Source organism: Melospiza georgiana, chromosome 5 (genome assembly GCF_028018845.1).
Source record: "Melospiza georgiana isolate bMelGeo1 chromosome 5, bMelGeo1.pri, whole genome shotgun sequence".
Lineage (NCBI taxonomy): Eukaryota > Metazoa > Chordata > Aves > Passeriformes > Passerellidae > Melospiza > Melospiza georgiana.
Window position 1 is genome coordinate 53,794,806 of NC_080434.1, and position 111,803 is coordinate 53,906,608.

At 40.8% G+C, this 111,803-nt stretch overlaps 3 protein-coding genes across 13 annotated transcripts in view; 1 reads left to right on the forward strand and 2 right to left on the reverse strand.

The window, feature by feature from the left end:
• The first annotated feature begins 4,199 nt into the window (after positions 1-4,199).
• Positions 4,200-25,868, forward strand: MFSD10 (major facilitator superfamily domain containing 10). Of its 2 annotated transcripts, none has more exons than XM_058024599.1 (13): positions 4,200-4,264; positions 6,670-6,861; positions 8,023-8,119; positions 11,446-11,549; positions 12,323-12,481; positions 13,619-13,807; positions 18,208-18,316; positions 18,895-19,006; positions 20,211-20,319; positions 22,230-22,320; positions 24,196-24,243; positions 25,116-25,205; positions 25,558-25,868. In XM_058024599.1, exons 2-13 carry the CDS (start codon positions 6,688-6,690, stop codon positions 25,662-25,664), a joined length of 1,389 nt encoding a protein of 462 aa, XP_057880582.1. In that variant the 5' UTR covers positions 4,200-4,264; positions 6,670-6,687; the 3' UTR covers positions 25,665-25,868. The 2 variants fall into 2 exon arrangements, with proteins under 2 accessions (XP_057880582.1, XP_057880581.1); XM_058024598.1 differs by lacking the exon at positions 4,200-4,264 and adding an exon at positions 4,439-4,544.
• A 713-nt stretch (positions 25,869-26,581) lies between these two features.
• On the reverse strand, positions 26,582-92,055 carry ADD1 (adducin 1). Of its 10 annotated transcripts, XM_058023805.1 has the most exons (17): positions 91,963-92,055; positions 57,808-58,020; positions 56,413-56,575; positions 55,139-55,290; positions 51,860-51,940; positions 51,279-51,428; positions 50,185-50,328; positions 49,935-50,033; positions 49,412-49,588; positions 47,146-47,490; positions 43,983-44,084; positions 42,109-42,198; positions 41,187-41,279; positions 35,368-35,524; positions 33,281-33,376; positions 32,511-32,544; positions 28,760-29,060 (listed from the first exon to the last, which is right to left on the reverse strand). In XM_058023805.1, coding segments are annotated over exons 2-17 (2,079 nt in total). In that variant the 5' UTR covers positions 58,003-58,020; positions 91,963-92,055; the 3' UTR covers positions 28,760-29,059. The 10 variants fall into 10 exon arrangements, with proteins under 10 accessions (XP_057879786.1, XP_057879783.1, XP_057879784.1 ...); XM_058023803.1 differs by lacking the exon at positions 32,511-32,544 and having other exon boundaries at positions 26,582-29,060; positions 47,239-47,490; XM_058023800.1 differs by lacking the exon at positions 32,511-32,544 and having other exon boundaries at positions 26,582-29,060.
• A 6,605-nt stretch (positions 92,056-98,660) lies between these two features.
• Positions 98,661-111,803, reverse strand: part of SH3BP2 (SH3 domain binding protein 2) — a 17,193-nt gene continuing 4,050 nt past the window's right edge. The window contains exons 2-13 of the mRNA XM_058024478.1: positions 110,011-110,150; positions 108,876-108,978; positions 107,118-107,235; positions 106,460-106,530; positions 106,008-106,096; positions 104,604-104,669; positions 103,562-104,060; positions 102,571-102,679; positions 102,189-102,244; positions 101,671-101,752; positions 101,355-101,414; positions 98,661-100,938 (exon numbers count right to left, since the gene is read on the reverse strand). Of these exons, the coding sequence (XP_057880461.1) occupies positions 100,801-100,938; positions 101,355-101,414; positions 101,671-101,752; positions 102,189-102,244; positions 102,571-102,679; positions 103,562-104,060; positions 104,604-104,669; positions 106,008-106,096; positions 106,460-106,530; positions 107,118-107,235; positions 108,876-108,978; positions 110,011-110,150 (1,531 nt within the window). The 3' untranslated portion in view covers positions 98,661-100,800. The remainder of the gene's footprint in view (positions 100,939-101,354; positions 101,415-101,670; positions 101,753-102,188; positions 102,245-102,570; positions 102,680-103,561; positions 104,061-104,603; positions 104,670-106,007; positions 106,097-106,459; positions 106,531-107,117; positions 107,236-108,875; positions 108,979-110,010; positions 110,151-111,803) is intronic.

Genomic DNA, 111,803 nt, shown 5'->3' on the forward strand with positions numbered 1-111,803 from the left:
TGATATCCTTAACTTTTCTTCCACCTCATTTATCATGTATGTTTAATCACTGATAGCTGCCCAGCATGACTTTGAAAAGCATCTGCTCTTCAAAGAGAGCCAGTGAATACTTCTAACACTTTCTTTTTATACTGTATTTGCAAAGCAACATTGCAATGGGACAAAAAGCATCATAGTTACTGATGGGTGCTAATCTGAACTAGGTTCACTGGTCAGGAATTCACTTAATATTTGGTAAATTCAGTAATAGTTGTTATGTATTGAACAAATTTGTAATGTTTCCATGGGAAACTGTTAGAAAAATGAAATTCCCTTTTACATTAACATTTCAATTTCAATCTGAAAGACAAGCTATAAAATAAGACCTGTATTAAGAATGAGCTAAGGGCCGTGGTTCTTTACAAAAACAAACCTCCCAAGTTCCCTCCATTTTCAAATGCTGTTCCTAGATCTGATCTGTGTTTTGGCCAATGGGTACCTGAGACACTGTAATGCTCTACCTACTATTCATGAAGAAAAACTTACATGCTGTCAGTTAATTTGATTTAATAGTTAGGCTTGCTTGTTTTGGACTGGCTTTGAATGTTTCTTTGTTCTGTTCTCTGGAGCTTTTGGTTTGATGTTTTTGGGGCTATTTTTTGGGGATGTGGGTTTTTTGGCTGGGGTTTTTTTGGCTGGGGTTTTTTTGCTGTGGTTGGTCAGTTGGTTTGAGGGTTTTTTTCAAATTAAACTTGTAATGGAAGCAGGACTAAAACTAGGAAGGGCTGAGTTGAAACACAGCCTTTACATTTAGTGTCTAATGACAAAACTGTCTTTGTTAGGCAAGTCTTGTTCCTTAAAAAAGAAAAGCACTTCATTGAAGGAGAAGGCTTTTTTAAACTGTCAGTGTAACTAGTAATGCAAGTAATATGTGATTATAATCAGCTTTTTTTGGTTTGCAAAAGCACTTCTATTAAGTGTTAAAATAGGCAAGATGCTAAGTACTTGTGGGGAAGATACTCATCTCTTGCAAAAAATTGGTAAGATTCCTATGCTTGAAATCCACTCACACTTAAAAAATTCATTTTCAGTTAGCTTTGCTGATTTTGGAAAAGTTATCTTCTGAAACCTCAAAGGAATCTCAGAAGATTAGTATACCTTCTGTTTTATTTCCATTTGGCAGAGTAGGAATTTATTTTTTTTTTTTAATATTTTTATGTCAAGGACTTGAGAGTGAAGTACTGAAGGAGCTGATTTCCTGTTTTATGCTATTAATTGGTTCCTTCAGCTTGGAGTTTTAGTCACAGTCTATACAGCACAAATAAACTGTTAAAAAGTACTACTATTTATTTATCTGACTTTAGCAGTAGCTTCAGAGGACTTGTCCAGCAGGGTATTAGAATCACAGAGGAGCTGACAGAGGCACTGTGATCCTGATTTTTGATACCACTTGCAGCTGCTTTTTATTCCTCAGTAAGGGAAGAAAGAGGGTAGAGACACAACAATAATGTTTCTGGGACAGGACATGTTCTGGGACAAGAGGATGATCAGGATTGTCCTGTGATGCTAATAAACAAAAACGAAGGATGAGGAAACCTCAGCTGATAGAATTCCTCAACTGTTTTTGAATGCCAGACTGAAAGTAATTCTGTTTGAAATCTTGTTGAATGAGAATCACTGTATGCACTTTTACAAATTATACTGTCAATTTTTAAAGTCAGATTTAATATTGCAAACCTGGGACTAACTGTGATGCTTAACACACAGTATTTTCCATCAGTGGGAAAGCAAGGCTACGTAATCCTGCCTCAGCTTAACAGTCAGTCTGGTCTGACAGTTTTGCCATTGCTCAGTACCACAGCAGTGTTGCTGCTCTGATGTGATAGAAGGTTCTGGTCATTTGGACTGCCAAGGGCTTGAACATGTTTGAGTGCTGGCAGATCCTTTCTCATAGAGCTTCTTGAACACCATCACACTTAGCAAGCACTGTCTTGTCTCTCTGTTTCTTTTAACCCAGGATTGTCATAACAGGCCTTTTGACACATCGATTATCAATTGTAAATCTGTATTTAATTAGCCAAAAAAAGAAACTGTTCTGTAAGTAGAATCAAGTCATCACACGTAAAAAAGGAAAATTACCATTTTGCCTTTAGTTTTAGGTAGCTTATCTATCAACATCAGCTGTCCCAGACAATAGCTACCTTGAATATGAAAGTTGCAAAGAATAGAGTGAGAACAAAACCATTCAGCCAGAAACTGCATAAATTACCTTTTTTATGACAGCATGAAAAGCTTCCTCAGGAGTTTGGTCTTTTGGTTGTCAGCTGGAAGCTGGTAAGCAGTTTGATATTCTCAGTTGTGCCTTGCAGAAGTCACAATAATCTACCATGGTGTGTCCCTGCTCTGTGTAAGGCTTCCCCTCTGACCACCAGATTTCTGCTGAGCGGGGCACTGAGGCTGCTCCTCAGCTTGACAGGGGCACTTCGGCTGCTGGGCTGAGGTCGGTGTCAGCTACAGGAATTGTGGGACTTCTTTCCTCTTCATGGGCCTTCGGGGCATTTGCAATAGTCAAACAGAAGCTCTGACAAAACATTTGGCAGCTTTGTCATCACTCTGAGACTGTGAAGTGTTACATATTCAGGGGGTGAAAAGCATTCTGTGAATGTGCTCCTTGTGGTCTTCCAGGTGTGTCTCCTAAGCTAAACAGGTATATATTTCAGTCCTAAATGTATAGGCTGTGCAGTCTTAGTTAAAAGACTGGGTTTTGTAAGGGTTTGGTTTGGGGGAAGGTTGGGGTTGGGTTTTTTCTTCTTCAGTAAATTAGGTCTGGAGTAGAAAACTAAAATCTTTCATGCAGTCTGAACACTGAGTCTAAAAAATGATGAAGATGCTGTATGGCATTGAATACTTCAAAATATTGACATTAGGGCTAACACTGCTTTTTGGCAATAGAGCAGGGAAGTAAAAGAGTAAATGAGGCGTTATTTCAATAAAAAAACAAGACTGATATAAGAAAAAGGCCAATGTTAATAAATGTATTCTAGGAACCAAATTTAAGTTATCTGTCAGATGTGCAAGACTTTAGACTGGAAAGGAGTGAGTAATGACCTATCTAGTAATAGAAACAGTGTGATGTATTTACATGCAGGATTGTATGACATGGTTGACTGCAGTAACACAGCTGGGCTCAGTGATCTGCAAAAGCTTTAGGCCGGTAGATTTAATAGCAGGAAGAGCTGTTTTATTTGGTGTCTCAATAGGGTTTTTTAAATATATCTCAATTCAGATGGTACCCCATCAGTTATATACAATGATAAGCAACATGAAGAATACATATTTATTTATTTATTTATTTATTTCAGATGTTAAAGGATTATTCATACTTAGTCCAGAGCACCTCAAAAAAGAATTTTGCCTTGGAATGGACCAAGTACATAAAATTCTCAGGTATACATGAGATTAGCAGTTCACTATTTGAGTTAGCCAGTTAGATAACTATTTGATTTAACTGGCATGTTAATCCTGATGTTATGCTTACATAAGCTCCTCCAGGTCTAATCAGCTGGCAATCCATGAGAGAGATGTCACTGAGCAGAAGGTCTGTGTCCCGGTGCTGATAACTACATTGCCTTCGAGGGAATCAGAAGTCTTTTTAATACCTGTATTAAATTTGCTTTCTACATTTTGCTGGCAGATTCTTACCTGTTTAAGACTGTGGTGATGGATCTGCGTAAGTCCACTTGTAACCACATCCTCCCATTTTAATTAGCAAGTTGGACACCAGACACGCCTGGATAAGGGAAGAGTGCTTACAATACCACAGCTATTCATGTTCTCCGGGCTAAAAAACTTAGTGTTGAGGGAGAAGTTTGGTTTGGGAGCAGAGAGTTACATCTTTTGCAACTACCTTCTTCTCTTTGTCAGATAGCCCTTATCAACGCCGCAGCTAACTGTATTTATTGCTGCTGTAGCAATAAACGGAACGCCGCTCCCCTTGGAACGAGTGTTTCAGGACCTGTGTTTAAGGGCGAAGGCAGGGCTGCGCTGCGAGGTTGGCCGTTCATTTCGTACCGCGGCGCTGCGCTGGCTGCTCAAGCCCCGCCGCGCTCCGCGGAGCCGCTCGGGCGGGCCGGGTCCGTCCTCGGCGGCGCCGGGAGCGGCTCCATCCCCGCCGGAACAGGAAGGCGGCCGGGGCGCCGCGGAGGGCCGGGGAGGAGCCGCCGCCCGCAGCATCCCCGAGGAGGGTTTTGGCGGGCGGGGGCCGTCCGCACAGCCCGGAGCAGCGGTAGGTGCCCGGGGCGGACGGGCGGCGGGAGCGGCGGGGCAGGGCCGGCCCGGGCGCGGCTCCCCGGCGGGAGGGACCCCGCGTCCTCCGCCTCATCTCTGCCGGGCCGCCCCTTCCCTGCCCTGCCCTGCCCTGCCCTGGGGAACTGCGGCTTGTCTCCGTGCCCGGCCGAGCGCCTGCCCTGACCTGAGCCGGGGCTGCGTGAGGGAGGCTGAGGAGCCCTCCCGGGGCTCAGCAGGTAAAGCCGGGCCCCGGAAATTTCACAAGGCGATAAGGTGAGGTAAGAAAACCCCCAAAGGATGAAATTCTGCCTGCTGGCAGATAACAAATCTCAGTTCGGACAGGGCCGGCTTTGGTGCTGAGCCCTTCCTGGGAGCCATGGCACCAAGCCCCGGCCCTGCGGACGGAGGACGGGACAGAAGCGATGGGACACGGGGAATGCCGAGGGAAGGAAGGGCTGGGGAGAGCCGGGCAGAGCCAGCGGCTGTGAAGGGTTCGCGTGTGCTCAGGAACAACCTCCCCAAAGGCAGAGCCCTCCCTCTCCCAGCGCGCCTCACACAAGGCAGATGTCGCCGTGGCGGTGAAGTGCTCTGTTTTTGCTGTCAGGATGCCAAGGGCCTGTAAAATGTTGTGTGGTTTCCTGCCTAGTAAAAAATTATGGAGAGGTTTGAACAACCAAACCAGCGGAGCACAAAGGCAAAAATGTGCAGTACCTTGGGATATTGCGTAAGGGAAATTGCAACCACGCAGCCAAAACTGGAGCAGAGTGAAAGGTCAGCGCAAGCATCGATGGGCTGGAGCTGCACGCTGGCAGAAATGTTCCTGAGGGAAAGGTGTGAGGGATGTTACCTTTGTAAATAACCCTGGAATAAAGTTTAGCTTGGTCATACAATTCAGTGGATGACTGAACAAATTGTAAGGAAAAACAAGATACGGTCTGCCTCAGTGACCCCATCCCTCAGCTGTTGGCTGGATGGACCTAGGCCCAGAGAGTATTTCTTAAAGGAATGGTTATTTTGGCTCCACGTGCTCTTTTATCATTTGGGTAAGCAAATAATGCTGAGTATTTGTAGTGGTGGTGATTTGCCATTTTAATAAAAGGATCTTGAACATAAATCTGCTAAATCAGATCAGTTTGGTTAAGAGCACTATGCCAAGAGTTTAGTAAATGGATTGCAGGTGGCCCCCATTCCATGTTTATTTACCTCCTGGCAATTGAGCTTTAATAATGCTTCAGTGCCACTAAACTGACTTCATAGGTCAAGAAATGTCACAATAATATTTATTGCTGAGCATGACAAAGTTTTATAGCCTTCAATTAGTGTAGTATCGTTTTCTATGTGCAAGTGCCTTGTGTATGTAATATGGTATATTTGGTCTGGAATATATATTAAGAATTGCTCACTGTTTTCAGTGGTGACTCATCAAAGTCAGTGAATGTTTTTGTATCAATTTGCTTTGGATGAAATTCTGTCTCCTTTTTTATTCTTAGTCCAACAAACTTTCAGGGACTTTTGCAGAGGAGGGGACTGTAAATTTGATTCTTTTATGACTGAGATATCATGTATGTTTTATAATTCTGAAGTTTGCAGTTCCATGGTTTATATATTACTTCTTGATTTTGATTTATGTTGCAAATAAGTTAATTTTTGGGATTGAGACCAACTTCTTTATTTGTTAAAGACTGAACTATATATGATCTGCATCCTTGTTTAGGGCTTTAAGATAGTTTTGTAGTATTATCAAAGGGAGTTGATAGTTCTGGTATTTCTGACAAAATAAAGCTGTTGCCTTAATCATTTGATGCCCCAGGTCAGTAGCTATCATCTGGAGAAAGAAATAAAAGATGAAGTTTAAAAATTTTCTTCTGTTGTTTCTTGTGGGGTTTATCTGTAGCTCTGTGGGGTTTATCTTGAAGACTGCATTCCTGCAATACTTAGGAAGTCTGCCTTTTTTTTTTTTTAATTGTTGTTTTGGTCATTTCTAATATACACTGAAGGCATAAATAAACTCTTACTTGGATGTAAATATTTGGAATAGAGTGCCCTTTCATGCCTATTTTACTGTAATGCTGAGTTGAAAACATGTAGGGAAGTCAGGTTAGTGTTGCTCACATGTTGACAAACTTCAAATGCTCCTTAGTTCTGTTCTATTTGAGGTGCTCCTATAATAGAGTTTGTTGTTTTATTGTCTTTGTAGCCTGTTCTTGATGGGAGAAAACTTGGTGCTGAGCTAAGAGCCAAGACTGGAAGGTTGTGGCTCTTGTTCCCTTGTTCCCAGGTAGCTTAATATAGCCAGAACTTATTTTTGTGAAGTCTGTAAAAGTAGGAATGATTCAGCAAGATACTCTTATGAAAGACCTGCAAAAAGCTTCCTGTTGACTGGATATAATGCAATTTTTTTAGGAGCAGAGCACTGGGAACATGGCCCTGGGAGAGAGAGGAAGCAGCAGCAGCAGCTCCAGCAATGCCAGGCAGGAACAGAACCATAATCGTGTTATTACAATTGTCTTCCTGGCCCTCTTCATCGACCTGTTGGGATTTGCCCTCATCTTGCCACTCTTTCCTTCCATCCTTGATTATTACAGCCAGACTGAGGTAAGTAAAGAAAGTCAGCCCACAAAAAGTGTTAGGCTCTTGAGGGAGGAGTGGAAGAAAAATCACCTGCCTTGGGGCAAACCAAGCAGCTGTAGGAAGATTAATAATTACCTGGCACATATAAATGGTTCATTAACTGAATTTATTAGTCAACCTGCATAAGACTCTTCACCCTTATTTTTTCATTAAATTGGGAGATTTGTTTTGATAAAAATTCAGGTATTTCTTAGGGACTTGTGGTTACCAATGCATTTGTGTCTTACAGTGATGTCACTGGTGAGGCAGCTCATAATGGATCTGCAGGCTGGGGTTTATTGTAGAACCAAAGAGATGAGAGCTTTTACCCCACCTGAGTATTTCACAAGGTCACTTGGCCTCCCCCAGTGTGGAGTTCCATCTCAGCTTCCATTCCTAGCAGGGAGCTGGCTGCTGCTCCAGGAACAGAGCAGAAGCTCCTGTTGGATCCTGGCTGTGCAGGTGCTCATTGTTACCCTGCTCAGGTGTTAATGGCATTACTGGTCAAGATGAACATGTTGTTGTGGGAGAATTGTTTTTGCAGCCCACGCCTCTGTCTCTCAGCCCCTTTCTAACCCCACTCCAGCTGCAGCTGTAGCCTTTGTCCTTACAACCACATCTCTAACCCAAACCATGGGCTCTGGTCTCCAGGGTCTTCCCCAGGGTCTTCCAGTGTATTTCCAACAGCCAAGGTCTCCACCTTCTTTTTCAGACCCTCTTCTTTTCAAGTCCTCCTCCTCTTTTTGGGAATCATTCCTTTTTTGCATCACCTTTTCCTTCTGCATCTGCAAGCTTCTGGTTCTCCCAGGCTAAACATGTGCAGCAGGACAGAATGTGTCTCATGTTGCCATTTTAAATGAAAGTTTCAGGGCATGCCTGTTTAATTCAGGATTTAGCAGGTAATGGGCCTGAAGGCTTGAGAAAGTTCAAATTCAGACATTCCCCCACCCAAACATATCCTATCTGCTGTCTGTTGACATTCACCATTTAAGCTATTTTTGATCAGTGAGCAAATTTTCCCTCGTGAGGAGGAGGAGGGAAGGAATCATCTAACATTGTCTCTAGTCCACATTGTGTCTACTTTTTGATGCAGTCTTTGAAAATAAACTTCTTCCTGCTTCTGTTTCCCTGTTCTCTGTTTTTCAGGATGGATTCTATTTGTCATTGCAACGTGGGGTAGACTGGTTTGCAGTGATGGCTGGGATACCTCCAGAGAGGAAATACAACAGTGTCTTGTTTGGAGGTAGGGAAACTGAACAGACAAGCTGACAGCCAAAAAACACTGTTCTTTCCAAGTTATTTGCAATGTTGATGTGAGGGATGACAAGAAATACAACAAACATGCTTGCCTGTTATTAGTTCTAGGTTTAAGTAACTCAGAAAGTGTCTCTTAGACTATAAATGATTTTGTTTACAACACACTGATAGCAATGAAGAGTTGGACAGCCCCATCTCTGTTGTTTGGAGACACCTAGACAGGCAGGAGGAATGGGATAACAGGAACCTTGTGAAATTCAGTGGGGACAGGTTTTAGGTCCTGCCTGTGGGAAAGAGTAGTCCAGCAGACTGGACACTCACTGGTGGCCCTGGGGGTCCTGGTGAGCAGCAAGCTGAGCATGAGCTAGCCCTGGCAGCAAAGGTGCCCAGAGCTGCTGGGATGTGTGAACAGAATCAGTGGGTTAAGGGAAGTGATCATCTTGCTCTAGTCAGCACTGGATAGACCATATCTGAATTGCTGCATTCAGTTTTGGTCCCCAGTACAGGGAGGAGTGTCCATACACTGTGGTGAGTCCAGTGGAGAGTCTGGGGCCCTTGGCTGGTCTGCAGTGAATGGCAGCTTTGCAGCACCTGTGGGGAGTTATGGAGAGCTAGGATCTTCACTGAGGTGTGTGGGAGAAGGAGAGGCTACAGGTGTAAGTAGAAGCAGGGGAGGTTCAGATGGGAAATGTGGGGGAACATTTTTCCAGTGAGGATGGTCAGTAGAGCAGATTGCCCAGAGCAGTGTCCATCCTCAGAGATTGTCAAATCCTGGTTGGGTAAGGCCCTGAACAATCTGCTCTGACCTCACAGCTCACCCTATGTGTAGGTGACCTCCAGAGCTCCTTTTTAACCTGAATTATGCTATGATCTTACTCAATTGGTTCTACAGATTGTTACAGAAATACAGGCCTGCTGTTCCTTGTTGTCACACTGCCAGCTGAGGGTCAGGAGCTGCTGTGCTGGGCCCTGGCAGTCCCAGAAATGCCTCTCCCTTTGCAGTTGATGTGCACGTGATCAGAGATCCATCAGTAGGAAGCAAACACAAACTGGTGTGTTCCAGCCTCGCCTGCCCCTTGGGCAGGTGTAGTGCAGCACTGCTGCTAAATCCCATTAGTCTTATTAAAAGCAGCAGGGCCTTTGGATTGCAGGACCCAGAAGCATTTTCTCTCTCTAGGACACTGCTGTGGATGAGCTCCAGCAGGAACAGAGAGGGAAATATGTCATGGTATACATCAGAGACTCTTCTGGCTTCCTGCCATCTAGACAGTTGTGAGAAATCTGTGATTTCAGAGTATGAAGATATGAAGGTGTCTGGGTTCATTTTAGTTAGAACCTGTCTACTCTCTCTTTTTGGCGGGCTGAGGCCTCCCCCAGGATAAGCAAAAGGCTTTTAAAATAAACTAAATTCAACACAAAACTTAATTAGAATATGTGTGAATGTATTGTTACTATTTAAAGTAGTTTAATTTGGTATAACAGGCATTAGGGAGTTTATGAGCCATTTTCCTCTTTCCTACCATATCCTTGCAGGCATGTTTTTCTTTCTCTGCTCATTTTTTAGTCTAATTACTGGCTTTGAATGCTGGGAAACAGCTTCTTTAATCCCTCAGAAGCTGCCTTCTGTTTCCTCTAAGGCTTGACCAGAAGCTTCCTACTCTCAACTTCTCACCATGTCAGGTTGTTTAGACAAGGGGTGGGAACTCCCAGTCAAGTCCAACTTGTTGCTTTTCCTTTTACCTGCCGTGTCCTGCACTCCTGGGAGTGCTGTGTGGAAAGTTTCATTACAGTTGTGATGTTAAGCAGAGGCTGCTGGAGCCTTCCTGCAGCCCGTGTTCCTTCACTGCCCTCGTCTGCCCCAAGGAGCATAGGATTGGGAAGGTGCTTGCCTGATCTCCCAGTGCCAGCCATATTTTTCATTTTTCATTACACTGCAGGCTCTTCAAGGCAGAAACTTCTCTGCCCATGTCAGGGCCCTGAGGGCACCAATATTTAGTTGCTGTGCCCAGTCATCACCCACACACTTTCTGCCCAGTAATTCAGGAGCTGTATTTCAGACTTTGTCTCCAGGGCTGTCTCTGTCCTTATCTCTTGGATGGACCTCAGACTTAACACTGGAGGTATCTGGTCTCCTAACCAACATCATAGTGTTGTTTCCACTCCTTTCTCTGTCCCTGAGTCCTGCTGGTCCATCCCTGGAAGGATGTGTGGAACCCTTGCCTTGTGTGGGACTGTCAGTGGGTGCTGGTGGCAGCACCTGCTCTGCCCAGCCCATCAGACTGTGGGGCACCAGGCTGGTGAGGGCACTGCCAGTGCTGTGGTCACCCTCAGCTCCTTCCCCCCTGTGGAACAGCCCTGGTTTTGCTGCATGCTGGCTTGGAAATATTTGGCATGGAAGGGTGTTTTTACAATGCTAGAAACACAATGAAGGGAACTGTGTGTCATAAACTGGCCATGTAAAATTCTGTAAGATTTTTTACCCTTTTTTTTTTTTGAGCTGTGAATTATCACAAGCAGCTCTTCCCAACAAGGTGTTCAGTATCAATATTCTGCCTCCCTCAAAGCTGATGGGAGCAGAACTTCTGGTCTGTCTCTCCCCTGCCTTTTAAAGCTTTGATAGCTGAATGATCTGAAACATATAACCCAGTTTTTCCTTTAGAGAAAAGCTGTGACAGCAAAGCTACTTTTGCCTGCATGTTGAGAGTGTAGTGCAAATTAATAAGTCTATGAAGCTAGAAATGGCAAGAGAAAAGAGGAATTAAAGATCACAGAAGCTGGAGGCAGATTTCAAAGGACTCTTGGAGTCTGTTGGAATCACTCCTACCTCTTAGGGTGCCTCACTAACAGCAGTGCTTAAGTCCTTCTTTCCATGATAAAAAGGAAAGAAAAACTAATTAAGTGTGACAGAATCAGGTTCAAACAATCAAAAAGTCTTAAAAGAACTGTGACTGTTAAAGACTGTGTTATCTCTGCTTTAAGAACAAAAAATGTATGTAGTCAGCAGGGAAACATTGGAGAATCATCATTCCATAATAACCAATGAGTTTCAAACCCTTTCTCACCAGTGAAGTAACCAGGAATTAATCCAGTTTATGCCTGTTACATCTGGTCTGTCTGTATTTGCTGTCTCAGTTAAGTAAATGCAGTGTTGGTGTTCTGAGAAACAAAGCTATTCTTCATAGCTGCTGTTTAACATTTAATTTCAATTTTTTATCACACATAGTGTGCTAGATCCCAAACAGCTTGGCTGTCTTTGTATTTAAGATAAAGGCAGCAGACCTAATGATTCATATCTTTTTATCTTTTTTTTAGGTCTGATTGGCTCAATCTTTTCCCTCCTGCAGTTTTTCTCCTCTCCCCTCACCGGTGCAGTGTCAGACCACTGGGGCAGAAGGCCTGTCATCCTGGTGACAGTGGTGAGTGTCACATGCTGAAGGCACCATGATCTTGTGCTTAGCACAGGAACTGAATTGTGACAGTCTCAGTTCAGCTCTAGAACTGAATTTTCAAGATCTGCTGGTTGCTGACTCTTTCTTCCCAAGTCACTTGGCCACACTTCCAAGTGTGAGTGCTTAAACTGAGCTTCCCAGACCCAGAACTGTTCAAAGAACACACCAAAATATTTATCTGTTTCTGTCAGATTCCTAAACCCCTATTTCCTGTGTATGGGAGGATGACTTCAGATGCTCTGTTGACAAATGTTAGGCTTAATTCCTATGTATTTTACTTCATCAAGTGATTAATGAGGGCTGATCACTTCATGACCTGTTCCACAGAGCCTGGGAATTGTTGGTTAGGAAGTTCTGTATGGCACTGCAAGATGCATTTCTTATGAATGTGGACATTCTTCTTCTTTTGAAGTCAGATTTCTCTTGAATTTGGAAACAAATGGAGTGGGATGTACAAAAATGTTTTGTACCCACGACTGGTTTAACTTCCACAGAACTTTGCTCTTCTAATTTTGTTAGAAATATCCCAATTATATGTAGTTTGTATGGACTTGTTTCCACTTCTTTTATATTGCTGTTCAAGACATGGTGCAGTGTCAGTTTATTCAGCCAGTTCTGTTACATGGGGTTTGGAGCAGCCATTGAAAACAAACAAACAATGCAAATGTTTGGCTGGGAAGTGGGCAGAAATGACATCAACTTTGCATTGCTTTATAAAGACCCCTTTCTTGCTTCTGCAGATGGGTTTGATAGCCTCATACTCACTCTGGGCTGCCTCTCGGACTTTTGGCGTTTTTCTTCTCTCCAGGATCATCGGGGGGATCAGCAAAGGGAATGTCAGCCTCTGCACAGCCATCATTGCTGACCTGCACTCTCCAAAAGCACGGAGCAAGGGCATGGTGAGTTACACTTGTGGGCCACATGTTTAGTGTTAATAGGCAGCTTTTAATTGATTTTGGGTGCTCAGTATGTGTTCATCAGGTGTGTATTCACTGATCAAGTGCAAACATGACTTTACATTCCACCTCACTTCTGGAAAGGTGCCAGATCATATTCCTGGGACCTCTTGGACTTTTGCCTATGACAAGTGAAACACAGATGCTCTAGAGATGGGAAAATTATCTTGTTTCATTGTTAGAACTCTTTCTCCTGCTGGTAACGTTAATTCTGATTATAATAGCTTAGAAATCAAAAGGTCTTATGGCCCATTTTTGGCAGCTGGAAGCCAATTGCAGGGCAGCCCCTTTTCCTCACCTGCCCAAGCTGTGGAAGCACAGCAGCACAGCACAGAGTGCTCCTGACTTCTTGCACACTGCACTGGCTTCAGGATCTGAGCTCACTGGGTGGAGGATGTGACATTTGGCTGACTGAGAAGGATGAGCAGCTGCCCTATCCACTTCCAGAAGGCAGTGTCCCAGATGGAAACATCCTGCAGGCTGAACTTGGCCTGTGAATTACCAGTTATATCTTTTATCCTATAAAAACCTTACAGGCCCAGACTTATCTTAACAGATTGTTGTAAGCCACCACAGAGGACAGCTGCTTCTTGGGAGGGGAAGGCTTTAGATTTCACAGTGATAGCTAATGAATCTTCCAAGCAAATTATCATAATCCTGGGGAGCCAAAATGCATTTTTATTTGTGGAGGGAGGTAGCCTTACAGCACTAGTAAATAAAATGGGTCAGGGCCTATTTTTAGGGCATGAGAGTAAGTCAGTGCAGCATGGCTCACATCCACATGGCTTGTATTGTTTTCTATTCCAAAGCAAAGTAGGCATGTTCATTCTGCTTTCTGGGAGACAAACAGCATCTGACTGGAGCTATTCCCAAGCAGTGATGGGCCACTGCCTGTTCCTGCCACTTCCCTGACTGGACAGAAAACAAAATTGGTTATTTGGAAACAGCAGGCTTTTAAAGCTTCATGCTCCCTGCATCCTCAGGATGACTGAGTTCTGTGCCTGGTTAATCCAAATAGTTTCACAACCTGAAAAAACTGGTGTCTAAAATTCTCTGTGTGTGTTGACTTTATCCCTGCAGGCCATGATTGGTGTTGCTTTCTCCCTGGGCTTCACCCTGGGCCCCATGATGGGTGCTTACCTTGCCATGCAGGCAGAGAAAGGAGAAGTTTTCTACCTTCGCTCAGCGCTGTCAGCGCTCGCGTTTGCCGTGGCTGATTTCATTTTCATCTTTCTCCTTCTTCCAGAGACTCTTCCCAAGGAAAAACGGGTAAGTGGACCATCGCTCTCAAGATCTGGTTGTTCTGTAAAAATAGGATTTGAAAATGGTTGAAATATTGGAAACAGCAAAGAACAGGCTTAGCCAGTGTCTCAGAAATTTAGCTCATTCCTGGGATTTGGATTATTATTAATGTTGGTGTCAAAGCAGATCATAGAATCATGGAATATTTTGGGTTGGAAGGTGGTTAAAGATCATCTATTTCCGACCCCCCTGCTACTGGCAGGGACACCTTCCATTAGACCAGATTGATCAAAACCTCATCCAGCTTGACCTTGAACACTTCCAGGGATGGTCCCATCTCCTAGCCCAGTTTAATACAAGATCTTTATAATTAACATGACTGCTTCATTGCTGGTTTTGGTGTGTAATGTTTAAATTTCTCAAAACCTAATGTGAACATAGGAGGAGACTGTGAAATTTAAACTATGACCACAAGGATTCCTTGGGGAAGAATTTCAGCAAATCATAAAAATAAATGCATCAGAGACTGTATTTTCTTTCATTCATCCAGTATATTTTAGAAGTTTTCTTACCTATTATATTGTATTTGCTTGAATATTTTGAACAGTTAAATAGCAAATGACTTTATTCCTGAGCTTTTCTGTTTCTACAGATAGAAAATACCTACATGTCCTAAAATTCAGTGACTGATTGGATTTGTGGGGCCAAACATCTATTAATATTAGAATTTAATATTGTGTGGTTGGACACTATGTGATTAGTTTCTTAGAGCAGTCTCCTTTGCAGAGTGAGGGAGGTGGAATTCAGCCCCGGGTATCTGCACTTGATTTGAGGCTTTTACTGATTGGGTCTTTGCTGTGATCCCTGGTTTCTAGGCAGCACTCAGTTTTTGGAGGGTGCTTGGTCTCTGGATAGCCAAACCCATTTGACACAGAGAATTGTTCAGGAAACTTTTATCTGCAATGATCCTACCAGGGCAAAACTTTGCACCTTCCCTGAGTGTTTCCCAGCAGGTTGTGTCCCATGGGAACTCTGCTGCTCACACTGTGTTCCCAAGCACTACAGTTATGTTATTTTCTTTTAACAACTCTTCCATGTGTCATCTGTTCCTCTTTCCTATTTGGCTGTTCCTAAACCTTCCAGATAAAATCCTGCTCTTAGAGCTGCACACTCCAGGAAGGTGGCAATGTGGTGATGTAGGGGAGTGCTGCAGAGCAAATCTGTATTCTATAAACAATTTCTCCTTTGCTGTAGAGTGATTAAATGGCTGCAGTGCCTTTGGGATCATGTGATGACTGAATAGATCCCTCCTCCTTTTGTTATCCTCTTGAAAGTTCTGACCAGCTGCTCTGCATTAGCCAGCAGCACTGAACTTAGGAAGGGAAAGGAGCTTTCTGTCACTGCTGTTGGGGGCTCTGGCCCTGTGCAGCAGTGGGTGCTGCAATGGAAGCTGCTCAGGGCCAGGTCCCAGTCACACAAAGTGCACAGAGAGTTTGGCTGCCCATGACAGGATGGGGGGACAGGTTTGGGGCTTCTTGTGCTCGTGTGCTGTCAGCCTCCATCTGGCCATGGGATCCATGGGTTCCAGCATATTTGTAATTTCAGTTATTAGGCTGCTCTGCTCTCTTCTTTGGTAACTCCTCCCACTTTCTGAGTAGTTTTCTTGCCTTGTGGATGGCAGAGGAAAGGCAGGTGTGTTGGCTGGGCTGAGCTGCAGCAGGTGCTCTCACAGGTATAGGAGTGGAATGTGTTGGAAGGACAAAGCTGTAAAAAGAGGGGAAATCATCATGAGAAATGGTAGGAGGATGTGCCACTGGGATCAGACATCTGTTTCCTTGAAGTTTGCTGTGTTCTCATTATACCCTTGTTTCTCTATCAGTCTGCTTTTCACAGGACAGTGTGTTTCATATTGATTCATGTCGAAATTAACTTGGAGGAAGGGAAAATGGAGGGGGATGGGAAACAAGGATATGTTTTCATACAAAGAGAACAGCATTTTTACTCTCTTCCTTCCTCTTTCTGTCAGCTGTTCCATGAGCTGATCAGGTCAAGAGAGTCATACTGGCCTTATGGTAGCCAAAACAGCTCCTGCTGTGACCTGACTGGGAGAAGGGAAGAATAGGAAGGTCTCTAGTGGAATCTGTCCCCTTTAAGAGTTAGTTTTTAGCTAAGCTAGTCATGAGCAGGGAGGTAGAGGGAGAATCTTACAACTCTTTTTTGCTGGACTGTGTGTGGGGCTGTGCAGTATCAGTAGCAGACTTGTGGAAAGACAAAGCTGTGCTCTGTGCACACTGAACACATCTGCTGTGGGAGGTGAGGCTGCAGCTTGGCAGGCCCAGGCTGCAATCCTGATGTGGACTGACTCTGCCTTGCACACCTGTTACTGCACTAGAGGAAAACAGAATGAGCAGAGACACTCTGAAAAATGCCTGCCATTCATGGTGCCTTTGGGGATGATCATGAAGTAGAGTTGAGCAATTATGGGATAATGAATCATAAGCACAGAAATGAAATACAAGTTAGATGTTGCAGAGTTTGAACCTGTGATGAAACTCAACTTCATGCAGCTGCTGACACTGACTGAAATTGGCAGTGTGTACTTTTTGGGGGATGGTGAAACTCTTTAGCCAGTTTTAGGACAATGCTTTCATTATGGATCAGTAGATTAAATAATTTCTAGACTGCTGTTTCTATGGCAAAGATAGGAGAAATTGAAAAAAAAATTATGTGTGCACACACAAACACACCTACATTAAAAAATCAAATAGGTGTATATATTTCATAAAACATTTAAGGTTTTAAATGTGCAATTACAATGTATTGTAATTAGACAAAACTAAAATCAGCCTTGTGCAAGGCTGCTTGGCATCCTGTCTGTCATGGATAATAATTCAGAACTGGTACAAGCTACAGGGTATTTTGGTTATTGGCAAAGATGCTTGCAGGGAGTTGCTTGTGCCCAGATTCTCTGTGCTGGAGTGCAAACCCCATCCTACCAACACATGCAGGAACTGGGGATTGCCACAGGCCAGCTTCAGGAAATCCTCTCAGACTCCTCAACAGGGTGAGCAAACTTCTTGGGTGTGTCTGTACGGTGTGCAATACATGCAGTGGGAGGGAGAATAAATATCCCAATATTTTCTGTGTGAATCAGCAGCCTCATGGCCCCAGGCCAGCCAAGCCTATTGGACTGGTTGCTGTTTGAGACTCATGGGCTCCAGACTCTGTGTTGGGTACTCAGAAGCTCTGACTATCAAAACAAGAGAGGTCCTTAATACCATATTGAAGGTTGATTTGTTTACAGCTTCATTAAATCCAGCCCATAATGAGTCCTCAGGTCATGCACTGAGATTAAATTCCTCTGATAATCTGACCTTTAATCTCTGCCCTCAGAGAGAGAGTAGCTCCCTCCCTCCCTATCTGGGAAGAGAAGAAAACTCATCAAATAGAGCCTGTGCAGGGCTTTGAAGGCATGAAATACTCCATGTGATTATTCAGGATTCTTGAGTGTCTGTTTGAGTAGAACAGGCTAAGTTCTACTCAAAAAAATTGTTTTCCTACTAATGTAGGATTTCTAATCATTGATCATTCTAATCTGATTTCTAATCATTCAGACATTATTTCCTTTCGTGTTTTCTTTAATTTTCTGTATTTTAGAATTAAAAAAAAAGAATAAAAATGTAAATTATCTATAGATGAAAGAATAAGCATTAGATGGAGGAATAAGTGCCTGTGGGTAAGGAGCAGGGAGAGTGCCACTAGGTACATAATTAGGTTGAGATGTACACAGTACAAGGCCCAGAAGTGTTACAAAATAAATCTTCCTCTTTAAAAAGCCACCCATTGTGGCTGGGCAGAATCTCCTTGGAAATTCCTCTAAAATATTTTCAAAGAATCTCTGTAAAAATTATATTTTCTTTCTCTTCCCCAGGAGGTGTCACTGGCTGGCTAAAGTAGCAGCCAGTACCAAAACAGACCAGTGTTTGATGTGCTGCACACACTGGTCTCAGATTTGTAGCACAAGAGCAAATCCTCAGCTGCCTGAGAGCTTGCAGGCAGATGTGCCATTATTTTCCTAGTAAATGTTCTTTGGACATGAGTGATGATGCAAAAGGTGAACCAAATGAAGCCACCTTCGAGGCTGTGGAGAACGAGCCACTTGTGCTTTGTAAGAACCCAAAGAAGGATTTGTGTCTCCAGTTTTCGGTGCTGTCAGTGCTGCACCTTTCAGTTCAGTCACTGGCGCCAGTGGCGAGTTCAGAATGTCTGGGTTGTTACTGGGGCCCACTCAAATCCCAGTGCCAGGTGCTTTGTTTCATCTCAGATGATTTGTGTAGGTGTAGAGGCACATTTGGTGGTTCCTGTCAGCTCCTAGCCGTGGTTATTGCATTAGGGTTTTAAATAAACCTCTTTGTGTCTTTGATCAGGTCCCTTCTGTGACATCTGGATTTCAGGCAGCAGTTGACTTGCTCAGTCCTTTGGCTCTGTTTCAGTTTTCTGCAGTCACCCGAGGCAAGGATTCCCCCTCAGAGCAGAGTAAGTGTCAGGTGGCTTTTTACAGTGACACTGTCCTTTGTGTGTGGCACTGGCCTCTAAGTGAAAACTGTACTCAGACCATTCCAGAAGCAGGACTCTGTTTACTCATTTAAAACCCACCTCAATAACTTATGAACAGGCAATCAGAAGTTCCACTGGACCTTGGTCCTTTTGTTCCCAAAAGAAGGTTTTGAAGATTTCTGACTTGATATTTATGTTTTCCTCAGCCACTGGCTGCAGTAAGTGAAGTGATTTAAAGATAGATCAAGGCATGAGCAAGGGAGATGTGAGTTTGCTTATTCAGGCTGCAAACCAGGAACTTCAGACTAGAATTTTGTTTCTCAATTCACAACTTGGAGATGTAGGTTTCTCTACATCTCTGTAGGACTGCTTTTGTGGCATGTCTTGTATGGATATTTAAAATTAACATCTGAGGTGAGAACATTTCCCTGTACAGTTCATAAATGCTACTTTTCTATTGTGGTTTTATTGTCAAGCTTTGCTTGGAAGACACCACCACATTTTTCTCTCCACCTCCCACCCCCTTGGTGTTTGTTTGGGTTTTTTTGTTTTTTCAGATCTTCAGAATCTCAAAATTTTGGGCCTGGCCTACTTCCTGTACCTCTTTCTGTTTTCTGGCTTGGAGTACACACTGAGTTTTCTCACTCACCAGAGATTCCACTTCAGCAGGTATTGCAATAAATGGTGTATATTTGACTAGGATATTTTCCAAAATCATTTAATTTAAGATCTCTTCATGTATTTTCAAGAGAGGCTTTCTGACATTAGTAAAGCCACCTCTGTGTTTGGTGGTATTTGGGCTTTGTAAAAAGAATTGATGAAATATGGGCACAATTTTTATCATGAATGAGGTACTCCATCTACAGCTTCTAAAAATTAGGGAATATAAATACCCAAGATTAAATTTAAGCTCTTGAAATAGGTATAGCTGTGCTAGTTGTATTGACTATAGTAAAACCTTTTCTTGCTCAAAGAGTTTTTGGGTATCAGGACAAAACCTGAAGCTCAAAGAGGCAAAGAATGGGGAGATATCTGTGTGCTGATATTTGCTCATCAGCAAATTCTGCATGGCATGTGGCATGCAGTCATGTCACAGAGCCTGATCTCCTGTAGTCAACCTCCAGAGAAGAAAGAACAGAATCCTCCAACAGCTCAGCTTGAAATACTTTTTCTGCCAGCTCATAGGAAAAATTCCAGCCAGGAATGTGAACTTGCAATTTGATTCCTGTGCGTGTCCTTCCCTTTGAGTAATTCTCAGAGGGTTGTCTCATCTTTCCCTGTCTGTCTTTCATTACAGTTTGTGGTTTAACTAATCCATGTGTGTCAAGGAGAGGTTTTTGTAGTGCTCTGAGCTCTGCTGTGTGCTGTGCATTCAGGGCAGCCCTCAGTGAGCAGCAGAATTCCACATAATTCAGTCAATGAGGGAGGACAAAGGGAAAGTTGAAGAAAATTAAAAGAGGGAGTGATGTCTCAGACTTCCCAGTGTGATAGCAGATCACCACACTGGCCTCCATCAAACCCTCCATGAGCTGCACCTTGGAAACCAACATCTCCATGCACATGGCACAGCTGTTCACAGCATAATTCACACCCACTGGTGTGCTGAGTCTTTGTGGGCAGCCCAGAAACCCTGAGCTACCCCGCGGCAGCCCAGAGGTGGCTGCAGCTCCTGCCAGCATTGTCCCACCTTACAGACAAAGCTCGGAGCTCCCCCTCGCTGCTCTCTGCGTGCCGAGGCAGCTGCTGGCAGCGCTGTGAGAGCCCCGAGGGCCTTTTGTGGTTTCTGTGTCCCTTGCTCAGGGGCTTTCCCGGGACTGGTGAATCCAGGGTGGAATGCTCCGTGCCTGACTCTGTGCTTTTGCCTCCCTTCCAGCATGCAGCAGGGCAAGATGTTTTTCTTTATTGGAATAACAATGGCTGTGATCCAGGGAGGCTATGCTCGCCGAATCAAGCCAGGAAATGAAATCAGAGCTGTAAAAAGGGTAAAAAAAAAAATCAATATTTCTTTTTCTTTCCTCCCCACAAATCTGATATGTTAATTTTCAGTCTGAAGTGCAGTGAAGGGTAGTTGGAGGTTATAACTGTATTTGTCCAATCAAAAGAAATTTCTGTCTCATCTGTCCAGCTAAATGACTTCTCAGAGCTGGTTGTTGGGCACTTATCTGTCTAAATAAACTTTGTAACATTAGAGCTCTTTCTTATGATATGAGCAACAGTACTATTGAAACTTTGCATTCTTCATATTTAATTGCAGTAAGGAATGAGAACAGATTGTCCATCTGTGCAGGTTAGGTAGAATACTGTGAAGAGTATGCTCTATTTTAGTGATTTCTCTTGCAGTGCAGAAACTACTAAAGCTGCTTCAGGGCTGATCTCAGATTTCTTTCCAGGAAATTATTTTCAATCTGGCTATCTTTGTGCTTGACAGGCTTTCCCTAGAGTATATTTCACTACTGGGCAGGAGAAATAGATTCTTTTTCCAATCTTTGGTTTGTGTTCATCAGTATTACACGTAACAAAAGCATGTATCAGTGTTCAGGCTGAGGTTTCACTGACAGAAGTGTACATTCCTTTGTTTTGCTTGGCTCTTTCCTCACAGAGCCACTGCAGCTGCCGTGCTGGGATGGCAGGGAGCAGCTCCCTGCAGTTCAGACAGCTCTGGGACAGCAGATGTGTCCTTTACATTTGTGTGTGGAACCAAACAAAGCACTGCCTTGGCTCCTTGGCAATAGGTTTGCTTGGACTGCTAGAGCTTTGATTAATGTATTTTACATTATTTTGAGGCCTGTGTGATATCAGTGGTGGCAGGGTAGATTTCCAAACCACTGCATTCCTGAATTGACTCAGCTTTTCTTAAAGTGATTTCTGCTGGTGGAACAATCTCCACCCTGGTCCCTGGCAGGCAAACATTGATGTCAGGCTGCTGGTGTCACGTTTCCCTGTGGATGAACATCAGCTGTGCTGCTTCATCCTCCACATCAGCCTCTCCCCCTGTCAGCCTGCTGGGTTTGCTGGCACTGCACTGCCCTTTGCACCTCTCATTTTTACACTCCTTCCTCAGGCCTGCCCCAGGACTGCAGTCACCTCAGACACTCATTTGCTGGGCTGGTGGCTTCTCAGGAACACCCCCAGCCCTGGGGCACTCTTCTCCAGGGATGCCCGCGGCTTTTGTGGGAATTCCCCCTTTTGCTGAAGCCATTCTGGCACTTAGTGAATCTGCACCATATGGCAAAAGTGGCCTGTCTTAGCACAGTGCTTACAGCAGCTCATTTATCACTGAATCTTCAAAATGAGGCCCTCAGTGGCAGTGAATACCCTCCTTTATCACACACAAAGCACATCTGATCTGTCTTTTCTGCAGGAGCTCTGTAGGCAAGGGAGACATCACAGGGAAATGGAAGTCCAGCTCTTGGAGGAGATGAAGAATGCTTTTTATTTTAGGGGTTTGAATTTTAGATGCACCCTCTTCCCCCTTTTTTCCTCTTGGCTACAGAAACCTGAAAGCTAAAGGTAAAATCAGCCAATAACGCTGTGAAAAAGCAGAGGAGCTGTAGTCCTGCTGCACACAAGCTTTTTCTTCTCTTATGCCAGCTCAGGAGAGGCAGAGTTAAAGCCAGGTTAACACAGAACAAGAGGAAGAATCCCCCAAAAGGGCAGATGTGTACAGAGAGAACTTGCATGTGGTGTGCAATCATGTGACAGTGAGAGGGAGCAGAAAAGTTCGTTGTGCTGGTGTGTGGCCATCCAGGTGCCTTTGAAGTGTCTGCTTGGGAAGAAAGAGCCTTCTGAGACTCGTGTGCTGTCCCATCCCCGGAGGGGAACTGGCGGGACACCTCGGGCTGGGCTCTCACCAGCGGGCTCAGTGTAACCGTGTGACTCATTCCTCTTGCAGGCGATTGTGCTGCTGATTCCCGCGTTCTTGTTAATTGGATGGGCTGCAAATGTGACCGTGCTGAGCGCTGGACTGCTGCTGTACTCCTTCGGTGAGCTGTTCAAACGGCACTGCAAGCTAAGCACAAAGGATTCTCCTTCATGTATTTATTCACACTGTTAAAGATGCACTTCTAATTTCAAACTACAAAAGAAGGTTGACTCTTGGGTTTGTGAAGTATGGACAAAATGGTGTCTGGGGTATTTTCTGATGCTGTTTGTATCACAGGAAGTTGGCATGGTGGGATTTGGAAGCATCCCCAGTGCTCCCGTTGCCCTGTCCCACTGTGGAGCTGTTTTTACCCCCTCTTAGCAGACCTAGAAGCAAAGTTGCACTAAATAGCTCAGCTCAGGAAAAAAAGCAAGGCAGGGAACCTTTGTACCCGAGCGGTGCTGCATTATTGCTGAGGCTGGAGACCTGCACACTCTGAGGGTGTTCAGAGAGATGTTTTTAGTGTTTGTATTCATTCTGCTCTGCCAAAGCTGTTGTTCAGGGAAACAGTCATGAATGAAGTTAGATCCATCTACGGGATGCCTAAAAAGAGATTTCAGGTATTACCAATGCTGCTAACTATTAAGCACTACTACCAAAGTGGACTTCTCTTTTGCATGGTGCAGCTTGATTTAGGAGTAAACTCTAAACCACAAAATGTGCCTGTTGAGCCTATTATTTGTCTGGGGCCAGCTGTGTGTCTGATAGGTGAGGAGTGAGAGTTCATTATATTTAACCATATTTGAGTCTTCCCTGTGCAGACTCCATCTCTTCCCAGTTAAGCCAGCTAGAAATGCCCCTTGGAGGGGGGGCGGTTCTCTTCCTCTTCCTCTTCCTCTTCCTCTTCCTCTTCCTCTTCCTCTTCTCTTCTCTTCTCTTCTCTTCTCTTCTCTTCTCTTCTCTTCTCTTCTCTTCTCTTCTCTTCTCTTCTCTTCTCTTCTCTTCTCTTCTCTTCTCTTCTCTTCTCTTCTCTTCTCTTCTCTTCTCTTCTCTTCTCTTCTCTTCTCTTCTCTTCTCTTCTCTTCTCTTCTCTTCTCTTCTCTTCTCTCTCTCCTCTCCTCTCCTCTCCTCTCCCTCTCCCTCTCCCTCTCCCTCTCCCTCTCCCTCTCCCTCTCCCTCTCCTCTCCCTCTCCCTCTCCCTCTCCCTCTCCCTCTCCCTCTCCCTCTCCCTCTCCCTCTCCCTCTCCCTCTCCCTCTCCCTCTCCCTCTCCCTCTCCCTCTTCCTCTCCTCTTCCTCCTCTCCTCTCTTCCGCCAGGAGAGGCAGGAAGAGGAGAAGAGAAACCCCCCCAGGGGTATTTACACTGAGGCACCTGCAGTGAAATCAGCCTTGGCCATTCCTGCTCTTCCCCTTCCCTTCCCCTGCTTTATATGTTTGAGGCACTTCTTTCTTGGCAGAAAAGGCCCCTGTTTCAGTAAGAGGGCAGTGATTGCTGAACAACTCTTGGCTTTTGTGTCCAAAAAATTTTGTAATCTTTTCCTCTTGGATGTGACTTTCCCAAGAGAAGCTGTAGCTGCCTCTCCTCCCTGAGTCCAATGCCCTACCTGCACAGGGACAGTGTCACTCGGTACAGCCACCTCATTGTTTGGAACAGAGCAGTTCCCTGCTCCACCTGATAAGAGCACAGTGATTTGGGAAGCTGCCAGCTGGCTGACCTGCCCTGTCCATCCCTGCCCCAGGGCTCACAGAATGAGGGATGCTAATGTGAAACATCTGCTTGGAGCACTCCCAGCTCTGGGCTCTTCCTGCAGGTTGCCTCGGAGGGGGTGTTCCCATCTCTGACCTGGATTAAACCTGGTGACTCAGTGGGGGTAGAGTGCCCAGAGCTCAGCATATTTCCCTGCAGCAGTAACGAGTTTGGGCCACATGTTTGTCACTGTTCTTGTCTGTTCTGAGCTCTGCTGTTCGCTGACAGTCTCTCCTGTGGATTTTTCCAGCTGCAGCCATTGTTATCCCGTGTTTGTCAGCAGTGGTGTCAGGCTATGGTGAGTGTCTTTCCTGCTGACCTTTGTATTGACTTGGCTCAAATTGCACAGAACTGACCTTGAGTTAAGCATCAACAGGAACAGTTGTGGATTCCTCTGCAGAGGAGCATAGGGAACCAGCCCATGGCTCATAACTGATAATTCCAGCACTAACAGCACTGATCTGCTCGGTGACCATCAATATCACACTGCAATTTTGTGCTGTGTAACACAGCTCAGTCCAGTGTGATGGGGAAACTGCAGCAACCTCATTGCTGGTGGTGATGAAGAAGTGGGCAGAGGACACAAACAGCACTGAGGAGGGAACAGTCTGGGCTCTCTGAAAAGGACACCAGCCATCCCTGCCAGCAGTGAAATAATTTCTTGCTGATTCCTTAGAAAAGACCTTCTGAGGAACCTTCTGAAGCCTTCTGGCAGGGCTGCTCTGTTACCTTGTAAAGCAGATGTAGCTGTGGTGCCATCTGTGGATAACACGGCTTTGGGTCAGCTGTGTGCCAGGACTGCAGGGCTTGCTGAGGTGGAAAAGAAGGGTTTGCTCATTAAGGTCATGTTTATGTTGCTCTTATTTAACTTGCAGCCACAGTTCTGTGTTTATTGTACACCTGGGCCTTCTCAGAATATCTCGTGTACAATGTGAAGCTTTTGTTTTGGATAGGCTGGGGGGTTTTGGGAACGTGCACTGCAAATTGTCCCAGTCAAGCCAGGCCCTGGTGTTTCTGCAGTTGTGAGGCCTTGGTGGAGGGCAAGGGCAGGCTGGGGACTGGGTGAGAAATGATGGGAGGGGAAGATGCAGATGGGAAATGCCTCAAAAGCCAAAGCTCCCAGAGCTGCAGCTGTGCCCAGACCCACAGTGTCGCTCTCTGCTTGCACAGGCAGTGCCGGCCAGAAGGGACGAGTCATGGGCATCCTGAGGAGCCTGGGCGCCCTGGCCAGAGCCCTGGGACCCATCCTGGCAGCTGCAGGTGAGCGTGGCCTCGGGCTCCTTCCTCTTCTTGGCACCTGCCAGCCCAGCTGGGGCAGAAGGGGCACAAGAACCCCCTGCATGGGGTCAGAGCCCCTGGGCATTTCAGGGTAAGGGGACGGAGGAAGGGAAGCAGCCTCAGAGCTTGAACTTGGGCTGATGTTAACAGCAAGCAAGCCAGAACCTGTTTGCTGAGTGCAGCCTTGTGCTGAGCTCCTGGCACCCTCTGGCTCACCCAGGGGTCAGTAGTTCTGTTCAGCTGGGCAGGTGCTGTGTGAGCACAAAGCTTTGAGGGCATTCACACATCTGCAAGGACAAGCACACTAACAAGATGAATTCCCTTTTTTTTGCAGTTTACTGGCTGGCTGGGGCAGAGATTTGCTTCACTGTCTGTGGTGCTTTTTTCCTTGTCCCCTTGGCTCTGCTCAGGTCTATAAAACAGCAGACAAAGGAGGAGTAGGAGGGAACCACAAAACCATCACCAGCTTCCAAGGACCTCTGCAAGGCCTGACTTTTGGCACCTGGCTCTGCTGAGCAAACAGGAAGATTTTGATCTTCTGGAAGGAGATACACGATGACCATTTGCAGCAACAACACACAGCAGTTATGTTTAAGGTGGCCTCCCAGCCAGCTGGGTTAGCTTTGCAAACAACAAAACCAGACACACACACCCTGACCAAGAGCTGAGAAAGGCATTAAGAGCAGCAGAGCCAGCACAGCAGCAGGCCTGGAGCCCTCCCCACTCCCCAGGTGCTGTTGCAAGGGCTGGGCTGGCACAGAACAACCCCTCAGGACCATTCTGCTGGGGTTTTGTACAAGTGGTACCAGAGCTCTGCAAATGCTGCATCCACACCTGCAAACGTGATGGTCAAACAAAAGCAGAAGCACACTACAGGCTGCCTGGTACCCCACTGGGACTTTGGTACATGGACTGTTTTTAATATACAATTGAATTTGGAGACATGTTTTATATTTCTAATACTGTGGGATGTTTTTGATGATCAAGCCCTGTTCTTTTTGCATTACAATAAAGTGTTGCATTGAACACTCCTGTGGTCAGTTCATTACAGTTGTTACCCCCTCTGAACTGAACATCCCTGTCTGGCTGAGGCACAAAGGGGCCAGGATTTTACCCAAGGTGCCAAAGGCCTCCTTGAGGGAGCCAGCCATGGATGGCAGTGCTGTGCTGACCCAGCTCATGGGTGGGGGAAGGAGCCAGCACCAGGCTCTGCCCACTGCTGAGCTGGGAATCTCTGGGAAGGGAGCCCTGCCACAGCCAATTGGAGTATTTTCTGGGAAGGAATGCCATCACTAATCAACACCTTAATCATTAAAAGAAATCTAAGCAAATGAGGCTACAGAATAAAAGTGTACAAGTTTTGAAAGCAGAGCATGATTTTTTTTTTCAAGAGTTTTATTTGTGAGTAGAACTTAATGATACAAGAAAGAAAGAAAAATACAGGACTTTATTCTGCCCCAAAGTGTGTAACCATACCATACATGACTACATTTCATATTGTAATACAAAGAACTAAAAGAACAGACTACAAAATTAGAAATTAAGAGTCATTGCATATGTGGTCAAGATAAATGGAGGGACTTCAGTAAAGAACTGAAACATACAGCAATTAGTCATTTAGTTACGACCCTGCAATAAAACACAATTTAGCAAAATAAGTGTTGTTTGCTTCCTAGTGTACAAGGACATACAATGTTAGAGCAGAAGCTGAAAGCCATTCGTGCCATGCAGTCCTGCCTGTGTGCTGCTGTCCAGGGGCTCCTGCCCAGCGCCCGCCTGCTCTGGCCCACACCGGCCCTGTCACCTTTCCCACGGCCCCAGCGGCCACCTCGACCCCTCAGTTCTCACCTGAACACTGACAGCTCAATTCCACTTCCAGCTGTTCCCCTTGACCGCTCAAAACCAGCCCGAGGATCGGCACCTCCCCGCCGGCACGGGCCCTGCTCTGCCCGCCCAGAGCCGCTCCACGCAGCCGGCCCTCCGCGCTTTCTGCTGCATCAATGTAAGGCATTAGTTCTCTGCTAGGTTACCAATTGCAACATTTAATATTGTCCTAAAAGGTTACATCCATGTTCTGTTGTGTTACAGACACTTACTGTGAGTTAGTGTGTTGCCCTCACCCCCGCGGGGTGTTGGGGTTTGCTGCTGTTGAACCCAAAATGCAAATTCTAGAAACCAGAATGGTCACTGCCCCGCCGGCCCTGGGCCGGGGAACGGCGCCCGCTTTCCAGAGAATTCCACAAGCTTGACCTGCCTGATCTTAAACTACTTTTGTAATTAGTGAGAGACACAAGCATGGCAATAAGTGGGAAATAGTGAACTCAGTGGCGAGAGTGATTTGCCATGCTGCACATTAAACAAACATTTATAGCAAACGGTGAAAATACACCTTAAGGTTACACAGGATTTCTGCACTTGACTGCTGGCAACAACAACAAAAAGATTTAAAGAAATGCCAGCTTTTGTAAGTGAAAATATAATTACTATAAAACAAGGTGAAATACTCAGTGTAATGCATTTACATTTTTGTCAGTGGGAAGGAACAAACACAAAAGGCTGCACATGGGGTTCATGCACAGCAAGACTGCATGTGCAACAAAGGGATTTTTAAAAGAATGAAAAAACTGTGCTAAGGCCCAAAACACACCTGCCCATGCTCCACACCACCAGCTTTCACTTCAGTCACTTTTTAACCTTTTCTAACAGCCAAATCACCACATGACTCACTGAGGAAAGAGCAAAGACAGATTTCCCTTAAACTGTAATTCACTAGAAAGAAAAAAAACCAGGCCAAGATCGGGCTCTTTGAACACACGACATGAGCGGAACACACCACGGACATTTCAGTCCTAGACAAAGACTGATTTCACCAGCCAGTTATAAAATAAAACAGAGTGAAAAACACCTTCACTTTGTAACAACAGTGAGAAGGGAGAAAGAGAGGAAGCAATGGAGAGCCTCAAAGCTTGGCCAAACCACAACCTGTATTCACAAGCTTGCAGAAGTTTACATGTCAGTTCAAGAATTCACCCCCCTTGAGAACACCACTGCAAAAGCATCCTCTCTAAAAATCAAAATTTTAAGAAATTTACCTGTGACTTGGAACAGAATATTGGAAAGAACACTTCTTGTGGTAAGCAATGGGTGTTTTATTTTTAATTGTGAGTTTTTTATATTCTTTTGCAAAGCAGTGCAGGCTTTAAATTAAAAATAGCGAATCAATGCCTTCCACATGGAAGTCATTTACATTTGATTACAAACTAGGGCTCAGATCTGTGGCAGCTGCTGAACACACAGGATTAGCACCTTTTTGGACATGAGTTTCTGGTTATAACCCTAAACAATCAAGCCATAACTTGAGGGGCTGGTTGGATTAATTGTGGCATTCATTTACATAGTAAGACAAAACACTCAGTACGATCTGGTACATTCTAGTGGTTAATGGATTTTAAAATATGACAGTGTTTCTGCAGTGGGTTGGCCTTTAGGAGTCACTCTTCTTTTTGCTCTTCTTCAGGAAGGAAGGAGTGCGGAACTTCTTTTTCTTTTTCGATGGGGACTTCCCTGGAGATTCATCACTACCTGCATCAGCTGCTGTCCCCTCCTCAGCCGTTGGTGTTGCTGGCTCTTCAGTGGGTTGGGACTGGGGTTCTTTATTTTCCACTGCAGGTGGTTCCGTCTGGCTTTTGGGCACGTCATGATCACATCTCCCTTCCTCCTTCCCTAAGGGAGGGAAGCCGAGTGCTTCCGAAGGCTCATCGGGGGTGAGATCTGGGAGGGTTTGCTTGAAGGTTGCAGCATCACTGTCATCTCTGTAGGTCTGGTCCTGCCGTGTCTCTGGTGGACGGACAGACAGCAACAGTCAGTTTACAAAAGTGTCCCTGGAGCAGGGCAGGCGAGGCAAGTGGATGGTGAGCGCGCTCTACAAGAAACTAATATATTTACTTTGCATGAGAGCCTTTGTAATAGGGCTGTTCTCCAGCTTTGGGCACAGAAGAAATAAGATATTCCAAAGGTCTGTTTGTTTTTAAGCTTCTTCACACAGAACAGATAAAGCTGAATTGCATCAGCAAGAAAGTAACTGTTCAGACCTCTCCCCTGTTTTACTCGTGATATTTGCAGGCAACACAATGCTTTTGTACAATAAAACAGGAATTAAACCTACAGTTTTCACTGGCATTCAGTAGAGTGTTTTGCAATTCAATACTTTAATTCTTATTTCTTTTGGAGAGATAAAACTAATTGCTGATTTGCAGTGATCCTATATATGCAAATCCATTAATTTCTAAATTGTTGGTTTGCCAATTTACAATCCCAATGAAGAGATTTTCATAACATTCTTCCATGAGATCTAACAGATATTGCTTCAAAATGTAACTTCCTATCACAAAGGCTTCACTTTTTTTTTGCAAGATATGAGTACATATTATGGATTCCTATAAGTAAAATCCATGTAGTTTATCAAAGTAAATGAGCTCAGCAGGTTATGCAATACAGCTTGTTTTGTTTATTGTATGTGATGTCAAGAGCCAAACTCACCCTGTAAAAGGCAACATCAAGAGTCCAGTGGTGGCTGTGTGTCCAAAGGGGAACTGAACCACTCCTCCCTCAACTGGAACAGTCCCCACTCCTGGCTGTGCCGCTTTAGGATGCTCAGTTTAGGGCTGCTCTCAGGGCATGGGCTGAACAAGGAGCACTCTGTGGGGCTCCCTGCACTGCTGTCCGTGCCTGCAGCCAGCAGGGTCCTGGGAGCTGGGCCACATCCATCCCCACTGAGGTTACATAAGGAGGAATTTAGAGCAAAATCCAGGCCGTGCTCATTGTGAGGCACAAATGAAAGGCAACTATTTTTTCCTCCTTTCGAGGTCTTGTTTGTTTTAATTTGAAAAGACTGAAGGCTTTCACAAGAAATTACAGAAAATACTTGATACTTTCACATTTTTCCTATAAAAATGACAGTGCTCTTTTTACTTCTGCCAGATGGGATTAATAATTCTCTGATATATTTTAGAGGGCTCTGTTCTGTGAATACCTGCTAGGAAATAAACATGTTTTGCCTAGAGCACCATGAACTTCTAATAGGTTAAATAAGCACCACACACTAGTATCCACTCAGAATGCACAAGTTAGCATTTAAAAGTTATAATGCAGGCAGGATTTAAATCAGAGCAAAAAGAGAAAGTAGTTATGTACAGTACAAGTTGCCTCCTGAAGCTGTAGTTTGGCCTGTCTGTGTATGGCAGACACACATTAATAAGAAACACCAGTCACAGTTCTTCACTACCACTACCCTGCTTTTGGATTTAACTTTTCAGGAATTAACTGAGCACATTGCTGAGTTCTCCTCCCTGGGATCCAGTGGCAGGATGTGTGGGAATGGCTCAAAGCTGCACCAGAGGAGTTCAGACTGGATTTTGGGAAGCATTTCTTCACCGAGAGGGTGGTCAGACATTGAAATAGGCTTCCTTCTTACTGAGAGCTGCCCAAGGCCCCAGGCCTGTCAGTGTTCAAGAGGCATTGGGACAATTAGCTTTAACTTTTGGTCATGAATTGGGTCAGGCAATTGGACTAGATGGTCACTGTAAGTCCCTTCCAAGTAAAAATATTATATTCTATTCATTAGTTGGCCCAATTTTTAGAACGGACACCATATTGGACTGTCAGGTTTATTCTATATTTTAAAATTAAGTTTAAAAGGTACTTGTGAAATCTTATAAAAGGGTTTAGAGATTCTTCAAATTAAAGAATAGGAAGCTACAGGCATTCAAACAGCATTTGCCAGCTGGCCTGAGCATTGAATAAATATAAATGGGTTTGTAACTCATTAAGTCAGGACTGCCATCCTTCCCAGTTAGTCAAGATCCCATCATCCTTAATAAACAGATTAATGTGATGCTGGAATCAAGCAAACATCTGTTTATCTAGTTTGCCAAGGGCAATATTTTACTAGAATTCAGAAGATTTACCAATTCCACATTCAATTAATCCAGCACACAACATGTAAAAGCCCTGCTACTCTACTGGATGGATTTCAGTAACATAACTAGAAATGTTTAAAAATATATTTCTTGCTGGAAAACCTATTTACAGTTTAAGAACTCGGCAGCACCTCAACATTTTAAACTTTTTTTTAAGATAATCACATTTACATGTATGCTCTCATTTTATTTTTTATATATATATATATACATACTGTGGCTTAAGAGTTTAAAGCATAACATCAATACTGGTGTGTGTTTACAATTCAGATTATTTATGAAAATAAATGTTTATGGGGTTTGGCTTTTTTTTTTTTTTTTTCAACACAACAATGTGGACAAACATACAAACTAGGCTATCACTGAGTTAAAAAACACTTAACTGATTTCAGCTATACTTAAATAGAAAGAATATGATGAATGAAAGTTGAGAAGAGGTTGTATACTGACAACATAGCCATTCAATAGAACCTCTCCCAACCAAAGTCACCATGATACAAACTTCCAGTTATTCTCTAAAATAAGCTTTGTATGTTTGTCCTGGAAAACTTTTACAACTAGAAGAGTTTGTCAAACACAATTCCCTGTTTAAAAGAACTTCCAGGTTTTAGAACTTGATCAGTAACATCACAGGTGTCTACAATATAGTTTGACTTTCACACCTATGACAAACACACTGACTTTTGGATATAACAGGACATACAAACATCCTTATTCCTTTAAAGTATAATCCGAAGGAGCCCTGCAGAGCTAGCCAAAACAGCTGTAGAAGTTGCTGCCACCAAATACTTGCTGTTATTCCTTGGCTGGAATTTGAATTCCCTACAGTTGACATAAAACATAGGAGTAGTCCCATATCCATTTCCATGCAGAAGTCTGCTGGGTAAATTTAAATGCATATCAGTGGATTTTGCTCTGGAATAGATTAGGAACTCTTCCATTTTGTTACCTGGCCCAAGCTGTGTGGGCAGCAGCAAACTATTGGGGCAGAAACTCCCAGGGCTGTTTCAGCTATATCTGCCAGGCAGCTTCAGACTATTCCTTTTTAAACTGAGGAATCGGACACACAGATATGGAAACACAGAAGGTGACTTTCACAGTCTGTCTCAAAGGGGGAGTGTGCTTTAACATGAGAACTGCAACTGCCTGGAATTACATGGAATTGAGAACTAAAGAACTCAACATCTCAACTGAAAAAGCCTGCTTTTTAAAAAAAAGCAAAACCAAAAAAAAAAAAAAATCTTAGTAAACAAAGATGCAAGAGTGAAGCAAAGCACAAAAGCAGGTCAGAGTATGGAATGATACTTACTATGGTAACAGGTATTCTTTAGCATATCCATCTCCTGTTTGTAACGCAGCCACAAGAAGAAAAAAGCACAAGTAGAGAATCTATGCATTCATCACAGCCATTGTGTTACGTTAGAAGAATGGTTGCAACCATTCTTGTAGAAAACAGAATGAGATGAAGTAGTGAATGGCAGACTAACAGACACGTGATATATCCAATGTACAAGGTAAGGGAAACAAGACAATAATTGGATTACACCCGATCAAGATTATAATTTTATCCCTTTTTTAGGGAATTAGCAACTTCAGCAGCCCTGCTCTCACTTTAGTTAAAACTATGACATAAGGTGAGCAAATAAGCAAATATACATTAAAATTGAGTAGGAAAAATATTTACTGAGGTGTAATCCAAGTACAATAATGTTTAAGAAATGTGCAATCAGTGAAGAAGATTTACCAAAGTATCTAGATATGTGTCTGGTTCACCATCAGACACTATTTCATTTAATAAGAGCAATTACCTCGCAGAAAATGTACAAAAAGGTAAATCAGTTGAGAAACACCAAGAGATGACAATTCTGAAGAGATGGAAATTTGTCTTTATATTAATGCACACTTCTTTATTATTGTAAACAAACCTGTTAGACTCACAGTTCAGTGGAGTACCTTGCAGGTAGTACAACAATGAAATACAAGAAGTCACTGACTGGTATTAGCTCTAGTTCATGTACTCCATGCATCAGTCATGGATGCAGTTCCTGGCTCCCCCAGCCCCCAGGGAGCAGAACGTACCTTCCTCTATTTTAATTGGCGTGCTGGGAGGAGTGCGAGCTGAACTGGGGTCAGGGGGGCTCTTCTCTTTCTGTGGCCTGCCATCTTCTGAAGGCTCTGCAGGGGTAGGCAAAGGGAAATTAAAAAGGCAAAGAAAACCTCTCTGCATGTAAGAAAACAAGTGTCCTTTTGCTCCATGCACAAAAGATATCAATACATTTTTCTGAATCAAAATTCTGCCAGGATATTAAATAATACCAAAACAAGCAAAAGAAAATTAAGCGACAGTTTGATATTAACAAAACTGTTTAAGTTGCTGTTGTGCTCTGTAGCTCTTTTGGGAGGGTTTTTGTTTTTCTTTAAGCAGTCATGATTAATGAAATCATTTAGGAATTGGTTTATGCTGCTGTTATAAAGAAAACTTGTGAAGAAAAACCACAAGGAATATATAAAAATATATGGAGGAGGGGATATGCTACCAGGCCTACACAAGATAACTCTCTTTTGCTTGCTTTGTATTGCTGAAATTTGGAGTAAACAAAATTGCATCCCGAAAGAAAAGAAGACTGCACAGTAATTAGAAAAACATGCAGTAATTATATGATTCCAAACAGATTTCACAGTGGTTTGAGTTATTTGTTATTAGTAAGGAGGGTTCCCCTTGCTTCCAGCTTTAAATAGCCCTAGATCCAAAGGAAAACATTAATAGAGTACACTATATTAGGAACAACACTAAAGCGTTGTTCCATCCAGTTCACCTACACAATTGAAGTGCAATCAGTCCCACAGATGAGAGTCAACTGACAGAATCTCCACATGTTGTAGATAAAGAGGTGGTTCCTTGGATTGCAAGCACAGCTGTACCATGTTAGTAATACCTGAGGCCTCAGCCAAAAGGTCAGGATCGGACCTTAATGCTTTGATCACTGCAGTATGAAATTCCTTATGGGAGGACTTCTGCCCATCTGGCTCTTCTCCATTTAGATGTGGGATGCTTTGCTGCATGGTCTGACAAGAAACCCATGCAGCAGCAAACTGAACATTATCTAAAGACTTAGACAGTGATGATACGTCACGATCCTGCAAAGTCTTCGTATCTGCTCCTTGAAAGGTGTTTGATCTGCCTTTCAAATCCAGAGACTTTTTATCTGACGTGTTTGGCTCACTGATGGTCTGATTTCTAAGCACTGCACTCTGTTCCCCAGCTGGTGTCTGTCTCAGTAACACAGTGTCTCCATATTTTGATACCTTATCTAAGAAGGATGTGGCATTGTTACTGAGAGAACAAAGGTATGCAGTTAAACAGGCATGACAGCACAGCATCCCCCCCACCCCATCCCACTCAGTACTTCATAAACCAAACACAAGGGTTCCTACATTGTGGTCCCAAAAAGCAACTGCAGGGAACACACACTGCGAAAGAAACAGCACTTTGGACTCTTGCATCACTCAGATTCAAAACCTCAAAACAGGTAAGTATTCTAAGTATCACCCCTTAAAATTATTCAAAAGTAAAGCAGGAGAACCACTTCAGATGCAGCAACGGCCTCTTTTTATAGCACAAATCTGTCATAATTCTAGAATAATTGAAAAAGTCCATTTTGGTAGAAGTCCCCACAAGATGTCACATTTCCAAGCAACAATCAATGTTATTCTGTATCTTCTCCATTCAATGTATTTCTCAAATCCATAGATTCCAAGGACTTAAAAACTTGCAGTGTTGCTGCTACAACGTACCATCATTCCCCGACCTTAGCCTAGGCTCTAGGGCAAGGGAAACAAAGCAGAACAAAACCAGTACCAAAACACCTTTTTGATGGAAGCTTTCAACTTCCTACCAGCAGGAGTAACTGGCCCTACTGCCCAGTTTGTCAACAAGGACAATTTTTGAGTGAGATCTATGCATTTTACAGAACACATTAAAACACTTAGATCACACATTTTATCTCTAAAATACTTTTCAAATTTCTAACTCACACTGGAAAAACTGAAACATGCAAAAGCTGGGTAATTTATCCATGGCCTTTGCAGGTAACCCACCTTCCAATTACTAAGAAACTTGCTGGTATTACAGTCTATTGCAGAAAAAACACACACAGAGAACCAACCTTCTGGTCCCTTCTGCTTTCTTTCTACTTCTTTGCGATATTCTTCCAGTTCTCGATCAGTGAGTTTATTGAAGGGATTTGGTCCTGTTGTGCTCACTATGACTTTGGGTTGATATTCTTTCTCAATTATTGCCTTTGATGCAGTCACCAGTTCTCCCTGGTAAAAGAAAATTAAGATACATCTGCAATCAAGCAGTAACTTGCAGAACCTTTAGAGGTATAGAGGCTACAAAGCAACAAAAAACAAAACAAAAACATAACCTGGAAATTGTTACTTTTTCCTCTTTTAGATTAAAAAAAAAATCTATTGCAGATTTTTTTTAATGTGATTCACAGGAGGTTAATATAAAGGAGAAAACAGGTCTCCACCAGGGAATATCCACCATTAAGCAGTAAATCAAATAGCAGCCAAACAGTCTAGCTGAATTATATCTGAAGTCACAAAAGTTGATCAAGTTTCTTTTTCTCACCACAAAAGAAACATGATACCAGTCCCACCTGCATGGCAGTCTGGGCACAGAATACTTGTAAAGGGTCAAGAACTCAGCTCATGGGTATTTTTGTTTCTGTTTTGTTTTGGTTTTTAATTATTTTGCTTTGGGTTTTTGTTTTGCTTTGTATTTTTTTAACAGAAAAGCTATTTCTTGCAGCTACTACGTTACACCTAACAGATGTTATAGTAAAAAGCCATCTTGTATATGTTCTGTATACACCAGATTAACAGCTTATTATGAGCCATTTTAAAGTAATTAAGGTTAACTGTAATCAGATACAAGTTAGCATATTTACATCTATAACATTTGTCATATAAGCCAGACAAAAAGTTATACAAATAAAAATATAACAAGCAAGTCTAAGTACAGTAAGTTCTGGTGGACAAAAGCAGCTGCATCAGAGATTCTCTAATGTTAAAGTTTTTCATTTTTCTTCTCTAATCCTTTGGTAAAGGCTACAGCCACTGGATTTTCATTTTCTCAGGTACAGAAAATGCTTGCCTGGAGATAGCTGCTCTATCTCTCAAACAACTTGTCTAAGCATTTGGTTTTTTCCACTGGACATACAGAACTCTGACGCTAATTTGTTAACAACTGATGTGTGACCTGTGCCCCATGTCATGGTGACACCCAAACTGTCTTCTTTATGAAAAAAAAGAGAAATTTGAACTCCATTACCCAAGAGGTATGGGCCACTGATTGACCCAAGTCATCTCCATATTCAGTGTTGCCTGTACCAATATTTAGAAGAAAGCATTAGAAAGCACAGTTCAAAAATATGCAGTGCCTAAAGAGAGACAAACATTCCACCCCATGTCCACACTTCATGGACAAGCACAGCATGGCCACTGTAAAACTGAGGATGCAAACAGACAGAATGTGTTCTGGATGGCAAGAGCTGCTTTGGACAAGCTGTCAGCACCAAAGAGGAGACAGACAAGGATATCTGGATGGAAGGAGGACAAGAGAGCAGTTCTGAAAGCCTGATGAGAGATCTCCAGAAATCTGGTCTAGAGCAACCCAGGGAAGTAAGATGGTTGTTAGAATCTGTGCTGCTCTTCAGGAAGCAAACACCAGAGAACAAACAGCCTAACAATAAATTTCCACTGCAAGAAAGGAAAGTTCCTGAAAGGAACTGCAGGAGAGAAACATCTCTAAAACATTACAGATCACTTCCATTTCTTCATAAAATAAGAGGAAAATTCATTCTATATGCAGAATGCCAGTATAGTTTTCTCAACTATATCCATGAAGCATTGATTTGACAGCAACAGCTTGTCTCAGAAGATAATGCATAAAAGGGTCAGGGAAACATCAGCCTTTGTACAAATCCTAATTGTTTTATAGGAAATTCAAAACTAAAACTACAGGTCTCAGTTTTTAATGATGGCAGAAAACTGATGCTCATGGAAATTTTATATTTCCCTTTCTGTCTTTGCCCACATTTCAAACTAAGTCCACAGTTTTTACTGAAACTCAGCATAAGGAGCAGGGCCTTGTAAAGCCATGATCTCAGGCAGAGCTTCTAGAAATTTCTGGGAACAAGAGAGAAACAAGATACACAGTACCCATTAGTATCCCTGGAATTTCTAAGAATCTCTTTGAAAGTTGCAAATTAAATCCAGAATCACTGGGTAGAACAATTTCTAATGAAACAGAACGTTACTGAATTCCTGTTGATTTAATGGTGACAAACAGCAAGATAGGCAGTTTGCAGATGCCTGGTGCACTGGCATGACATGTTCTCCTACTTAGTGTCTCCTACACTTTATCTTTGTTAAATACCGGGAATGAAAGCAGCAAATCAGGCTTATCACATTTATTAGCCAAAAAAAAAAAAAAAAAAGAAACCAATATTAAACCCTCACAAAAAACACCCACAATCAATGCAAACAGTATTTGCACTTGCTGAGTAGCTTTGACCCAAGAGAAGCAGCACTGAAAAGATCAGAGGCAACAACGCTGGATCATAAAAGCAGAAAAATTATACAAGAGATCAGAAAGGAAGATGTTTATTTTAACTTTTATTTTAAAAAACTTTTTTTATCCAGTTTTATTCAGTATCAATAATATGGAAGCTGTTCAAAGGCCACCAATGAAAATGATACTGGTAGAGGTATTGAGTTTATGTGGGAAATAAATTACGGTAGCATGTTAATAAGTTCTACAATATGGTTACTCTATACCAATATGATTACTCTAAACCATCATTACTTCCAAACCAAAAAGCAGATATGTTTTATTTCACAGAATAGGCCACAGAACAGCCTTCTAAGAATTGAAATAAAAATATACAACACAAAATGAAAAGTGGGACAGAAAGAAAACAAGTATAAAGGACTAAAAAGACAGTACAGAACATATTTCCAATTTTTAAATGTGACACTAAAATAGACAAGACTTTGCAGAGCTATCAACCTGACCATGCCATTCAGAGAATCCTAAGAATGTTCAGAAAAAGTGAGCAAGAAAATTGGTGAGGAATTGCTTCCAGTATTAAAGAGCCTGTAGAGAGGGAATAAATTCCCATAAACTAGGTTGATCCTAGTATTACTTTGATGATGATTCCAGAAGTATTTAGATGACTATTTGAAACTTGATCACATGTGTATGCACTCAAATATCAGCAGCATTTTCTCCAGTGTCAGAAACACAGGATGGATTCTATTAATGAAGAGAATGCATTTCCCTCTGTAAGGGCATACACTCCCACAGACACAAAGGGAGAGCCATTTATAGCTAATGATAGGCAATATGCCTTCATATTAAACATGGATCTCATACTTCCTACATGAAAATTTAGATAATCAAGTAATTTTGCAACTTCTAGACCAAACCTGGCTTTTAGAAAAAAATTCAAAACTGACCATTATTTAACAGGCAAGCACTTCACCTTGTTCTCAGGGATAAATATGACCAAAACTGGCACTTTATATATGCCAGTTCTTCTTTCAATCAGACAGGAAGTTCACCATAATGGTCTAAGTTAACAATTGCTCCTAACACAATCAGACATTAATGCAGTGCCCTTATCCAAAACACCAAGATTCCTGAGGTACAGTTCATGTAGAGGTCACCACTGAAACCCAGTGCCACCTCTGGGACAGCACTGACAGGGTCTGCATTAAGAGCAAAGCCACAGAATTTCCATTCTAAAGGAAGAGACCCAAAATGGGTGACTCCCCAGTTACTGAAAATTCATGTGAATTTATTTTCTTATGAGATTGCAGAATGGTTGGTGGTAAGAATAACCAACATTCCCTGTCAATCAGCAAAGACTGCAGCAGAAGCTTGGTTAACCAAGTCTGACCAGGAATAAAATTACAGGATGCACAAAGAGGTTGTGTTGCAACACGGCCAGAACTTCTCAGAACATGGATAAAGCAAGCAACAAGGCAAGATGGAGTATTCACTGCTGCAGCCATAGGCACAGGAGCTCATAGCACTACATGCATACTGTACAAAAGGAGGCCTTTCTGCATCCAAAATAGTGTGCATTGGTATTTGGTATAAATCTCAATGTTAACTGAAAATATAATACATTGTGTCACTGCAATTACATGAACTGTCATTGAGTGTCAAAGAATTTGTCAACTGACAACTTCTAATTGTTTGGTACCTAAAAGTCCCTAACTCCTTGATGTACAGGATTCTTCAGTTTCATTGAAATTTTCAGGTGAGGTTTGCATGGGCATCATAAGATTGCTTACACTTCCTCTGTTCCACAAAACACAACTGTTTTAGGGAAGAATCTTTCAAGGAAATTTCTCTGGTGGTTGTCTTTTTTTGCTGTTATTTTTGGGTTCATTGGATTTTCTGGTTTGGGTGACATTTTTTAGAAGAAGGTTGTTTAGTTTGGGGTTTTTTTGCTTGTTTGTTTTGGTTCTGTTTCTTGGGTTGTTCTTTTTTTTCCCCCCAAACAGGAAATTATTAAGCATTCAGATCACAATCCACCATGTTAAAATAAAGATTATGAAATAGGCCACTTTTATTTCATAATTACCCCTATAATTTACATTGTGATCTAATTTTACACACTATTTCAGGCAGAAAGCACTTTCATGACACCACAAAAAAATGAAACAATTTGGACATCTAAATCCTAACAGGATACTACTAGACAAAATCACATAACTAATAGACTATTTGCTGGTTCCCTGCCATCTGTGAAAATGCATGTAAACTATCTGACTACTTTTATAGAAAAGTTGTGTCATTGTTTGACTACAATACTTGAAATATATCAGCATTAAAAAAAGACCTCTGTTGTGACAACTATCATAAAAGTAATTTTTCACTTTGAAGGTATGGTTAAGTAGAAAATAAAAGCCATGCACTGCCTGAAAGAATTTGGCTTTATTTTACTTTTTGTCTTAAACCCAGAAAAGGTGTTTTATTATTTTTTCTTTCAGAATATGGACAAAAACTGCAATGTGAAAAACATGACCATCATATTCTCAGTAAGATCCAAATATCTATAACACAAACTGGCTCATTACACTTTAGAAAGAGTTATAAAACCACAAGTTTCCAACAATGATGTAATTCGAAGTATTCTATATTTTTTTTCATGCAGAAGCTATTCTGAAATTAGGTGTTTAGGCACAACCTAAACCCAAGATTTAAGAATCTTTTAGGTGAAACACTGGAGCAGAGGAGGCACTGATGCTTATTTACACACTGTGCTTCTACACTAGATGTGCTGTAAGAAACATTATTTGCACTGTGCAGCCACTCCATTCAGTCAGCCAAGGACTGCCCACCCCAACGTGGCCACACCTCTTGAATTTATTCTGTATTTAATGGATATTATGCAAACACAAACATGACAACAAGTGTGAAAGCCAATTGATTTTGCACATGTGGGGCATTACTTAGCAACTCTTGTAGCTAACTGCAGGAAGTATGGAGGAAGCCAGGCATCCAGCGCTCTGGGATCAAGAGTTGACAGTGTTTGTCACATAACACAGAGTCTCCTCAGAATTACACTGATGTAATCAGCTAACTCTAAATTGATCTCAAATTAGAATAATTCAACACTAACAGCATGCATAAAGAAATCCTCTATATGCAGGACCTGATCAGCACCTTAACATCAAAGGTGTTTTCTCAGCAGCTATAGACAAAATCAAGACCCTTAAGACAGCTTTAACAGAGTAAAGTAACTGTTTGCATCATCGCATATACATAATTTGAAGATCCATCTATTTTCATTTTTTAAAGTTTTCTAGCCAAATAATTTCTTACAGAGGAAAAAGGTCAGGGTAAGGAGAGGTTAAATGAAGGGTGAACAACAGGATTTAGAGCAGTAGGACAGGGCAGTACCTTTCTAACAGACAGAGATTTAGCGGGACTAAAGGCCTGCTCTGTGAGATCGAGCCCTTCAATAGATTCCGTACAGTCTGAGAGGGGAGCATCCTGCAACAGTAAATTCAGTAAACAGAGCAAACCGAGCCCAGGCTGTACAACATCAACCAAAGCATTGTGGTGCTTGCTAAAAACATGCAGAGAAACAGTAACTGTAGATGAAATTGCATATGACAATGAATTGACATGCACACAGTATGACACCCAACAAGAATAATGCTGTGGTCATGATAAGACTTGCCAATCTTTAAAAAGTATTATCAGAAAATACTTATCTGGGGCAGTTGAAAGCACTTGGATATAAAAAGCTTTATTCAGCTATACAGTATAACTGTACAGCTCTCATTCTTACTTTACTTGGAGCTATGATTTATAGTTTTTTATATATCCAGATATACTGCTTTTAAGTGTCATTGATGTAATAGCTTTTTTCCCAAACTGCTCTTCAAATAAAATATTATGAAGCATGAAATCCCTTATTTAACACAAAGCACTACTGCCCCACAGTGAGCCTGGTGTGCCCAGTATTAATCCTTCAAGATACATCAACTCAGAAATCAAACAAACAAAAAGCTGTCACAAAGCCCAACTAGTTTTGAACAAGAATGTAACCCATATAAATAAGGCTTCTGAATTTCATGCATTACATTCAGCAAAAAAACCAAGAAGCATCCTCCACAGACATGCTTGGGCTACATGGCTGAAGCCTCTAGATTTCTGACCCTGAGCACTCTTGCAAAGACAATGGTGTTACCTCTAAGACTTACCTTATAAACAGTTACTTTCTGCCAATTAAAGAACAATTTCATAGTGATATATTAGGTGAAAGCAGGGGATATTACAGATTAAGTTAATAGTTTTAGGAATTGAACACTCTCACCTGTACAAGGCTTCTGTCCACAACTACCCCAGAAAGAACCTGTGACTGAGGGCCTGCTGTTTTAATATCCTGCAAATTTTGCTCTCGGATCTGTAAAGGAAAACAGCAGAATGAACAACAATCACATCAATAGAGAAAAGTTGATCACATTTTTGTGTTTGAAAAAAGGGTGAGTGAACCTGCCAATAGGCAACCACCAGTGCTAACTGCTGTGGCCACAGGGCTGTCAAATGAAGCTGAGCTTATAAACACCACTTGAACATAAATGTTCAGGTTCCTGCCTGTTTCCTCACATTTCTCAGAATTTAGTCTTTAAGTACCACAGAAGGTGTTGTCCTTTGCTTTTTAGTACTAGATGATAGCAAAACAGGTTAACAGACAACTCCAGTTTGGAAAAGTGAGGAGAAATAGAAATATTACCTCTGTACTTGTCTGTCTATTCTACCTGACAAGTCAGTTGCCATTAGTTACTGATATGGCACCACAATATCATCTTATGGAACTTACTGTAAAACACTGCACAACTTTCCATTTTTGCATCTAGTCAGGATAATATCCTCAAAAGGACATATAAATAATTTCTCTGTGGATAAACTGACACTCTGGAGTTCTCAAGAACACCCCTTTGCTGCATCCTAAATACCTCCCAGTTATTTCAATACAGAAGAGAGGGACAGAAATCAGATCTCTAAACCTAGGTAGTATCTGTTTAAATCAGATATCCTTCAGTGGTAAAGAATTCATAACAACTGACTCAAAACTTATTTCTGAAATATTCTGGTTCTTGTTCCAAGATAAATTAAGAAAAGCATGCATCTTAAAAGACCTCTACTTTATAACTAAGAATGACATTGACTTTATAAAAAATATATGCATTCAAATACACAAACAAGAAGCATTATTAATACTTGGTATCTCAGAAAGCACAAGGCTCCCCCATCTTTTTCACTTGTTTCTAGTTTACTAACCTTCTCATCATTGAGAAAGTAGAAAATTTGAAGACTTAGTCACTTCATTCAAGTTTTTAATAAAGCAATATTTGTGTTTGAAACACAAAGAAACTGCTTGGAAATTTCACTGTAATTCTCATTTCAGGTGGTTATTATTTTACAGTGCCAAGCATAAGTTCTGTCAGCCATATACAAATTATTTTAGATTCTGCTAGCATCCCTGCACACAGCCCTTCTTTGAAGAATACTAACTCTCATGTACCATGTGGCCATCAGTTAGAGGTATCAAAACAATCCAGAACAAGTTAAATATTAACAAGATACCAAGGCATATTTTATACTGTAAAAGAAAAAAAGTGAAAAAACCCCAATCAATTCAGTGCTTTCCTACAAGAAGATCTGAAATTCAAAACCAGGAAAATTAACTACAAGCTAATTTCAAAAATATTAACTTGCAGTTCCAAGGCAAAATAATAAAGTCTGTAACAATCACAGTGTATTATAATACAGTACATTGAAATATGGAAAGAGCTCTATAGACTACTTTGTCTAGGCCACAAAAGTTCAACTGGTATTTCCAAAACAGGAAAACAGGTCACTAATGTAAAACTATGATCTCAGGGTACAGAATTACTACTATCAACTCAGGACTGGTTGTTTCAGAAGTACCCAGCAACTAGTCTAAGAAAAATTAATCACAGAAAAAAGTCTTCATATGGTGAACAGAAATACCAACTTTTTCCAAGAGGAGTTCAGGACACTTAGGAATTGTTTCATTATTTAGTTATAAAGAAAAAGGTCAACACCAGAGCTGTGTTACTGAGCCCACAAAATGCCATTATAGCAAAGTAAGTTAGTTCATTACAAGTACACAACTTAATTGTAGTAATGACCAAAAAAAGTTCTTTTACTGCTATTACAAACCTTGTTCCTCATTTCTTGGACCTCCTTTGGATTGGTGTTCAATGGAACAAACAGATTAGGGACAGCAGAGGTGGCAGTTCTATGTCCATCCTCTTTAGTCCACTGTAACATCAAGAACAGTTGCAGAGTCAGAACTGTTGTAATGGCTACAGACACTCAGAGCAGCAAAGTCACATCACAGTTGATCATGCATCATACAGAGCAGAGAACTGAACCAATGATTGCATTCTTCTATTCATTCCTAGGACTAAGTTGCTTTCTTCTTCAGTAATATAAACTGTACCTTCAGATACATTTCCAGAGATCAGAACCATTCTATCAAGTCAGGTTAGTAACAACAACAACTAGAGAACCAGTTAACTTGCAAATAACTTCCACCAAAACAATGCCATTCCTATGTGCAGTTCAGGGATTATGAAGACTGAGGGGTTTTTAAGCTGGTTTTCTGTGCACTTGGCCACACTGACAGCTGCAGTGTTCTGTGTTTCTAAAAACCACCTACTTCTCAATTTATGAATAGATATATTAAGACAGGAGTAGGAAAATGCCAATATAGTTACTTATTTTTAAGGCCATTTTTAATAAGCAGTTTCTCAATGAGTTGATACTTGTTTAAAAAGGACACTATTCCTTACCCAAACAGAAGTACAGCAAGATCTAAGGCATGAGCTTTAAGACCCTGTTACTGCCATTTTCACTTTCTGCACTTGTTGTTTTTACAAAATAACACAAGAGAGACAGTGAGATCATTGATTCAATCCTCTGGTACCCAACAAACATCAAAGCAAACTTAAAGCATAAGATGACAGAAGTATGAAAAGCAATGTGATGTCACTATCCAGGTTTAGTGAATGATTCTGTACTGTGAAGCAGGAGTGGGCATCACCAAAGTTTTGCATTAAAATAAGCTACTTCAGCAAAATGATGTTACCAGAATTAGTTTCTGCACAAACAAAGAGCTGTACCAGCACAGCAACCTAAAGGAACAGTTTGGTGATGTCAAATATTTTATAACTCATAGCTCAGAAGGTTACAAAAATATCCCAAACACAAGCTTTAAGCGCTTCATGGGTTCTTCATAGATGGTTGCTTTATTTGATCTGTGCATTTAGTACGGAGTCCTGTTTAATTTGATGCACAACTAACTGCTTATCTTGATATATTTACTTTGTACAATGTCCTAAATTCCAATCATTATTGCATAGAAAATGCACCGAACAGTAAAGCAAACCTGTTTATTGAGCAAATGCTATGCATTTTTTCCTGAGTAACTTCAAGAAACAATAATATAGCCAGAAACTGTCAGACTTCAGAAAGCAACAGAATTTTAAAATGCTTTGCAACTGTAAAGTAAAAAATGGAATGAACATGGAGCTGTGAAATACTCACTGATGATTATCTTCTCAGATAAAAACTACTCCAGCTTTTTATTAAAGATAGTTTTTAGTCAAAACATATATATATATATATAAACAACCTCAATATAACAAACCACTTTTTCTTTAGGTTAATAGCAAGCATTAAAAAATTTAAATACACGAACCTTTTATACTGTATGAAATTATCTATTGCTTCAGTATATAATTAAACCAGTCTACTTTGTGATGAAGAATTTTGCTTCAGTCTTTCATTGATAATTTCAAATATGAAATACTATCTACTTTGTGAGCTGAGGGTGAAAAGCACAAACTGGTCCAAACATATACATAGCTTTAAGCTATGGTAAAACTATTTGATCAAGGTAAATCTGCATCACTACAGATCAATATAACAAAACTGTATCTCATCAAGGTAAATCTATAATCAGGGTTAAATGATAATTTAGCTTAGTTGATAGTACAAACAACAAATGTATTTATTAATTTCTTAAACCAAAAAGAACACCACAAAAATACCACAGAGAGAGCTCCTCTGTTTTTTCAGGACTTTCTACATGTTAACAATATGTATTTCAGCATACATACTGCCTGAGGAATCATTTTATAAAAGTATCGAAAATATAGAGAACCCTGAGTGTAGCAGACTTTTGTAGGGATAAATAAAAATTAAGGTGTTCTGGAAAAAATAATGTGGTGGGTTTTTCAAGACTACTAGTTTTATATTTTTAAGACTCACCTGTAACCATACTACTACTATACACAGTACCACTACCAAAGTACTACTGAGCTCCTGTGGCTGAGCTTGAGGTCAACCATTACAAAAGGCTGTATTCGTGCAAATCCCTGCCCTCAGATCAGTCACTCTGTATATGCCCAAGAAAATATCAAACCCACAGTTATACACCAACAGCTAACGATGTCCCTCTGAAAGCAGTTGATACTTCTGCTTTTCAATTAACATATCTTTCAGTGCAAAATTTAACTGTAAGCAGCATTGATAAACAAAAGAAAAGCACCGGTTGCAGAATCTATCGATTAGTGCCTGCTGATGGCCTGAGCTGCACTTTAGTCATGCCGCACCCAGCTGATACTTTAGGAAAGACTTTCCATTTATGGCCATCTACTTACATGCAACACTACATGCAGAAGGCAGCTGGTTGGGAACACACTCAGAGGCTTTGGGGTAGACAAAAATGTAGTAAACAGGACAGGAAAAGGAGCTGAGAAACTAGACAAGAAAAACTGCTTAAGTGGGGAAAAAGATTGAAATAGTTTGAAATCAATTCTACCCTCTCATAGAGAAGATTGCAAATACCTTGCAGATTAAGTTGGTATATGGTACAGAAGGTAGAAACTTGATTTTTTTCTTATATGTTTGTACAAAAGATTGAATTGTTAGTTTGATTTTGAACTGAAAAGCTTTCATGCAGAGAGAATTAGTAGCTCCCTAACATAGCTGTCCTTAATTAAACCATTGAAATGCAGAACCCATTTAATCAAAGCTATAATTCAATCTGTTTGGTCAATAGCTTGAAAAGACAGAAAAAAATTAAAAGCTCCAAAGTCTTAAGCAGTTTTAAGTATTAATAAGCAAGATCATTTTTACAGGTCACACCTAATCAAATACAAATGAGAGTGGTTAGTAAAACACATTTAATGTTTTTTAATATAAGAAAGAAGAAAATAATTAGGAAAGTTATCTTTTTCTTCCCAAAGCCTCTAAGTGCCAGCCACCCCAAGTTGCTCTACATCATCTAACTATGAACAGTAAGGTAGGCACAGACCAAGCAGTTGGTAATACAGCTTGGCACGCAGACACCGGACGAGAGAGACTGCAGCAAGGGTTTCACGTGATCGTGTGTAATGTTCGTCCACACCTTAGTCTTCGACTTGGGACTGCTGCCATTCTGCCCTTCTTCAGAAGCATCATCCCCTCGGCCAGAGTTCAGCCACCTTGTCTTCTCTCGCTGCTGTTTCTGAAAACTGTGTCTGAGGGGGGAGGAAATGCCTGATTCGCCATCACTAGTAAAGGAGTACCCTGTGACACTAGCTGGAATCTCAACATCGCTGTACTTTTTAGATTTCTCTCTCAGAGCAGGGCATCGATACGGGTAGCCGGTTCTGTAACCCTGGAGAAGGAGAGCAGCAGAATTAGTCTTCTATATCTCCAAGTTTTTCAATAGACAACTGAAATTTCACTGATACCCTTAACTGTGAAAACCAATCCGGAACACCACCTCTTCTTCACATGGCTGCTCACCTGTTATGGTGGGCACAGCCATGTCAAAGGGGATAATGCACGGAAATGAGGCTACATTAGCATCCTTTCCAATCTAAGTAACTTCTGAACCACTAATTTAAGACAGCCACCATTTCTGGTAGATCAAACATCAAAAATATTGTATTAAGCGTTTATGAAGAATTTCCAGTAGTCCTGCAAAAAGTCATTGAGGTGACTGAGAAGGTCATCAAGAGCAGTGCTATGCGTCAGCCTCTTCTCATAGTGGAGCAAAAAATTTACCACCTGTATTTTAATATGATAACACATTTTAAAAAATCCTTTTTATACCTTTTCTTAGGAAGGGAAAAAAAAAGTATATTAGTGCTTCCTGCTGTTTTGCATAGAATTTTCAAGTAATTGTTCAAGTCTCTGGAGTTGGATTTAAGTCCAAATGCAGAACCATGACTTTGCTTTGTACTACATTCCAGCTACTCATTTACACTTTTCTAAAAACTGTAATCAATGGTATCGACTGGTTCTCACAATTCTAAATAAAGGACATAAACATGATCTTTTTATCATACCCTATGATAGGGTAGATAAAAAGATCTCCACTGTGTTTTTACATCTAGAAATCAACATACAGTATACAAGCGAACACTTCAAGAATGCTACTTTAATGCCATTATTCATTCCTCTCCCTAACCTTATGTTGTTTCACTCTCCCACTTTCTCTGAACTGTATTTTGTTCCACCTTTAACCTCCCCTATTCACACTAGTCATGTCTGCCCATGCTTTCTTTCATGTTATGCTCAGCATTTAACATATGAGAAGGACATTTAACAGTTTCTTTAAGAAGTTTCCACTAGCAAAATATTTTCAAAATGGCTCAAAGGAAAACTGTGAATAGCTTAGTTCCCAAATCAAGCCAGCTGTAAAGAAACATCAGCCCCAACTATGCAGACTTAGCTTTCTATAGTTTTCATGCATTAAGCACTCCTTAGGTCTTACTTGGGTTCTGCTCCAACTTTTAATGATCAAAACAAATCTTGAGTAATTATATGTCACCTAATACCATTAACTACCCAATACAATATGTGGCTAATCATAATACTAAGGGTCTGTATTGTATGACTGAAAGCTCCTTTCTATTCCTACATTGCTACTGAGTACAATGCCATTTCTTTTACGATGCTGCTTTCTATGTGCAGTAAGAAACATAAAACTGGTATTTCCTAGAGAAACTGAAATCCAACTGGATCTACCAAAGGTACCAGTCAGATACAAGAAGTCTGCTGTGCCCAGCCACATCTTTCCTATTGAAGCTGGATAGTAAATGCTGGTGTCTGGTCATTCATTACAGATGGATTCCTACTGAAACTATTTTATCTGAAGGCTTTTACTTATTTAAAGCCTGTCTTTTAAACTCTTCTAAGTACTTTTAAACTCTTCTACTTCTAGTAGAATATTAGTCAAATTATGCTGGACCTCACACCTAATAATACATTAAAAGTTTTACACATTTTGGGAGAGGATGGAAAGAGGGGAAAATACAGATTGAGTGCAAGCACCACAGTACTCTGATTTGGAAGTGTCAAATCCCACAAGATCACCTCTGATCTCACCAATAACAAACAGATTATGAATAAGAGGTAAATCTGCTATCTGTACAATCTGTACAAAGAACACTTGATGATTTTCATGTTGTCCCCAAGTCCTTGGGAAAGAACAGGCTGCAGGCTGTATGAACTCTCCCAACTACATGCAGCTTTAAAAAATGCCTTTTACACATGATCATACAAAAATGAGACCAAAAGGCCTGCCTTACCAGATTATCCAGCATTCGCATTAGAGCTTCGAACTCCTGCTCACCAATCTGCCATTTGGGGTGGGACACAGTACCCTCACCTGCTGGAGACTCAGGGGAGCGAGACTTGGCTTTGTACTTGCCAGGATCAAGAAGCACTAAGTTGTCAGGGCCGCCTGCACTGGCCAGGGTACGGACCTGAAATACAATACAGTCATCTTCAAGTTTCTTGTGGGGAATGGGGTGAAAACGACCAAAAAACCCTCTAAAAACTTGGCATAAACCCAGAAGAAATCTGCTTCATTTTGCAACTAAATAAATGAATATGCTTGTATAAAAGTTGTCTTAAGTCTTTGAAAGTATCTGTTTTAATGGGCAGCAAATTGATGGCTTCAATAGAGTACTGGAATATTGTCAGTGAAACCAAAGTTTTGGGTGTCCCCCCACAATATAGTGACATCACACATTGTTGTGTTAGTTTAGATCCATGAGCTGAGGTCAATACAGCAAGCTGTATTACTGCATAACATATCAAAGTTCTTACTTGTATCTCACAGGCAAGCACTAGGTTATGGATATAGTAGAAAGCCTCCTCAACAGTCTCTCCAACTGATACTAAGCCATGGTTTCTGAGAATAAGGACCTAGAGAAACATTGAAAAAAAGTTAACAGCAGTATGGCAAGTATTTTCTTGCTCTTGATTAAAGAATATTTGCTATTGATTAAAGAACATACCTGTCACACAAATATACTGCCCCCCCTTTTTTTCTTTAATTCTAAATGTAAATACTGACCTTGCTTTTAGGCCCCAAATTTTTCTGAATAACCACCTTTTCTTCATCATCCACTAAAATACCATGGTAGTCATGATAAGCTACTTCCCCTAGAGAAAGTGCTTCAGGTGAAATTGGCAAGAGACCACATTTCATTGCAGAAACCTGAGAAATATTAAAACAACTGATTTAATTTCTAGCAACAGAAAATGTGAAAAAAATATAGTGATGAGAATTAAAATAAGAATATATTTTTATGTATTAATTGCATTTATCTCTACAGGTAGATACAGTGGTCTTATACTCCATCCTTAAAGCCTCTATTTTTGATAACTTTTGGACTAGATACAAAAGTCACATTGATCTTGGGTTTGTCTCAATGTGGCTGTTTTTATACAATAGCAACACCAATATAAAAAGACTCAGGAAAAAACCCTAAGAAACCATCAAACCCCAAAATGAACTGCATCCTTCATTCCTTCCACTCCACTCAGTTATTTCCCCCTCCTGCCTGCATGCCAAAAGGACAACTTTGGTGATACAGATAATTCTGCAGCACTGCAGATAAACTTTAAAAATATTTTTTAGAAGGTTACTCTGTAATTCACAATATTAGGAATTTGATCGTTTATTCTTAAAATGTTTGTATTAATCTGGTTAATCAATAATTTAAAAAATCATCAGAACATGAACACTGAAAGTCACTCTCTCAAAACATTCCAAAGAGGCAGAACTGACTTGTAATCACTTGCTCCAAACAGAAATACTGGGAAAGTTTCAAATATTTCAGAAAACCTTGACAAACTGTGCTTTACAAAACCAACAAAATATACTAAAGATTTTATGACTCCCTGTCAAAAGATCTGGTCTTTTGTGGGAAAGGACACACATATGTGACATACATATTTTCAGTGACATAAGTCAATTTACTGTCTGACCATTCAGGTAACAACCCAGTAAGGATGGGCACTGATTAAAGAGAACCATACTTGAAGACAGACTAAAAGGCTCTCTGCCCTCCAAACAGGAAGCAGATCTATGACTGAGGGAGCCATGTATTTTCCCTTTGAAGGGGTGGGGGAACAGGACAAGGACAAAGCTGGAAGCGAGCTTACCGCGGCTCCTGCGGGTGTGTGGATGTGGACAATGCATTTCACATCAGGCCGAGCTGCATAAATTGCTGAGTGCAACGTAAAGCCAGCTTGGTTTACTCCCAGGTTAGTGCTTCCACGATCAACCACATCTCCCTGAATATTGATTTTAACCTGGGAATGAAAAGAATTACTTTCATAATCAAGACTCAACAAAACCTGATTTAATTCAGCATCTACCACTGAGACTCCAAAACCAGTTATCATTTCTATCTGAAATGCCTAAAGTTTCTCTCAACAAACTGGACTCAACAGCCAGCAGCTTTAAAGGGCATGAGGTGATTCACTCTTTACAGGTAGATCAACTGGAGGACACCTGGTGGTGAACATGGGCAAACAAATCTCAGATAGCTCAGCAGTACCAAAACCAGCCATGTTCAATAACACTGTTCTACATATATTACACAAGAGTAAAATATTCTCTAGGACAGAATTTGAAGTGACATATATATTCATATATATATATATATATATTCACACACACACACACACACACATATATATATATATATATTTTACATCTATGAAAATTAACAATTGCTTACCAGACTAGATGCAGTGACTTCACTATAGAGGAGTCCAAAAGGTACAATAAGGAAATGCTCTTGCTCAGAGTTTACTCTGGCCTAAGGATAAAACAAGAGTAAGAGTTACTAAGATTTTATTAAGGCATACAAGAAGACCCCAAACCATTAAAGGTACTTTTACATCCTGATTATGGAATGGGCAAGAATGCCTGTAACAGACATTATGACTTTCATGTATGCTACAACAGATAATCACTACTAATTAACTAATGTTGAACAAAACCAGCTGGCAGTAATATGCCAGCATCTTTCAGATTGGTGGAATTTAGTAAACCCTTACATTCTGTTATAATGACAGCTTGCCCACTATGGATAAAATGAACAATACTGAGAGAAATGGCAAAAAAAGTTCATTTTTTCAGTTGAATGAGTTTACACTCCAACTATTTCTACCCCAGGACATAAGGTATAAAGTAAAAGGCTGTGAGAAAACACAAGAAGTGGCCCACTAACACATCTAAAGATCTAAAAGGTCTTGATGCTGAGAAGGGTTTTGTCACTGATGCTGGTTCCTGTGAGACATCTGTGAGCAGTACAGCTGCTTGCTTGCACACTTGCAAGTTTTCTACCAAGTATCCTTCACTTATGTTTTTTCTCTCTCATCTCATTCACACAATCAGGGGTTTATAATACAAAAATAATTTTAGCTTCAAAGCATTCACATCTTGGGATGTATCTCTTTAAAGTCTGTGCAATGAAAAGTACAGGACATCTAGGTAATTAAAGTGTCTTTTGATGGTGAACTAATAGGCTTCTTAAGTTTTACTGGACACATGAGACAACTCCCTACTTTGCTATGAGTCAACCCAGCATTTGGGTAGTTTGTGTTTTGGGGTTGGATTTTTTGTTTGGTTGTTGTTTGGGTTTTTTTAATTCAAAGATATTTATAAGTTTGGAATTTCCTGAGATGTAGCTACTTTAGGCTGTTTCTGCCTCATGGCTTCTACTACTTGCAACATTAAATACACATATACTTTGCTGTTCTACTGCAGGGAAAAAATTCTAATAAGTAGTTGTGCAGTCATGCAAAAACTTCTTGCACAGATCTGGTTTCCTTTACAACCAGCTGGGAACTTGCTACAGCATAAGAATCTTAAACTGAAGCAGTCAGTTGAAGTTAATCTGTACTTTTATGAATCACCAAAGTAGTCCTCCACTACAGAAGTGCAAATGATCAAGAAAAATCTCTTACTCATTTATGCAAGACAAAGAACAAGTATTATTCAAAATATCCCAAAAGCTAATAAGAAAGCTCATATTAAAGACAAACAAGCAGCAAGACTCACAAACTACTTTGCTTTGGGATTAGATCCAATTAACAGCTCATGCCCCCAAAGCAAACCAATACCTGGTGAATGATGTCTACCTTCTGTAAACCTGTAATCTCAAATTCTGCCTGACCCTGGAGACAGCCAAGTTTACTCTACATTATTGCACATGACATGAAAACCCTGGAGGTATCCAAGCATACTCAACATTATTATACTTGGCATGAAAGCTCTTGATGCTCTGTAATTCTGCTTCTGCATCAGGACTGCACCAGTCTGAGCAATTCCACATACAGTAGCTGTCAGTGATTGATAAGGATCCAAAAAAAGCAACGATAACTCCACCCAACTCCCTGATATGGCCAGATGGAAATTGTGAGGGTATGAGAGGATATCCCATTCTCCCCTAACAAACAGGCTTATGACCCCCACAGAAGGCTGTGTACCTTTTCTCTTACTTCACAAGTGCAGTGGCACAAGCTTTTAACTTGAATGCAATCACCCAGTAATTACAGCACCCACTGACAAAAAAGTGAAAACCTGGAGTCAAACACCAGCACTGCAGGAAGTGGTAGCATTCATCACATTCCAAAGGGGTGTCTTAGTACTACTTAATAAACATAACAACCTTGTTCTGCATCAGCTTCTGAAGATAATTTATGTCTTTCAGTCATTCTTCAGAATGCTGTTCTCACTGGAGGAGCTTGTAAAAGACAACTATGACTTGGGACTGCTGCTGACAAGCCAAGAGCTTTCCAGTACCTCTCATTCAGAAGTGACTAAAACACTTTCAGAATCTCATTTTCCAAGTGTTTTGATTGTCTTCCACCTCAACTGGTACCTCCTCTACTGATATCTTCCTTGTATTCCTCCCCAAAGAAAGCAAACTTGAGGCATTCCACCCCAATTACCTACCCTTGCCTCAACCCCTTCCCTCGACACGCTGCTTGCTCTTCAATACATTTATCTTTTATCTAAATGTACAAACACTCCCAGGGCTGAACTTTACACTAGAAAGCCATCTCCAAACCTGTTTGCTTTTCAGTGCATTAATGTTCCTTTTACAAAACCACTTCTCCTGTCACATATGAAAAATCTGGGGGTGGCACAGAGCTGTTTACAAGAACCATTATGTTGGATATGTTCCCTTACAACAGGAACTGAACGATCTAACCAATACTGGCTTGATACTATGCCTACACATATCATTTATCATCTTCATCTGTTCACAAATAATATGCCTTGAATTCTCAAAAAGCAGTAAAAATAATATTACCATATTTCATTCCAACTGCAGCTAGAAGAACTGAAAATACATAAAGGACAACCTCTACTATGTAGAATAAAAAACAATCCAGCTCTGTTAGGACAACAATTGACGGGGCTGCACACACAGCTGTGACTTTACTCATGAGACTCATGCTGACCATTCTTCTGGCATATAAAACCTCCTTGATTTGACCTCCTTGTCATTATTTTTATGGATGCCAATGATTACTCAGTCACAAGGAAAATTGTTGGCACACTGCATTAAGCAGAGAAGCTCACTCATGTTCAGAAATACTATGGCTTCTTTTTCAGAAAGACTGGTACCTGAATTATAAAATTCATCTGAATTACTAAGAAGATATTTTAGTACTTAACAAAAAAAAAGCAAGAAAACCAAGAACTGACCTTGTAGAATAATAAATACAATTAGTCAAAGCATTTGAAATACTAAAAGACTGAGTCTTTCAGCAATCTTTATTTCATCTTAAGAATTCTCATGCACACTCTCTCAAGACTCTATTCAGACTGTGGTAGCTGACATCCAAGCTGAAATGCAATGACAAATCTCTTCACTATTATACTGCTTTCAATACCACTTTGCTCTTCTCACACACAAAGAGAAAATGACAGATAGGGGAGGGAAGCAATTCTCTTGTATGTTAAAACAATTGGTTCAGTTATCTGTTGATTCAATACTCACTGTTATATGATTGTAAATAAGCTGAGACCAGCCAAAGAGATCTGCTAATCTGTAGAAAGCTGCCAATTTGCATCGTAACAACTTCTCCCCTTTTTCATAAGCAATGGAATCAGACCCTCTCAGATCATTTACTGGTGTTACCATGCCAAGACCTGAGGAGAAGGGGTACAAAAAGCACAAGGCAAGTTGAGTTCAGTATCAGTTCAAACCTAGCAACAAGCACCACTATTTTATCAGTTGTTCTTACTGTTTTATATGAGCATGTTAACCTAATAAAGGGACAGCAAATTTTCATTCCTATAATGCAATTATTTATGTTACACAAATTTTCAGCTTTGGTAGACAAAATATTACAAAAATATTCAGCTTTGGTAGACTCAGCATTTATTTCCTTCCCTACAATAAATTAGTGGTACCGTGACAGTGCATTTCTTAGCAAAAAAATTTTTTTCTCTCTCAAACTAATGATTGTTTGTAAAATACATCTTAATTGTTAAAAGAAAAATGCAATCCCAAATATTCCACTTTTTGTGATACATGTATTCCCAAAAAGAAGAATTACATACCTAAAAAGATGCACACAGGTTCATTTATTAAGAAAAATTAAGTACAAGCTAGAGAGGAAGGTTATAGTAAAAAAATACAAATACTGTAATTCTAGTTACAGTGCAATTAGAAATGTGGTTAAAAGTAACTGTGAAAAAGCAAAACCAGGCCATGCTACAGTCAGAACTAAAGATTTCTTTTGGAGCACAGGCAAGGATTTATTTTATCTTAACACAAAACCTGTGTCTACCTGCATTCACACATTCTGGTTTTTTTTCTTGCTTTGTTTTGCTTGTTGATGTTTCTTGTCTAAAGCTTCACTTCACAGGAGAAAGCTGCAAACACTATTTCAATGGCAAAAATAATTCGTTTCTAAAGCCCTTTACTGTTACCAGACTATTAATAAGTGTTTGATTTTCCAGAAGACAAACTATGTAGTAATTGGCACTATTTAAATATTTAAATTTTTAATAGCACTGACTTATCAGGCTTATTTTTCAATTTAGATACCATCCTTAAAATAACTTTTGATATAAACTATATACATAATCACATTGCATACCACTGTGGCATTTAGAAACTAATCAATTCAATTCAAGTGTTTGTGTGAGCAGAACAGGATAGCATTTAAACTTCACAGTATTCTATTATGTTCACATTGTCTTCATGTGAAGCCTTTCAAGAAAAGAGAAAAGGAATTCAGCTCTGATCACTGAAGGTGCACTCACTCATGTTTAATGCAGCCATTCCACCTTGAGGTGCTGCAGGGTAGACATTTGGAACGTGCGTTGTCATGAAATCTGCAATCTGCTGCAGAGCCAATAAACCTGTGGGGTTCTTCCCCTTCTTGAACTGTTCCTGGATCATGGATTCCAATTCCTCACAGAAGGCCTGGTAGGAAGACACTGCATGTTGTAATGCATGTTTAAATGAACTTCAACCTTTCATACATAGCTTCTGTTTAGCACTTGGATGGAACCATCCTACTCCTCTTCTGACAAACACCTCAAGGCAGAACTACTGGGGGCATACTGCAACTCCAAAACATTCTCTATGGAGCTCCAGTGATCTGAGTCACCTGGGGGTTTTTTATGGAAATTCCAGCATTCTCTTTTCTAAGTCTTTGAGCCTTCTAGTATGAATTTCTGGAAGGAGGAGAATGTACAATTGACTTTAACACAAAAATGAGAAATGAAAAGGAGCAGAACCAGAAAAGAGAATTTGTCACTGTGGCTCACAGGGAACCGAGAGCCAAGAAGGCATCCAGGAACAAAGAAAACAATGAACATTACATTTTTAAAACCTGTTTAGATGAGGGGTTGTTTACATTTTCCTGGGATTTTTTGTTTGCTTTTTAAAATATATTTTAACTGGGAAGGAAGAAAACCAGAGTTTTTATTATTGCTGATAGCTCCTGCTTTTGACAAGAATGCTGGAATTTGCACTGAAAGAGAAGTACTGCAGTCACTAGGTCATTACTTTTTTATTAAGTGATTTATTAATATTTTCATAAATCAAATGGGTTGGCTTAATAGGAAAATTGTGAATGTACCACCACATCCCTATTCCAAGTGAAGTTATGTCATGTAATGTTTTGTATCTAAAGTCACTCACTAGTTATTACAAAAGGAACAAATGTCATGAGGGAAAGTTTGTTGGTGTACTATCTGCCCAAGGGAACATCTTCAATATTAAATGTCACTCATTCATACTTCACTACTGTGCAACTTTTCAGAAAGAGATTATAAAAATATTTCATATGTCCAAATTCCAAAGGAAAACTGAGTACAGGACAGACCTGCCTTGTATAAGCTACTCTTAAGAGAGTTACATTGAAACAAATAAATGAAACCAGTGAAAAATGTTTTACAAGGATTGAATGGAAAATATGAAAAAATGATGATTATACAGAGGATTCTAAAAGCCAGAATGAAGAGATGCTTTGTGAATAGAGCATAAAAATTCAAACAGATAGATAGAATGAGGAAAAAAATCAGGAAAGGCCAATAGGAAAAGACAACAAATGGATCTAAGATAACACACAATTCTCCAATCCCATACTAATAGTGAACAAAAGAGATATTAAACTTGTCACTTCAAAGATGAACCATTTCTTTTCTTACTGGGCTCTGAAGAATCATGGATACTCTCTTCTTCTGTTCCATCATGTTAAAATCCTGGCGAAGGTCAGGTGCCATATTTCTCTCTCTCAAATATTCTGGATTATTTTCATCAACTCGATCAAAATACCTCTCTTTATGAGGGGCTGTTGTTGGAGGTGGTGAAGTCACCACCCCCACACCAGAATCACCATTCATAGCACAGTTTTAAGGAACCTATGAAGAAGGACAGAGAAGAGGAATAAATAAATCAAGCAAGGAAATAATTACCAAATTTGTATGTGTTTCTACCTTCAAAGTAATGGTTCAAATCCATCTAAAATTAGCATGTTTTCTCAAATGAGAAATCATGTTTGTGCAACTGGACGCTAATGTTCTAGAGTAGAAAAGTGATTGAAGGATTTTAATACACAAGATCAGAAAAGTAGGCTAACATATATGAAAGTCCAATATGCTTATAAATTAATTCAGCTCAAAATTAATGAGAGCTCCCATTTAAAGTGGGGAAAAGATTTCTTTAGCTGTTTGGCCAGATTGTTTTTTAGAAGCATGGAAATCCTTCAAACCTTCTCAGAGACAAGGACAGAAGTTCTAGACACGAGGTCTAAACTCATTAATTTGGGGCTTTTGCCTTTTATTTTTTTCTTTAAAAGTTAAAGCAGATATAAGAAAACGAATATTGCATAAATCAGAAATTTAATATAGGAACTGCAGTGATGATTTAACATGTCCATTAATAAGAAGAATCAGCTCCACCAAAACATGCTTGGACCGCCAACACATTTCTGGATACAAACTCAGAAATCTTGACTTTGCAACCCAAAGTATTCTTTTCACATTTATTTTAGGTCCATCCAATAACATGCACATCACTACATTAGCATGTGGTTTTGGAGTCTGGAAAGCACAGAACACAGAGCCTCCACCCCTGGCCAGGGTCCCTTTCAGTTGTACATGTCCTGTTCAGCAATGCCTGCATTCGGCAGAAAGGCTGAAAGCTCAGCCGGCATTGCTCACACACAGCTCCCTCTTCCACTCACAGCAATTCCTGGGTGTAACATCATCCCACTTTTCTGGGCACAGCATCACAATCCTCATTCCAAAACACTTCTCAGAAGAATTCTGAAGCCTTCCACTGACAAAAAGACAGTTCAATAAAGCCACCCTCACAACACTTTGAGATTGAAGCCTCCAATTCCTGGTCATCTGATACATCAAATTACAACTAAATAGAAAAGACTGTGTATATCTTCATGTAAGGAATTATTCATCATCTACAACTAAAATCAGTAGGGTTTTACATATGTCTATATTCTTTTGCCATTTTTAGATTTTTGTTAGAGACTTAACTTACACTGCTTCTAATTTGCTTAGTAATTTTTCTGCATGCTTATTAGCTAAAACCACTTCAGATGTGGATGCACACAGCAAAGACATGTTTACATAAATTTTGAAATGCAGATTATGGCAAACAAAATCATTGAGATGAAGAATATTATCTACTTCAAGACTCCAGAATTAGCAGATTTCATCCTCTTTAATTCTTACATTAGGAAAGAAGTTTCAAAATTCAACTTATTTCTTATATCAGAATGAAAAAAAAAAACAGTGAACTGAGAAAGCTGAACACAATGACCAAAATAAAGTATTTTTCTTGACTTTGCAGAACAGGATATTACTATGAAAATCTATGTTAGCACTTAAACACAGAATGATTTCCACCCACTGAGTTACTAAATGAACACACAAAGACACCTCTGCAATGCTTAAAATATTTCATTTTCACGTTTAGACTTCAAACATCATGGTTTATTGTTTTCTTCTCTAAAGCTCATAGGCACATCTTTATTATTTAAATTGCTCACTTTCCTTCACCCACAGAGAAATACAGGGTACAGCAAGGAGAAATAATGTTTTTATCCACAAGGGAAACCCTTTAAGGTATTAGACCTAGGAAATTTTAAGCAAGTGAAGTTACAGCAGACACCTCTCCTTTGGCAGGTTCAGATACCTAATACACTCCTTCTAAGTTCTCGTTCTCTTCACAACCTCCAGCCTGCACCATTGGCCTCTTCCTTCCTTGAAAATGCTTTTGAAGGCCTACTAAAACTTTTTCCAACCTCCTGAGCTCTATCAGCCATGCTACTGCCTCTACAGCCAGGGCTTTGTTGAAAAACAACAATTTGCAGACCCAAATTTCATTTGTTTCAGCAGTTAGTGCAAGAGCTGTTACTCTCGTGCAGTAACAGCTCACTTAGCCCAAGCAAAGTCTGAGCTTCACCAGACTCTGCTTATCAAAAAAATCAGGGAGTTTAGAAACAGCACAATGGCAAGTGAAGACAACCAGAACCACTCAATAGTTCACTTTGTACTGCACTCTGCTGAGCACAGCCACAAATGTGTCTTTACTGAAAAGCAAAGCACAGGAAAACAGGGGAGTTTGAGCTTACCACCAGCAGAGAACAGCTTGCTCCTGCTGGCTGAGGCATTTGATGCTCAGGCTAGGTTTAAGTGTCATGTTGTTTGTGCATGCACAATCTCATTTAAATTAAACTGTACACACATCTGCTAATGTAATTGTGCATTTAATTATTTAGACTAATTCCATCTTACTTTCAGAGTACCAAAACCTATTTCTGAATGAATGACACACACAATTACTTCAGTTTCCTACTCACTTTGGCGAGAGGCTGGTCCCTAACAGCCTACAAGAGCAACATGAAATTGGGATCACAGTGTCTTGCCAAAGTTGCATTACTCCTCCATCCAAGTACACAATGGCACTCAAGAAGGCCTTGGGAAGCTATTACTTCATCACTATGTAGTGGCAATCATTTCACATGAAAATCAATGATTAGCATTCAATGATGATTTAATATCTAAGGTTAAATATGTTTCACAGCTCAGTTCTGCAGACACCCAATATTAATGTAATCCTCCCTGCAAGGTCTAATTATTAATTGTTTTAACATAACTGCAATGGTAATTGTTTTAATAGCTGTCAGCTACTGATGTTAAAGGGATCAACTTTCAAACTGAAAGCAGACATGCTTGACAACACTTTGCAAAGCCACTGAAATTTATTTATGAGTTTCCTTGAAAAACCCTTTGGGAGTAAGGCATGATGAACTCTCCAGTAAGAGTTTCAGTAATATGAATACCAATAAATAAATAAAAGGAATCTGAACACACCATGGGGAATGGCCAGTGATTCTATAAACTGGAAGGTCACACTGCAAACCACAAGTCTGCCCAGGCAGTAAAAACACATATTAGAAAGAAAATTCAGACTGTCTTCACAGCCACAACATTTCAGTACAGACAGTTTCTTTCTGATGTACTGCACTACAGCCCCCCACTAAGATAAGCTGTAATAATGCCAGAGGACTTTCTGCCATGATAAGTGTTTCTATGTGAGAGCCTGTTCTAACACAACTGTGTCAGAAAGAGCCACACCCTTAACTGAAAAAGCCACAGCGGGAAAATATAAGTGCACAGAAAACCTTGTGCCAGAAGCAGTTACTGTCAAACACAGACAGCACCTATTACTATGGGAGCAGAGGAAAAGTAACAGCTGTGATAACATCCAAACTGCACCTCAGAGTAACAAACAATCCCACCCATTGTTCAATACCTGTGTACACACATAGGTACATGGCCCAGCATGCCAAACTCACAGCACCACGTATTTACCATGGGGGGTGAGGATGTGTGAGCAGCTGCTACAAACGGGCTGCTGGTGATTCTCTTGGAGGAAACCAGGTTTATAAAATTCATGGCTCATCATGGCTGAGCACATACCTGTAAATTTCATTTCTAGGTACAGCACTCAGTACCTGTAAATGAGCTATAAATTTTATAAACCTGGTTTGCAGAATGTCTAAATTTCAGAATGTTTACCAGAATTTAGTTTAAACAGAAGAAGAAAGTTTTAGAATAGGAAGATGATAAGTTTTTTCACATTAGCATCCACAAAGAAAAAAAAATCATAATTTTTAAAGCAACTTGCATTCCTCAGTACTCAGCCAATGCAAATATAGTCAAAAAAATTTAAACAGGTAAGACTGAATAATATTCAATAAAAATTTACAACAAGTAAAGGGTTCATAAAAATCTCAAACTCAAATCTGAAAAATTACATACTTAAAACCCCTAAAATTGATTTGGATTGTGACCTGATTTCAGATAAAAAAACTTATTTAAAACTTTAATATTAAACTCATTTTGATACATGGATTTTGGGACAGATGTAAGTATTTACACATTTGACAGCTTATAGGCCCAGTGTCTCCAACCAAACCATCATGATATTGTGTGAACACTGGGAGGATTTGAAATGCCTCACAATTGTACTCTAGCAAGGACCAGCTAACTACACTTGGTGGAAAAAAAAGGTTTTGCAATCATTTAAAGGTTGGTGTTGTTTTGTAATAAGTTGGAATGGATTTTTTTTGCTGCTCCACACCCTGAGGAAATTGCTTTTGACTAGGGCTGCAGTCAATGGAATTTGAGCTAAGGGCTCCCTGCCACCAAAGGACAGAGCACAGCTCTCCACACCAACACAGCTTGAAGCCTGCTGAGACCAAATCAAAATAAAAATACACTCTTAGAAGCAGGAAGAAGGTTGTGACAAGGTGACATGGAAACATAAGACTTCTAAAAAATTCAAAATACACTGCCACTTCACAAGACAGCATGTGCAATGGGGTTTATGTTTAGAAGAGTTATCTGACCGAAACCTTACAAAAGCAAGTTATTTCAGAGAGAAAAAAATCCCCAAAACAAACAAAACCAAAATTCCCAACCCTGCTCTCTTCCTGGTAGCTTACAGTTTGTTTGTACAAAACAACACACAAACAGAACACCTGTATGGGACCTTGTGCCAAATCTGCAAACTAAATGAGCAGCAACTTCTCAACTGCTCATTCATTCCAGGTAGCAGCAACAAAAATCAGGGGCACTCGGTTCCAGAATATGTTGCTTTTGAGACCTATTCTCACAATGATATTGTAATTTGGTTTGTATACATTTTTTCCTAACAGTTCTTTCCAAAAATGATCTCCACTCACACCAGAGCTATGCCACTATGTCTAACAGAGGTAAAAACACAATAGACAAGAAGTTGCTGGGGAAGGGATAAAGGGGTAGCAAAACAACTCACATTTTCTTTCCTGTTGTGCAATCAGGAGTCTGCGGAGTAAAAGTTCCCTAAAAATCTCATGCAAGTGACATGTCAGGCAGTGTGCAGGTAGGGGGAGGGAAGCAAGCTCGGTTTTGCATGCAAACACAATAGGACAGGGAAAAAGAAGCATAAAAGTAATTTTATAGCCCAGGAAAGGGTTGGGGGAGTGCAGAAAGCTACAGAGCTGAAATTACTTAATGGGGAAGCCGTGAGGTGACAGAAGGGAGGAAGAGGAAGAGGAAGGGAATGGGTCAGGCGGCACTGGGGTGGGGCACAAGAAACCCTACAGATAAATGAGCCACTGCAAATAGAGTTACAGTGAAATTTAAGTGGGTGGGAATATGACCAAGGAAGCATGGAAGCAGAATATCTATCTACAGAAAAAACGGTTTCATTATTACTTGGTGAATGCAAAAAAAAGTATAAGTGCACTGCTAGCACTTTACTCAATATTCTGATTCATTTTGTATTTTTTTATTTCCTTTACTTTAGAATAATATTTGCCAAACTTTCTCCTTAAAAAATTAATATAATTTTATAATAGAGAAATTATTTATGATTTGCATTACAATTTCCATAACATTCAGTGACAGCATTTTGGCACCAATGACACTGGATTTGTTCTTGCCATTTCAAATGTTTCCAACTGAACTTTTTAAAGGAAAAGTTGGCATTACCTTAGGAAGTCAAAGAACAAAGAAAGTAAATAACAACTGTACTATTCACTAGACAACGTACTCGGTATCATGAACAATTATATTATTTTTTAGCAAATGTTCCCAATCTTATGCATCTTCAGAATTTCCTCTGTTCTTTGTTTTCAAACAGGAAGAGACTATTTCATGAATTAGAACAGTCATTTCTCTTATTCTGAATGCGGGCACCAACATTTTGCTTTTTAACAGAGATAATACAAGTTAAATATGGGACTCTAAAATTTAGAGAAATCCAGCAACAAGTTTATATAACCAAAAGTATTGCATTTTATAGTTGTAATATCACACTTCAGTAACTGCAACAATAGTTAAAAAAGCAAACTGTGTTAGAGAACAAGGAAACAAACCCAGACTGATTCTATTGAAATCCACAGACTGTAACCAATCCTATTTTCACCTTCTCTAAAACACTGAAATCAGAGGCAAGGCACAATGGGAAGTGAGTGATCTCAAGGTTACAAAAGAAGCCAGGCTAAGCTGCTGTGTTAAGAGAACATTTAAGGACCTCCATGATGACTGCACCAGGCTGGAAAACACAGTAATTGCTGCGTAGCTTTCCCAAAGCCAAACGAAGCAGGTGGCTGGGAAAAGCCAGAGCAGCTTCAGGACAGGCAAATCATGCCAGACCAACCCGATCACCTGCAACAAAATAACAGTTTCTGTCAAGCGCGGCAGAGCAGCAGATACTGTCTAACAAACTTCAGGGAGGCCTTCGCCGCTGGTTCCCACAGAGCTCTCGCAGACAAACCAGCACGACGGCGGCTGGCGGCCGGCGAAAACAGGCAGGAACCGGCCCACAGGGAGCTCTCACAAGGTGCCAGTCAATGGTTTAACCCAGGCTGGCAGCCAGCACAAGGGGGAATCCCCAGAAAATGATGCTGGGACCCACACTTCTCAACATCCCCACAAATACCCTGGATGACAAGAGTGTGAGCACTGTCCCCAGGTTTGCTGGTGACCCCACACTGGGCAGCGAGGTGCACATGCCAGCAGGGAAATGTCGGTTTTCTCCCGGCTGATTTATGACCGGAGATAGCTCAGGGACGCCACTTGTCGGTTTCTCGGCTGTTTAGGTGGCCTGGAAAGGCCCAGAGTGGCCTTGGACAGCCCAGCGCTTCAAAGGACAAGGAGAGACTCCTGATCTTTTCTCGGTCTCGGTGTTTATTAATTGTTTATCTAAAAGATTTTCTTTCAGCCCAACAGAGGTCTGCACAGCAAGTCAGCCATGAGCACACTGCGAGCCCCTGGGGCGGTCACTTATCTTTATACCCGAAGTTACGTGTACAATATTTATCATTTTTCCCCAATACTTTCTACCCTTATTAACCGGTGCACTTTTAGTAAAGACCAATCCCAAAGTGCCACCATCACCACAGAAGATGGAGGCCAAGAAGAAGAAGAAGAAGAACAGGACACGCCCCAATTCCTCCATCTTACTTCTTTAGACCCCCCTGTACAGAAATCCTAAACCCTGTGTTTTACACTCTAATTAACTTATCCCTTCACCATTCACCCAGTGAAATCCCCCCATCCTCATACAGGTGTCATCTCCTGTGTAGGATCAAAGTCCAGCCACCAGACACTTCTGGCAACATTCCAGGACTCCCGAGCCCCCCAAGGGTGGTCTCGGCCACTCTGCACCCCCATCCTGAGGTGCTGAGATCCCACAGGGAAAGCCATCTCACAGAGCAGGACAGGCTGGAACAGGGAGCTGCCAAGAGGAATGTGGAGTTAACAGGGACAAGTGCAAGGTCCTGCAGCAGTGATGACACCAAAGAGCCTGGCACAGGCTGGGATCCTTTGCTGAGGGGGTGCTGAACAGGGCCCAGCAGTGAAGCTCTGCAGCAGTGACAGCACATCAGATGCTGCCATGCACCCACAGGGACACCACCAGCAGAGATGAGAGATGTCACCATCCCAAACCACCAAGAGCTTGTCAGGCCCACCTGGAGCACTCCTGTGTGCAGCTGTGGTCACACAGCTCAAAAAAAGGAACAGATGGACTGGAGAGGGCCTAAATGAAAGCCACGAAGATGAGCAAAGACTGTAGATCCTACTCTATGAGGAAAGCCTAAATGAGGAGTTAGGTCCTCTCCCTTCTCCCTGAAGAAGAAAATGCTTGCATCATCACACTTTCCCAGAATTTTAAGGCTGGCTATAAAATGGATGGAGGCTCTCTCTTCACAAGGAGCCATATGGAGAGGACACAGGGTAACAGGTGTAGTTTGCACCAGAAAAGGTTTCACCTTGATATAGGAAAGACAATTTTTACACTGAGAACGGTCACTAGAATGTTCTCACCAGGAAAATGGTGGAATCTCCATCAACTGGAGATAGTCAAGACACAACAGGGCAGGGTGCTGGATAATCCCACTTAGGCTACCTTTCCCACAACAGGTTGGCTCAGATGACCCTTTTGAGATCCCTTTTAACCTGGGCTTATGTTTTATGTTCTATGATTCTTAGCAAAAGCCCACCTAAGATTAATGCCAGAATTTAGGTGGACAGATTCAGAGGGGATATTTGTTAAAGACAGCTGTCTAAATTCTGCAGAAGTTTCAGTATATATGGGTCAGAACTCATAATTCAGTCCTTGCAAACAAGAGAGAATAAAATCATTAAAATCAATTTAAAAGCTAAAACACAGAGAGGTTATTTCCTTGCTTTTAATAAAGGATTTAAAAGTCCAAAAGTATCAAACTTTTAGAAACAGTAATCATTGAACTCTCCTCCCTGACCTGGAAAAGCATTGTGTCCCTGAGAGTGGGCACTGCAGGGAGCTGAGAAGGACGCACAGGGAGGAGCAGGGCAGCACACTCTGCTGCTCTCCCCTCATGCAAGGTACAGCTGCAGCCTGTGCTCACCATTGATACAACTTTATTAATTTATGATGGAAAGATCAAATTTCCAAGAGCTCATTCCCAGTTAATTAAAATGGTAAGGAGTCCAAATCTAAAAATCAAAATTATTATTTAAAAAATAAAGATTAAAAAAATCCTCTTCAAACTGTTAACTTATATCTCCTGTTGACAAGGTACCTGGTTGCTTACCAGCCTTTTAACTTCCCCTTTTCCACTCTTTTCTTTCTCCAATTTTTCTGCTACGCAATTTATGAAAAAAACAACAGAACTGCCATTTCTAGCATCAAAAGATTTTGTGAAAAACTAACAGTTTCAAACCTACTTATTAACTCAACATCAAAATTACCTTTCTTTCACTTCCTTGACTCAGAGACTTATCTACTAGCTCCATACGTTTCTCATACAGCAGTTCTGGAAGTGTTCATTGCATAAATTCATGAAAGATTAGGGAAAGTGATAACAGAAAACAAAATGTCACACTGTTCATAAAACACAAAGCAACTCTCTAAATAAGTATCTTAAGCCACAGCCACCTAAGCTTTTCTGCTGAAACTCCAAGAGTTTCACAAACGTATCACAAAATTTGCACACATATGCCAAATCAGGAATTTCACCAGTGTCTTTTACATTTCTTCAGGCACAGAGAGCAAGTATGGATTCTGCAAGCTCATAACACATTTTTGTACTGTTTCTTGTCAGAGGAGCACCAATGGTGGTTATGGCAGTGGAGACACTTCTTCCCACTGCCTTGGTGTCTATTAGGCCCAGCAATAACTCCTTACAGTTCAGTGAAAAACATGGGCTTCAGTGTTATTGCTCAGAGCAGTCCCATGGCTTTCAGATAAATTTATTTCATTAAGTTACTGCAACACTGAGATTAAAACCTGCACTTAAAGAGCCCTCCCAAAATGAGTCCTTATAATTACACTGCCAAATACTACTGAAGCTGATTTGCCTGCAATTTTACTGCAGAAATCTGATTCCCAATTCAAGTAAGTTTCTTGATTCTGTGGTTTTTACTTAATGATAGTAATATCACAAACTCATTTTAACACAGCTAATGCAAAGGAGTACAAATGGAGACAAAAATAACACCAGAAATACTCAATGCTGAAAAGGCAAAATTTGAAGGGAATTCAGAATCTGTCACAGATCACTACACAGAAATTGCCAAGATTCTCCTGTGGCCAGGTGTTCCACTGTAATAGCAAAATCAATGAAAAACAGAAGTAGAAAAATTACCTTCCCTAACTGCAAAACCCCCCCCATTACTAAAATATTATTTCACCCATTTCAATAATAGACATGAAGTATCAGAGTTCACAGAAGGCTACAAAAACAATCTGGAGAGTAGAAGTGTAACTTGCAGGACTGGTAGCTTGGCATATTCAGTGAACCAGAAAAATGAACTGGTCACAGAGGTGACAGGGCCTTTCAGTCCTGCTAACAAAAGTATGGAGACATGTAACACTTGGGAGTGAATAACAGACACATTTGCCCTTGAACAGAGATGGAAATTTCCTAACCACATATATACAATACTACTGAAATAGTCTACTAACAAACTATTTCACATATATACAATACTGAAATTTCCAGAAATGGAAATTTCCTAACCACATATATACAATACAATACCATTTTTATACAATACTCAGTAGTGTATTTTATACAATACTCAGTATTGTATAAAAACTATTTTTTTAGCTTTAAAAACCTTTGTATAACCCATGTTTTCATGGATTTTAATACTTGTATAACCCATGTTTTAACACAACTTCCAGAACTCCTTCTACTACCTGTCTGCACTGAGATCGGAATCTGCTCTGAAATCTATGACCCTGCCCTTCCTTCTTCAGCTTTAGGAAAAATAAGTTCCACAGGCACAATATGTTCATGTTATTTGCAGCTTCCAATGCATTTCCAGTTTTCCAACACCTTTTTTTTTTTTTTATAGCACCTTCCTGTGCTGGTAGGCTGCTGACAGCTGGAGACTGAATGTCAGACTCAGAGACAGAACCAAAAATCCTCCTTAATCCTTCTCCTACGCTCAGGTCAAACTGATCAGACTTGCTATCAGGACAGGTCTTCTGTCAAAACAGGTAGAATAACTCTTCTTATTTTTTAAGTATCTTCAGTAGCACAAAATGCAAATTCCTGAATCATTCAGGAATACCTTACCCAAGAAATTTCAGCTACAAAAGCTACAAAAGTTTCAAAATACCCGAGCAGGTCTCTCTTGGCTTCTTTGATGCATTCAGCAGTTCACTCCATGGAAACTGACTTGTTCAGGTTAATGCTTTTTAAATGTTAAGTTTAACAGCCTGTACAATAAAAAGGGTTGCACTGGAAACACCATCACTCTATGCCTTATTTACAATTTTTTGAACAAAAAACATTGGTGCCAAGTATTTTTCCAGCCTGCTTTATTGGGACAATAAAATTCACCACTGATGCCACAGAGACTCAGCTACACACACTGAACAGAACTGCACGAGAGTGAGTCAAGTCACTAATTCACACTTTCATCCTCTGCTTGTGTAGAAAGCACCAAGACAACATAAAATTAAAATATTTTTCACATCATTAAAATTCATGGATGGTGGCAGCAGTACGAGAAACTAAATGGATATTTATTTTTGCTATCAAGGTCACTAGTCCATACAAATAAAGAGGTTTAACCCAAGTACTGCTTATTTTTAGGTTTCTGTGAACCCACATGCACTTCCCAAGCCTCACACCAAACACACCAATAAGCCACTGCCCTGAGATTTTTGAACCCAGGTCAAATCAGATCACCAGCTTTCCAAGGGCAGGGCCCCAGCTTTATCCAAGAAGCAAAGCTTGGTCAGCATGTCTGACCCAAAAATGAACACTGGCCTTAAACTGAAGTTATAAAAGCTGCTAGACTTCTAATTCCAAGACTGGATTTGTAAAAAGACACAAATGAACAAATAAGTTGCTTAAAGAAAGTCACCAATGCACTGAAGCAAAATTGGATGTTCAATTTGCCAATGTAATAATCAGATAAGAAAATGTCTATAATTTCCATGTACAATAATCTGAACTCAGATTTTCTTAGGAAACAACAGCCTTAAAGCCATGGAAGTCCCCAGGTTCCCTAAGAGTACTCCACATAGCCCCAAAGCCATGTGCACTTAGCAGAGGACAATCCAATGCTGCTTCAGAGGGATGGGCAGTGGCTGCACCTGTGGCTTTGGACAGCAGTGAGCACCAGGCAGGACCTGTGAGTGAGGACAAGGCTTTACCTTGTGCCCTGTAAACCTGGGGGTGCCTCTGACACAGCACAGTCTCTTCCCACAGCAATGGGGAGGCTGCAGCACTGCATGAGAACTGTGCAGGTCAGAAGCAGTTTCAGCAGAAGGCAGAAGACTCCAGAGCCCCTTTGAACACTGCACACAGTTTAGAGCTGGCTAAAACAAGCTGCTGTAGGTTCAGTAACAAAGTAGATAAGCAAAATGAATGAGCCCCTCCACTATGCAATGTGACCACAGTAGCACTGTTTCACTTTACCCATAAGGTTTTATAATTTTTCTCATAGTATTACCTATACAGCACTCCTTTTAAATAAAGGGGACAGGACATTCTAAAATAAGATGTGAAAATATAATTTTATTTACATGTTTGTTAGGTTTTTCAACAAGGTCATACTAGATCAGTCTCTAGGGAAAAAACAGATCTCAAAATTATACCCAGTGCTATCACAAATACAAAAAAAACTGGAAAACTTATGTTTAAAATGTAAAGTAACTATAATGCTCACCATTGTCAAAATTTCAAAAAGCACTGTGAATAACAAAAGTTCCTACAAATGACAGAAGAACTTAAAACTCATTTTCCAGCAGGAATAGATACTTCTCTGATACCTTAAAAATGTAAGAAAATTCAGTAACTTTAAGTATTCACACCTAAAATATCAGTATCACAATGCATAAAGGGTCAACTGAAAGCAGCAGTGCTCAGGCACAGCGGCCCCATTCTGGCCAGGATCCAGTTATTTTCATGGAGACTGAATAGCAAGAGATGAGATTTCTGAAGCCTGTTGGCAATGAACAGAGCAATGTCATTTAACCCTTTGAATTACTCTGCAACAGTAACTTCTCCCAGAACAGCTGGATGACATTTGGTGACTTTATTTATTTATTTATTGACAGGGAAGAGAAAAGTAGTTAGACTCTTTTTCCCTCAGTTACATACAAACAGTAAAAACATCACCTTCGACTTGGTAAAACTACAGTTTCACTTTGTGCAAGCATGAGAGCTATTTTATGGGTTTGGTTGGGTTTTTTAAATGTTCATTTAGGTTAAAAACTGAAAAAATTTCTGAATCTGGAATGAAGAATCTGTTGACTTAGTCATTTGGACACTACCCTCTGGAACACAAGATGTCCTGGGATAAACTCTTAAACTGATCAGATACAAAAACCTCAAACCAGATCATTTTAGATTTAAATACAATTGTAGTGACAATGTTAGAGCAAATTTAAAAGTTCTGTATTCCAAGGGTTCAAGTCAGCCATAGAATTTATCAGAGTGTTAAGGGGAATCCCACACTACAGTCTGAGGATACAAACCCCACAGACAGTAACAGTGAAGGGGGCTTGCCCCAAATCCCTCTGAACTGTCTATGGCTACACAGGAACACAGGCACCAAGACTCAGCTTGTTTATCTCACCTCTAATATGGAAAAGACCACACCTAAATGAAAAATTTTCCATTTATTATTACTGGTAAGAAGCTGAAGCTGGAATGTTTAAAAAAGGTGAGTATGAAAAGATTCTGTGTGGGGTTTGATCCACAAGACATCTGAGTCTAGACCTACTGGAGTTAATAAATAAAGACTGAAGTTTTGGGGTGTTTTTAATTAAGAAAGTCTATTAACAAACTGAAATGTTAAAATTCAAGCCCATGAATTGTCAGATTTTGCTTTTCAGTTTGCTCTGATTGTGGGTTTTATGAAAGAGTTTTGAAAAAAAAGATTGCAAAATTTAAATATTCTACTTCAATTTCTTCATTCACCAGAAATTATTAGACCTTAATAACAGCTCTTTCTTAAGCTCTTATACATCCTGATTTGGAGACAAGACATCCTATTCAAGCAAGGGCAAACAAAAAGTGCATAAGCAAATCAGTTTTGCTTTCCAGGCTGAAAAAGTATTAGTGTGTTCCTTACATATAGCAACAGTGTCACTGAAGTTAGGTTGTACAAAATGACAGCTAATTCTGTGATGGAAAGGCTTCACAATCATTAAACCTGCTTGGGTTTTTCTCTGCTCCTGCTCTGAGATACAGTTTTGGAACAAAATAAAAGTTACCTGCCTATCCATCAACAGTGATGATTAGTTTTCAGAGATTTTGACTTACACCCCCACCCTTTTGCCATTTTTACTTGAATCAGAGGTAGACTAAACCTGCCCTTTTTAAACAATATTCCATGTTGTTGATGGATTTGTGAGGTGAGGACATCACAAATCTTAAGTATACTCTAGCAGCACTTGTTGCTACTCAAAATATTATTATGTAATAACCCCTTAGCATCAAATTTAAGAATCATTTAATTACATTTAAAAATGTAATTTCTTTACATTTTTCAGGAAATGTTAATGTGGTTATAAAGACTCAGTGTGGCTGTTCCAAAAGGTTAGGAAAGCACACAGGGAAGGATGAAGAGGCTAAGTGACAGAATGTGCCACCACCTGGAAACTGCCAAAAGGAGAAATTCAAGTTTCTTGATGAATTCATGACTGATATGCCCACAACTTCAGAGATCCTACAGCACATGCCTCACAAGTAAAAACCCTGCATTATTATGAGACTGGTTAGTTGAGATTTTTGAGATGGAACTAACCTGAATATTCATTACTAGATGCATGAATTCTGCCATTTTTTTCTGGTAGAGCATCCAAGCAACTCAGAAATTGCTGCATGATTAGAGAGTGCAGGCATTATGCTGGAACCAGCAAGTTTCATATATAAGCAGCACAAATGTTGTGGATGGGTGTGTTACCAGATCAAGCAAGAAGACAGTGAATCCAAGCACATAAATAAAGTAGAAGCTTAATATTAGAAAACTAGAGATTTCAAGCAGGCTTGAATGCGGCAGATAAAGGCAGCAGAGATGTTGAATTTTTCATTACTTTCTCCTTCATGTTCAGCTTGGGTTTTTCTGAGTGACACTCCCCAGTTCTTTTATAGCACTTCCCAGTTTTGATGGGGGAGGGAGAGAAAGACAGAAAATTACACAAATTAGGACAAAATTTATTCTCTTAACACAGTAGAATTGGACAGTTTTAAAAAGCCTATACACAAGAGGCGACAGATATCTTTGAAGCATGCAAAGCTAAGTATTAATCTTGACATAAACCTTCCATGTGAGATTTTATACTGCACTTGCACATAAAGGCAATTTTGAAATGTGAACCTCACATATGCATTGTCGTTCTATTTCCAAACAGACAGCTAACAGTCAGGGCTGTTCAAACTCAAAAAAATTATTTTGCATAGTGCTTAATTGGATATTTGTAAATCCTTCAGGTAGCTGGAAAATTTTAGGAAAACAGTGGTTACACCATCTTTTATCCACCTTACAGCAAACATTTCTGGAGAGTATTTAAAATACATGCCCTATACAATGGATATTAGCACTATCTTCATAGAAGTCCCAGAAGTGACAGTAAGACAAAGTTCATGTCATTGCACAGCTCCCAAAGCCAAGAGCACTCTCTTTTCCATCTCAGAATGTTCCTGATGACTTTAACCTACAGATTAAAACATATCAACTATGAATTAAAGTGTTACTAGAAGCCATTTTCCTGCATTAGATTGTTCTTCTTTCCATCTTAGGAAATAGCATGTCAATAAACCCCTACGAACTCTATTTTAGGAGCAGCTTATCTGTGTTTTTCTTTTTCACAGGCAAGTGTGAATGTGCTCCCCACCCAAAAATTAAGCAGTTTCCTACTTCTGGGTAAACCTCAAGGGTCATGTACACCCACGTGGTAACAGATGAAACCCCATGAGAAAACCATCTTCCTGACTGTGCTCTCCCTCGTCAGGCAAGTATTACTCAACTGAACATGGCTGCATAAATTAACATCATGTAAACCCAGAATTTCTCTTCCAGCTCAGATTCTCATTGTTTGCACCTGGCAGTGGCAAAAAGATGTTATTTACTCTCCTCTGCAGGGTTGCAGAGTTATATCTGAAGAGAAAAGCAGCAGTCCAGTTTCTCCAGTCACTGCAAACCATGTAAACACGGTATTTATTGGCCATTTTAGTGAAGCCACTTTCAGAATCAGAACCAGCCCAGACCTGAACATTTCAGGAATCTCAGCCATTCTCACACTTTCTATTAGATCATCTTCTTTACTTTTGAACCAGGACCTTCCTGAAGTTTGAACAGAAGAAAGCAGCATGCACAAAACACAGAAGGACAGGCACCAAGCATGGCCCAGGGTTCTGTTTGCACTGCAGGAGGACAAGGAGCAGAACTGGCTGTCGAGCTCACACACCACAGCCCAGGCAAACTGACAACAACTCATCCTCTGCTGGTATAGAGGCTGCCTTCCCTGAAGAGGCCAGGCTGGAAGCATTTACATTTTGGGTGTTTTCAGCCATGACCCCAAAACCCCAGGAGAGGCACATCAGCTCTCCCTCCTCTCTTCCACACACACAGCTTTGAGAGCACCAGTCCCAAGCACACCAGGCCACTGTTAGGGTTTATCCCCAAACATTACCTAAAGACAGCATGCACACCATTTTGCACAGCTTTAATGTTCTATCTACAAAACTAATTTTAAATTGTTACTAAACCCAAAAGAACCAAACTGAAACTGTGCTTCTGGGCATCGTGCACTTACTGAACTCAAGTCCCAGTGTAAAACATGAAAGGCTCCTGTTTGAAACATCACCCTACTTCCAGATCATGGATGGATAATGTTCATTTTAAAGACTATCTCTAGGCAGGGATTATTTTAGTTGACAAATATTTGAAGATTAATAGGGGAAAAACCAGTGTTTTTACATATCAATCTTGTTACTGGTTGTTTAAAACAAACTCCACTGGCTATATCACCTTTCTTGTTCTTTATTCAGATCCCTATCCAAGCACCAGCAACTCCATCCACAGACAAGATGTACTCTCATCCTTCAATCTTACCACCACCAATACCTAGAAAACTTCTAAAAATACAGTACCAGTACTCACTCCTGTTTATGTTTGACTAGTAGTGACCAGAGACTTTTCCCCACCGTGTTCTAAAAACCACACCCTGCCAGCATAGGGCTTATAATTCCAGAAACAGAAATTTAAGTTAAAAATAATGAACATCAAGGATACAAAGATGTGTCAAATCAGTTGGGAGTCAGATCCTGAATAATTCACACAGCACTAAGTACTTTCATTCCCGACCCAAGCTGTAAAATGAACTCTTTCTAGAAACCCAACTGCTGCTGTTTTATTGCCAAAATACGTATGTGCAGTTCTTTCAAGTTCACTGAGAGGTTTCTGGCATCAAAAATTGCAAAGCACCATGACATGTATGCAGCATTCAAAGCCAGAACTCTAAACCCAGCTTTTAAAGCGATTTCCCAAACAGCGTGCAGCTGGATTCAGGCCAGCAACTTCTGCCCATGTGAAGCCCAAGTGATCTCAACAAAACCTTAGAAATTGGTAAGCAGCTCTCCAAGGAGAGGAGCCAAACAACTGTGTCAAATGGAAACAATAATCACTTGCATTAAAGCTGAACTGTGGTATTTGTTTTTACAACAGCTGTATTTTATATGTAGAAAAATCCACTCCAGAAGTCTTTCTTTCCATGTAGTCTAAGGGCACCATGCTCTCTCCAGAGCACAGTATTACTTTCACTCTTCCTTGTGGGAAGCCATCTCCACACTGAGCTGGCCACAAGGCTGAGTCTGCACATCTGTGTGTGTGGCCATGCTGGGAGCTGCCACACAGAGCAGGGGAGGGAACATGAAAACAAGCCCTGCCAATCCAAACCTGCAATCACATCTGCTCAACACAAGCTCTTGCCCTCAAGGGATTTCCATAGGATCTAACACGTCCACAAACTTAAGTGCATATTAGGCCCCAAGCAACTCCCACTTTGGCAGAGCTGTTCAGTAACAAAGCATCTAACAAAGCTTATGAAACACAACAGAAATATTTCCAAAATGCATTCTGTAGGGCCCCATGATTAATGGCATTTACTATCCCATTTTGAACAGTTACCTTTCTATGCATATCCAGAAACCAGCATACTCTATGAAGTCTGTCCCAGAAGTCCCCACACAGGATATATATAATGTACACTGGCCATTCAACTTCACCTTCTTTGAAGGTAGAAATTAGAAGATCCAGATCTTACAGCTTTTCTCTTTATTTTTTAACCAAAACAAGCCCAGCAATTCTATTGTTCAAATATAAAGCCTGATGTTTATTCAGTCAACTGCCCTGATTTCATTAGGAAGAGATTCTGTAGTGTTCTTTTCTGTATACAAGGACTTTCTGTAGCTGTCACAGTCAAAACCATTTGGGGTTTTATAAGCAAACATCAAAACTTTGTCTAAAGGGGCAAAAACTGTCAAACTCATACTAATGGTTTAACTCTCAAAATATCCTGATTAACTATGGCCTGCATGCAGTTTTAAGAACAGAGTAACACACACACACTTGCAGCAATGTAACAATTTATTCTTTGCACCATGAAAAGTTACATATGTTCTAACATTCCAAGCATAGCTGATATAAAATGTATAATGTTATTTTGCACTGTGCTAAGCTCTTGACTGTAACAATACTTCATAGCAGAAAGTCCCATGGGCTAAGATAGAATGTGACTTTTAAAAAGTGTGCAAACATAATACATGTAAAAAAATCCTACAGAAATCCCTAGTGTAAGGCAATCCAGATTTCTAAACCTGTTTCTGACCTCACTGGATCAACATATTTTTCTATTTACTTCAGTTTTTCTCATCTGTCTTCTCCAAACTAAACCAACCTTCATTTTCTCCCCTTCATCATATTTGCTCACTATTTTACTTCCTATTAGGACCAGACACTACAGAATTTCATAAATCTATCAGCTAACAACAGACAGATAATACTTCATCTTCCCCCTTTTAGTCTCCTGAACCTCTATCAACCTTGATAAAATTCAGATGGCTTTATGAAGATATGCAATGACACACAATAGCAATATATCTCACCAGCTTAAATTATTCTTACTTATAGGTCTCTGATCAACATTACCCCTGAACCTTCCTGATGTCATCCTTAAGTTCCCTGCTCTCCTCCAAGTCTCAAGCAAGCTATACAAGGCTTATCTCAAATTAACTTGTTTCCATTTTCTAAAATTTCATAACCAAAAGAGAAACTGATGGCAACAAAAGCCAAAGCACCCATTGTGCAGTAACTGCTCTGTGTCTCCCTGCTGCAAATTCCTCTGTGCAGGTGCTGCAGAGCCACCCTCCCCACAAGCACACCCCAGCTGCTCCCAGGGACTCTGATGGAAGCCAGCAAGCCCTGGCAAGGAGATACACACACTGTTCTTTGGGAGAAGAGAGGGAAATGAGATTTGTCTGATTCATCCTCCAAAGATCAAACTGCATAGCAACATGAACCTTCCCTTTATAAAACAGTCAGCTTTTATTTTTTTGTGAGGTACAGTGTCAACATGAAAAATTACCTCTAAGGACAGTCACTTTTTTAAAAAGTGACACCAGCTAACAAGACATAATATTAAAAAAAGTTGATATGACTCTCATGAAATAAGAGACCAAAATGCCAGATCTAAACACACTGCTGAAAACACAAATGAGACATTATTCCAACATTGACTGCATCCTTTCTAGAACTAGCTGTAGCATAGGCCACATCTGCAGGGATTGTTATTCTAGAGCACACAATAAATAAAAGATTACTTCAGTTTAAGACAATTGAGCAATACTCCACTTCAATTTTGACAGATAAAAGGACTAAAAAGAAAAAAAGTCTAGAAATTAATATACAGCCAGCTTTCTGCATATGAATTTTTAGATTTTTTTTCTTTTTAGTCCTTTTTCTTCTCTCTGATGTTTAATAGTATATTATTAGTTAACAAACATATTACCTGGTTCACTAGAAGCAGGAAACTGTTAAGTTTCCAATGTCATATGCCTTAAACAAATTAGAAGAAAAGAATTGTTTGACTTTTCAGTAATTATTTCTATTACTCCAAGGCAATAACACTGTTTATTTTAATCTGACACCTTTTCAGTTACCATGACAAATCCAATACAGTCTAATTTTAAAACATGCTTCAAGAATAAAAAGTCAAGATAATCACCTTGTAGAGTTTTCTTATAGTACACACATTAATACATTCTTTCAAAATTTATAGACAAATTCTCCTCCTTAGAAGAGCCTTGAGATGACACCTGCTAAGTCATCCATGCTCTGGAGACTACTGACTAACAGTTTCAGACTTTGGGACTTTTCTTTTAATACATGAGACTCTCTAGTCCACACCAGTTCCACAATAAATGACAAGACAGAATGTCTAAATAATAAAACAGGTTAAATGCAATTTACTCAATATTCACATAACAATGAACACTTACTCAAGCTTTAAAGTATTAACTATTCTTTAACTGTCAATCACTGTTCTCCCAAAATTGTATTTAGGGATGTAACTTAGCTAACACTAACACTTAAACACATGCAAAGTACCATTTATGTCACTGACATTATACCCATGTCATTATTTACCATTCACACTAATTACTGTGTGTAAATACGGCAGTTTAAAGGAATCTGGTTCTTAGTCTTCTACATTAGTTTTGAAAACATCAGAATACTGTTAAATTTATGAATCAAGAAAAATCATCTTAGCACACAGAGAGGGCTAGGCACTGCTTTGGCAATTATTTAGACCAAAAAATCAACAGGAAATTCAACCAACAGCTGAAGGGAAGTCAATAAAAACGTTAGGCACAGTCAGGAAGGAACCTTTCAAACATCATTAAATTTCTAACCTGTCCTATCCAAACTACTTTCCATGCTTGAACTTCCTTCCTAAAATGAAGCTTTCTAGATGAACATTTAGAACATATAAGTAACAGAGATGGAGTAGAGAAAAACACAAACCAGTTACTGTATTTCTGCACATACAAAAACCACATCCAGTAATACAAGTCACTGATATAGATAAAACAATTGCCCAAATGAGTGTTCACAAGTTCCCTCCTGGGTCTGAAATACCTCAGCAGGAATTAAATCATGATTGAACATGTCATAACAATTGAATAAATTAGAAAAATATTGCAACCTCAGGCAACATAAATTTCTCAATTTGCCAATTAGTGTTCTTCTGTCAGGGAGAAGACAGCAGAACCCTTTTCTTTGTCAAGTGTCCTTTACAACCATCATTTTCTAAAAGGCAGAGATATAGGACTGTCTCTCATTACTGCAACAGCACAATGCTTTCTCAAAAAATAATATTTCAAATTTATTAGATGGCCAGTCTTAGGACAATACACAGGAACAACAGGGCAACACACAGCAACAAGGTCTAGGGTGTTTTCACTACATCAACCCTTCAGCTTGCACCAATGGGAGTTATTTTTAAGCAGCTCAAAGGAGGATTTTCAGAGAAATATGAAGACAATGACATAGCTGGGCACATGCTGTGGGCAGCTCCCTTCAATCACACAGGACAGAAGCAGCAGAAAACAATACAGGATTCATTACAAAATCTATTGAACTATGCTGCATTGACTTGGGGTTTCTTAAGGCAAAACTCAATACATAGGCACTAGAAAAAACACAATGTAGCATATTCTATGAAACAATATTTGACACATCCTACTTGTCTAACATTTTTTATCCCCTGATATCAGCATTTCTATATGTCAGAGTGCAACTGGTGCACTTGTCCAGGAAAGAGACCTCCCATGTACCCACAGGTGTCAGGGCAGTATCTGGTCAAGTTCTTGTACCATCTTTAGTTAAAGACAGGAATTGTGGGAACAAATGGATATTCTGGGTCAAGCAGTTCAAATCCCAAGGTAGGGTGGAAAATGACATGACATCCCCTCCCCCCCTTACATAAGCTAAGCAGCTCCACCTTAAAGACAGCCTTGTTCCACTACTCCTAAGGGAAGGCTGTTGCAGACTCCTATGCCTCCGTTGCTTAGGAACCATCTTTTCTAATTTCCAGATTAGGTTTGTTCTTGGACAGTTTATACCCATTTGTTCTTACACCTCAAGCATAAAAAGCTCTTTTTATCCACCTGTGTTGTTTCACTTGTTTTTATGAAGAGCAACCTCTTCCATGATTTGTTTCCCCAGATCAAACACAACACTGTCTGAGTTCCAGGAATTAGTCCCTGGATCTCCTTTAGTCCTTTTTACTTGATGGTGGCTTATAGGAATTATGTGCAGCTTTTAAAGTAAGCTTTCACCAGTACCAGAAAAAGTTAATATCCTTTTACTTTAAAGAAAAATATTAGCAGGGCAACAACAGTGTACTTGTTATCCTAATACTGATCTCCATTGCTAACTCTGAGAGGTCTGTCATCCTGAAGTGTTACAATTCTTTTCATGCTCTTTGATACAACTCCTTTTCCTACTGGTCATATCTTAAGGTCTCACCTTTGTTTCTGTTCTGTGCAAAACCTTCTTCTCTATTGGTGATGATTGACAACTGATGAAGATCATGAGATTGGCACGAGAAGTAGGAATGGATAAATGATTTAAATGAAAATACTAAATCTCAAAACTGGTCCTGACAAATTCCACTGCTTACATAGTTCCAACACATCATCCACTGGTCATCAAGTTCTATCCATACCTGACACACCCTGTCACCAATCAACATCAACTGTCACAAAAACATCCCTCTGATTTTTACATGGAATCATTCTGCACATTATATGGCTTCAAAGCTACAAGGGGTGAGCTCTAGCCATGGATCCTCTCCAAGAAGTCAGGGATCTCACAAAAAGAGCTGTTGGATTCCTCTGACAAATCTTCCTCCGGTGGGAGCTGTATCACTTCATACCCTTTTGTCTTAGCTCCACACAGAACAGCTTTTCATTCTAAATTTAAACAAATCTCTGCATACTAAGGTCACACTAATGATGCAATTACTATCCCAAATCACCTTTTCCTCCTGATGTTGTGAGTACTTTCACTGGTCTCCAGCCATCCAATATCCTTCTGCCCTGCCATTTAACAACAATTCTTGCAACTGAGTCTCTAATTACACAAATCACCTACTTCAAAACTGCAGAGTAAATGTTACACAGTTCCACTAACCTGCACCCTGCAAGTTGGGCTCCATCTTCATGGAAATCATCCTTGTAACTTCACTTCAGCATGACTTATGTGCATGTGTTCAAAATGTCTTCACTGAAAATTAAGGCAAACTTTCCATGTAGTCTTTCTCAAGTATCTAGATTATTTTTAGCCTTATTTCATTACCCCCATGCTTCCTGAAAGGACACACGAAGACTCTTATTCAGGTTTTCTGCTTACTCCTGATCATCCTTTTCAATTTGCTATCAACCCTGCTAGGTCTTGTATCTCTACTTTTTTCTGCATGGAAAAAACCCAACATTTAGTAAGAGCACAAATATTTTTTACAGTTGCCAGAATTACCTGCATTTACTGCTGCATCAGAAGTTCAGCCATGCCAGGAGTAGCTGAAAGGAGGAAAGTTACTCATCAAGTAAGCCCTGAACACTGCTGTAAACTGGAATTGCAAGAACATTTGGATGCTTAACAACTTATGGACTTTGCAATTTGAATGTTCACTTCTGCAGTTACAATTATAAACAGCTTTTCATGACACTCAGACACATTTGGGTCTTTTTGCTTTAGTGAGCCTTTTTTCCCTTGCTTTTTCCCTAAATGATGTTTGTGTAAAACATGAATTAAAAAATCATGCCACAAAGTCTCTTGAGAGCTAGAAAAAGGAAAGGCAAGTTAAAGCTGCTTAATTTCAGCTTCACCTATAATCAGCCAAATAAAGAAAAAACAACAAGAAAACCTGTATTATCTATATTTTGGCTTGAGAATAGACTGCACAGCTATTATAAAATTTACTTAAGGGTAAAAGGGGAAAAAAAAGTCTGCAGAGACAAGGTTCCAATTTAGGATTACCATAGCAACAGTGAGAAGGGAGGGGAAAATTACCAGATTACTCTCTCAGATCATCAAATCCTTGAAAGAATAAATTTAGATTTGAGTTTCAGTCAAATTAACTGAATTCATCCTATTCATTAATGATAAACACATCTAATTAAGGACTAAATTAAACAAGCAAAAACTGTAGTACAAGAAACAATGTAGCAAATACAACGTTTCAGATCTCACTTTTCCCTCTATCATAAAACATCCATTTGGTATCACAATAAGTTTTCATACCAGCAACCAATACCAGAATTATTTAGAAGGTGTCTAGTTCTGATTAAAGGTCTGCAAAGAGAAAAAGGCATTTGAAATCTGCCTCATTCTTGTTAAGTGGCTTGAGTAGCTACACTACTGAAAATGGGCAATAATATTCTCCCATTTGCCTTGGGGGTGTAAATATAGTGAAAATATAGTTTCAGAACAGAACATACATACATACAGAACTAATACATTTCAACAACATATGTGGGCACAGTAATGATCCCAGAAACCAGGCAGTGTAGAAATAAGCTGAAGCTCCTCAAAAAGGTGATATTCTGAAAAACAAACCCAGGATAACCTAAGTAACTAATTATTAAACGCTTTTAAATTGTGCAATTTTTAACATTCTTAGTATTTCAGAGTTCTTTTAATAAATGCCTAAATACAAAATTATATAAACATTATATAAACCTTAACGATGTTTTATTAACAATTATAATTATACAGCAGCAATATGTCTGTCTGTCTGTGTAGTTTTCCACTTTGCTTTCAGTCTGTTTAGAACTTGCACTGATCTTGATGCTGCAGAGTTATGTGGGCCATCTTATACTGAGTTTCTTGCCTCTCCCCTGGAAGGGGAATTAGTGCTTGCAGCATAAGGTGATGATTTGACAGGTGAGATGTCCACTTCTGACCTGCCACAGTCTTTGCTGTTGCCCTGGGACACTTCCATACATTACCATATGCTAATGACTGATTAAAAAAGCAAGAACAATAGACATCCCTGTCTTTTTGGGAGAGCAGCTATCTCAATGCTTTAACCAGCTTGCATTAGATAGGATCCCAAACCCACAGAACCTGCAGCTGAAGTAGCACATGCAGCTACAAAGGTTTAATTTTGACATTGTGTGCTTTGCTTGAGGTGTGGAGAGTTATCTCCCCACTTTAGTGGTAAATATTGACCCATAAAGACTCCAAGCCTCAGGCATCTTTTCCATCAGCCAGAATGTTCAATTAATAAGGCTGCCCAAGTGCAGCTTTGTTGGCTGGCATTCAGGTTTTAAGCATGTTTCCCAGCCTTCTGTTCCCCACTCCTGGCTCTCACTGAGCTCTTTATTTCCTGGTGGCTGGGCAGGCCAGGGGACAGTTTCTGAGACACCTTCTTCCAAGCTGTGCAGCAAAATGTTCTCTGTGTTCCCTGCTCCTGGCTCCTCCCCAGGATTCTGCAGGGAGGGAAAATAGGAGGACACTGGAAGAATTGTCATTCCACTTGTGTGAGGCAAGGGCAGGGGCAGCTCCTGTGGCCTCTCCTTGTGCCCAGACCAACATCTCCGTTCACAGACCGGAGCTGAGTCAAGGAAAGCGTCCCAGGGCAACAGCAAAGACGGTGGCAGGTCAGAAGTGGACATCCCACCTGTCAAATCGTCACCTTATGCTGCAAGCACTAATTCCCCTTCCAGGGGAGAGGCAAGAAACTCAGTATAAGATGGCCCACATAACTCTGCAGCATCAAGATCAGTGCAAGTTCTAAACAGACTGAAAGCAAAGTGCAAAACCACACAGACAGACAGACAGACATTGAGCTAAAAGCTGCAACAGAATCAAAGAACAGGATGGTCCTCTCTGAGTCCAAGGGGCAGAAACCCACCCACCAACCTTCCTTGATACACAGAGGTGAAACAGCTTTCCTTTGGATGAAGGATTGATATCTGATGTCCCTCTCCATCATGTATGATTCACTTGCTTTGGGAAAGCTCTACAGAATTTACTAACTTTTTACCAAAATGCCTATATAACTAAACAGGAGAAAAGCCATAGATTTATAAGCACAGCTGAGATCTAAGCAAACATCTAAGATCATTATTAATTTTTTCTGCCTGTGAATAGAGTAAAAACCATTACAATACTGTATCATAAACATTATACATATCCAAATAAATTTAACTGTATACTTCTGGCCACCAACACTTCACAGAAAATAATTTACAAAAACAAAACCATTTTATCCTTAATTCACCTATAAAAGACATAAATTTATTCCAAAATATTTCTAAGTCACCAGTTATAACTGAAGTCACCAGACTATCTTTGAAGACTCACCATCCAATAAATTTTACTCTAAGCCCAAGAGGGTGTGGGAAAAAAAACCCAAACAAAAAACCAAAAACCCCACATTTTGCTATGCACTAGTAGACTTAAAAATAATATCCACAGTAAGGAAAGAGAATTTACTTTGGAATCAAAATAGAATCTTGTGCTTTACACTGAATCTCTTATTCAAATCATATGGAAATTTGAAGTGACATTTAAAAATAGAGTGACACATTAGCTGTGTAGAATTTCACCTGAAAATCACGGAAACCTTTCCAGTAACTGAAAACAACTAGAGAAAAATTACGACACTAATGAAATATTATTTGCTACCAACTGAAGTCTCATATGCTTCCCTATTTATCCTTTTTAAGTTCTCATGTCCCCCCTACATGTTGTGTGAGCCCCATGCTCCCTCCTCCCCTCGCTGGCTCTCCGAGGCTGGCCAAGGCAGTGACAACAGTGACAACAGCCACTGGGGCTGGACCAGCGTGCCCATGGCCTGCCTGGCTGTGAGAGTGTGTGTGTGTGTGTGACACCTGTACAGCCACAGTGTGTGTGTGAGTGTGTGTGAGTGTGTGTGACACCTGCACAGCCACAGTGTGTGTGTGAGTGTGTGTGTGAGTGTGTGTGTGAGTGTGTGTGTGTGAGTGTGTGACACCTGCACAGCCACAGTGTGTGTGTGTGTGTGTGTGTGAGTGTGTGTGACACCTGCACAGCCACAGTGTGTGTGAGTGTGTGTGTGTGACACCTGCACAGCCACAGTGTGTGTGTGAGTGTGTGTGTGAGTGTGTGACACCTGCACAGCCACAGTGTGTGTGTGTGAGTGTGTGTGAGTGTGTGTGACACCTGCACAGCCACAGTGTGTGTGTGAGTGTGTGTGAGTGTGTGTGACACCTGCACAGCCACAGTGTGTGTGTGAGTGTGTGTGAGTGTGTGTGACACCTGTACAGCCACAGTGTGTGTGTGAGTGTGTGTGACACCTGCACAGCCACAGTGTGTGTGTGTGAGTGTGTGAGTGTGTGAGTGTGACACCTGTACAGCCACAGTGTGTGAGTGTGTGTGTGAGTGTGTGTGTGAGTGTGTGTGTGTGAGTGTGTGTGACACCTGCACAGCCACAGTGTGTGTGTGAGTGTGTGTGAGTGTGTGTGTGTGTGTGACACCTGCACAGCCACAGTGTGTGTGTGAGTGTGTGACACCCGCACAGCCACAGCCCTGTCCATGGCCTGCCTCTGTGTGTGTGAGTGTATGTGTGTGTGTGTGTGAGTGTGTGTGACACCCGCACAGCCACAGCCCTGCCCATGGCCTGCCTGGCTGTGTGACAGTGACACTTTCACAGCCACCCCCCTGCTGCCCAGAGCCAGCCCCAAGCCACGGCCCTCTCCCAGCAGGGACACAACTGTGGCCATCACACCTCACTGCTGGCAGAAACCTTTTATATTTGAAGTCACCACCTTCCTGTTCAATTCAGCTGGGTTGAGCTAACAGGTGTAGAAATTGAAGAGAAAAATCAAGTCCCTCTAACTCTGGAACACTTTAAGCTGTGCTGATTCAAGGTCACCACACAAGGCTTTGCTAGACAAGATCTTTTGGATTAAAAAAAAGCCAAGTACATGGTAGCTCTCAGTTAATGCACAACAGCAGCAATGTGTTCTTTCAATGGATTTTATGTGGAATGGATGCTTCACAAGTGTACACACTTGATAGATTTTTATCACTATTTTGGAGTGACAATACCTAAAGAAATTGCTTCATCTGTTAAAACACCAAACTCAGGCTATGCTTTATTCTTCATCTCCACAGTCACAATGCACCAACAGTGACTTTATGTTCAGTCATTTGTAACACACACACAGAACAGCAGCAAAAGAAAAAAGCCCAAACAACAACAACAACACAAAACAGCCAATAGAAAAAACAGAGAAGACAGTTTTCATGGGTCAAGGTTTTCCTCAACACTTTCTGGTTCAATCTGGCACAAGCTATAATAGAACTGAAATAGTGCACCAGACCTCTCAAGATGTAAAACAAGACAGAAATAAAAAGCATAAAGAGAAATACAACACATTTGAAATTTGTATAAACAAATCAAAAACAACATCCAAAAACCTAAGTTTTTACGGCTCCAAGTCAAATTACAGCTTTTAATCCAAATTTGCTTTTAGATGTTTACTGATTCCAACCAAAAACCTAGATTTGTTTTTTTTACCCCCTAGTTTTTGGAGCATAACTGTACCACAACAATCATCCAGTCATTTGATTTGAAAGTATCAAAAATCCCATAAACTGTTACTGATTAACTGCATTTACTACTGTTTCCATGACTTCTTTACAGCACTTTGGTTAAGTGTATGAAAGAAAAACAAAATCTCAAAATTCTGAAATATTTTACTTCTTATTTTTTGAGACTTCCTGAGTCTAGATCTGAAAATCATACGTAACATATGGTACAAAAATCAGTGATTTAAAAGACATTTGTCAATTAAAAATGCAAAGGAATGTTTGATTAGTCTGAAGAGCACACATATGCCAAATCCCAGTTTAAAAGAGTAGTCCATAATATCACAGTTCTAAAACTGAATTGAGATTTGCTTTTATTTATGCTCATTTTTAATTAATCTGCAGGGAAAACCATACAAATAAGTGATAGTGAAAAATTTGTTTGTTGTTCCACTCGTTAGTGCAACTGATGTGAGTCTGAAAGGCTGATCCTCCACTGGATACCAAGTGAATCCAGCAGAGCAGGCAGAGCTCACTCCTCAGCATGCAATCCAATCAGCAAGGTCAAAGGGAGGAAGCTAGGAAGGGACTGAAGAAGTTGCTGCTCCTGTTTGGCCACACGTTCAAGGACAAGGTTTCCAGCCCCTCTGAGGGGTGCCAGGCAGCCCAGCCCCAGCAGCAGGCAGCCAGGGGTCAGCCAGCCCCACGGGCAGCAGTCACTCACTGCCACCTCTGCCCTGAGCCTTTCCTTGCCTCAAGTGAAGAACAGCCAGACTGAAATCCCCCAGAGCGGCAGCAATGCTTAAACTCATTCAAGACCAGGAGCGTTTACTGAGCTGTTGTACCCGAGTCCTGATGGCAAACTGTGGGATCTCAGCACCTCAGGATGGGGGTGCAGAGTGGCCAAGAACACCCTTGGGGGGCTCGGGAGTCCTGGAATGCTGCCAGGAGTGTCTGGTGGCAGGACTTTGATCCTACACAGGAGATGACACCTGTATGAGGATGGGGGGATTTCACTGGGTGAATGGTGAAGGGATAAGTTAATTAGAGTGTAAAACACAGGGTTTAGGATTTCTGTACAGGGGGGTCTAAAGAAGTAAGATGGAGGAATTGGGGCGTGTCCTGTCCTTCTTCTTCTTCTTCTTGGCCTCCATCTTCTGTGGTGATGGTGGCACTTTGGGATTGGTCTTTACTAGAAGTGCACTGGTTAATAAGGGTAGAAGGTATTGGGGAAAAATGATAAATATTGTACACGTAACTTCGGGTATAAAGATAGGTGACCGCCCCGGGGGCTCTCAGTGTGCTCATGGCTGACATGCTGTGCAGACCTCTGTTGGGCTGAAAGAAAATCTTTTAGATAAACAATTAATAAACACCAAGACCAAAACAAGATCAGAAGTCTCTCCTCGTCCTTTGAAGCGTGGGCTGTCCAAGGCCACTCTGGGCCTTTCCAGGCCACCTAAACAGCCGGGAAACCGACAGCAAACGAGCCCATCTCAGCTCACCCTGGTTGGAACAGCAGTACTTCTGGAAAGGGCATTCCTGGAGCCTCCTCCCCTACAACATCTGCAACTCCCAAGCACCAAACCTTCTCAACTGAGGAGACCACAGCAAACAACATCCACGGGGTGCTGAGCAAAGAAACCAATGACTTGCTTCAATTTGACTAAAGGCTAGCAAGGTAATGCTCAATAAACAACAGATGCTTACTGAGATGGTAACAGATGTTACCATCCATTCCTACAGAACTGTCGGTTTCTCGGCTGTTTAGGTGGCCTGGAAAGGCCCAGGGTGGCCTTGGACAGCCCATGCTTCAAAGGACGAGGAGAGACTTCAGATCTTTTCTCAGTCTCAGTGTTTATTAATTGTTTATCTAAAAGATTTTCTCTTGGCCCAACAGAGGTCTGCACAGCAGCCAGCCATGAGCACACTGCGAGCCCCAGGGCGGTCACTTATCTTTATACCCGAAGTTACGTGTACAATATTTATCATTTTTCCCCAATACCTTCTACCCTTATTAACCAGTGCACTTCTAGTAATGACCAATCCCAAAGTGCCACCATCACCACAGAAGATGGAGGCCAAGAAGAAGAAGAAGGACAGGACACGCCCCAATTCCTCCATCTTACTTCTTTAGACCCCCCTGTACAGAAATCCTAAACCCTGTGTTTTACACTCTAATTAACTTATCCCTTCACCATTCACCCAGTGAAATCCTCCCATCCTCATACAGGTGTCATCTCCCATGTAGGATCAAAGTCCAGCCACCAGACACTCCTGGCAGCATTCCAGGACTCCCGAGCCCCCCAAGGGTGGTCTCGGCCACTCTGCACCTCCATCCTGAGGTGCTGAGATCCCACACAGAACCCTGTTACTGTACACATGATACCTGAAAGTGAGAGAAAAAGTAGCCAGAGAAAAGGGTAAATTTGAAGCAAAAATTACTAGAGATCAAAATCTGTATAAGCAGTACTTTTTAAGCATTACTACCTCTAATGAAAAGCTTTTCTCAGGAAAGGAACTGGTTCACATGCTTTACATTTTACACCTTTCTCCACTGACAGGTTTGTACAGCTCCTGCTCTCAGCCCTAGCAAAACCAGAGTATTTTTGAAGAGAAATGCTGAATAAGTAGCAAGACTAGGTAATATTCTCCTATTCCCCTGAGGAGGCTGATTAAATTACATGAATGAAAACTGCCTAACTTAGGTGATCTAGGGACTTCTACAATTTTAAAAATCTATCTTCTTTTGAATCTGTTGTTATAGAAGATGCATAACTTCACAGAAGAGCCTTGGACAGGATCCTCAGCAGATGTCAAATGTCCTGCACAATGGAATCAGCAGAGGAAACTTACATTCGCATCTGCTCACAATCACTTTTCAAATATAAAGCACATACCACCCTAAAACTGACAAAGAAATATTTAGCTGCAGCCTGAGTTACTGCTACAGTACTATTTCACAAATCACTTTGTGGTGCAGCATGGTCCAAGAGTAAGTTCTAATTTAGGAGCCACCAAAGTCAGAAAATCAGCCTGGTGTTTTCTTCATGCCCTCCTGCCTCAGGTGTCTCTGCTGCACAGCAAAAGCCACATTGATTCACTGAAGTAGTGGGCAAGTTTGATTTATATGCATTTTCCCCTCAAAGCAGGACTGGCTCATTTGCACAGCAAAAGTTTGGGGTTTACAAATTACTCACTATTGACCACTGCTACAAGTCTTTAATAATGAAGACAGCTATTTCTACCAGTCAGAAAAGCAGTGGGTGCAAGATTTACTGCCAGAGCTCCTCAGGAAGCACTTGTCACATAGAAACATGCTAGTAGCAATCAACATGCTAAGCAGCCTCTCCTAGTTTGAAACTTTCTGTTCTATTATTTAATTCTATTTATTAACAAAATCAGCTACTCCAAAATTCTTTTTCTTTCCTCCTATGCCAAGCCATGGAATGTTGGATGAGATTTGCCAAAGGCAGTTCATGCTGTGAAATTACACTTCAAAAAGCAAGACTTGGGGCAGAAGTAGTTTTAGCCCTACTTCTGTCAAAGTCTCTCAGTGCTCAAAGGGGTTTTCTCTACCTAATTTCAGCAGATGATGCAAGTCCATACACAGAATCACAAACTGGTTTGGGTTGGAAGGGGCCTTAAAGATCACCTAGCTCTGAGCCCCCTGCCAGGGGCATCTCCCACCAGCCCAGGCTGCTCAGAGGCCTCTCCCATATGTGCAAATTAACATTTAATATTGATGGTGAATCTCAAAGAAAGAGAAGAGGTGAGTCATTTTCTGTTGGATACTTCTATAAAAACTGTCACAGAGAAATACTGCTTCAGTGAATGACCTCCTTCCCTCTGCAGCATTAGTGAACCTGCTCCAATGAACACACTGGCACAACATGCCAGCCAAAATCCTTGCTTCAGCTGAAGCACATTCACATTTTTCACACTTATAATCATCAACTACAGAAAGAAAACAATTCAGTTAACACAACAGTTTTTGGTTTATAAGCACTGTTCTCAGCACAGAACTTCATAGCAGTAAAACTACAGGACACTTAAACATGCAAACACAATAATGCACATATTTTTATCTTGCTACAGTAAAGATGTAAAAACTTGCAAATGCCTCTTCCTCAAAACTCTCCTCAGAAAACCACCAAGTTTGAATTCTGTGAGGGAAATCGTACAGATCATTACATTCACTCAAGATTATATCAAATTTGCTGGCATCAAATCTGTTTACTGACTAGAAAGAAATACCAAAGCCACCTGTTTCAGAAGTCTAGCCCATAGTTGCATTTTTTCCTCACTTATTACACAAGGGCTCTTAAAAGAATATTTCCTTACTGAGAAACAGAATTTTTATACCATTATATTTAATTTAACAAAAAATGGAAGCCAATCTTAGAAATAGTTTGTATGCCTTGAAAATAAATTCTTTTGCTCTATTAAAAAAAAAAAACACCAAAAAAGCCGAATTTGTGACAATTAAGGACTGTCAAGAATTCTACTGGCACATATGGTCACGTTCCAAGAAGCAGAGCTGTAAACAGCCTGTCTGCAGGGAGAGACCTGTAGCTTCCAGCAGAGCACAGAGGAATTATCCAGCAGCAGTTGCAGTTTGAGAATTCATAAACTCAAGGTAAGGTTTTGTAAAGCTCCGTATGAAAACGTAAGTCACAGAGCAAAAAAACTGAATACCTCTGGTTTATGATAATGTTATGATCTACAGCAACTTTCTAAAAAGCAAAGAATAAAACCAAAGCAGCAATGAGCTTACAGCACAGAGCTACAGCAGCATCTCACGAAAGATGTAAATTCAGTGCTATTCCTAGCCCCCACCTCAACACAGCCATGGGTATTTTTCCAGCTGGACTGGATTTTCCCCCTCCCTAATTGCTAGTTTTAACTAAAGCCAACACAGATTAAGAATCAACCCTAAAAGCAGCACAGCGAGTGTGCAGCAATTACGTGCAGAAAGGCATGTGACATTTTGTATCAAAAGCAGACCCTAGAAACGCTAAAATCTAGATACCCCTTCAAGCAGAGGAAACAAAACAACAACTGCCCGCCTGCTGCTGGTGCCCCGCCAATCCCCAACACCGCTCGCACACATCCCAGACCCTCCCTCGCTCCTACGTGCTCTGCGGACGATGCCTTGGGCTCTCCAGAGCCCGCGTTTGGCCCCGCACGCTCCGCAGGTCACCCCGCGGGCTGAGCCGGGGCAGCTGGAGCCGAAGGGCGGCGGGGGCAGCGCGGGCAGACGCAGCGCTCGGCTGCAATGGAGATTCCAGCGCCGAGCGGCGCTTCCTGCGGCGGTGGCTGGAGCATCCCGGCGGGCACGGCACGGGCACGGCGCCTCCCGAGGCGGCAGGGCTGGCAGCACCGGCCCCCGCGGCTCAGCCATCCCGGCCGGCACCGCAGCCCCGTCCCGCCCCCGCCTCCGCGGTGACCCCGAGCCCGCCGCAGCCCCTCACCGCAGGCACGCTGCGCGCAGTGGTTTTTCCGCACAGCCCGCCACGTTTTCCAGGCAGACGCGGCCCCCTGCGCTCCGCTCCGGGCTTACCGAGCCGGTTCCAGCGTCTGCGCCCCAGCCTCTCCTGCCGCCCCCTCCTCCCGTCTCCCCCTCACAGCCCGTCCGCCGCTGCCTGCGCCCCTCAGCCTCCTCCGCACCGTCAGCGCCGCGTCGCTCACCCGAGGATAGACGAGAACGGGCAGGAGCGAAGGGGCCGCGGCGGCCGGTCCCCTGACGAGGCTGTCGCTGTCTCGGTCCCCGCCTCCCGCCGCTCCCGCCGCCCCCTCAGGCACCGAGCGGCCCCCGCCCGACAGGGTGCGGCTTCCACAGCCCGCAAACCCAACAACGGCGCCGCCCATTGGCGGGAGGGCGCGCGCCCGACGAGTAAGCGGCTCTCCCATTGGCGGAGGGGAGCGGGGGGCGAGGGGCGGTGCGGCCGGGCCTCCCCTGGCGGGTCCCGCGGCTCCGGGAGCGCCGGGGGGGCCCGGGCGGCCGGGAACGGGCTGGGGAGAGCCTTCGGACACAGGGAAAGGCTTCTTGTGGCGCTGGGTCCCAGCGGAACGCAGCGGCGCGGCGCCTGGGGAGCTTATCTTAGAGCGGGCCCGGAGATAGGCGCAGGCGGACATCGGCAATCGCCGAGGACGCGCCGCGATAAGGGCTCGTTATCGCGCTGCGGCGGCGGTGTCCGATCGCTGTCAGCTCAGAGCAGGGCCAGGAGGGCAGGACTCAGCTTGAGACCTGCCGTGGCGAGGGCTGGAGACACCTGTCACTGCCGAAGGGGTTTAAGCAGTGGAATATCCTGGGGACGGGAAGTGTCAGGCCGGCGAGAAGCCGCGCGGTGCAGGGAGTGTGCGGATCCATCGCACGGCTGGCGCAGGGCAGCCTGAGCAGAGCTTTCTAAATCGCCTCCTTAGGGCTTTGCATCCTTGGAGAGCTGTGTGCTGGTATAACCCTGGTTTGTCACAGTCACGGCACCAACTGTAAAGTTAACTTCTTCTGTTCTCTATTTTCTGTCCATTTGTACTATCGTTTCTGTATAATGTTAATTCTGCTGGTCTACACGTCTGCGTGTTGTACGGAATGCTGCCTGCCACGGGGCAAATGAAGACTTGGTGGTCTGGGAACAAGCTCTCACAACAGTAAACCCTTCTCCTCTGCTGTCTATAACCCTCATCCCCAAGTTACCCATATGTAGGGAAGACTCCAGCAAGTAGAATCTGATGGATTTCAGGATCCATAAACGCCTCCTGTGGAATGTGGGAGGAATTTGGCTTGCTCCAATCACCTCCACCAAGGAAACATGCACCACTTACCTAAAAACAGGCCATAGAGATATGCATAAACATGTCTGTGAATTCAGCCACCAAAAGTGGTGGTTCACGTGTCAAGTGATGACACAAGATGATTACAGTTCATCTGACAAGAAGGCCCTCCTGGACTTGGATCTGCCTAATCAAAACCATCCCCGAGCTGGACATGTGTTAGTGTAATTACTAATGATTAGCAAATTGTATCTGAATATTTTTTCTAAGAACTGTTTGACAGTTTAACATCATTTCACCTGCCTGGTGCTGATCCCTGTGAACCCAGTGGATGTGCATACACACATGGCAGTGTGCCCTTGCCCCTGCTCTGCACCTGCAGGCTCCAGCCACCTGCCCCATGCAGTGTCTTCTCTTTGATTGCTTGTCGAAATACTCCATCTTGGCATCTCTCTTCCTTTCTTTCCCTTTCTCATCACGGCATTTAACTCACAGAGCTCTCTCTTGTCTCGGAAAGTAAATGGGAGAATGAATCCATGTTAGAACTAACTCAGCAAAAAAATACTGCTTTGTTTCCAACTTAATGGGTTTCCTCTCCAGCTCAGTGTGTGGCTCTAAGACCAGCAGTGGCAGGAAGGATGGGGATGTTGAGGGCAGCAGCAGTGCCCAGGGCTGGGGGAGGGCAGGGTAATTTCTTTCTCTGGCAGAGCTGGCTCAAAGTGCTTGTGTAACTGCAGGGTGCAGTGACAAGAGCAGCTTGAGCTGATCAAAGGATGCCTTTTGTCAGCTCCTGTTGGCTCTTCTGCTGCTGTTCCTTTACCTTTCTCTTCTGCTGTCCTACTTTGTGACCTGCCCAAGGGCACAGCTTCCTGCTGTCCCCTTCCAGCTCTCCCCCTGCCCCTTGCATTATCCCTCATAATCATGAGGCCATTGTTTCACCTGGCTAAACTGAAAGAAAAATTGGGGAGGGGGGAGTGTGTGCAGCTTTCTACTGAATCAAGCAACTCCCTCCACAGGCTGAGACTGTGACAGCTGATGCATGACTGTGTTTATCTTCCCTGTTCAGTTTCTGGCCTGCCCCGGTTCCTGACCTGCCTCTGCCCAGCTGCAGGAAGGGCAGTGCTGGTGCAATGGCAAAGGCAAAGTTACATGGGCAGAAAGTCAAGGGAGGGCTCACAAATACTGGCACAGACTAAAGCTGTGTGCTCTGCTGCAGAAAAAAGACAAGACAATCTCAGAAAGCACTTCTGCATTATTTAAGACATGAAGAACTTGTCTTTGTTAACTCTTACCAGCTGGGTTTGCAGCATTACAGCTACAACAAAAGGTACAACATGAACTACACTGTGGTTTTCAGCCTACAGCACTTTGATTCCTTCAGGATTTTGGGTTGCTGGTGAGGATTCTGAGAAAAAGACCAAGGCAAGCTTGTTGCCAGGCTTACACTTGCCATTTGCACACCTGCACATGTTCTGGAGAATAATTATTAGCTTTCAAATAATAGCTGTTCTCCTCAGCAGGCTCCAGCAGCAGCACTGGACTCAACCAACATCCCAGAGTCTCAATCAAAGAGTCAATGTGAATGTATTCATTTACAAATTATTTTCATGAGGCTTTATTAGATATCAGAAAAACAGTACTGTACAGTTATTTTTAGGCACCTGCCCTCTTTACCTGGCATTAACACTTCTGGATGCTCAGGTAGCTCCCAGCTACCTGAGAGAAGCACAGCACTAGGCTGATGGCATTAGGACATTTATCTTTTCCTTTATATGGCGTGCACTTACTCCACATAGGCAGTTCCAGGTCAGTTTTCTCACCTATAAACTGGACAGTAAGGTAGCAGTAAGGTAGATCTTTCTCTCCTGACCTGCCAGGACTGTTCTGTCCTGACAGTCTTTTGACTGGGCAGGACTTGTTTGCCTACTGTCATCATCTGTACTTCATCTCACACAGACTCCATTTCCCAGAGAAAGTTCTGGATTCTCCAAATAAAGCAATGCCTGTATGTGAATTCTCTGTTGCTTTTTCCATGGGTCTTCAAAAGGAGAGTCTTAACAGCAAAATTTCCTTGTGCCAGCAAAGTAAAAGCCAGGCCCTGGCCAGTCCTACCACAGTTGGAGTGTTGGGAGGGTGAGTGAGGACAAACAAGTTACCTGTACAAAATACCCCAAGAACAGGCCCATGAGTGCTGCCTCTCTCACTGGCACCCAGGACTGCTGGAAATGGGACAAGGGAGCTTACACACATGCAGCATGACTAGTGAAAAGCTCATGAGGGATTTGTCTTTGAAATGACTGCATTTAAATGCCTTTTTCAAAGTTATGTAAGGGGTTCTCTTCATTTCAGCTGCGCACAACGCCAGTAATATCTCATGGCTTATTTGTAGTATTACTAAAGTTGGTCATTGTATGTAAGGTTATGTCTGAAGCACATGAATTCTTTTTCTTCAGAGGGAGCTCTTTTTTGAATTTTACTCATTTGTGCAAGGAAGGAAAACTTTCTAATGGACTGAAAATAGCATGTAGAAACAATTTTAATGTAGGTTCAATAGAAAGATTATGTGGACTGGTCTACTTTCATCTCTCTTCACAGCCAAACAAAGACACATCTGAGGTTTGTTTGAGCTGGAAAAAAATAAAAATTAGGGAACTGAAACAGCAGGTGGGCAAAAGGGCGGAGCAGCTGGAATAGGCTGATACTAAGTGTTGCCAAATTTTATACAATCTTAATCTGAGAGGCCACTTTGGGCTTTAAATTGGAAAAATATTGACTTTATGCTAAGGGGATATGGGAAATTTTTATAGATGATTGAGATAAAATGCAATAGGAGCTGCATGGTTCAGGCTGGTTAACAGTAGTTGCAGTTACACAGAAGCAAAAGTGCAATGATTGCTTTACACAAAGGAACTCCAGCAACCAGCATTCTCTTTTAATGTTGCAATAGCCTTTGTGAAGGTTAGGGCTTGTTTTTCCAAAATGCTTTGCCAAGTAAAGCCAATTAATTTAATTGCAACATCTATGACTTCCTGAATATCATCTGCCTTCTAGTTGTATGTTTTCTTCTAGCTGCTTCTACATGAATTCCAGTGTGACTAGAGCTGCTGAAATTGTGTTTAGCTGCTCTGTAATGACATCTTCATCCTTAATAGGAGGAGAAGTAAAAATGTCATTAAAAGAAGTTAGAACTTTTGAACTAACAAGCAGACTCAAGAGGGTAAAGCAGAGAAAGGAAAATCATATCAGGGTAAGTTCAATCTAATGAGGAGGGCTGAGAAGCATAAGAAAAATATTTTAAGGTAGTTACTATTTTAATTATTATATACAGGAGAAAGTTAATTAATCTTGAGATAAGCTTTGTAATATTAGAATATCAAATTTTTAATTCCCTAAACTCACATTTAATTTTTGAATGGCACATTTTCAGCAGTACTCCCATGGTTAGGGTGTGGCTGTCATTTTCTTGGAAAAATAAATCAGCATGAATGTTAGCACAGTGCAAATTAATGTAAATTAAAGCACAACATAATCAGTGAAGCCTAAAACAGCTTGTGAAGCCACAGCCGGAGCACCTTTCCATATTAGCCCTGTAATAAAACTCTTTAATAACTTTCCATGGGACAGACTCTCCTGTTTTCTGTGCTGCTCTGGTGGCCCTTTCACATCACTGGCCTTCAGCAGAGGTGCAAAACTCCATGCAAAAGGCTGTCGAGGCCAGAATTTCAGTGCACATCAGCCAGTCCAAGAACCAGCTGTGCTGGGATAGTGCCCAGCAGGAGCTTGTATGAAGTGGTTGTTCAAAGGCAGGGAAGGTGGTAACTCAAGGGTTACATGCCTTTTTCCCTTGTTTTAGATATCCAGTGATCTAATCCTTCAAATGGTTTTTATCACTGTCATTTCTGTGCATATCTCTCCAGGAGAGATATGTGTGAATAAAACCACATTAGAAGTGATTCTTTGATATCTCCAAGATTACATGCCCATGTCATCAGCCTGACATGTTGAATTACCCCCTTCCTGGGAACTGGACACTGTAGGGAGGAAGGTACAAGTGAGGGATAGTAATGACCATGCTGGAATTACAACACAGGAATGGGAACCCTGAGGAATAGATTTGGAGGTGGCTGTGCTCCAAGGCTTACTCCATACCTGAAGCCTGCTCAACATAATCACTTCAGCCCATGCAATTTTAAAGTGAGCTCAAATGCTCTCCATCTAGAAGTTCTAGTAGTGTTTGGTACTTGATATTTTAGTACTTAAATAGAGTAAAAGGACTATAAGCTCTCCCACTTAGGGGTCTGTAATTGTGGCCATCTCAAGCACTCCCACTGTTAGGGAAAAAAACCCTCTTTGACTTGAGGAGGTATTTCATAAGATGGAAACTCTTGCAACATTTGCTTGCTGCTAGGTCAAGTATTTCATGTTCAGAACAGCTGCCTAATGTTCCACGATGTGCATAAATTTAGGTGGTGCTCAGAGGTCCACTATGTAAATTCTGCCTCAAAGTATATTTTAAGAATAATTTAAACACAAAGATTAATTTATCTCTTTGTTCTTTAGGTTAGAAGACATTCAGATGAGTAATTCTGCTAAACAATATTGTTACTTATTTGAGGCAAATATGCCAAAAGAGTCTTAAGTTTCAAAGACCCAGCCTGTTAAGTTTCCACTTGAAGTTAGCTTTGATCTCTAGCTTCCATCTGAAGTCACTTAAGATTGATTTGTCCCAAATGACTTGCACACACATGCTCAGCTGCTGGATTCCTGTTGTGTGGATCCCTGTGTGGAACAGGCTGACCAGCAGATGTCCCCAAATTCTACATAATCACACTTTCAGCTCCTGAAATCTTCAGTGCCCTTTTACATGTTCCAAAGGATGAAGCCACTTGAGGCCACAAATACTCTTGCTACTTACTCACCTTCTTGTGAAAACTGAAGTTCTGAGGTGGGGAAAGCTTGACTGCTGACACAAAGCACCTCTATTGTCATAGAAAAATTGTTTGGATTTTGGTTCACTTTTTATGACATGCTGCCATTGATTGTCCCTTGTTTTATTTTCAAAAGCACTCTTTTTTTCTCTAGAACAGCAATCCCCATCCAAATATGACCTGTAACACTTCTATCTGGAGTCACAGGAGGCAAGACTTTTTCCAAATTAGTATCAATGACTTTTACTTGGATATTCCAAAATTCATGAACTACATTCTTTTTGCACATCAAATGCTGTTTTTACAATTCCCCACAAACTATTTGAAAGCTAAGGAGTTTGTAGGAGGTTGTAGACACAAAGGCTGCTTTGTGGTGAAGGAACGAGGAGAGGCAGATCAGTGAGAAATACAGGAGACATACTGAGCCATGCATTGTGGCTGTGTCTTTCCTCTCTACAAACACCAGAAACTCACCTGATTTGTTATAAAACAGACTAGACTAGTATGTAGGGGCAAGAGCAAGAAAGAATATAAATGATTGCAGATTTGTTTAGAACATGAAGATTTGCTTCTTAGGAATGCTGAAAATTAATTCCTCTAACTCCACTATTAGAAGAACACGGGTATGAACAAAAGCATCAGAACCCACCCCCATGAAATTAAAGACAACTACACAAAATGAGGTGGACTGGCATTGAAAGTTTATCCATTTCAGAAATCTATACATTTAGATACAAAAAGGAAATTACACAAAAATTTACATATCTGCAATTCTTGTATTACACAGGTAAAGAGTGTGTTAGGGTTTAAATGGATGTTTACAATTTAAAAATCTTCTGAGTATAAGTTGAGCAAACAATCAAATATCTGAATAGGGCCCCAAAGAGAGCATACTATAAATAACATTGTAATGACACAATGCAGTCAATTGTTCTCAGACAGAGAAAATCTTACTCTGTAGACAGGTGTGAATATTGCAAGAAACTTGAACTTACTCTGATATACATAAAAATATTTGCCAAAGAAATGTTTTTAAATTCTGTCTTGGCTGAGCCTTCTTTAGAGAGATCAATGTCAGGATAGTGCATCACAGGGATACTAATTTAAAATAAAAGGAATAAAATTAAAAATATCCAGCATTCAAGAGAATCTAAATTTTAAGTACTTCACATTCTTTACACACATAAGCCCTATTATGGTGGGAACAGGGATCAAAAGACTGATACTGTGTATGTCTGTGTCTCTTGAAAAAGATGGAGGCAGAATTTCCTGCCTCAGTTCCTGTATATGATCCTCATATTCCATCTGATTAGTAAGAAAAATTCCCTAGGGACTAAATCTTGGTTTATTGTTTTCATAAAAAGCAAATTCTGATTATTTTTTTAATGATTTTAAAGTTGTGACCATCTAATGGTAACAAGATTAAAATGGGCATGAATAAACTTTTAAAGGGTAACAGAAAAAGAAGTTTATGAATACAAATTCAGACTGATAAAAACTAGATGCCTTCTCCTGTTTCAGGAGTGACAGGTTTTTTTTTTACTATTATTACAAGTATTAGAGTATGAGACCATTATGACATTATTTTTGAATCACCAGAATTACTTAAGACGTTACTAAATTTATTCCTGAATTTTAATATGGAGGAGAAATTGAGTAATTTTGGCATAAATATCAAGCCCTTGGATTTAGGATAACTGTCCCAAAAATATTAGGGAATAAATGTTAAAAGCACCCTGGTAATGTCTATCACTGACAATAGATTAAAGACAGATTTTGTTTTGCATGCAACTACAAACTGAGTAGAAATTTTAATAAAAAAAGAAGTCTTGGTAGCAGACTAGGGTAGTGTGTTTTGCCCTAGAAAAGAATGCAGCTGGCTGACAGCAAAGTGTGACCACAAAGATTTTTGGATTGATAGTAGCATCACAATCATGGTTTCAGGTGGTTTTTTGTGCTTTCTTTTAAAGAAACTTTGACTATGGCAACATGAGATCAAACTGTTAATTGGAATTTGGAGCATTCAAATGGCTCCCTTCCCTTCCCCCAAAATCTGAAGTAGCCCTTTCTCTTTTCCCTTTAAAAATACCAGTGGCAGGAACCCTTCCAGTTCAGAACCAGACGATGGAGCTCCCATGAAAGCCAAATCAATATTGTCCCACACTTCTCTGAAGTGCATGGCATGAAGCAGTATGTGTATGCCACACCCATATCAGCCAGACAGTACCTGATAGTGATTACTGTACTCAGAAGGTACAAGGGTATAAGAGGTGGCTTAAAAAAAAGCCTCATTTCCTGATCATCTTTACCTATAGTAAATAAAATAATTTGCACAGAAATCTTCATTATGTACACATCAGCTATACAAGTAATACAAAATATCTCAGTTGAGCACCAATGCTGACTTCAGGAGTAGTACCTCCAAGTCAGGGTATTAGTATTCCCTGTCACAAATAAATTCTGACATAATTTCAGAAGTGTCCATTTTCTAAATCAGCTGTGTTCAGATCACTTCTCTGTTCATGTTCATCTTCGACATTCCAAGGAGATTAGTAATAGCAGCAGTTTTATAAAAGGTGTGGGTATCCTGGACAGCTTTCACAGCACAATCAGTTCAGATCTTTGTAAAGAAAAAGACCATAAAATCCACTGATCTGGACTCTAAGGTTTTACCAGAAGTTCATTAAATGGAATTTATATACCAATTTATGAGAGAATAATAAAAGGTGGACACAGACCCAGTTTGTGTGTGCAAACAGCGGGATGTCCAGCAGGCAGAGTCCTGTCCTCAGGGGCAGCAGGGTGGCACTGAGCCATGGCTGTCCTGTCACCTTGGCTTGGAGTAACCATAAGGACACCTGAGAATCAGGCTGTCATGACTGGGTAAGACATGAGTGCTGTAGTATTCCACCAAACTTCCCATGTTCAAAAACAGGATGTCTGAATCCAGGTAAAACTTGCCATCCTGTTGTAGAAAAAACAAATGTAACCATTGACAGTAGTGTTTCTAGCTCAATGTCTAAAGGAAAAAGGGCCAGAACATCATCATCATCAGAACTAAGTTCCTTCAAATACACTATTCCTTTGCAAACTAGTCAGTCACACAAATAAGTCCAAATTAAACTCAGGAATTTACTAGGATTTGACTGGGGCTGAAATTTATGATGATATATATAATACAGCAATTAAAAAGCCCAGATCTGAGTACTTGAACTTTTATCCTAGATCAGATATTTGTAAATCAGCTGATTTTTACTGTCAGAGGTGGGAACAAATTTAGACTTGACTTGTTAATTCTGATATTTACCTATATGCATCCCCCCCTTTTAATACACACTGACATATATAATCTAAAGATGCAAGTGTAGTGCAGCTACTGACCTTTTCAAAGATTCTGTAGTTTCTCACTTTTCCTGCAGGTTCATCCCATACAACCAATACCTTGAAGAAGAAAAATGCAATGTATTCAGTCTATGCCACCAAGCTCTTCTAAGTCAAGGTATTATTAAGGAATTAATTAAAATTAAGCCCAAAAAGTTTTTTTACAATCACTGACACTATGATAGGGATTCTCTCATATTTGCTTGCTTTAAGAAAAGACCACATCTAAATTGTTAAGTACTTTTAACATATATAAAATGCAGTATATCTCAATCAAGAAGTTTTTTGGGGGTTAGACTCAGAAATTGCAATTTACCTTTCCAGGCTTAGTAGATGAGTTCCTAATACAGTACAATCCATTTTGTGGTTGTCCTTGTGGGCTACTAGCTTTAAATATCCTAAAAAGAATAAACAATGAGATATATTACAATCATTCGTGTACATGACATTATTAGCACTCAGAAAATCAAATATCTACAGTCTTAAAATTCTCAATACAAATATCTGGTCTGGGTGTAATAATTCATAGTAGATCATAGGTGAAACAAAGTCACTGTTCTAGCACCTGAACCAGCAGTGCAGCACAGATCATCTGGCTCTCTGGTCCATCCAGCATCCTGGCAAAACAGCCTCCTCCAGATGGAGCCAAATCACATGGCATTCTCATCTGTCAATTGATATATCAGCACTGAACTAATTTATCTAGAAAGTGATTTGCATATTAAACACTTCAGTGCGTGCTTTAAACACAAGTTATCAGAATTATCTTTGGATTACAGTTCAGTACAGATTTTTGTAGGACTTCTAAGGAACTATTTTAAAATCACATTTTACCTTTCAACTTCAAAGGATTCAGAGGTATTAAGAAATATTGAAACAGGCAGCCCAACCTGTAAAAAATACAAAGAAAATAAATCACCATTAAGTCAATGACAACTCAAATCCCTAGCAACTTGTTATGCAAATAAGCTACAGCCATAATCTAAAATTATTAACAGTGATTTAATCTTTACTTTTCACTTCTTTCTCCAATCTTAAACTCCGTAACTTATCAAGGCATTCACTAAAGCTCAAAAAGAAATGAAAAAAAATACACAACACTATGTTTTCAGAAAACAACTCTTGTCCTGAAATAATGCACTTTAAATGTTCCCAAAGATATACATAACCAAGGAAAAAAATATTCTTTTAGAATGGATCATCTGCTTCATCTTACTTTTTCATAATCATCATCAGAGTCATCATCAGGTTGGCTTGGCTTGGAGGGTAGTGCTGGTTTTTCAAATGAAAAACTTCTAAAACTCTGTCCATCTGGTGGTGATCTCCTGGCAGAAACAGAATGAAAACTGAAGGATATCTCATCAGGAAAGCAGAACAAATTTACACTAAACACTGAAGGAATAGCAAAACTAGAACTGAAGCTTCAGTTTAACCTCCAAATAATACAATCCTAGAATGGTTTAGGATGGAAAGGACCTTAAAGACCATCTTATTCTAGCCCTCATGCCATGGACAGGGACACCTTTCACTAGACTAGGTTGACTGGAGCTCCATCCAATGTGGCCCTTCCAGCGATGGGGCAGCCACAGGTTGTGTCAATCTGTGCCAATGCCTCACCACCTTCCCAGTAAATAATTTATTCCCAATATCTAATCTGAACCTACACCTCCCCTCTTTCGGTTTAAAGACATTCCCCCTTGTCCTAGCACTCCATGCCCATGTCAAAAGTCCCTTCTCCAGCTCTTTTGTAGCTCTTCTAGGTACTGGAAGGCGTTCTAAGAGTCTCCCCAGAGCTTTCTCCTCTCCAGGCTGAACTATCCCAACTCTGCCAGCCTGTCCACTTAGGAAGGTGCTCCAGCCCTCAGATCAGCTCAGTGGCCTCCTCTGGACCAGTTTCAACAGTTTCTTTCTTGTTTTGGGGGCCCCCAGAGCTGGAGGCAGTACTTGCAGATTAATTTAGATAATCACAAATTAATTTGGGTAAGGAGAGACCTCTAGAGATCATTTAGTCCAAGCTCCTGCACAGAACAGGTCCAACCAGATCAGCTGATTCACTGCAGATTTTCAAATAACAGGCAAAAAAAGCACAACAGAGAGAGGGATGGTGCAGGGAAGAGACATAGATGTCGGTGTGAATCTGAGTATGCCTAAACTTAGTTAACTAATAAGTGACTGAAAAAAATAGTGCATTGTGTTTTCATACTTACTGTAACTGGGGACCTAAAGATTTCTCTGTTCTGGGCTTGACTGCAGGGGGCTGGTGGCCTGGCACATGTGGCTTTGGGAGCACGGGTGGCACAAACAGTCCAGGTTTACCATGTTCCCTTGGCACTTTGGGCTCTGCTAGCTTTTCAGCAAGCTGGGACAACTTGGGTTTGTTGGCTGGCAGAGGAGGAGGAGTCCGTGGGGAAAGGTTTAAGGTTTTCAGCTTCTCACACGCTTCTGGAGGAGCAAGGGCTGGGGCTGGAGGCGCAGGCTCTGGGGGCAGCGGGTGAGACTCTTTGCCACTTGCAGGCTTTTTGAACACAGGTAAAGGGGGCACAGGGGGTGGCTCTAGTTTGATTTCAGGTAAGCTCCTCTTAGGAGGGGGTGGTGGTACTGGTGCACTTGGTTTGCCAGAGTAGGAATGTGCCCTTGCTTCGGAGTAGGGAGATTTCCTGACGTGAGGAACGGGCGGAGGTGGGTACGCAGGGGGCAGCACCATGTCTGCAGAAAGAAAAATAAAAAATGTGACACACTGAGGGGGAATACAGTATGTCATCAAAGGAGACTGCTCAAATCAATTTTCTATGTGATCTAAGGTATTTCACTGGCATAGGGTCTGACAGTACTCAACAGGCTGGACAAGCATTTAACTTTCAGCAGAATTCTGAAAGTTCTAGGTAATAAACTCCCGCTATTTTTCTTCAGGCATGATGGCCTACGATGGCTTAGCAAAGACTTCACTTTGTATTGTTTTTTCCTTAAAAACATGATTGCTGCTCCAGACTGATGACCACATACAGGTCAGTCCAGGCAGGAGGCTCCAAGAAAACACCCCTAAAGAAATTACATGCTTTCTGTAAATGGTTACTGCTGTTATTACAAACTCCTGACCCTAAATACCTCTCAGGATTAGATACCTCTGCATTACTTCAGTTATTCTACCAGCTGGAATAGTAATGACTAATACAAGACAATAACCTGGCATTCCACATGAATATTGCCTTCACTGGGGGCCTCTCATGGGGAATCAAAGAAATCACTTACCATCTTTCACTATGTCAGAAGTATCTGGCTGCAAATAAGACTCATCCTCTTCCTCCTGGTCATAATCTGCAGATAAAAATCAGTGTGTCAGACTCTGAAAAATACTCTTGGAAGCTAGGAAACCTAAGAAAGAGTATATCAAGTACTTAGGGCTCCTTAAAACAGATATTTTTCAGGTATTTTTTTCTGAAGAGGTGAAAAAAATTAACATTTTGGATCCATCTCTCTGCTCTCTAGGCGTTTCCTTAATTTTTCATGTCAATTAAAAAAGCCATCTCTTATAACAGAGGCGAATCAAGTACACTGCACGTTAAATTTTTTTTTCAACTTACAAGTTGAAAAAATTATTTTTTGGTGACCCTTTCTAGTGTTCCAGCCTTCCTGAGAGAAGTTCAAATAAGTTGCAGAGACACAACCACATGGATGCATTGACAAAAGTACTTGGGAAAAAAAAAAAACAACAAAACTCACAGAATTTAACCGTACCACAGAAAAACATAGGATTTTGCAATTTGGAAGATTAAACAAGCTTAGTGATCCACAAAACAAATTTAATTATTTTGCCTTGCTCTGGCAACAACAACAACAAACAATAGGCACCACAACAAACTGCTTAAGTGGTTTCCATGTTGCCTTTAACTGTAAATCAGAATAACCAAGCCACAAAAAACATGTTACTTCTAGGCAGTAATCTCTGATCATTGATTATAAGAGGAGCCTGAAGGACAACATGCAGAGGAATGCCCTAAAAATAGGTAATACTATCTGATAAAAATCAGTTATTCTAATTTTCCTAATTTAAACTCCTACCAGGCCTCTTATCATCATTTATCTTGTATACAAGCCTCCTCTCCCATAAAATCAGAAGGACTAAACTGCAACTCCACATGAAATGCTGATAAGTCTGCTCTGCTCTGCTTGCAGCAATGGAACAGGATTTCCTACAAGACCCATTCCTGCAGAATAATCAGGAATTTCCTTTCAGGAAATGAGAGGACTTGCTCCCATCAACATTGCCCTTGGAAATCTGAAAGGACAGAGGGGGAAAGGCAAAGGAAAGGATCCCTGCTGAACCTCAAGGCAAGGTTTCTCATGTTGGTTTTCACAAACATTTTTCTTGACTAGGAAATGAGCTGCTGAAATATGCTGCGAATGCCTGCCTGACAGGCTTTCTGTCTCACTTTTAATCAACCTCCTTAAAGGATCTGAAATTCTTTATTTGTGTCAACAGTTAATGGCGAGAATATCTGTTGCTGATTTAAAACTACAGAGATACACCTTGTAAAAAAACACCAGTTACAAATTGGATCAGTTTACTTAAACTATGGGAATAATTCCTGCAGAATTCAGAAGAAATAAATCAGCGACAAAGAAGCCTTATTTATCAGTGTCTGAATTTGTCACCTTCATTATCTGCTGAATGATGGGAATACTTGATGTCAATGGGACGTTCTACTGAGCCATAGAAACTGTCAGCATCAGAACCAGAGTCACTGCAAGAGAAAGGACAGAGTTACTTCTGTTTAGCAGGACTGCAGCACTGGAAAGGAACGCTGGAAAAGCAGAAGCAATCTGTTCCTATTTCCCAATTAACAGTCAGATATGTTGTTGCTGTCTTTTGAAAGATTTCATTTCTATTACACAAAGCTGACATTGAAAGTGCTCTTTGTTTAAAGATTTGGGGTTTTCTTCATGTTCTTTAAAGTACAAATTGGGATGGGATTTTCCTCTTGGGTCATACTGTGCCTGCTCTTATTTAACAGAAAGTTACTTGTAGGTGCAAAAAGCCTAAAACACCACTGTAAAGAGCTAATGCAAAAGGGATAAAAAAGCCAATAAAGAATAAAGGTTTATACCTAAATTCTGTTATTATTTCTTTCTTCTCATGGTAGTGACCAATTTCCCTTCTCAAGGATAGCATCCAATTCTAAACAAAAATGAAAATACAACATTCAACACATCAATTTTTAAATCATTAAATGCAGATGTATCTTGTCCTCTGTAAGATCAGAGTAACTGTGCAGGGAACATACATTGAAATAATATTTATCCATTGCTTTTTTATTGAAAAGCCTCAGCAGTCAAATGCTTTGACTATCTAAAATGCTGTAGGAACCTACTGAAGTACTAAATTTTCAGTTTGCAAATTTCAGGCTGTTATTCCTAAAGCCAGATTATATTCAGAGTATGTTTATGAGTGAGAGATTTCACTGAACAGTTTTCAGAATTTATCAAAGTCTTACGCATTATTACTTTTTACTTGATGAAAAATAAATATGGAATATTTATGAAATATGGAGAAACCCATACTATCTAGTATGTCACAGCCATTCCCTAAATTACAAGTTAAATTAACATTAAGTTAATGGTTAAAACTTCAGACACGATTTTCAGAGGAGCTCAAGAACCAGGTATACAAATTTCAGCTGCATTTCCAGTTCATTTAGATTTTAGGGAAGTACAGGATTCTCTTTTTGCTTCAAAGAAAATGCTGTTGCAAAAGAAGAAAGTTACCTTTCTTTCATCTTCAGAAGAAGCTGAAAAAAACCACGTCCTGTGCTTCTTGCTTATGTGAACCAACTTGAAAGGAAACACGTTGCTTGATGTTGTCTCCTCAGCTGCCCGCATCACCCTGAGAAATAGAGCAACCAATACAGAAACATCTTCATTTAGAGTTAATGCTGCTATGCAGGGCATAAACACTGACAGAAAGCAGTTTCATTGACCAGTTTTGCCTTGTGGAAAATATCCCCAAGCCCAGAAAATCACCACAGAAATCCCCATTTGTGCATTTGCAGTACTTCTCCATTATTGTGGTAGAAGGGACAATACAAAAGGAAGAACACTTGTTAATCCCCCAGCCAGACATTTATAAACAGCTGCTTTGGCCTGTTCAAGAGTTAATTAATCACACTTATTCATAAGCACCACACACTGCAAGAGGTACTCAGGGTGCTCGTGGCCCTTATTTCAAGAAGTCACTATTTCAGAAGGGAAATCAAAACATTTCCCATGAAAATAAGGAAAAACTAATAATAGAAGCAAACTTCATTTTTACATGTTTCCCTTATAAACACTTTCTTGCACATTTTTTTATTAGTTTAAAGTAAGCATAACTTAACCACTTTCTTTTTCGTGTGTGTAACGAATTTCTTCATTTGGGGATCCTAGGGGGAAGAAAAATCTAAAAACCTCTTATGCAACTACTCAATCTAACAATGCTTTCTGTTCAAATTCTTTTTCAATAATGTTTCTCTGTGCCTTATATTAATCAAGACCTGGTCCCTATTCCAATCAAGGCTGCTAGAATGAAGATACATAAAAAGGAATGAACAATCTCTAGCATTTACAGATTCCATGGTATTGTTCACATTCGTGTTAAGAGCAGAAATTGGTATCATGACAAAATTACAGTGTGGATTTCTCCTACAAATTACCCTTGAATTTTTAACTAGCTACAATGTTAACAAGTGCATTCCCTTAAAAATGTGCCATTGTCATGCTCTGTTAGAAAAGCTCTCAATCTAAGAAAAGGCAATTCCTTGTTCCAGAACTCTGAGAATATTATACAGCGAAAGGTACACATATACAATTACCATAAAATTGCAGTGGTTAGGATCAACACAATGATATTTCTCTACACTCCCTCTTTCTTGCTAAACCTTTCTTAGCACCAATTTCAACAGCAATTCCCTAAAGTTAGGCTGGACTTTTATTAGTAGGCCTTGTACTTCTGCTGCATTCAGATTCTGACAGTATTGGCTAACTTGAAAGCCACATAGTCCTGTCTTCAACTTGCAAAGTAAATATAAAGATTAAAAATGTGTAGTGAAATGAGTCAGATACTTTGCACATGCATTCTTTTATTTAGCACTCTGTAGCTGATACAGTTTCAACACTAACTACAGTTGCTGAATTAGTAACTCCATAAATTTTCTCTTTTGATTCCTTTCTGGTCTCTACAGAACAAAGAAGGTCTGTCTGAAAGAATCTATCTGCATGTGCAGTGTGCATTAATCAGTAACAGGAGCAAGGCCATTGCAATTCAAACAGCTTTACTGGTTAAATGACAGAAAAAGAAGGCTATCCACTCACCAAGCACAGGAAATGTCATATATACAATTTGAAAGGAATAAATTTCTTGAAATCTGAGATCAATGCTTAACCCAAACAACAGATGTAGCTGTGTTTAACTTCATTAGAAATGAAACCCATAGCCCCTAGCATTAAGTAAAAGGAGCTTGGGTGTTTAACAACTTCCTTGGCACTTACCTGTTGTAACCTTTCAAAGAAAATGCACCCTGGGGAGATGCAGATGTGCTGCTCTTAAAATAGTAAATACATCCCTCGTGGATAATCACAAATCTCAGTGGCCCTGAAAAGATAAAAAGTGATGAAAATATAAATGCAAGGGCAGCAGAACAACCAGAACCTCTTAGCATGTGTAGAACTATTGTTTAAGACCTTAGTAGTCATATGAATCACTGCAAATGAGCACAAACAAGTTAAGTGACAGCTCACTGATGATCAGCCACACAGTGAAGCTGTCCATTTGCAGTTTCAGCACTAAGGGTAATATGTGATTCCCTCACATGAGAGGCAGCTGATCTGAAAGCTTCAAAAGAAGCCTCAGAGACTGCAGGCCTGACCTGCACCTCTGCTCCTTTATTAGTGGAATAAGCAATAGCAGCAAGGCAGCCACAGGGTACAAACACATATTTACATCCATCCCCAAACCATTATCTCCCTCTCTTCTTTCACCTCAAGTGCATAATCCTGCCAATAAAATGGTATCCTGTTTTCTTCTTTTGAAAGAGGCCAATACTGCTTCCTTTATCAAAGGCAGTAATCTTTGTCCTTAACTATATAAGCATCATTTCAGTATAAACAGGGATACCAAATGAATAGCATATATATAAACCCAAAATATGAACTTTTCCCCATGTAAATAAACACTGATTTCAGAAGAAATTACTGTTATTAAGTACAGCCCAATGTTGGCAGTGAGAAAATTTCCATTTCACAACAGCAGTGGGAGATGGGAATATTTTTTCCAGTACAGAATAACCAACTGGAAAAAAAAAAGCTGAGTACAAGTTTCTTTCAGAAAACATACATATCTTGGGAATCTGTTTGTCTTGAAAATCTTACTTGTGAAGGACTTGACAAGAGAACTAAACAAGCAAAATAAAATCAACCACAACATATATTATCTATGATTTAAAGTTGCAAAGCAATTAAAGGAAAATCTTTCAATAGGAGTCTTTCATATATATATTCCAGTAAAATTGTATTCCAATACAAAGTGGAAAAACAGCTTCAACAGTCTGCTAACACAAAATCTGTTACTGGGCCCAGAGGCAAGCATTTAAAACATTTGATTTAGTTAATACCTCATTCAACTTACACTTGAGGATCTGCAGCTGGGTGCCTCCTTTTTTATGAAGATACCCTGACTTGGTGACTCCTCCAGGCATTGTCAGAAGGTTTTGTGCTCCAATTGCCTTCATTGGAACTGGCCAGACCTGCTCCTGCGAGGCCATCATTCTGCAATTTAGAATAATTAAAAACAGTTTAAAACTCAGATTTACTTTAAGGAATGAGTACTGAGAAGCAAAGCTTGTTTCCTTAAACAAGCTTTCCAAACAACTAATGTGGTTCAGTACTCAAGAATGTAACACAGACAGGGTGTTCAAAGATTCCAGGAACTTTGTAACGTATAAAAAAACGTGGTGCAAAAAGCCCCGATTTATTTTTATACAGCTCTCAAAAGTGATTGACAGTCGTTGAAACAAAGAAAAAGTGCTTAGTAAATGTTGCTTGAGTGGTTATGTTTTAAAAATACTCCAGATAACACTGCAAGGCTTAATCAGGCAGGTGACTGGAAATAAAATTGGTTTCTTCTCCCAAGTGCCACATGACACACGTATATACAGAAAATGTCATTGTCTGTGCAACAAGGGAATCAAGTCAAGGTTTAGTAACTGCAGCATCCAATACTACTTACTCCAGATATTTACATGTTTTATTCTTTAACTCTTAATTCTTTAACTTAAAGGATTAGTATATAATCTCATACTGTATGTTACATGTGACAGCATACTGTGCAAATGAAGGTACTCTCAGATTCCTGCAGGCTTCCATTTGATTTATATATCAATTATTTATGTAATGCTTCACCAAGCATCTCTGCAGTTAGCACTCTTTCTGCTGTCATCTTAAACCAAATAGATTCGTTTCTGAGGTAGAAACTTATTCTGATATATCATGATGAGCCCTTTCTTTCTTCAACTACTAACAGAACCAGGCTAAAAATCCTACTGTGTCATGGGGAAAAGAAATCACATGTGGATAGAATGGGAATTTTGACCTAGACATAAAAGGATCTGTTACCATCAGGTGTAGGTAAAGGTGAAAGGCAAACTAATGAAGTTCCAGTTAATTAGTTTCTGATAAATGAATGATGGTTTAGAACTGAAAAACTTTCAGAGCATGACTGAAATTAAATGGATCTTCTTCATTTCTCCTTTTCCCAAAAGGGATAGTAAGGGATGTAAATTGTGAGGCTCAGCATAGAACCCAAGAGCCTCAGCACAACACCCTACCCAAGCACTTGCCCCTCCAACCTAAAACTGCTTTTTCCATTCTGAAAAGAATAAGGAAGTGTTTCAGATTTGTTGAGGTGCAACAGCAAAGTGTGTATCCATTGTATGGGTTAGGGAAAACAGAAATGCAAGCGAATGGATCTTGCATTTAGGATCAGTTTAGGATTTAGATCTGTTTGCTGTTTGGTGATGATGCATGTGTGGGAAAGGGGAGAAATTCCTAGCAATTTCTACCAGGAGAGTTTAAACTAAATTAAATTCTCTAGGCAGTCGAGAAGATTTAATCACATAAATTAGGTTTTGGTCTCCAGTGTTATGAAGCAGATACAGTCAGAGAAGATGGGATCCAAGGCCCTAAAAGGCTCCCACAGCAGATGTGTCAAGACACCATGGTATCCCAATTTTCTCCCTGGACCTTCCTGCTCACCAAAAACTAAGTTGCTTTTGTTCTACTCAGCTGTGTCCTTCCTTCTGCTGTTTCCTCCCTGTTCTTATTAAATGACTGAGATCTTTCCAAGCTGAGTTATTTCCTCCTCCTCCTCCACAACAAAATTTCTAGCAACAGCAATGTGTCCAAAAAGGAGCTACTCATGTA

What these genes read in the sequence shown, in the direction of transcription:
- MFSD10 (XM_058024599.1), top strand. Translation starts at nt 6,688, where the DNA reads ATGGCCCTGGGAGAGAGAGGAAGCAGCAGCAGCAGCTCCAGCAATGCC. An exon ending in AAGCACGGAGCAAGGGCATG is followed by an intron (nt 12,482 to 13,618) that starts GTGAGTTACACT and finishes TTATCCCTGCAG; the next exon opens with GCCATGATTGGTGTTGCTTT. An exon ending in AAATCAGAGCTGTAAAAAGG is followed by an intron (nt 20,320 to 22,229) that starts GTAAAAAAAAAA and finishes TTCCTCTTGCAG; the next exon opens with GCGATTGTGCTGCTGATTCC.
- ADD1 (XM_058023800.1), bottom strand. Translation starts at nt 58,002, where the DNA reads ATGAATGGTGATTCTGGTGTGGGGGTGGTGACTTCACCACCTCCAACA. An exon ending in AATGGCTGCATTAAACATGA is followed by an intron (nt 55,291 to 56,412) that starts GTGAGTGCACCT and finishes CCTTCTCCTCAG; the next exon opens with GTCTTGGCATGGTAACACCA. An exon ending in AAAGCAGAAGGGACCAGAAG is followed by an intron (nt 33,377 to 35,367) that starts GTTGGTTCTCTG and finishes CTACCCCTGCAG; the next exon opens with AGCCTTCAGAAGATGGCAGG.